Below are 125,439 nucleotides of genomic sequence, written 5' to 3'. Positions count from 1 at the left end.
GTGCCATGTGGTTCTGGATCCTTTGGCACTGTTGGCACGATCCTGATGCAGTCCTGGTAAGTAAATATGCTGTACAAATTACCCAGCCACATTTGTATAAAGTATGGCACCAAATGCAGGTGGATGCATGAAATTAGGAGTTCAGATGGGGCAGCGGTTGCCAGGTCTGTGTGACAAAACCGGCCAAATGACAGATTAAAACCAATCCAAAAGCAGTCCAATACCAGATCTCATAATATGCCTTTGCCAAATCATATAAACTGCTCTTTAAAGTCCAACAGAATTATCACTGCCACATGTACACTAATTTCTTAAAGTTCAAAAGTTGCTCTTTGAGCCTCGTGTTATTTGAATAGCATGAATAAACTGCAGCTCTGTGATAGGAATGATAATACATATAGTTTATGATCCATAGGCTGTGTAATGCTGTCTGAGAATATGCGATATGTTGCTATAGAAATAAGTCTTTGATTGAGGAGGGAGGGGGAAATGCATTTGATATTGTTTGGTATGAGCAAATTTTTATACATTTAAATAAAAATATAATGATTAAGTGATCATTAATGTTACCATTGATCGATTACAGAACGTGCTTACAATTTGTAACCCTATGATGAGAACGTGTAGACCAGTTCCCTGATGCACACGAGCGTGTTGCTTTGTCTTTTAGCTTTCTCTGCCACATACTGTCTTCCCTTCCTTCTTGTCTGAGCATGGCACCTTGTCATTTTGGTAGGATTTGGACGATTCAATTAAAGCCTGTATTGTAGAATATACATTTATTGATCTTAGTCATATAATTGTTGAGTAAAAATTAAAATAAGTCTACCCAACCTGTGGACAATTAAACTCCCAGCAGCTCTTCAAAAGTAGCCCAATTCCATATGAAAACTGCAGACCTGGCAACCCTAGATGGAGGGCAGATCTAAAATTGGATCCTGGAAAGTTGCTCCCCCATAAAATGTACTTTAATAACCAGTATCACAGCCTACTGTGATACTAACTATTATGAAGAAGCTGTAGGCCTGGGCAATACACTGATATTGCATTATGAGACTAGATAAATATCTTAGATTTTGGATATTATTATATGATGTTATGGCATGACTGTTTTCTTTTCCTGGTTTTATAAACTGTTTTACAGTAAAATGATGTCATCTGATCTTACCAGACTGTTATAGCCATTCTCTTATTTCCCTCAGTCATTATATCCACATTATTGATGATCAAAAATCTCATTGTATTAATATTTTGTGAAAGCACTAATAATATATATTGATATCAAGGTATTTGGTCAAAAATATCTTGACATTTGATTTGGTCCATGTTGCTGAGCCCTATTATGGGATGCACATTAAAAAGTTAACCTAATCCCAGCAGACTGCGAGAGGGGAGGAGAAGAGAAGCGGTTAATTTAGGAGGTCCATCTGATTGAAAGGTTACATTTATATTCACAGGAAGTCGTTAAAAAGTGTGTTGATTACTTCACTAATAAAAGACAACGGGGGTATAACTTTCTATTATCAATCATCACAAAGTTTCTCCATGTTATTATGCAACAATTAGTCAGTGGAAAGAAAATTAATCTGCAGATAATGGTATTATCATTTCAGCCAATTTTCAAGTAGAAATATTAAATGTCACTTGCTGGCTCCAGCTTGTTAAATATAGGAATTTGCTGCTTTTCTGGTCATTTATGACATTAAATGTCGTTGGAAGCAATTTGAAGACGTCACTTTGGGCTCATGAAATTATGATGAGCTTTTTTGGACGTATTCTAGACAAAACTATTGATTGATTAATACCCCAAGTTACTCTGAATTGCAGGGATAGAATAAGAGTTTAAAAGCATCAAAACTGTCAAGAATTCTGCCGGGAATGGAATATCCTTATCTTTTGCACAATTAAATCACAGTTATACTTGTCATTATACATGAGTCTGGTAAAGCGTCTCTCTGTTAAGTAGAAGCCCCCTTTTACAGCAAAATTATTTCACTGTTCTATAAAAATAGCCATTACTTTTTATTATATATCAATTTGTTGTAAAGTCAGGACATTTGTCTCTGTCAGGATCTTGTAGAAATGATGACTCAGTTTCCAGTTAGCTGATTGGTCAGTAGCCGGGCTGCTGACAGGTTTTGAGCCATTTTGTTCCAGAGCAGGTTAGCTGTGCAGCATACGTTACCATGGTGACCCATCAAGGACAAACGCAGTCTAGCGTTGTGATACAGGAAAAGCCCAAAGATAGCTGGCTCACCTTCTAATCTTGCTTGTTGGTAGAGATCCCCAGCCGATCAAGGGATAGCTGCAAAAATTAGCTTGTTTATATTTGTAATGTGCAGAGTTTTACTGGTGTTTATCTTCAGTATGTTGTGTTGCACAAACCCGGCAGGAACATGATCTATTATCTCAGGATGTAAAATGGAAATATTAAATTAAAGGTTATTTTCTCCTCTGTAGGGTCACTTCCCCTGGCCTGATGCCTCTGAGTGGACAGATGAGGAGCTCGGAATCCCAGCAGATGACGAGGAATAAGGTGATTTCATAATTTTCTTTGGTTTAAATTGATTCTGGCACACTTACCAATCAGGACAACTGGTTTTACTTGCACAATGTGTAAACCTGGTGTAAAGAAAAGGGTTAGTTCACCATCAAAAAGTCAAAACACAGGACTGGAACCTGCTTTCAGTCACATCTCTCTCATCTTTAATATTTAGAGGCAAGACTAATTTTTTATTTTCATCCTCATAATTTGTTGAGTCCCACTAAAACAATTTTGCAGCAGCTCTGCAGACCCACTTAACTGTAGGGATTTTTGTACAATAGACCCTTTTCACAGCACTGAGATTTTGAGTTGTCAGAAGGAAAAGCACAGGTGTTGATAATAGCATTGACTCTGGTCCCAGTAGCCATATATTGCATCCTTGTCACCAGGACAACCATGCCCCCTTTTTCCTGTGAAAACAACAACTGTTAAATTGTTAAAGTAAAAACAAACAAAACAAACAAAACAAAACTGTCATTCGCATACAAGAAGGCAAGTGATTAAAAAAAGAATTATAGAACAATTTTGATAATCAATTAAAGTAAATTTTCATGCAAAATGTATGCAAAAATGCTGTTTTCAGTCTTCCAAATATGGAGACTTCCTGCTTTCCTTAAACTGATTATCTTTGGGTTTTAGACTGACAAAACGAGAGATTTTTCAGTATTTTATGACACTATAAACATTGCAGCCCCACATTAAACATGACAAATAGCTATGAGATAATAACATCTATACAGAGGCAAGTAAAAATTGACTTGGGGCAACTGGGCAAGTGGGGACAAAAAAAAAAACAACCTACATGAACATTGATGCCACAGTGGACAGATGTCAGAAATACATCACCTGGAGGTTCCACCTTTGGCCACTTGGTGGTGTCGTTCTTCCATTTTGAAGGAGGCAGAATGAAAAAACACTCATTTGCCTTTACTTCATGTTTTTTCTATATAACAGCACAGATCATTGATTGACAAAGACTCAGCTCATCTGACTGGCCATAGGATTTGGGCCGTCTAATAGCTCAAAGGCATTTTTGGTCCACAAAATGTCAGAAAATGGTAAAAAAAAAACAAACAAAAAAAAAAAGGTTGTCTACGTAGCCCAAGGTGACATCCTGAAATGTCTTGTTTTGCCCACAACCCAAAGATATTCAGTTTACTGTCACAGAGGACTAAAAAAACAGAACATATTCAAGAACCTGGAGTCAGACAATTTTGATTTTTTTTTTAAAAAGTCTCAAGCAATTATCAGAATAGTCGACAATGAGTTAAAAAATTGATTAATAATCAATGAATCGTTGCAGACTTGCTGCTTTGGGTGGAATCATGACGCAGGTCCAAAGTAATCAAATGAGTTGTCCTCATCCATTCAGTCATCCTATGGAAGTAAATTTAATTATTAACACCTGATTTTCCTTCTCTGACATGTCAAAATGCCTGTTAAGGTTGTTAAAAACTACAGTCTGCTGTGTTTCTTGTGCTGTAGAGTCTTGCCTTTTTCTTTACACCTTGCATCTCTCCTGTTGATTGTGTCAAAAGCTGTATTACACATACATCTGACACAAGTCTTTAAGGAGATAGTTCACCCTAAAATCAAAAATGTAGATGTTAACCTCTAATATACTCTCAACCTGCAGCGCTGTTTATTGTCTAGATAGTTTTGGTGTGAGTTGCTGAGTTTGGGAGACATCAGCTGTAGAGATATCTGCCTTGTTGTGTTCCCTAAATTTACAGTGTGTGAGAGCCTTTTTGCTGACCGTTCTGTCTGACCCGACAGAGTCACTGTAGTTTAGAAGTGACCTGTAAGCTAGTCCTGTTAGCCTTGTGTGCTTTAGCTGTTAAATGTTTTTAAAAGCACCAAAATGAAACCTCAGTTCACTTGAGCTTCATACAGTGTGGCTGGCAACACACAAACTTTGAGAAATTACAATATAGAACCGTTTTTGTTAAGAGTAGCCAAAAAGCATCAAAATTTCACTAGACCGTGCAACACTACAAGGCAGACATCTGTATGGCAGATATCTCCAAAACTCATCAACTCACACCAAAAAAATCTACATGGTTAAATAGCACTACAGATGAGAGGAAATATGTATTATAAAATAATAGATAATTAATTTTTGCCAGTATTTTTAGTAGTTGTCAAGTTGAAATGCACTGTTTCTACATACATAGTACAATACTACACTCTGATCACAGCTGCCCTTGTATTAGGTACAGTTTACTAAAACTACTGCAGTCAAATACAGAAAACAGTCCAGCAGTAAATTAACTTTAAGTTCATAATGTTCAGTTTTTTTTCCCTTGTAGAGGTGTTGATTTGACTTCATGATCACTTGGGTCTGTTTGTTTATGGTGCTGTTGAACTGCATTGCATTATAAAGAGAAGTGTTTAACACCTGACAGTATAACATGATACCATACAGCACCACAAACAAAACAAAGCAGCCTCCAAAATGACCACACAGTTTAATCAACACCTCTCTAAAACAGTTTCAACAACTGGACATTGTAACCTTCATTGTGGCCTTCATGGTTACTGCAAAACTGTTGTATTGAACGGCGTTAGGTTTAGCTAAGCGTACCTTATAAACTGGCAACTGAGTGTACATGTTGTATCGTAGTCCACTGTTGTAAACACGATCTTGTTGTCTTTCATTTGCAGATCACCATGGACGATTCAAGCTGCTGGACAAGTCTTTGTGGAAATCTTCAGGATGTTCTGAAAGTCATTGTTGTACATAGACTAATAAAATTATCTTTAAATATGTTAAAATTAGTGAGTCCATTAGACTGGGTTTGAAATGACAAGTTTGTTATTTCATTAGTTTTATTTACACGCAATTTTTTGAAACGCAGAAACAAAATGCATCAACAGTGTCACAGTTAGCCAGTGTTTGTATATTTTAAATCATAAGCCATTTAAAATCTGGAAAAAACCATTGCAAGAACCAACGCACATAATAACACAAATGCCAAGGGAGCTGCATATAAAAGCAAAAAAAAAAAGGGGGGGGGGGGGCAGATCCTTTACGGTGAATACTAACAGCTTATAACAAACCCTGCCTGCAGGCCAGCTCGTGTGTTTTCAATGACATGCAAAGAGTTTAAAGGTTAAAAGTGTAGTGTAAGAAAAAGAGGGGGGGCGGGGGGGGGGGTCAGTCTGGCAAGGAGATTAACACTAATTTAGTAAGTTGGTTCTTTGTGAAACACCTCGTCAGGACTGGATGACTGATCACACAGTCAACCTGAGCAAAGCTTTCAAAGTCTCACGCTGTTCAAAGAGCGGTCTTAAAGCTACTTGGCAACAGTTAGCCTGGGTGAAGAGTCAACTTAACAAGCGTGTTTTTCTGGATAACACTGAGCTGAACGCGTGTTAAAGGAATAGTTCGGATTATTTGAAGTGGGGTTCGTATGAAGCACTCCATAGCCCGTGTGTTTCCTACAGCACGTTGTGGTCAGAATGTGGAGAAGGCAGCAAAAGTACCAGTGTAGGAAGCTGAACAAAGTACTGCTGTGGACAGGGTCAGCAGCAAAATCTGTTTTAGCCATCTAAAATATCTTTTTACCTTGTACATAAGGTTGGGTATCATTTGGATTTTAACGATTCTGATTCTGCTCATTGATTCTTTGAGTGTCCTCCTGCGTTTTCCACAGCAGAGTTGTGTGAAATGCTAATTACAATGGATAAATGTTACCAGCTAAGCTAATATGAGCTAGATAATCATCTATTCTGGTTTCTTGTATATTTTGGGTCCCCAGCAAAAAGGGGCATCATTTATTTTCCATCAGAACGTATGACTATTTGTTCATAGGTTTTAATGCACCAGTGTTTCCTCTGTATTTATTTAGCAGTACCACAGCAAGGACCACCACTGCATGATTTATAAACACTGTAATTTAGCCTCAGTGTAACAGACAGCTAAACTAAATGTAGTCCACATGCTAAACAAGAGATAATATGTAATAGTTACAAAAATCTTGTAACACTGGACCATCAACTTTAAGCATAACTATGACTAAAGCACCACAGCTGTATTAAAATTACAGAGGAAACACTGTACACTGTTATCAAACATCTAAACGCAAACATCAGATCAGTTTAAAAAAATCACTGCTACAGGTGCAGACAGCCAGATTGACTTAAGGTAGGTGTTTGCAGTAAACCATTTAATTTTAAGCAAGAGATATTTGTTTAGGAACCAATAAGCAGAATCAAAATTTTGTAATTGATTCCTATGTGGAATCTGTTCTTGATGCTCAACCCTAAATATACATACGTATACACTATATTCAGAATATTTTCATAGCTTTTCCTTGCTGTGAGACATTTTTTTTCTAATGCGAGACCACTTATATAAGCCAAATATTGTTCTCTCACGCTCAACCAAACTCCATAGGTGAAATCACTCATTTTACCTTGCAGAACATGGAAACTGCTTGCCTACCGCTGCCTCAATCTGTTAGTCTGTGTGTGTCGTCGTGCGACTTCAGTGTCTTAAATAGTTTGGATTCAAAGTCACAAAACAACACAAACAAGTTGACAGATCAAGGCAGCGGTAGACCAGCAGCTCCTGTGTTCTGCATGGTAGACATGCTGGTTTTACAAATGGAGTCTGGTTGAGCGAGAGAGTGTGATATTCAACTTATATGACAGTGAATTCCTGTTGGAAAAGGCCGTCTGTCTGCGAGGCAAAGCAGTGAAAATTTTGTAAACATAGCGCACGCTTACACTGATACATTTTTAAGTATTTAAAATACCTTTTGTCGCTGACCTTGTCCGTACCAGTGCAATGCTTTGCATCCATGCTGGTGCTCCGCTCTGCTTCTCCAACCTCAGGGTGTGCTGACCGCCATCTACTGTAGGTAATACACTGATTATCAATAAGTGCCTCATGCAAGCCCACTTCAGACACTCCGAACCATCCCTTTAAGAAGCAGTGGGGGACAACACCAAATCCATGTTAACAGAAGTTGTAAAAGTGAGCCTTAAAGGTTAAAATGACTGACTGGTTAGTTAAAGCACAGCTTATCGTTCCAACTTGAAAACCACAACCAGGAAATAATTATTTCGAGCAATGAAAAACAAACAAACCTCAGCAACTCCAGAGCACGAGGTGAGTCTTAAAAGTCTTGAGTGAGTGCTGAGAGCGTCCTGTCTGCATCCATGACGTGGCTGGTGGTTAATCGAAGGTTATGTCCATGGCATCATTCCCTGAGAGTGAAGAACTGCGCACCCCGAGCAAAACACACATCAGCACTGGTATTATTTTCTAAATAAAAAAAAAAAAAAAAAGGAAAAAACCTCACTCATCCCATTTGAAGTTCCTCAAACGTTCACTTCTTCTGAATGCATCGACTACTTTGGATCGACCACAGTGGCTCAGAATACTTTTTTTTTTTTTTTGCTAAATGAGAAGTGGCACTAGTTGAAAAAGCTCAGGTGTAGATATGGAAGTTGATGTTTTTCTCAACCTAACCTAGGTTCTATTCGCACAGAGCCCAACACCTCTGGCTAACAGGGAGAAGAGGAAACCAGAACAGACAAGAAGAATCAACACAGGATCTATTTACCTGGGTTCAATGAAGGGAGGAGGAGGGGGGAAAAAAAGAGTCGTAGAAGATCATAAAAGATTTGTAGGTAAATTGCTACTGAACAGATGATCACATGAACTCTAGAACATCCACATTTACAAAAAGTATGTGTTAAAGGAAGAGTTTGGATTATTTGAAGCGGGGTTGTATGAGGTTCTGATCAATAAACTGTGTATGAGCGACAGTACATGGAGGTCGACAAGCCCCCAGTGTGGAGGAGCAGCAGGAGCACCGTGTAGGAAGCTAAGCAATGAGCTGTGGACTGGGTCAGCAACAAAACGTATTATAGTCGTCTAAAAAAAGAAAGACATCAGTTTACACTATACACAGGGTAAGATTTGGATTTTAATAATTCTGCTTATTGATTTTGGTTCTCAATTCCAATTCTTTCAGTAACCTGCATTCTTTATGACACTAATTACCAGGGATACATGCTATCAAAGGAAACACTGAGCTAGGCTAACGTTAGCTAGACAATCGTAGCAATGGTATCCTCAAGTATCTCGGGCTTAACCAAACTCCATTCACAAAATCAGCAATTTTAAGGCTACTTTTCAAATAGAGCAGGTGTTAGCTGTACTTCCATCAGTACTCCTGCTGCCTTTTCAAACTACAGGTGTGCCGACGGCCATCTGCTGTAGGCAATACACTGGCTAACAATAAGTACCTCATACAACCGCACTTCAAATAATCTAAACTGTCCCTTTAAAGATTTAAAACAAAAAAAAAAAAAGAGAAAAACACCCTATAAAGGAAAAAACACCCCAGAATAGCTGAGGTTTTAGGGTCCAAATATAATAAAATCATTATCTCTTTCAATTAATAAATACATCATTCAGAATCCATAAAAATAACACATTAAAAAAAATCAACATCACAGATAAAACGAGAAATAAATTAAGCTGGAGTCATCTGAGCGAATGACTCGTTAATTCCTATTTTAAACACATCCAGAGAGGCAGCACTTTGAGCAACAGAAACACACCGACTCCCCTCCGATCATCAAACAACATAGTGCAGATTTGAGAGTATATTTTTCGCACTAAATTGTGCAAGTCTGTAATGCAGCGATTTTGATTTTTTTTTTTTGTTTTCCCCAAACAGAAGAGTGCACCAAAGTGCTGCCTCCCGCTCTGTCCTCTCCTCAAAGTCATTATTGCTGGTGTGATTGAGATAAAAGGGGGGGGGGGGGTCGGGCTGGAAGGGGACAAGCATGAGTGGAGAAAAAGTACAAACAATAAGCACCATTTTGAAATTTCTGTTCTCCTCCTTTTTAGCACCTCGTTTCCCTCCTCAGGGTCAGAGGAAACAAACAAACAAAAAAAAAGACCCTGCTGGAGAGCTCCGTTTCTCCTCCTCTATCCGTCCTCAGTTCAGTTTTTCACCATGAAGCATAAAAGGTTGTGTGGAGGGAGGGAGGAGAGGTTAGTAAAATGTGATGCAGATGATCTTGGCATCAGAAGCAGTTGATATCTTTGCTGCTCCCCGGCAGAAAAGCGAGCGTTTCTTATTGTTTTAATGTTTGGTAGACCTCCTACATCTCCTCTGTCCCGTTAAAAATGCCCGCAGGAGCTTGAGTCCACCTTTTCCCTGCAGTTTCGTAACATGCTCGTCGTTTGTCTCCGCTTCTCGTGGCTCCTTTTTCTCTGTTTTTTTGTTCTGAGTGTGCTTGTAGTGAAAGTCGTGCACTTGCTTATTTCAAATCCGATACCCTGTCTCCTAAGCATGCACAGTGAGCGTGTTTTTGTTTTTTGTTTTTTTGTTTTTTTTTCAAAACGTGTCAAGGTTCGTTCAGTTACGGTCGTCTTCAGGCAGTGTGTTCATTTTTTTTTTCTTCCTCTCCCATTTCTACAGCACAAAAGTGTCCGGGTAACAAATACACAACTGTTTCTTCTTCTTCTTCTTTTTTTTTTCCTTTTTCCAAGAATACATCCTCACGTTGTCGTTTTGCCTGTTTGAAGAATTCGGAGTGTTACACAAAGACGCGACTGTGTCTGTTGAGTTTCAGGATCTTCCCCAGTCTCTGCTTGGCGGTGGCCATTCCTTTTTTGGGCCTCTTGCCTGTGAAAAAATGAAAAACAAAAACCTTTAGAATTACATGAAGACTGAAGGTTTGGAAAGGGTGAAAAATGCCTGTCAGCACCAGCTGACATATCAAAAGAAACAGTGACGTTAAAAATGTGTTTTCTGCTTATAGAAAACTCTGCATGTTGTGGAGAGAAAAGCAGTAAAAACAATAATCTGATGTCTGAACCTTTCGTGGCCTGATTGCTGATAGGTGGGGGGTTGGGGGCGTGCCTCTTGGAGGGGTGCAGCGGCGGAGACATCGAGGGGTCACAGTACTGGTAGTCCGTCTCTGGGCTGCTGCCGTGGCCCCTGTTGAGAGGGCTGGGCAGCCCCTGATTGTCCCAGGCCTCGCTGCTGTTGCCCTGGCTGTCCATCGGGCTCTTGTCCCCCTGCAGGCGGTGCTGGTGCTGCGCCACCTCCCTCTGGCTCGGGCTGGACCACCAGGGCTCCTGGGACGAGGCTACCTTCTCCGGCTTGGAGGAGCACAGCAGGCCGGCCATAGACAGCATCCCCTGAATGGCCTCTTCTGTGCTGGGTGAGGTAGGACGTTCTCTGCAGGAACCAGACAGGACTCGATTACTCAGTGCACACAAATAACACACGTTTGAGCTTTAAAGGCTGCTGATGAGATCGCACTTCTCACCGTTTGAGTGGTTTGTGTTTGTGCCTGAGTTTCTGGCCAGACTGGTCCAGCTCTATGGTGTGCCCTGAGCCTTTCTGCTGAGACGAGCACCGCTCCTCCTCCTCCTCCTCCTCCTCCTCCTCCTCCTCCTGGGAACTCTCTGAATCCTCGTCAGAAGAGGACGACGACGACGTTGACACTTTATGCTACATTTTAAAATAAGAAAGGACGGATCAGTAACCACAGCGTAACAAGTCAACAGATGTAGAATATCTGTGTTACACAGCACACTGTAGTTTAGCCTGTTGTTCCTGTAATTCTGGGACTTTATATGATGCATGTGAATATATGATAACAGAATATATGATACATTAAATGTTTTACTTACCTGCTGATGTTTCTCTAATTGTGATGTATGTATTTTATGCGTCTGTTATGTATGTTTAAATGCACCCCAATATCATCTAATAAATTCTGTGTATTGTGCTTCTGTGTTGCACGTACCTAACAATGACTATTTTTACATTCAAAAAATATCATCCCACATGTCCTAATTGAAAAATACTACATTTAGCACAAGTCCTACTTTGCAATGTCCACAGGTAATATGCTGGTTACATGACCCATATTAAATTTGTAATATTCCCATATTCAGAATAATCCTGGAAAATAAGCGTGCATGTATATGTAGTCGTTGTAACCTAATCATGTCCTGTAAGCTTTTTCCATTTCCTCTTTTCAAAATTTCTGTGCATTTTTATGAACTATTTCAATTACTTTTTAAGTACGAAATTGATGTCATTCAAATAAATTTGAAGTATGTAAACATTTACAGCCATGTTTACTAAAGTGCACTCGTGGCTCAAACACATGGTGGTTATATATTAACAGCCAATGTACTTCAGTGTAGAAATCAAAGTGTGGACAGTCGATGCTGTTGGTTGTCTCAGTACTGACTCAGGCTCTCAGAATCAGATTTACTGGCCAAGTAACACATACAAGGAATCCAACTCTGGTTTCTCATTACTTTAAAAGTACATACACAATAACAGACATAATGGCTAAATACAAAGACAAGAGAACTGCAGGTAAAGGATGGTAAAGAATAAAAAATGTCTAGGCCTGTAAAGTACACATGTGGGGAAAAAATGTAAACAAAACAACAAAAATAATAGTCTATATATATATATATATATATATATATATATATATAAGTATATTTTTTCCCCTTTCTTTAACATAGTGTGATATAAGAGCCTTTGATTTTACCTCTGTGGGAGAGTCACTGTCTGACTCCACGTCTGACACACTGGAGTGTCCTGAGACTTCTTCCCTGAGTTCAGTCTTCATCCTCTCCAGACCCCCTGAGGAACGCACATGAAAAAAAACACACCGTGAGCTGAAAATGTCGACACATAACACACTTCTTTTCCACTTATTTGCTCGAGTACGGGTTCGATGATGACGGTGACTTACTGAGGAGCGCGGGTTTCTCGACTGTGCTGTGCTGCTCTTGACTGTCGTGCGTCCTCTCCGACTTCACATCCACACAACTCTTTGGTGGGCCAACAGGTGACCGTTCACCCTCCGTCTTCACCGGGCTGCTGCCTGGCCGCCTCATATCTCTGCGCACACAAAGAGACGCGTTTGAGTGGCGGCAGGGCATTATTACAATTTTACAGATGCAACAAGTTAAACTGTTTCCTGAGTGAGAGAAATTTTCAATAAATTTAGTGAAGTGAGCCCACACAACTTGTTGTCCTCTTCAGGTTTTTCTAAATTATTGAGCCGTTTATGAACATTTTAATGCGCCGTTATGCACATAGATTAAACAAGTTTTCCCAAATTTAGGTGGACTGACTTGGTGCGAATGACCGCTGAGACTTAATTAGTTAATAAGAAGCACAAACACTGCTGTGTTAGTGAGCTCTCACCTGATAATCCTGCCGTTGACCAGCATTAGCCGTAGGTGGTTGTCGTCTAAAGACTCTGCAGCAGCAGCCGATGCAGTCGACACTTTGTTGAGCTTCGCGTGAACCTTGGCACAAAACGCCGCGTCCTGAGTGGTACAGACCGTCAGTCAACAAACAGAATCTGTTAAATATTTTAGTCTAAATGTAAACATAACACAAAGTTGTACTTTTTGCAGTTAATAAAAAGCAGATTTTTGCTCCCTGATGCTCACCTCCTCCAGCGGTCCCACCTCCAGCCTCCTCAGCACCTCCCTGGTGTGTCGCTCCAAGATGTCCAGGTTGGAGGGCACTTTGGGGGCTTGTCGCTGCTGCTCCCTCAGCCGCCTGGCGGCCCTTCTCGCCCGTCGGGCCTGACATAGCCTCTCCAGCGTGGAGCGAGTGGCCGGGCAGCCGTTCAATCCAGACGGCGCTCCGCACCCACTTCCCTGAGATTTCACTGGCTTGCTACCACTGACTGGCTCCTCCTTTTGATGCAAAAAGCACATAATGGAATCATTGACAGGTTCACAAGTTCATGAATTACCTGCAAGAAACTGCTACTTAACTCATTTTTTAATCATTTGTTTCTGACAGTAGTTGACAGTTATTCTTAATGCCTGCCACCAGGTCAGAGGCAGATTTTTATTTACATGATTATAATATATTTTGCTTATTATGGTGGAAACACAACCACTTTTGACCTCCAAAAATCAACAGAATATGAGGGTTCCTCGTAGCAGCTTTATTATCACAGCTTAGAGGTCTAACCGCCTCCTATATCTTCTCCTCCTCGTCCTTTCTTACCTCCAGGTAGCGGATTTCCTTAGTCAGCTCTTTAATGAGATGGTTGGGCCTGATATGGTCTGGTACCTCACTGGTGGGCTCAGTCACCTGCAAAGCCACAGCAGACTACATTCAGACAGGAGGAGTGAACAGAAAGAAGCCTGTTGTTGGCCACTGACACACATCCAGCAGATAAGAACAAACAGCGGTGACGTCTCCGGCCGTGTAACAATAACCATCTGGACTGCAGATATTCAGTCAGGAGCAGGAACACAGAGGGATGACCGTGAGAACACTGTGGCCGACTCTCACCTCTCGTTTCAACCAGGTCCTCAGTGCACTGATTAAAGCCTTGACTCCCTCCACTAGGTAGGTTGGCGGTGGACAGTTGTCCTCTCGAAGCTCTGAGAGGGAAAAAGGAAAAAATATCAGAATTAAAACTATAAAAGTCAAAACTATTAAAAATTATCTAAAGGACATGTAAATCATTTTGCACTATAACGTCACAAGCTGATAAATAATTTACAGACTGTACGGAACAGGACAAACCTTCTGAAAGGAACAGTGTTTCCACAGGACAACAAAATTATGCAGATAATCACTCAAAGAGATGCCAGAACAATAAAATTATTGCTCTTGTTTGGAGACTCTCTGCCATCATCACTGATGCCGAGCGCCGCCACACTCACCTTTTAGCATTTCCAAGAGGTTCTTGGCCACATACCAGCAGATGGCCTCAAAGTACGGAAACTTAAAGAGGTCTGGGGTTTTCAGACGACGCTCCATTTCATAACACCTGCAGACCAACAGGTGAACGACGAAAGAGTTTAGCGATGAAGCAACAAACATGACAGAGGGTTTCGTAAACCTTTTCAGGAGTAAAATTCGAGCAGATTTCAAGCACTTTCAAGGTACTTAAATAAAAAATTCTGACTCTGGAAGCCTTTGTCATCACATATAAACCCGATTCCATAAATGCAACTTTCCATTCCTTCATACCCACAGGAATTAATGTATATTCTTACCTTTTACTAGCAGTTTCTAACTTTGTTTTTTGTTTTTCATTATTTAAATCTTGCTGATTTCCAGAGAAACAGATCAACAGAGGACTTCTCTAGCTATAAATCACAAATGTGATGACAAAATCGTTTCATCTCAAACATTTTGAGTCATTTTGTTGAGAAAAAAAAAGGAATATCTTTGGATTGTGGACAAAACAAGACATCTGAGGACGTTATTTTGGACTTTGTGAGACAGTTATCAGCATTTTTCACCATTTTCTAACAAGTTATGAGCCAAACCGTTAACAACTTGATTACTCAAGAAAGTAATCAACAGATTAATCAATAATGAAAATAATCTTTTGCTCCAGCAGTGATCGTGTAGATGAAACACCAGAGGAGTTAGTATTCTGAAACTAACCCAACACATAACGGTGAACGTTAAACTTTCAAGACTTTGCACAAAAACTGATGAGAGCAAACTGGCTTCTAAATTAAATTTTAAAAATATAAATAATGTCTTTCTTGTACTATGTGAGCTGTTTACCTGAGCTGCATGCCAATATTGAGGTTGTGAAGGAAGTTCCCTCCAAACGCCATGCAATCCTGAGAGGTGAGAACAGCATGGATCCAGCCTGCAGGGGGCGCCAGAGCACAGAGGTTTACCCAACTTATCCACAGGTTGACTTGCAACAATAACACACTTAAAGGTAAGACATAAATTGACACCTTAATACAAGGCACTTCAAATAAGTCAGTTGGAGTGAGCTGCATGAATAAATATTTTTAAAGCACAAAAAGGCCTGCGTGTGTGCACAAAAACAAACTTCTCGTCCTCCCACAGTCAGACTTTAAAAAGATAAGGTTGTCTATTAAAACGACGCGTCCCCCCTCAGATAAGCAGCACTCTTTAGACAACATAAAGTGAGAAAAAGCAGAGTGTGGAAGGGGGGGGGGGGGGGGGGTCGGTGTAAGTCTGATAGACAGGCCTGATAATGCACTGCTTGACTGACCTACTGTGCTCTCTGACCCCCACTTAATTCCCACCTCTCCACACCCTCGCTGCCAAAAGCTCTCTTTTACAACACTGCCTCAGCCTGCTGAGAAAGCGCTGTTTGAGGACTGATTGAAGACGTCCAGCAGTTTGACGGGCTGAACTGAGCTTTGTCTGCAGAGAGCGAAGGAACTCGATCGGCTTAAAAAGCCTATTGAGATGCTGACGGATGGGTAATTGCATGACTGGAGGCGTCAGCTTCACTTCAGTGACAGAAAGCATGTCATCTTCAGTTAGTGACATGAAACACAAACATCTTTTTACCCTCTGAACACAACTTCTAATCAACAGCAACAACAGAACTGCTGGTTAAAGTAATGTGAGATTGTAAAGTCGTGTGCAGGGGAGAGCTGTGTTCATCATATTACATAATAGCGCTGTTTTTCTTCATTTTTCCATTGTAATCACGATCATTAAGAACTGTTTGGGTTGTTGCTCAGGAAGAAATTCTCTCTCTGTTATTTTCCTTTGGCAATGACAGAGGACCTTCAGGAGGCCTGTATTTTCCTGGCAGGAGCCATGGGAAGCGTGATTATTTTAACTTTTGAATGCATGTGAAAAGACAAACAAATCCACTCAACAGGTCAGGCGGGTTGGTGCAGAAGAGTCAGTCAGACAACAGCTGAAATGATATAACATTAGTAAAACAGACAGCTGTGTGTCGTACCGTCTTGTTCACAACAGTTAAAAGCTCATATTATGATAATGGCAATATTACAGTGGAGCAGCTGGTTCCAAAAAGTGAAGATACTTCAGTAGAGTGGTGGTGGTTTGATTCACTGCACGGAGAGTATTTGGGGTATAATCTCAGTACTTTTTGTTTTAGAATTTAGATTTAAATTCACAACTAAAGCAAGTGGCCAAACTTACAATTAAAAATAGTTCCATCATCATGGTTGCCATATGCATTAGCTTCCGGCTGGCATGAGCAATTTGGCATCATAGCTATAGGGGTTGAGCGATTGGACAAATATCACTCATCGACGATGAGCTGAATCCATTGCCGGTTGTGTTTCTTTTGGACGATTTTTGGGGTGATATTTGTCATGTTATTTTGCTAATGTAATAGTCTCCAGAGTGACAGCTGCTACTCCACGCCGTGCTCTCAGTGGTGCAGTACACACCCACTGACCCGGACCACGAGTGCACCGAGCTGGGTGAGGAGTGAGAGGAGCCAGCCTGCAGAGTCAGACTCTTTCCACTCTTTTCACACAGTGTGAATTAAGGATTTAATTCAATCAAACCAGAGCTGGTGATTGTTGGAAGAATGGACAGACTAACAAAGACGGTTTTGGTGAGTTTTCCATGTTTTTATGTCAAGTTTGAATGAAGTGTGTTTTACGAGGAGTTAACGAGCCTGTTAAGCTCGTCTTGGTTTGGTGAAAGTGAGGATCTAAAATTCAGAGGATGCACAGCTGTACTTCTCTGTTTAAAAGGGAAACTAAGTGTGACGATGTTTAATTTCTTGGCACTTTGAGAGTTTATTTTGTTTAATGGATGTAGTGAACACAGCGTATATAACAGTGAATCTGCCCAGCTGAGACTTGCGAGGACGGGAGGATGGGCCGACGATGGTTGGTTGGAAAATTTTAACATTTCACCAACCCTAACGGTAGCAATAAGTTAGGCGTCCACTGGTTTTGTTTATTTTATGCAGCTCATTTGCTCTTGCTCTGTTATGAATGTTTACATTTGTTGATTTGATTCAGTTGCGCTGGGTTAAAGTTGAGGCAAAAAGCAGGAATGCTCAAGCATTTCAGATAGTTTAGTTTTGATGCAACATAAATAGGGAGTAAGACTTGCTAAGCATTCATTTCCTCCTACTCCTTTTTGGACATGAATTATTTATTTCTGCAGAAATGTTTACTGTAAATTTGTTACTGTTGTTTCATACTTGTAGATTCTATTTTCTTTTCTTTTAACGTTTGATAATAATTTATGTTATAACTAGGCTTTGAACTTACACACAGCTGGTGCAACGGTGCAGAATAATTTCCTTGGTCTGGAATAAATGAATGAAACTACGGGCATGAAAGCATGAGAGGACCTCTGATGAACTTCACACAAGCATAAACAGAAGCACACACCTGTAGGGATGAGCAGGGTGGTTCCTTGGGGCACGATACACTTGTAACACTTGTCCACTTTGTCCCCAAAGAACACTTCACTCTGATTGGGCGAGGAGCTCCATGCCTCGTATAGTGCAAGGTTGGCGGGAGTTGGCTTAATCAAGTAGAAGATCTTCTCACCCTGCAGAGCAGAACAAGAAGAAAAGAAGGAAGAGAGGTTTGAGCAGCTGTGGTGATGCTGCTGTTTTCAAACACCCACAAACACCTTGAAATTAAGGTCAGCTTCGGTTTGTGGAAGGGCGAGGGTGAGATCATCGGAACGAGCACAGCGGCGCTGCCCCCGAAGCTGCCTGATGAGCAGATGAGATGTGAGAAGCAGGGTGACCTTTCAGCAAGTGGTAGCCAATCAGCCGTGACTGCCTGCCCTAAATACCTCAGTATATACAAACACTGTAAAAACCACAGAGTCTGACAGATGAAAGGTCAGCACGGTCGTAGATAAAACAACAAACAAGGAGCTAAATTAACCTGGAGTGCGTCATCGTCAATGCTCAGCTCTTCTTCCTGCACACACTCACCCAGAGAACATGGTACCAGACCGAGGTGCCCCCGAAGTCTATGTGGAAATCTGTGTAGCTGTCCTTGACTCCCATAAGGCAGTACTTCTGGACAAAGGGCTTGGGGAAGAAGGAGTCGTCCGGCCAGTAGTTCTCCACCCAGGACATCTTCTGAGCCACGTCAGGAACCTCCACCAACTCTGACATCCTTTAAAGGTGGTGGGAGGGACGCAAAGAAAGAAGGTTAGAACAGGGTTGTCTTACTGTCTGCAACCAGCACTGTTCACAGTGGACAGACACACACCAAAACTGATCTGAACTTACTGCACTATCACTGTATAGTGACTGTGCAATATCAATGTTCACTTGGCTTAAATCTCATTTGAATAAATATTTTGTCTTAATTTTTATACTGTTACAATCTTTTATATTTCCTCATGCATATTTTTCCTACTTTTATATTGCATGTTTACTTATTTACTGTTTTATATTGATGCTTATTTCCAGTTTGCTAGAAAGAAAGAAAGGATATTCAGAAAGGAATATCTTGTCTTAATATTTCAAAACCAAACGAAAGAAAGAAGATCTTAAATTCAATCTGTCCAAGCATGTTTGAGCAAGAAGACTGGGGGTCCGTTGCCTTATGTAAATCTATTGCGGGGTCCTTGACATTAAAAGGTTTGGCGCTAATCGAACTGTACATGCTGATCGAGGCACGGAGGAGGAAGTCCTGGCCTGGGCTACACCAGAAGCCCCAAAGCGCCGGCTGTCTCCAGCAGAACCTAAATCATCATCAGAACATAGCCGATAGTTTCCAAGCTTGCAGTCGGCAGATAATTGAAAATTCAGGGACAGGAAATTATGTCTCACTGAAAAGTAGCATAACAATGCAATTAAGTTTGTACTTACTACTAAGTTTGTAATGGTCAACAATTACTACAACTCCTGATAATACACAGAGGAACTGATATGAAACTTTAACAAAATAAAAGCACTCAAGCTCCACTTGATACAATTAAAAGCTTCATTAAAACTGCCGACTTAACTTACAGTGTTACAGCCATATCTGTCACACAGCCAATGATGGTTTATGTAAGCGTTTTGAGTGACACCACTGACTTGTGCTGCAAATGTTAATTAGAGATCTGTGCTTGCTGAAGCTCTTCTTTGAGCCAGCAGAGAGAACAGACGGGAGCAGAGCTTACTTGGTGTCAGAGAACTCCAGGCTGATGAGGTTGAGAACTTTGGGTCGATGCGGCTTCGTGAAATACTTGATGAACTCGCTGAGCTTCATCTTGCTGTCCGCCTGCCGCGCCACATCTATCACATCGATGACTTTATCACCACCTGGAGAGAGAAGAGAACCCTTTAGATTATGTAACATCAGATGGAGAACTTCTGCACACTCATAGACATGAAGGGGCCAACTAGAACCATAAAGGATTCTTCATCTTATCCTCATAGGAGAACCCCTTTTTGGTTCCTGTTAAAATCTTTTATAAAGGTTCCACCTGGAATCCCTTCAGAGTTCTACCAAGAACTCAACATAAAGGGTTATACACAGAACTATCTGAAATGTTCCACCTACAACCCCATATGAGAGGTTCTCCAGAGTTCCACCCAGAACCCTCTCTGGTGGTTCTATCCAGAGTCTTTCCATCTTCGAAGGGTGCCAACAAGAACCCACCCAGGGAATTGTACCAAAAACCATTTTACATTCCAAGGATTTTATCTAGAACACATACAGGGGTTCTACTGAGAACACCTTGGGGTTTCTACCAAGACCCTTTTTATATTTCAGCGCTTTTATCAAGAACCCACCAAGCTTCTAATGAGAACGTGCCTATATTACAAGTATTTATCAAGAACACACAAAGGGGGCTCTACCGAGAGCCTTTTTTATTCCAACGATTTTATCTAGAACCTACTAAGGGGCTTATAGAAAAAAAGGGTTTTAACCTAGAACCCATGAAGGGGGTTCTACCGGAAATGTTTTTATATTCCAAGTGTTTTACTGAGAACCTTGTTATATTCCACAAGTTTTATCCGAGACACACTCGAGTTTTACTGAGAGCCTTATTATATTCCAAGGGTTTATCGAGAACACACTAAAAGGGTTCTAGCAAGAACTCTTTTTTTATTGTGGTACGAATAACACCTGACAAACCCTTGAAGAACGACTTCTTCAAGGGTTTCAACAATCCTTGAAGAACTCTTTCCTCTAAAAAGGGTTGTTTGGATGACAAACCATTTCCTCAAAAATGAAAAAGGGTAGAACCTCAGCCCTTCAGGAAGAACCCCTCTGGAACCCTTCTTTTTTAAGTGTGCAGTCAGTGAGTCTTGAACGAGAAATATCTTCTTAACTTTTTAATTGGCTGCTGAGTGGGCGCAGGGGTTCAGTGGGGTCAGTGGCCTGCTGGCATCTCCATGTGCTTTTAGAGATCAAGCCCTGAGGGAAACTGGCACCAATATGGCAGCGTGGGGAGGGGTTGTACAGCGGGGGCAAGCGAGACAATCTGTCAATCTGTCCAGACCACCAGTCCCTGAGGAGGGGGGGGGTGGAGTGGGTGGAGGTGAGAGAGGGCTGCTGCATTTAACGCCCATGAGTGCGTGGGAGACCTCAAACACCGAGGCAACTACGTGTATAGATGTGAGAAAGAGAGCGTACACAGGCCTGCTGTGGTGCATTTACACGTCTGAGACAGAAAACAGATGCTTAAAAAGAAAAAGCAGCAGAGAATACGCAGCAAACAGTTGGGACGCTGCAAATCACACTCGGGTGACACATGGGGCCGGAAGTAGGGCTGGGGTGGAGTGTATGTGTGTGTGTGTGTGTGTGTAGCAAGACAGCTGGTTGTTGTATTTTCCCCACACCCCTCCCACTCACCTTTTTTATTACCCCTTTGCGTGTTCTCCCTCTCTTCCCCTCACACACACAAACATGCACTTGCACTCACAAACACCTCTGAAGGCCCAGCTGGCCAGCGTCTGATGACAGAGAACAGCTGGACTGAAGGCAGTCGGTCACACACAGAGAGAGAGAGAGAGAGAGAGAGAGAGAGACAAAGCTGCCTGGAAACCACACAAGCTCAAACAGCCAACAGCAAGAGAGAAACCTTTATATAACATCCAAAAATTCACAGCACTGAGCCAGCTCGAGAGGCACTTGAGCTACCTGAAGTCCCGCTGTAACCATGATAATAAATTACAACACCCAGTAAAGTTAGAGGTCATTAATTAAGGTAATTGCTGCAAATATGTCTTAGTCAACGTGCTTGAACCAGAATCTCTCCTCTTATTGCACTGACTTAAATCAGTTTAAAGGGTCAGTTTGGATTATTTGACATGGCGTTATATGTGGTGCTTATAGGCAGTCAGTGCAACCAGTTTGGAGAAGTCGCAGGAGCACCAGTATGGAAGCTAAGAAATGTACTGATGTAGACAGGATCGGCAGGAAAAGGTATTTTAGCCTCCTAAAAAATCACCTAATCAACATCAGTTTAAGTGCGTGCAATATTTGGAGAATTTTCACCACTTTTCTTTGCAGTCATGCTGCTATTTCTGACAGGAAACCACCGTTATAAGTCAAACATTGCTCTCTTGAAACCAACCAAACTCCATGAGCAAACTCTAATTTTATCTCTCAGAACACAGGAGCTGGTGGGCTACCACTGCATCGATCTGTTAGTTTGTTTAGAACCGGCAGAACAGTAGCAGTGTTCTGCAAGGTAAAATTACTAATTTTGCCAGTGGAGTTTGGTTGGTTTAGAGAGAGCGATACTTGGCTCATATAACAGTATTTCGAGGGGTGCAGTGGATCACAGTTGGCCTGTGGTGTGTGATCCATGTACAAAACATAAACTTCATAGAGTGAATTACAGTTTTACTTTTTAAAGTAATAGCTCCTTCGATCTCAGATGCAGAGTAAAAAGATGAGACGGTGAAAAGATGAGACAGATGTGTGCAGTGTTTTACTCTGAAGCACTGTGCCGTGGGATACAGACTCTTAAAAAAAAAAAGGCAGAGCGGCTGATTTGAAAGCTGCCACTTTCACCTCCATCCCAGCCACGATTTTGGGCATTTTCAGCAGTTAAAGGGAGAAACTGGATGTGCTTGTCACAGAAATAGATCATAAGATCGTGAGGTTGATTGTAACTTCAACGATGTCTGCTGCTGCTTTCCCTCTGACACACAGACGTCGCTCACAAGAGCTGCCTCTCTACTTCAAACCAAATCAAGTCTAATTTTAGTCAAAAGGTGTCTACATAAAGCCACAGTTCAATGTCTCTGCATTTACAGAACCTCCACTGAACATTCATCAATGCTTTCCCACCGGACCCAATCATTGGCCACACACTAAGTTGGCTACACAACTGCTTGTTCTCTAGTGAGTCACAGAAGACATCAGCGTTCACTCCTGTTGTCCCATTGTCTCCTGACTGTTAGAACTGTAACCTGACACTCGGTCCCCGGTCACAACACCTGTGCCTTGGCTTAATGCTCAATAGGGCATGGGAGAGGGAGATAAAGTGAGGGAGGGAGTGTGTAATCTGAACTTAATGATAAAAACAGCGGTGGGCTTGGTAATGGGCCTGTAATAGGAGCTGGGAAGTGGCAGGCCATTTCAATAAGGAAGCGTAGTGGTCATAGAGAGGCTAGTGAAAGCTTAGACGTCACTCATTTAGAGCTCATTCAGCCATCGCCTGATGCCTGATAAGTGGGTTAAAACCCCATGAACCTGGAAACCTGTTCATATTGACACACAGATGGCGCCTGCTCAGCGATGGCCACTTAGCTGGCTGGTGTTGGGTGGTTTCATTAGCTTTTAAAGCAGACTGAGGCTACTGTGCATTCCAATCACACACAGGCCACATCCTTCCCAAAGGATAAACACTAATGTGTTACTGTGAATCTGATACAGCTGACGGCAACTGTTTCACACCGCAGAATAAAGCCCACTGATTATTAAGTGTCCTTACCCACATACTGCTCCACGTCTTTGACGGAGAAAGAAGGGTCCGGTAGTTTGAGTCCCAGTCCCTCCATCTCTGTGACCTGGATGGGGTAGTTGAAGCCGTGTCTCTCCAGGTAACGGGTTGTCACCTGCTCGCCCTTCATCCGCATCAGAATCTCCTCGCCACTGAAACAAGATCATAACAAATTCAGTTAACTTGAGCTGTTGATATTTTAGAAACAGAGTCATTATCCCTTACATATTTTACAAAAAGAGATGTTTTAAAGTGCAAACGGACAGATTTTCAACTTTCCCCTCCAAGCGGTACCATTGTTTGTGCTGCTGTTGTAACAACAACTGGATTGGTTTCTGTTTTCCTAAGAGCCTACCTCTGTGAAGAACTGATCAAGAACACTTTTGAAATAAAAAGAAACATTTTTGCCAGAAGTACAGAGGTGAATAGAAATTATTAAAACATTACTGCTTCACACAAACACGTCACTACAGCAGGGGTTGGTGTCCAGGTGGAGTAACAGTTAGGGCTTTTTTAACAGCTTGGACTGTTGGATGTTGATGGAGACAGTTGACAGCGAGTTGAAGAGCAACTCAAGTGACCCTTCCTTTAGTTCCTTCTCTAATCAGCAACAGTCCAATCACAGTGACGGCTTTTAACCGTAACTAGGCATCACAGGCCTGTCAAGCTTTGTATTTCTTCTTTATCTGCTCTGCAAATGTTAGAATATCCAGTTAACTAGCTTACTACCTGCAGCCAGACTTGTGATAGACGTCACTGTCTTTACCAACTTGTGGATTATTCCTTGGGTTTACATTGGGATGTAGTATGTGGGGGGTCTGAGAAAGAGGATGTGAACTGCTTCAGAATCAAACTGGGCTGACGATGACGCATCTCTCTTTGGCTTGCTCTCTTTTTCTAAGCTGGTTTAGCTTAACTCTTATCCCGGCTTTCTCCCTGAGACGATCGCAGTCTGGTTGGGTGACGGTCACAAGGTCTGCTGCACTTCATCTAATCCCTGCACTTCTTTTAACACATTAATGATTGTATTTCTGTCATATATCATATGTGTGTCATCTTTCACAGTCTGACCAATGTTTTCTGGGATGTAAGCTAACTTTTGCTCCGTGATTTAGCATTAATTACAAAATAAAAACCTGTGACACTAGAATCTACAGTAGAGCAGCATCATGTATAAAACCAGCTTCATGATGAACTCTTTCTCCGCTTAAACAGGTATGAGCGGAGCTTGACACTTCCTGTTTGAGTTGACACGTGAGGTAGTTTATACATGTGCATATGTTCAAACTGATATCTACCTGGCAAAGGTCCTGTTCTGGAGCTCCTTGATAAATACTGGGGTGCCAGCCTGCACCGGCTTTGTTCCATCGTCTGGCTCCGTGTAGTCGTGCCTGTGCCAGTTGTTGCGCTTTTTCACTGTGACAAACAGAGACATGAGAGGTTCACAGAGCTGCTTCGTTCTAATTTTATCATGTCCCTGTTGAAGCTCCCAAAAGTGGTGAATTATGCACATTGCCACCACTTTTCCTAAGGACATTAATTCACTACTCAACCCCTGTGGTAAGAGATGGAGGGGCTTGTCCAATCAAAGTGGAGGGCTTATAACACCATTCAATTAGCTGGTTAATGTCTGCCCTCCGGGCTCCCCGAGCTTGACCCCTCCCCCCTTAAAAAATCAGACTTGAGTAACACTGCAGAGAGTGACCCTTTTCCCTTGGGACTGGTCCAACATACAGAGACAGAGATGGGAGGGGAAAAACTCCATGGAATGAGGGGGAGACATATAAATGTGAGGCAGGGAGTCAGAGGATGTTTGATGAATGAGATACATGTGAGGATTGAGGGAGGGAGTGAGGGAGACAGAGAGAGAGATGACAAATATCAATACTCACTCAGGGAGGGTCCTTGTAGGACATCACAGTTGGGACAGTGGTAAACATCGATGTCCACAGCATGATGCTCTTCTACCTGCACACAGCTGGAGGAGGAGAGAAGATACAGTTAGAAAAAGGTCACGCTTTGTCCAACATGATTCAGGATCTGTACTACATGCCAACTTCATGCGAGACATTGTTTAAGAGTTGGGCTGCGACATTATTTCCATTATTGACTAATCCAACAATTACTTTATAATCATTTGATGTATAAAACGGCAAAAAAGCAAAAACTCCTTCACAGATTCTCAGGGGTGATGCTTTGAAATATCTTGCTTTGCTTTTACCAACAGACCAACACACAAACAAACAAGGGAGTTTTTTGGAGGAGTTTTGCCTCCTGACTGAGTCAATATGAAACAATCATTAAAACAACTGCAAGACAAATAACTTCATTTTTAAGCAAAGACAGATGACACAAGCGTAGCCACTTGTGCAGAGTTGTCTTCATTTTGTGCAAAAGGCAAAAGCAATTTGGTTCTTCCTGACTTTTTTATTTCTTTATCTAAAACAATCCATTCAGTCAGATAGATATTTATTATGACAGTAATGCAATTACAGTTCTGGACAGTTTCAAGCACTTTATCCAACACTCAGGCACTTTTCAAACCTTAAAAACATCCCATTAAGATTCAAGTGTTTTCAAAGATTTCCAGCCCCTGTTTGGAAGGGTGTAAAAGTAGTTCCAACTGCAGCAGTGTTGACAAAATGTGTGGGCAACGTTGAGTTCTTTGTCTGACCTGGACATGTTGAAACAGTTCAATCACACCCAAGCTAATGTCAAACTTGTGTCAACCGCTGTGCGTGTTACCACAGGAGATGTCAGGGGTTACAGTTTTGAGGTAAACAAACACTGAAACAGCAAAGTACAGTTTGGTTCAGGACAGTGACCTTTGCTCTGATCCATTTTTCAAAACAAATATAAAGTTTTTTTGGACAGGGGCAGGAAACAAGAACTAGCATGCCTCTAGTTAATGCTGCATTCACAAATATTGTTCAGACAAGGGGCTTCTTAAAAGTGTGCCTTGAGAAAAGTCCATGCATGCTGTGGGATTTTGTGACAACCATACATTATTGTACTCTGTGCACACTCATTTCTATACCCTAAAAATCTTTTACAAACCTTCAGATTTTTTTGATTTTATGACCTGTTTTAAAAGGGTGCGTTGCTGAGTTGACTTAATTTGATTAAGTTGCAAATTAATTCTTTATTTTTTGATAAATATTGTGAGTAATATAGTGGCTTGTCAACTTGTATTTGGCATTAGTAAGTAAAAATAAACATTTACAAAGAGATAAGAGTCAAAGAGGCTATCTTGCACAGATATGAACACAGGTGTGCCTTGATACTTTGGCTTGCCTTGCCCTAAACCACTGGTTGGCATATATTTGAGCAACCAAGTCAGTATAATTGTTCACATCCACCTCCAATTTGTAAGTCAGAGCTGAAGATAACAGCCTAATAAAGTGGTGTCAAAATGGCTGAAAAGCCACCCCACATCCAAGTAAAATATAATATTTACATTAATAAAAATCAGTTAGTGAGTTAAAAGGAGCTATACAATATTTGTTTGCATGTGGGCTTTACTTGTTCATAAACTACTTCAGATATGCTACACAGCAAAAATTACTTATGTTAACCATTTTAATTATATAATTACAAGGTTAGGAGTGCAGGTAACCATCTTGGAAAAGGCGTAATTACTCCCAAGCTGGAATCACGGGACATATTCCAATTCTTCCCATTCTTCCATCTTTATGTGAATGCATCAACTGTTTATACAGACAGTGAGGTTTGCTGAGGTCTTGCTTTTTTTTCCCCCATCATGGATCTGCAACAGTGCTAATGCTACCCCCGACTGTCCTGCCACAGCCGAACCACAGGCACCAACACACATGCATTCCTCGGTTGCATACCAGAGCCCCATTCCAGAGCAGCATGGGTTGAACAGCAACCGAGTTGCCATTCAGCCTGAATGGACACCAATGGCTATTTAGAGTTAGAAAAACTGTGAGCTGCATGCTTGTGTGACTGAAGCATGTGCACACATCATTTTTATGGTTAAGTGATGGGCAGTAAGCAGTTCAGAGAGGTCACACACAAAAGGACCATATGAACTTTTCGGCCATCCTTGTGCTCATCATTTTAAAGTTATTTTTGCGATTTAAAGACAACAAATGTGTTTAGTGAGATCATGTGTGTCCCCACTTGACCTGGAAATAATCATCTGGCTGTACTTTTAGATGTCTGTTTCCAATTCTCTTTCTTGAATCTGAGGCCATGTCTTTACTGTGCTTACATGCTTTTTGTCTACATCCACGCACAAACATCATCATCATAAAAACTTGGCTGTTGGACAAGACGTAGTTTGGAAAATCTGATTTAAAGCCAGGTAAGAGTAGGGATGAACTTTCTGCTAGTATGCAAACAAACACAAAATGTACCAATCTGACTTTTCTCATGACCAAGGCCAGTGTAATTATTTCACTTCCATTGCTTGTTTAGAAATTCGGCTAATTAAGAAACATGCTGCTAAGCACCATTAGCACTGTGATGGCTGACCCTAAGGAAGAATTTACACTATGCAATAATCCATGACAAAACTGCAAGCACACCAACAAAACTCACAATTTGCCATCTTCAAACCTCAATAAACACTTCTCTTCTTCCCTTGGGCTCTAATGTCTGGCTTCAGTATGACAGATAACACAGTGACACGGGGTACAAACAATGGTTTTGTTGCTCTGTTTTAAAAGGCAGACGCCTGCAGGCGGGATGGAGCTAGTGGCAGCCTGCTATCAGCTTTGATCTACAAGAAATTGCAGGAAACTGTAAAGGAAATAAAGCTGAGGGCCATTAACTCATCAGGAAGCAGTGAGCTTGTGTGAATGCTGGCTCCAATCACCCCGGTGCACTAACAGGATATCAACAGTAGCTCCCTCTCCCCTGTTTACCACATAAACACAACCTTGTGCTATTATTGCCGCTCTGCAAACATTCACTTGTTGAAAACCACATTAGTGAAGCAGGCAACCAGTATGCAACTGTCAGGGTGTCCTCAAAGCTGGGTCAAAGAATCAAACTATCACCCCGAATGACTTCTTAAACAAATTAATTACCAATGTTGCTCAGTTACAGATGGAATATTTCAATTTAAATATTTGATTTGCTACTAAAAAGGGACAGTTAATCCAGAATCTAAAATACATATTTTTCCTCAAAGCTGTAAGGCCATTCATCAATCTAGATAATTTTGGTGTGAGTTGCTGGCTTTTGTCTGCCTTTACTCCAATATCCCATCTATGCATTTTTGTTAATGGGGAGCTCAAAGCACCAAAAAATACAAAAAAAACCAAACAAACAGCAATATCTCTTTCCAACACCATCCGCCAACCATATCACCACACAGAAGGTAGCGTGCAACTACAATGCAGGATGTAAGCATTAATGCCGTCCTCAGCTGACCTGTAACCATTGGTACATGAGTAGATGCATGCTTTCTTCTGCACAGTGATACAACTGGTTGTTGCAGTTTGGTAGGATGAAAATAGTTCCTTTATGTTTTTACAGCTCTGCGGTGGATATCTTTAAACCTCTGCAACTCACACAAAAACAATCTGTGGATAAATAGCTCTATGGATAAGAGGAAAAGGGTTGTTTATGTCAGATATCTTTTTTTTGCAAGTTACTTTTTGCTTCCAAGATCCACAGGAAAAAAACAGTAGGAAATAGCAAAAAAAAAAAAAAAAAAAGCTGGAAAAAAAATACCCCTGCCGCTGCACGTGAGCAAGCGGATGACCAACAATAACACTGTGCAGTGCTTGGCTGTTGTATTAAGCCGAGCTCATGTATCAGGAATTTTGGTTCAAACATGTGGCTGTTCGCTGGGGGAAAGCATGAGTCACACACAGCCTCTGCCGTCGGGTTCACTGAGATGTGCGAGGGCAGCGCGTGCACAGCCGAGGTGACTTTGTTGTCCTCATCTCACTTGGTACTCTCCTTTTATGTAATACCGCAGTGGGAAATCAGGGCACTGTGCCACATACGCCAGCCTGACTCAGCTTATGTGTCACCTGTAATGATTAACAAGGCACCCGGGCCTGTGAAACTGAGCGGACCCGAGATAGAGAATGTAAAAGGGGTGGGAGGAAACTCAGCTGAAAGGGAAAGAGGGCCAAGTATTTCTTCCAGCCTTGCTCAGACTTGATGATGTGTTGCATCATCGTAAAGCTGGTGAGTGTGCAAAGAGCTCTTGAACCAATGAGAACCTCATTTCATTTGCTTGAAGAGCAAGTAGTGCAAGGATCAGAGTGCAGAGAAGTGAACTGACGTCATCTTAATGCTTAAAGAGATAGTTTGTTTTTTTCTTAAGTGGGGTTGTATGATGCACTTAGCCATAGTCAGTGCATTACCTACAGTAGATGGTGGTCAGCAGCAGGAGTACCTGTAGGAAGCTAAGCAATGAACTGCAGTGGACAGGGTCAACAGAAAAATGTATTTTAACATATTTTTAACTACTGTTGATGGCTGACAGGCATCGACCACTGAGCCCTCTCCCATCATAACATCCTGATATAAAAGCCTTCTGTACTTGTGGTAGTTTGTCCCCTCAGAGTTGCCCTAAGGTAGTTTTTGTTCCATTTTGACATGTTGGGGAAAAAAATAAAAAGAAACAATTGCTGCTAGTCATTGCACTAATATTACATCTCCACATCCCGTTTATTATTTTGCTCAGTTCTGTTACATTGGTAGTAGCTGCGTTTCTTTTCTGCACGTCCTTCAATCATGCTGTTGTTATTTGCACTATTGTTTTCCTACCTTAACTTCTTCAGTATTGCTAGCCCGTCAATTTTGTTTTAAGCTTCAGGCTGAACGCAACTAAGTTACAGATATGTGGTGCAGAGACGAAGAAGACCCTTGTTAACCTGGGACGGGGATGTATGTTGGACACTCGCCCGCCAGGGATGTGAGGGTTGATTTGCCAGAGGTTTCTTGGCTGAGTGAGATAGATGGTGGTTGCTGTCAGAACAATAGTAGGAAGCGGCAGTGACAACATTGTTAAGCTGGTGAATAAATCTGCATTTCTGTCTGGGACAGCACCCCCTCCCCAAAAAACATCATCATCATCATCATCATCATCATCCATCTGTGGTGTTTCATTGTGGACTAGGGCTGCACAATTAATCGCAATAAAATTGTAAGATGGTCAATTGCAGTCTTCAAATCACAGAGCCCGGTTGTTGGTCTACCGCTGCCTTGATTGTTCAGTTTGTGTGTGGAATTTTGTCATAGTGTTTTTAAAATGTTAGTTCTGATTTATAGAAGTCACCAATAACACAAACAAACTACCAGACCTAGGAAGCGGTAGACCAGCAGCTGCCATGTTCGGTGAGGTAAAATCACTGATTTCACCCATGGAGTTTAAGAACGATATTTGGTTTATATAACAGTGGTTTTCTATCATTAAAGGGCGTCTGATGGCAAAATAAAGCAGTGAAAATATTCTACATATAGCAGACAATTTAACTTATTGTTTTAGTTGAAATAGCTTGTTGCTGACCCTGGCCACAGCAGGACATTGTTTTGCGTCCATACTCCTTCTCCTCTCTGCTTCTCCAAACTGGGGCCATGCTAACCAGCATCTACTATAGTAATACACTAACTATGGAGAAGGTCCTCATATAACCCCACTTCAAATAATCTGAACTCTCTCTTTAATAACCATCCCTTTAACAAAACATTGTTATCATATTTTGTGGGACAACAACAGAGCGTATTGTGATAGACGGGTGACAGAGAGTCCAGTCAATATGTCTCACAGAGATAAAAAACAAAACCTCGCTTTAGTCACACTGGAGGGTTATTCTGTGACGCCAATGCAGCAGATTACCAAGCAAAACATCCTTTCCTGAATGAGAGGAGATGTGTGTACTTGGCTAAACCCTTACTGCCATCAACAGCCCCTCTCCCTACACTTCCTCTCATCAAGGGCCTCCTTCCTGTGTGACTGAGAGGGCTTATTCATTAGTCCATGCACTGTGAGGGGTTCATTGTCCTCCATGATCGGTGCAGAAACACAAAGGCTGGAGGCGGGCATCACCATTATTTTAAGCTCCAAATAACGGCTCTGCATGGGGCGGCGACACGCCTACATTAGGGAACTGGCAGATCCCTAATGGATGGGTGGTAAGAGATAGAGATAGAGAGGAGATGAGGGCAGTTAAACACACCTGGCTATCTTTATCTGCCCCAGAGGAGCACCTGACTCCTAATGCACTCAGCCAGAGCTTACATAAACAGAGCAGGACTTGGACAGCGGTAAGTGCCACTGAGCCCTGACAGATGGATAGGGATCTGTCATTTTGGCCTTACTGGTTAAATCATTTTAGCTAGCTATGTGTAAAAGTGACTTAACATCCCTACAGTGGTTACAGCTTGAAGGAGACCACGGGCTTCTCTGTAGTCGGCTGGTAAACAACAAAAGAAGATCACTTTGTTGTTTACGGGGCGCTGCGGGAGCCCCGGGGAGTTTTAACAACTTAATTGTTTTTGGTGCAGGTTGAGCTGCCTCAAGGCTCCAAGCACTGAGGCTCTGCTTTCACACATGTCTTCAACATGCTTGTCTTAAGGCCCCCAGTGCCCCCGTAAAACCTACAAAGCCATCAGTCCTGTGAGTGTCTGCTGCTGAAAAACATCAGCCAACAAACTTGGACTGAACTCAGCTGAAGACTTGCAGATGCAATCCTCTTTCTAAGCTTGTCAATAAGCACATTTAATAAATCGAATTACACTGAGCTTATTGTTCTGAACATATGACTGAGATTTTTTTTTCTTCAAAACCTTCAAACGACAGTGATACTGAGCACCAAGTGTACAGTAGAGTTTTGACAGGCAATATGGCCGTTAATTTTCCAGAATACCAGCCATATAGAGCACCTAGGAGACATTTATTTCAATAGTCTACATCGGTCAACTATAACTGACCAGACAATCAAAGGCTAGACTGACTATATGAATAGTTTCATCATGTTGATAATATGACACGGCGGTCAAACCACATGAGCGCGCTCTGGGACTGAGAGTCTGCATCACAGTTTTCTTGACCGTTACTCCACCATCTCTTTATGTACTTAGAAGAATTATGCAAACTGCAAATATTCTATTTCCTCACTTGGAGAAAAAACAGTGGCACAGCACTATTCGGGTGTGCTCCTGCAGCACTACACCTTTGATGTCAAGTTAATTTCATTCTCCTTCCTCATCCAGACACACGGGTGATTTGATCATATTTTAGGGATGAACGATTCTGGAGAAATATCTAATTGCCATTTAGTTAGACTGACATCATTATTCTCATTTTCATTGAAAAACAAGACGATGGTGTTGTTTTTTTCAAAGATGTTCTCTGAAGTCTAGCGAAATACGTGTTGGCTAGTACACCTCTGCAGCACTACGATATTTAGTTTAAAATGGTATTTTGACACACATTTCACCTTGAGCAAATATTGTGCATCCTGTGATATGAAAAGTGCAGCAGACCATAATGTAATTTCAATAAAATTTTGTTTAATTGTTCTGCCCTACCACATAAAACAAAACAAAGGGTTAAATGCTAATATACATTGTAAATTCTGCATGATCCTTTCAGTATTGTGGATAGCGTCACTTGGCCAGATGTGCTAATTAATGTAATTCTTGCAAGTCACTGTTTAATTCAACTAGCATGCTGCAAACTTCAATATTAAATATTATACATTAAGAGGTTTTTTTTAAATGTGCTGCAAAAAGCTGACAGAGATATCTAAATCTACTCCCAAATTAAGTCAAATACTATTAACAGAGTGACAATTCTGAAACAAGTTTTCAATTTTATGGCAGAAGTGCTTGGCTGTATCTTAAATATCATAATTCAGTCTGGCTGGTAATCAATACATGAGGCTGTTGACCCGTAATCAACATTGATCAAGCTGAAAGTAATGCAGTTTCCCTGCCCTCAAGAGACAGTCTTGCTAATGAATGTAAACACAGCTGTAAACAGGAGCTATGAGTTCGCTCTTTATTTTGGCCAATTAACTGAACAAACATCTAAACAGACGATTTGAAACGTCTCTTTCATGGACAACAGTGGAAAAAAAGAGTAATCTTTCCAGCCGTCCATCCATCTACTTAGCGTAAACACTAAAAAGGTACTCTGTAGAGGCTATCCATCTCTCTTTAGTGTGCTCACACTCCGTGCGACAGTGACGGATCGTGCATTGAACTTGGCTAGCTGGAGCGCCCATCAATCATTCCCTCCGTCACCATTGAGCCCTGCTGGTCTATCATCACCCCCACACACCGTCCATACCTAAAATCAGACAACGGGCCTGACCAGAGTGCCTGACACCTACGCCAGGGTAAACCCTGTGATCTCACTTGACCCACTGAGGATTTCCAGCATGCCAACATCCACACTGTTGACGTAAATTGGCATCTTGCAGGCACTGGAAACAATCCATTTAGAGAAGCAGGTCTTGTAATTAGGTGAGGCTCTAAATGGTAAATAACAGAGTTCAAACTAACATTTGTAGTCCAAACCACAGGCTATAGTAGTAGGGGGTTTTGGTGCCTAGAAGAGTCTTTCAGGGCAGTGACACAAGATAAAACTGGGTCATGGGAAGATTGAGAGGATTGCCAAACACCAAAAACAATTCTTGCTCTAATCATTACATTTTCTTATGAAATAGTCAACAGTTTTATTGCCTCTAAATATTTTTTAAGATTGAACTCTAGGAAATCAGTATTTGGTTGATCAGTCTTGTGAGTCACAGCCAATCAAATCTGTCAAGTTTGCTAAAGGGTTGGGAAGCAGTGCATTAGGGGATCCAGGTATCTCCATGAAATGCTGCTTCCTGCTTCTTAAATGTAACGTTTTGCTGCTGTTGTCATTTTTGATTGTAAATGAAAAGTTTTTGCTGAACAAAAAAAGTGATTGGAAGACGTCCCCATGGGCTCCGTGAAAATCATAAGGATTTCATTAATACAGATACTGTTTATCCATACTGACACTTATCGATACTATTCGCCATAATTTGGTGCAAAAAATATGCATGACATGAAAAAGCGTGAAAACATTCAGAAGTTATTTTATTATTACTGTTTTTTTGCAGAAGTAAGTTAAGCTGTTTACTGGGTTTACTGCATTTAGCTGCATTTTCATCAAATTTGGTAAAGTGAGCCACACTTTTGAATGTTTTACCCTGTCAACTGTTCATGTATCATGACATAAATACAGATATCATTGTCATTTGACCAGGAGCTACTCAATATTTCAGTCCTGACAAATCAAGAACTGGTACTGACTTAGTATGGGTTCTCATTACCCATCCCTATCAGTAATGAAAATAATTATTAATGAAAAAAAATGTTAATATTATGTCACAGTATGTTTCACCAGCTGTGTTGTGACCAATCCACATAACATTAAATACAATTACCTTACACAACATAACAAACTGCACGCTTGAAGGTTTATAGATTTTAACTGATTAAAAATAGTGTTGGATTAATCCTCATTACACCAACAACAACAAAAAGCTGCCTCGCTGATCATAACCCCGACACAGATAAACCCCACAGTGTTCTTTTTAATAGCCCCAAGTCCTCCTGCCATTAGAGTGCCAGGCCTGTATTGTGTACTGAGATGCTGAGAGATACAGGTGATGGAAAACAGGACCCTCTCCAGAAACTGAGACAGCGAGACAAAGTCCCCCACACAAACACAAAACAGCAACTCAGCGAGCACACTGACAAACAGGCACCAGGAGGTTGAGCTCCTCTCCTTTCCACTCCATCGGCGTGCCATCATCCACAGCCAGAGAATATCCCTTTCCTTCTGGCCAGCCTCGTGGGAAAGAGGCAGGAAATGTGGCTGTTTTTGGAGCTCTGCTCTCTGTGTGTGTGAGTATCTGCTTATTAGTCATCAATGGGGGAAGCTCCAACATTTGTTCCTTTTTCTTGCTGGCACATGACACACAGCCAGTCTTTTTTGGCTCTGATACGCCACAAATTCTGGCCGCCAAGTTTTCTGGCAGCACGCTTAATGTGGTTACGCAATGGCTTCCGTCATTTCAACACAAGCAAAAACAGATTATTGTATTCATAAACAGTTGCCGTGGAGATGCGCCCACACACGCTGATTCAAAGGATGGGACATGTGTAACTTTTGTTTAAGTCAGCCAATGGACTTAGATCCACAGAGATAAAAAGTGACAGCTACACAGTCAGGTTAGGTCTTGCTGGTTACATGTGCCTGACACACAAAATATAATTTGATAACAGTTATACTACATGTTCTTGAAAGGGAGATCTTGTTATCTTCATTCTCTCAAGATAAGAGCACAGGATGAGCTATACAATAATCACGTCAGCAGACTTTCTGGTGACATACCATCTAATTAAAAGTGAGTTTGTACAATTATCTAGGCCACTTTGTCACCCCAAAACAGTACAGAATGATCTTGCCCCCAAAGCATAGAGTGTTTGCCGTAATATCAAGTGTGGACTAAAGCACGTATGCCTACAATCTGACATTTTACGCCATACATGTTTAGACACACAAAAAGTTTTTACTATTATGCAACAATACAATTCCCATTATGATTTCGACAGCCACCACCCACACGCAGCATGAATCACAAAAAAGAATCTCTAATATCACTCTCCCTTTTTTGATTACTAATGAAGATAAGACATATTTAAAAAATAGTAAACAGAACAAACCACAACTAAAAGCAATCCATGGGCATGTCTCTGGCATGCCTGGTGCCTTTAAATAATCCCCCTGCTCACCACTAGGGGTCCCCTGCCATGTGCCTCCTCTGCTTGAAAGGGGGATTTAAATTTCTCAAGCTGTCAATCAAAGGCCCGACCATAACAAGCTCCTTGTTCTCTACCATTTGCTTTCTAAGAAAGTAAACCACTAAAAACACATGAAAAAACAAAAATGCTCAAGTCATTCACACATCTTGGAATTTACATTTATTGAAATATGATTATTAACTAATCTGGTGTAACAATAACCTACAGATTGCGTCCAAACAAACAGAAGTTGTTTATGTAAAGGTGCTTATGTAAATAAGTTGAAAGTACATGCAGAAGGTTAGCACGGTTGCCATTACCTTGAATAACCCTACTTGGCGTACTAGATTGTGAGCTTGGATCCACAGAGTGATACAAAACGACTAGTCTGACTTGCTTTAAATCTACAAAATCTCACTAAAACCAACATTAAACTTATTTCTGAAGTGACTATACATGAGCTGGCAGTCATGCAGCATTTGTGTGTCATGATAAAACTACCAAGCTTTTGATCGCTCAGGTTCAGCTCGGCAATCGTGGGTTGTGTCTAGAAGGGAACGCCAGACCGGCGAAAGATCTCGCGAGAATGATCATTTAAAACCAAATTATGATATGTGCCTAACCATTACCAAGTTTTTATGCCCATAAACTTACACATATCTCAAGTTCAACTTTGTGACATTATAAAACATAATTCGTTTGTATAAAGTCTAGAATAAAGACACAACACATACAAACCTCGCGAGCGTTTCGCGAATCAAGGGTTCTCTTGTAGATACGACCGCAATCCTGATAGATCGGCATACTAGTAGATAAAAACTATTTGCTATAGGCTATATTTGAGTCAATAACGTTTATTAAAAACATAATCACAGGGACCAGGTACATGTCGTATGTATTAGTGTCATTGGTAGGCTAGCTCCAAGCCTGTTTCAAGGAACGAAGCCCCACTTTCTTTCGTAAAGTCGTGTCAATAGACGGTTTAAAACCCCCGTCGCCCACCGCTAGCGTTAGCTAGCTAAGTTAGCCACCAGTCAACACCGCTCAGAGAACCGTCGCTTTTCTTTAACAAACAACTGGTGTTTGTCGTTTCTAACGGACCATACCTATAAAATACACCATAGCTTACATACCTGCCGTGAAACCAGTCTTTACAGATGTCGCACTCGATCATAAACCGGCTCACATCGTAGGGCTGCCGGCAGACACAGTACAGCGGGGCCGCCGCCATCTTCCTACTGTCCCCAAACAACGCAGGAATGAAGCGGGGCGGGGATTTAACCCACGGTACGAAAATAGCCGAGGAGGAGCCGAGCGGGCACGAGGTTCCTCCATTCTAGGCAATCCCACCTCTGACGTCAGTTTCCAAATTATTCATTTCCATCTGGTTGTGTGTGTGGGCACACCAACAATAGACGCAAACTTTTTTCCAACAAAGGAATGACATAATGGTACTGTTTGGGAATTTTATCAATTTATAGACGTATGCTCAGCAAAAACTGACGACTTTTATAGACTAAAAAAAAGGTGGTGAGGCCTTAGTGAGTACATTCTATATACAGTATATTATTATTTCAGTTAGTTAAGAGGTATTTACCTTGGATTTGGTGGTGGTAGAAGGCACTATATGTGTGTATAGTGATGACTGTAAATGAAAAACTAAACATTATTTTTCAAAAAAAAAAAAAATGGTGTAGGCCTATTAAAATAACTTAACTTTTGATAAATTTCAGTGGATGTATTCTCTTCAACCCAATTTACAAACTTCATGAAAAAAACTAGAAGTTAACCTTAACTTGTAATCCAGAACCCAAAATCTTCACAACATATGCTAATATGACCAATTTGCATGAATGAAGTTGAATTTATGCACAGGAATTCAAGTATCTAATTCAATATAATAACAAAGTCATAAAAAGCAATGCATAAAATACTTTAATTTTATTCCATATTGCTGAAACTTCAATTCAAAATTTCAAAAATGAGCAAAAATACATAAAATGTTGTCAAAAAATTGAACACATTCAACCTAATTTATCATTTCAAACTCATGAAGACATTCCAAGAATTCTAATTTAAACTGTAGTCCAGAACTCAAAATCTCTAAATAAAAATCCCACTATCTGGGGAAATAGCAGAACAGAACATGCAGAATGATTCTATAACATATTTAACCTCAGGAAACAGGCAAGAAGACAGTTGACTGAGGTACCAAGCTTGCTCAACTGTCATTGGAGCACAGAGTGAAAAGGAGCAGGATTCAGAGGGGGTCAATTAGGAAGATGGAAATGAGCAAAAATATCAAATATTGTCAAACCATGTGTATAAAAAAGCGTTTGAGCTGACTGAAACGAGAAGTACCTACTTCCAAATGTGCAGCATCAGCACGGACTTATCAGTAACCTGGACTATAAATGCAGCTGACACCATATAAAGAAATAAAAAGCTTAATTGTGTCACACAATTCAAATCAGCTCAATCAGCAGAATATTTGCACAGTTGCAGAGTTCATCCTCTGTCTGTTCTCACACCTCTTCTCAGAGAAGAGTCAGTTCCTCTGTTCTTACTCTTCACCTATGGCGGCCGCCGCAGAATAAAAACCAAACACACAACAATATCAAGCCCTGGTATGTCTCCATGGAACGTGTCTGACATGCCCTACGTGCTTGTGTGGTGAATAGCAATGGGACCACCGACCCACAGCTTGATCTGTGAGCTGACAGCACCCATCCCCCCACACGCCCATCTGTGCTGCTCTGCATAGGCAAGCAGGCTCGGTGCATGCAGAGACTCTCTGCACAGGAGCAGAAGACATATGTGATTCACACAGTTCATGTGCACATCTCACTCTCAGTTGTGTGTCTTTTTTTTTTTTTCTTTAGTGCATACTCAGCCTGCAGCAGCAAATACGTAAACATCTCCTTTGTCTTCAGGGTGATAATACCGGCCTGCCTGCAGCACTTGGTTGTAGCAGATCAGTATCATGTCTTCACATTAGGTTTTTTTTTCTGTTGTCAGCCAAGTGTGAGCAGCAGTGCAACTTCACGTCTGGTGTGCAGATCCACTGCATGCCTGCTGGAAGTTAATTATCCCCTGTAAGTGGAGGTCAGTGCTCCTTTAGGTAGGTTAGTGTCACTGCTGATGAATGGCCATGGACAACTTCCCTAACTCTCACATGAATCCTGTTTAAACCACCTGAAAACAACATTATCAGTGCTTTATTACCACTAGCATTACATTTGGTGATTGCAGTGATGGAAGAAGTAGGGGAGACTGGGGGCAGTTGTAACTTTTAAAGAATTTTCCTTCAAAACTCACAGACAACTTTTTTTTGCAGCCATCAATTCAAAATACAAAATGAGTGTATATTTACAAAAAACAGTCAAATTCAACAATTTAAACAGATAATATCTTGTCACTTTATTGTATCCAACTAAATATAGGTCAAAAAGTATTTGCAAATCATTGCATTCTGTTTTTATTTATGTTTTATACAACTTCCCAACTTTTTCAGAATTGGGGTTGTCCTTCAATACATGTATTTGGCAGATTTTTGCATAAAACAAATGAAGTGCTTATAATATGTTTTCTTATAAATTAAGCTGCCCAAGTGTATATACAAGTATAACTGAAAAGCTTGTTAAATTAACAGCGATGAAGATTAATTGGCAACTATTGATGATCCTTATTATTTTTCATACAAAAACATTGCTTCTTAAATGTGAGAAATATGAATTTGCTGACTTTCACAGCACAATTGATGAAGCTCTATAGATTGAATTGCATCACAAAATCACCCAGCATTTATTTATGTTTATGAGGGTGGGAATGCAATATTACCTGTGATGACAACTGTACGTTATTTGAGGATGAGCAAGTCAAATATGAAATTTGATTTCTTGAAGAAATGACAATTATGTGACATGATGAAACACTGATGATATTCCCTCAGACTTTTACCCGTTCAAAAAAAGAAGAGACTATGTTGACTTTCCTTGTAATTATTCACACATTTGTGCTAATTTTTTAAATAATTTTGATTTTTGGACTGTTGGTCGGAATAAACTTGGGCTCAGGGTAATTGCAATGGCATTTGTCAGTATTTTCTGAAAATTTCTGAAATTTCACAAAACAATCAATCGATAAATGGAGAAAATAATCAGCAGTTTAACCCATAATGCAAAAAAAATCATTAGCTGCCATTAAAATGAGCTCCATCTCAACCAACCACCAACAGTAAAATCCTGATTTTACATTAATGCATTAGTAATAATGATGTAATGATATAATTATATATTTGTAAAACTATACATATTTTCTGCATTGAGTACTTTTATTTTTAACACTTTATAGCCTACATTTCCCTGATTATACTTAGAAAATCTTTACTTAAGGTGCCCAACGTTTTCAATGTAGGACTCTCACTTGTAATAGAGTATTTTTACAGTGTGGTATTAGTACTTTTTCTCAAGTAAATGCCCCTGAATACTTCTTCCACCACTGCTCATTGGACGACCAATTAATCGACTTTTTATTTCTTTTCAAAATAAGTAATGTAAAGCAGCCACAGCTGGTACTGTCTTCTACTGTATTTCATTTTAATCTCAAACTACCTAAATTACACGTAGTATTAAAGCGCCACCTGCCGTCTGAATGGCGCCATTGCTCGCTGCGCGTTCACGCTCCGCGGGGCGCGCACGCCGCCGCGTACCCGCTGACGTCAGGAGTTACCCAAACAAGGAAGGAGCGAGCGCGGCCCCGCCCCTCCGTGATGTTAGCATCATGGATGTATCAAGGTGCAGCAGAATTCAGGTGTCATCCAGACAGAAGGTCTGACTTCCACTGATCGACGGTTTAACGTCTGACAGATGATAAAAGAGGTAAGATGGAAAATAAAAACACGGTGCTGTGAAAACAGTTATAGCTGCTTTATAGAGACGGTTTATAAACACTCCTAATGTTAATAATGTTTTGGACTGTGCAGCGTATCTGTCACACTTATTATCTGTATAGAAACCGTATAATTTCTTATTTTTTAATCTTCTGTCGTGTCAGATGTTTTTGTAATATTCATACTAACCTGCTATAAACGAGCTTTCACCGCGGTGTGTTTACAGTGCAGCATATATTCACTTTATCTGATCAAACGGTATTTGCTCAAAAATATACCAATATCAAAATCATTGGTAAAATATATATGAGCGATTTTGATTATTATTGGCAACCCAGTGGGTTTAAATATAGGCCATTTTTTGTCACAAAACAAATGTCAAAAGAGACCGTGTTTCTAACATTTTATTTCGTTACTCTTTTATTTTAAGATATTAGCAAAAACTCAATTTTGATTGAGGCAACAAAGCTTGAGAAAAATATTAAATAATTTAATCTATAACGGCTGTCTGATAACTGCATGAGTATTGGGGTTACATTAAGAAAAAAGAGAGGAGGAAGATTTTCTTTTATTTTGTATTTCGAGAGTAAAGTTAAAATGTTACGCACAAAACAGAAATGTTGAGAACAAAGTCAGCTGTTCAGAATAAAATCAAAATGCCACGAATGAAGTCAAAATGTCAAGAGTAAAGCTGAGTTGTTGAGAACAAAGTTGAAATGTTGAGAATGAAGACGAAATGTTGAGAAAAAATGATGCAAAGGTATTTCAACTTTATTCTCAAGTTTATTCTCAAAATGCAAAGTTAAATCTGCTAAAAATACATATTTTAGGTTATACTTCATTATATCTATATGGTGTTCTTCTAGACTTCATTATCAGTTTGGTAAATGTGTATTTGTATCCTTGATAAAATCAGAATAAAGCTGGAGGCTGCAGATTTGGGCCCTGAATGTAACACGGTGTGTTTTATATGTGACGGAGGAGGCGGAGAGCCGCCGAGAACCTGAAGATGAGGCGTCTGTCACGTAAGAAAGCCCTGAGCCTGGTGAAGGAGCTGGACGCCTTCCCCAAGGTGTCAGACAGTTATGTGGAGACGTCAGCCTCTGGAGGAACAGGTGGGACATTTATCAGACAGTGAAGGTATCAGCTGACGTACCTGCTTTGACAGAAGAGTAACCGCCCTGTCCGTCTCGTCCGCAGTGTCCCTGATAGCTTTCAGTGCCATGGCGCTTCTGGCCATCTTAGAGTTCTTTGTTTATAGAGACACTTGGATGAAGTATGAATATGAAGTTGACAAGGATTTTTCCAGGTAAGCTTCATTTCAGAGGTATTAAATGTTAATTATTACACAAAATATATTTAAAGTTTATGATAGAGACATACTGTAAATCTAATGTTATTCTGTTCTTTGATTATTTACAGTAAATTGAGAATAAACATTGACATAACAGTCGCCATGAAATGCCAACGTGAGTAATCCACCTTCTTGTAGATAATTGATTTATTTAAAAGTTACTTCTTTGTTATGAAGCGTTCAGGCCCCTCGGGTCATGTGGAACTGGTTTACTCGGGGACCCCAGGACGAAAAAATGAAGCAGATTTTAGTTTCTCAGCTCCTCACCAGTAAAACAAGATTCCTGAATAATCGAGATCTGCTGAAACTGTTAGTCAGGGCTTTCCGATAAATCAGACACATAATTTCTTTTTAATATTAAAGTATTTGTTTGCTTGCTTTTGTTTTTGTTTTTATTATGTCTTATTCTTGTTGTAATGTTTCTTAATGTCTTATTAAGCATTTTTATGCCCCTGTAAAACACTTTTATCCCTGTCCTTTTCTTCTGAATGCAATATTTTAAGAAATCTTTTCTGAAATCATTAGATTTTATTGTTAAGAGGTCAAAGTTCAAGGTCACTGTGACCCCACGTCTATTCAGTTCTGATGAATGCAATATCTCAGGAACACCTGGAGGGAATTTCATTACATCTGGCACAAATTCTCACTTAGACTCAAGGATGAACTTATTAGAATTTGGTGGTCAAAGGTCAGAGTTCAAGGTCACTGTGAACTCTTGTCCGTCTCCTCTGTGAAAATAATCTCTAAGTGAAGACAACATGTTTCTCACTGGGAATTGTGTGAAAATGCGCGTCAGTTAACGCAGTGATCGTGTGCGTTTCGCGTCTGTGTTTGCAGATGTTGGAGCAGATATTCTGGATCTGGCTGAGACCATGATCACGTCCAACGGCCTCCAGTACGAGCCTGTGAGTAAAGCGTGTCTCCAGATTAGGTCATGTTTGATTTTTTTTTTTTCTGCAGATCATAAGAGGCATTAAAATAAGTTTTCTTTGTGTTGTTTTTCCTCGTCTGCGTCTCTCCTCTTTGTGTGTTTGTTCAGGCTATTTTTGAACTGACCCCACAACAGAGACTGTGGCAAAGGTAAGCCGTCAGGTAGCTACTGTAACAAGGTGTCTGCAAGTACTATAAAAGTCCTCTAATGTCTAAAATTATTAAATTTAAAGGCTTATTTATAATTAAATATCATGTTTTGTGTCTTAGATTCAGTTTATAAGGTCTGTTGCACTTTTTTCAGTCTTTTTTTGTTATTAAATTTATTTAATTTTCCATTATAATTGTCATTTTTCAGTCCTTAAATGTATTTAAAATGAGAAATCTTGCAGGCACACTGAAGAATACGTTCTGTTTTTATGGTCATGGAAAGTTAAAACTATGTAGAAAAACACCTATATCAAGATTCCTTCTTCGTCTTTCAAAGAGTGTTTTTTAAAGTCTTTTCTGAAGCGCTCAGGAGTGTCTTGCATGTTTGCTAACCTGTTTTTCTTTTTCCCCCTCAGGACGTTGATTCTCATACAGAGCAGGCTGAGAGAGGAACACGCGCTTCAGGAAGTCCTTTACAAAACGCTGCTCAAAGGAGGTCCCACTGCCCTGCCGCCACGGTCAGTCTCACGCGTGCAAAACACTGACTTTATATAAAGATGGACGACGCGTCTCCACCTGCTCCCATTGAACAAAACTGCACTTTGACTTCTTTAGTTTGGTCCATGTCCCATCTGCTAGCACAGAATAAAGTTCTGTTTTCTGTAGTTATTATTTAGTTGGTCAGATATGCTGCTCAATAACCGTTTGTGTGTGTGTGTGTGTGTGTGTGTGTGTGTGTGTGTGTGTGTGTGTGTGTGTGTAGAGAGGATGCCTCTATGGAGCCACTTAACGCTTGCAGGATCCACGGCCACGTCTACGTCAACAAGGTGGCAGGAAACCTTCACATCACTGTGGGAAAGTAAGAAACAATGTCAAACACTGACCCAAAAAAGTTAGATTTTATTTAAAAATCTTGAATGATACACAAAATGAACACAAACTCAAAAATTACATGTAGTACAAGGCGGGTGGATGAACAGGTGTGTTTTTTTCCCTTGTTATTTTTACTCTTCCTGTTCCCCTTTTCTTTATTTTAACCAACAAAAAAAACTGAAGCAGTTCCTTATTCTAATAAATCAAGGTTGTTGTTTTTTTTTTTTTTGCACAAATGCTTCCGATAAAAATATCTGAAACAACTGACGGTTATGACTGGAGGTCCACGTAAAGACTGCAGTTAACTCTTTACCACGATCCAGCTGCAGAACAGAAGAAAATAAATATTAAAACATAACCATAGCGCTGTTGTTCCTCTTGTCTTTTTCAGGCCCATTCACCATCCTCAGGGTCATGCCCACATTGCAGCTTTTGTGAGCCACGAGTGTATGTAACGTTTTTTTCTTTTTTTTAAAACAGTGCTATGTACAGGCTTACAAACGCAGATTATTCTTTGTTCCAGTTTCACTCAGAGCTCGTTCAGTGATTCCCTGCGGCCTTGATTGAACCTGAGCTTCCTCTCGTTTTTGCATCACAGCGTACAATTTCTCCCATCGAATCGACCATTTATCTTTTGGAGAGGAGATACCGGGCATCATCAATCCTCTGGATGGCACAGAGAAAATCACCCATAACAGTAAGTTGCTGCTATTTCTCCAGAGATAGGGGAGGATAAAACACATGACGGAGTGGCTTAACATTCAAATTGAGTTATATGCAGAATTAATGACGTGTTGAGACATTTATTGAACCAAACACGTCCTCAGCTCACCCTGGATGATCACTGCTACAGTAGCTATTACTGGAAAAAGGTTTCAGCTGGAGTTTACACATATTTCCTTCTAGAAATTGATGTAAAACACTAAAATACTGAAATTTATTCCCGTGTTTTACCACAGATAACCAGATGTTCCAGTACTTCATCACAGTGGTTCCAACCAGACTGAACACTTATAAGATTTCTGCAGACACACACCAGTTCTCTGTCACTGAGCGGGTGAGTAAAAAGTTGTTAAAACCCGATTATTTCACACCATCTTTTTCAAAATTATGTGGTAACAAACGATGAGAAGAAAAAGGAGGGAAGGGCGGAGAAGTTTAAGAGAAACCTGGGACAACACTGACCACTGTGCTGTCTGTTTTCAAGGAGAGGGTGATAAACCACGCAGCGGGCAGTCACGGCGTCTCCGGCATCTTTGTGAAGTACGACACCAGCTCGCTGATGGTGACGGTCAGCGAGCAGCACATGCCGCTGTGGCAGTTCCTGGTGCGACTGTGCGGCATCATCGGGGGTATTTTCTCCACGACAGGCACGTCTGGTTTCAACCTGCAAACATGTTCATTTTAGATTTGTTCATTTAAGAAGACAGTACAGAGAAACACCGTCATATCTGAAGAATAAATGCAACACGGTATTTTTAAACTTGAGCCATATATTTTTTTTTTTTTACATATTTTAGTTTGATTGGTCCGTGTATCGCCTCAGCCTCTCTAGGAATTCTCTCCATAATGTTGTCAGACACTTGAGTAACAATCTGAGCCTGTCTGTGGTAAAAACAATCATTTTTAGTGGATGTACTTTGACAGAATTTACACCCCAAAATATGTAAAATAGGCCCCAGGTTTAAAAATAACGTAATTGCCCTGAAATCTGTGCTTTTAAATAAGTTAAACAACTAATTATATTTCATAAATGATTGACTTAAAGCGACGGTAAGGAACTTTCATATTGTGTTGATTTTGGAGCCCCCTGTGGACAAAAGGGGTAGTGTAGCCACAAAATATGATGCCATAAATCAAATTATCCAAAGAAAAATCCTGTCTTGCTTCTGTTTAACTGGCTAACATGGTACTCACTGTAACTTTGCCTGTGAAAATGTAAACACAGGTTTGTTTCGTTTGATTTTATGGAGACCTGGTGGCAGGTGTTAAGAATAACTACACAGAAATAGTCGATCGTCTCACTTATGGTCTTGTAAGCTTGTGTGGACCAGTTAGAGGCATCAGTATTAAACTGAGATGGTTTCATAACCAGTTAAAATGTAGAAGTGTCTGAATTCATCCTTGTATCAATAAGTGTTCCTCTCTTTTTAAAGGGATGCTTCATGGGCTTGTCGGCTTCTGTTTTGATGTTATCTGCTGTCGCTTCAAACTCGGAGTCTATCGGCCCAGAGAGGTGAGTCTTTACCACAGTCTGTAGAAGTTTACCAAATCCAAAATATAACTAAAGGGATAGTTTGGATTTTTTGAGGTGAGGTTGTATGAAAAATAGCTGTTTTTTCTGTAGGAGTCTGGTGGCTGTGGAGAGACTGATATTTGGCTTACATCATGGCACTTTGCCATTGGAAAAGGTGACAAACCAGGGTCCTCATACTACCCGCCTTAAAAAAAAAATAAATCAAACTATCCCTTTAAAATCACAGTAAACTTCACCATGAAGTAGATCTCACAGATGCACCTGTGCTGAATCTATTTTAGGATGTGCAGCTACACCATCAGATGAACAATCTCAACAATCACCAGACTCCTTTGTTGGCCGACAACGTCCCTCAGGAGTAGCTGTTCACTGACCATCGTCAAACTACTGATTCTGCCAGCTGACCTGACAAATCACACAAGTTCAAGAACAGTTTTCACCATCAGAGGATATTCTGTGTTATTTAATGATGTTCAGTTTTTTGTTTTTTTGTTTTTTTTCACATTACCATGTCATAAAATTGTGTTTTTCTACTGAAAAAGAAAACACTATCTGTTGAACACTCTGCTGTTAACTTGAAAAATGGTAAAGTTCACATCAGATCATTGCTCTTTAGACAAATGTACCCTGTGACTGCAGTTATACCTACGTTTTAAACATTATTTACTTTTGTACACCTGTGATGAAGTTTCTTGTTTTCTTTATTCTTGTTTAATTCCTTGTGTTTCTGTTCCATTTGCCGTAACAGCACATTGTACTGATCGTGTGGTTGTCTTCCCAACTCCATTAAAGTTTAAAATTTATAAATTAACAGCAGTGTAGTTTTATTTTTAAAAACATTAATATGAGGAAAATATTAAAGAAAACCCAGACTTTACGAGGTGGGAAATACTACTGCTAATAATAGGTATTTTAAGTGAAGCAAGTGAGCTTATTTGTAATTTTAACAAGCTTATAAAGAGTGTGAATAGCCAGAGAATGAAAGAAAATAAGGTCAGCTGAAGCCTGGAGACACCTCAAGAGAATGAAGGACCACAGAATTTAAATTGGGACTCTTCTAAAGCTGAAAAATGTCTTAAACCCCTTTTCACTGCATAAAGGCTTAAAGGGTACACCAGTGATTTAGTATTGTACTTGTGTTGGGGGTGTTGCCTGAGACAGATAAAAAAAGAAAGACCGGTTATAAATCAAAGCAGCAGAGACCAAGATATCATGACATTTCGTCCTTAATATGAATTAAGCTCCAAAAAAGCCATGAATCCTACATTTCTCATAATACAGCTAAAAGTCTGTGACTTTCAAACTTAACAGACTCACTTCATAATGCAGACACTTTGTAAAATATAGACAGCCTTTAAACCCAACCTTAAAGTTTTCAACATTGGAAAGCTGTATTTACAAAAACCTCCTATCTTATGTATTAAGATAAGAAGAGTGTAATGTTAAACTGTTAGCTACTGTTTGCTTAAAGTAGCGTAAGACACTGTTAGCGATCACTACAATTGGCTAATGTCCACACTACCATTAGCTAATGTTATCAAACACTGCTGTTAGCGAATATGAAGGCTACTGTTAGCTTACACTACCGTTAGCTGATGTTAGTAAACACTACTATTAGCAAACACAAACACAACTGTTAGCAAATGTTAATGATCAATACTGTTGGCTACAGTTAGCTTACATCACCATTAGCTAATGTTAACAAACGCTACTATTCACTAACTCAACTACAACTATTAGCTAATGTTAATGAACGGTACTGCTGGCTACTGTTAGCTTACACTACCATTAGCTAATGTTAGCAAACGCTACTGTTAGCTAATGTTAATGGACAGTGGCGCTGGCTACTGTTAGCTTATGTTACCTTTAGCTAATATTAGCAAACACCATTGTTAGCTAATATTAAACATTACCATTAGCTAATTAGTATGATAGCTACTACAACAAGTGGCAAAGTGATAATACACTTTTCCTATCTTAAATTAGGATACATAAATTCAGTTAATAGACTAAAAAAATCATAAACTGAAATAAGAAAGGGTTTCAGACTTGGGAAGTTCCTGTAATGAAGCCCTACAAGCTAGAAATGCCATCACATTAACTATAAAGTATAATTAACAAAAGGTCAACAGTATTAGTTCAATCTGACCGGTAATTTTGAGGTTTTGTAAAGAAACTTCATGGTGAGGTAGAAGGCAACTTTAATGGACTGCAGCACACTTGCACTTTTTCTCTTCTAGTTTATTTCAGTTTTGCCAAGCAGACTTGAATGAAGTGTTGTCAGAGCAGGGAATGAAGGTGGTCAAACATTTTGCAAATGACACCAAAAAGTAGAAGATGAAGTAACTGGTTATGTGTTGCTGTTGTTTGTTACATACAGTAACAGGAGCTCCACCCTGGGGGGGGTTTCCTGCCAACACTGCTTTGCATTTGGTTTGCAAATTTGGTCATACAGACAGACAGAAGAGCAAAAACTCCATAACGACACCATTACAAAAGCCCTGTAGCTCTGAAAGAACAATCCTGATGAAACCACTTCATCAAACAGGCCTCGTACAACCGCAGACACTCTGAAATCAAAGAGGACAGTTACCATGACTACACCACAGACATGGGCTTTGCATAAACATTTATTTAGTTTTGTCCCTTTTCTCCCATAAAGGCTCATAACTGTTATGTATTTGTATTCTGTCAAGAGTCAAGCCTTGCAATACATACAACAATGTACACAGCTTTCTTGTTTGTTTAGTAAAAATCAGACTTGCCTGTCACACATAACACTTTTGGTAGACTCTGTGGGAAGCTCTGTGGTGGGATCCTGTGTGGACACTCACCAAGCAAAAAAATCAACAGTCAAATACAATTTTTTGGTAATCTATAAGAATAATATGTAGTTCAACTATTTACAGATCTTCCAAACTGGGGTAAAGGATGTAATACCAGGAGGGAATGACTCCCTCGTTTATAACCTCGCACTTTTGTGATTTAGGTCCAGACTAACATATAGATCACAGTTTGTCCTGCTTGCCTAAAAACAGTAGTCCATCTCTCTGTACGGCGTGGCGTCCCTCAGGGCTCCGTACTTGGTCCACTACTTTTCACAATATTCTTCTGTTCGGTAGAATTAGTCGCAGTGTTGCATGAATTTTCACTTTTATGCAGATGACATTCAACTCTATATTGCAATCAACTGACTTTTTGAGTCCCGCCCCTTTTCACTCTGTGCTCCAATAACAGTTGAGCAAGCTTGGTACCTGACAGAAAGTCTGTCAACTTCCTCCTTTCCTGTACTGAGATATGCTATGTGTTAGCTTGTCTATGTTACAAAGAAAACCAAATTTTGAAGATGTTTAAAACTATTGATGGTGGACCCGGAAAAACAACATACATGGTCATTAACTATTGCTAGTAGTTGACGAAGATTAACTAGCTAATTAGTTAGCATTTTGCTAACACTAGCTATCAGATGTACACTTGCTAGCTAGCAAGTTCACAAGAGTTCTGGTAACATTAGCTCCAAGTTGTACTACAGTAACAAACTAACAACTGATGTAGATTAGCTAGCTAGTTAGCTAGTTTATTTCATGAGTTTACTTGTAAGGGACAAGTACAGAAAACATTGACAGTTTCATAAGCAGTGTTAAATGTACAAATGTTTACAGCTGAAGCTAATTTCCAACACCAGTCCCCTGATGGGCATTAATAGTCCAAGCAATTGTTAAAATTACATTTTGCAGTGTAATTGTGCCAGCATTTTGCTAGCATTCGGTGTCAGATGTACAACTGTAACTAACCATTTATATAGGTTCACTAGCTAGTTAGCTAGCATTTACAAACATTAACTAGAAGATGTACAACTGTAATGAACTAACAAATGATGTAGATTAGCTAGTGTTTTGCTAGCATTAGCTATCAGATGTACAATTGTATCTAACCAATGGTTGATGTAGGTCAGCCAGCCAGTATTCTGCTAACATTATCTAGCAGATGTATAACTGTAACTATCAAATGATTGAAGTAGATTAGGTAGCTAGTTAGCTAGCGTTTTGCTAACATTAACTAACTAGCTAACGAATGACTGATGTAGATTAGCTAGCTAGTTATGCTGCCTTCACATGGGGTTGTGTTTGTCCATATGCACGTCCCCCTCATGTAGTATTGACAACATTGGTAACTGGAAGTTTTCTGAAAGCTCCAAGTTCACGACGTCTTTTACAGGTTTCAAGGCAACCTCTTTTAACAGCTCTTCAAAATTAGTTTTCTTTTCAACATAGACTTGCACCAAGCAAATATCTCATATCTAAATACAGGAAACAGGCGAAAGATGAGCGAAATTCTTCGAGATGCCAGGCACGCTCAACTGTCAAAGTGAAGCTGAAATGCTCTTTTTCTGATTCAAGTGGAAAAACTCCACCTTTCGACACAATTGTAATGAAAACTTATAATTTGGACCAACCGTAGCCTCCTAGCTTTGGCTTCCTTGGAACATTTTTTATGTTCTCCCCTGACATATAAATATATGATCTGTCTCAATCATATCTAACACATCTCGTGACCTCTTCAGTATCCAGAGGCCTGCCTCAAGACATCTTCAGACAATAATGCTTACTTTTTCCACATGGACGTTTAAACAACAGAATCCTTGAACACTCTTCAAACCATCTGGAAGAAAAACTATTCCTTCTGTTGTTTCTTCCAGGCTGCTTACAGGCTGCCATCTTTATTTGGATAAAAAAAACAGAGTTGCAACTCAGGTTTAAGAGCTGTATCGTGCAGCAATTTTTTTTTTCTATCCAGATGGTTAGAGGAGTCCTCTAGAAATACCTTCAGACTTTAATTATCTTACAGAGAAACGAATGGTTACCGCTGTAACTCAAACGTAACGCTAATACACGAGAGGCACAACCGGGGCCACGTCTCCTCCATCTTTGCTTGGTCCCGACCTCACATACGTACAATCTTGCACATAAATATTGGACTTACTTAACTGGATCCAGTCCTTGAACTTCTTAATTTTTGATTTACTACATCAGCATTGGACCTTATTGTCGTATTTGGCATTTCTAACTATTCCAACTTCACGTTATATTCATCATTTTCCCACCCTCAGACGACTTTGAAATGCCTTATGAACTTCTGGGTGAGGTTTAGAAAACTTGGGAGACGTTGTACAACATGTGATACTGGGCTATACAAATAAACGTGACTCTGATGTACTCTTATTTATATATATTACACTGCCAAGGTCTACCACATATATCAGACTAGCCTTTGACGCAAGTATAAAGATGTAAAAGTAGTAAACTTAGTTTCAGTACAAACTGCTGTACAAACAGGCAAAAAGTGGATGAGCATTCAAACAAACAAGGACGTTATCGTTTGTGATAGTAGATAAGTGACAACCTCGACAGCAGGGACGATGGCGGATCTGTATGTTTTGGTTTTTATAGTGATGCTTGTCTCGAGTGGTCAGGTTTTAGCTTTAATTTTAAGTCTTAATAATCTGTGGATTGGCGTTGAGGCAGAACCGCTGCTTTTTTTTGGGGGGGTGTAATCTTAAAAAGGCAGTAGATAACACGTAATGCAAGACATACAGATATCCAAATCGCCTGCGTATTAAAGAGAGGAATTGGATACCCCCACAGTAAAAAACAGAGAACCAAAATAATCTTGTAGAAATCGTCCTCCACTGAAGCACTGCCATATTTCAAGTATGAAAAAAATTATCACAAGGCAAGGCAATGTACCTAGATTTAAGAGGATGGATGGAAAAGAAAGTGGAAGTCACATAAAAGGCGTATTGTTGCATATATAATTGGCCACTTTGAGAAGAAAACGGTAGGTATAAAATGAATGACAACACTTTTTTCTGTTTTTTGTTTTTTTGGACGGGGTCTGGTGACTGAACGGTGACAGATTTCCAAACTAAACAAATAATTCATGGCTAGTAGACCTCTTTTTTTTCCTCTCCCTTCTGAGTGCTTCACTCAAGTGCAGCCCCCTCCCTCGCCCACCTGTAGAGAGCCCCCCCCCCTCGCTAATCCACACTCATAAGGAGGATTCAGAGAGTCCTTTCATGGATGGTCAAGAGTCTCAGATGTTACGGTGAGCGCTGCCGTCGGCCGGCTCGAGGCGGAGAGGAAGACTCAGTTGGTTAAGGTGCTGGATGCGCGGAAGTAGGAGAGGAACTTGAAACAGAGGCTGACCACAAAGTACCAGATGTTTCTGGCCATCTGGGAGCGGGCGATGAACACCCGCCAGATGAAAACGACCAGCAGGGTGTTGAAGGTGTAGCGGATGTTCCTCAGTCTGGGAAAGAGGAAAAAAAAAAAATGTGTTGGATTTGAATTCTTCTCCAGAAAATGTGTTGTTAGTGTAGTGGTTTGGCGAAGTTTAATAATAAGTTAAAAGCACAAAAACACTCAGTGGGATACACCCCAACACATTAGCACACAATGATCAATTTTGGACTTTTTCGTGCAAGAAGAATGATCGCACAATATTAGAAAAATGTAGAAACCACCATCACTTTCCAGAGTGTGGAAAGGACAGTTGTTGACATGTTTTTGAGCTGGAAAGGTTGATGTATATTATTAATGGTAAGTGGAAAAAGTTTGTTTAAATGTGGAATTTGTAATGTTTTCTTTTTATTATGCTCCTATGTGTTTATGTAGGGACAGATGTTTGTATACAGGCATGTTTCTTTTGGGGTTAAGATTGAAATCTCTATAAGAATATTAAAAAGAAGTTTACTAATAAGTTTGAGTGACTGAAGCTGTAATTTCTTCTGTTTCTTATATGAAACATCACCACCATCAGTGCAATCAGAACTCCAACACATGGTAGGTTTGCGATTAAGGAGGAAAAAAGTAATTTTTCTGGTGTTTTATTTTATTAAAATTACATTTAAAAAAAAAAAATGTAAATGCAGACACTTATGCAAAAGTATCTTGTCTAATTCATGAGAATAACTTAGATTTCTTTGGTGTCTGATGTCGTTGTCAAAACACCCCACTAAACTGAAATTCTTGTTATTTAATAAAAAAAAATAAGTGGGTTGTTGTTCCCAGAACATTTTTCAATGGCTAATCGATTGGTTATTGGTACACAGATTATCCACCACAGTCTGGTACTGTTGTATTTATGTTCTCTTGTGGACTTACTTCCTCAGATGCTGCCTGGCAGCAGGAATGTCAGACATGTCTTCATTCAGGACGTACTTCTTGGTGCCGATGCAGTAGTTCTCAATGTACTCAGGCCAGTTCAGCTGGCGCACATCAAAGTTAAATGTCTGCAAGATAGAAAAGACAATGAAGAAGCAAAAAGCAAAGCTACTGTTTAATTTGCAATTAAAAATGAACAGGAAGTTCCTCTGTTACTCACTAGATGGAGCAATAGACTCCATAATACTCTTGAAATGTAGCATGACCCCTGGAGCACAGGGAGTATCTCCTAAACTGCCTATTCTCTCAACCATATTAAGTTAAAGTACAGTATTATAAATAAAATGCACTTAAAAACTGGCAACATGTATGTGGATGAGCTCACCTTCCTGTCCTCTGGGGTCAGCTGGCTCATCAGCATGTTCAGGTTCTCCGAGTTCCACTCCCAGTCCTGATTGCTGAAGTACTCCAGCAGGCTGATGGCCTTGTGCAGACGGTTGAAGATCCTCATCATCCTAGAGAGGAAAGGTTCAGAGGTTACTGCACACTTGAACTCCTCTCCAGATTACGAGGCACGAGACAGACGAGCGCTGAGTCTTACTGCGGCTTTTGTCCGGAGAGTCGCAGGAAGAGGTCGTAGATGAGGGCGGGGAACTTGTGGCTGACCAGGATCCAGTACTGGTTGATCAGATAGTTGGAGGTGATGTTGGCGTTGGGCCTGCGGAAAGCCTGCTCCAGAGGGTTCCTCTTGAAGGACGACATCACATGGTGCTCTGCGAGAGGTGCACAGTTGAAGGGCTTAATTAGACAAAAAAATACAGTATTTATCTCGAAGATAAAGGCAAACTGAACATCTAGTGATAAAAGTGCAAAATGCTAACCTTGCCCAAACAAACAAACATTCGCTCTGGGACTTAAAAGTAAAGGTAACATATAAGAGGCATAACCACAGGCTGGCTTTGCTCAACATGTGAGTGGAAAAGTGGGGATCTCATGATGAAGTGAGATTTTTAACATCTACTGATCAGACACAGCTAAGCACAAGCAGATTGCGGTTTCTATACATGGATCATGACTTCCAGGAACCGTGGCCGGGCCTTAATCATAGCATGATTTCCAGCTCTGGTTCTCAGGGGAATATCAGGCGGAAAAGCAGCCGCACAAATGACTTCCCTCACTGGGCAGCAGCACGGCCGGCCCCTCCTCCTCCTCCACCTCCTCATCCTCCTCCTCCTCCTCCTCCTCCCAGAATCCAGCAGCAGCAGCAGCCATCCACAGACACCGAGAGCAGCCATGTGACCGCAGACATTACATCACACACAGCACGCAAACTAGGCCTCGCACAGCGTGTTCCCATGGCAACAGATATGTGGCGGTTGCAGGGGCCGGGATGACCAGATCGGAGGTGACAGCCAGCTGTGGCCTGGCCCCCTTCGCAGCCCGGTCAGGAGGATCGCCGCTAACCTTGAGCTGCCCTCTGAGGTGTGGGACTAGAAGCGAAGATCCTCCTCCTCCTCCTCCTCCTCCTCCTCCTCCTCCTCCTCCTCCTCCTGCTGCTGCTGCTTCACTCTTCTTTTAAATTTCATCATCTATTGTTTTCCGGCCTCTTCTAATCCTCGTGTTTTAGATTAGCTTCATTCCTGCTCCTCATTCGGGTCCGTGAGATTAAAAGAGCACGGCTCCTCTTTCATAACAGCGAGTCGCAGTGATGAGACCTAATCCGGCCATGAGCCATCTGGTAGCAATTTCCTCGGTGAAGGGAGCGTGTTTGTTAATCTGAGAGGGAAAACTGAGTGGGGGGAAGAGAGGGTCTCTTGTCATCCTGCCAGCCTGACATCCACGGCCTCCTCTAATCCCACTGTATCTGATGACCGCTGGGACGGAAACAATGACAGTTTTCACTCTTTGTATGTAATATCATCGCTGCTACCGTGACCTCAAAATGAAAACACAAACCAAACAGGCTCTGAGCACCGATTCATACCAACTGAACCTAAATACGTCACAAATCTGCATAAACAGAGAGATGATTATAACAAATTATGCATGATTTAAAGGCACAATATGTGGCAATAATGATTCGTCTGAAGGTGAGGAAGTATGTCAGCGAACTAGCTAGCTAGCAGCTCTTTTGTTTGCTATTGTTCGCAATGCACATTCGGCGTTTTGTTGCCGAAGCGGTCTGCAACCTATACTGTTGTATCTACGTTGCAGATTCAATGCAGAAGTTTAAACTAGATTTAAGTTTCTACATGCAAGCTCTGTCAGGACGCACTTACACACAGTGTTGCTTTGAGCTAAAAGCTAACGTCAGCATGCTAACATGCTCACAATGACAATGCTAACATGCTGATGTTTAACAAGTAGAATGTTTACCATGTTTACCATCTTAGTTTGGCATGTTAACATGCTAACGTTCGCTAAGTAGCACAAAATACAGCTGAGGCTGATGGGAGGGTCAATAATTCTGCAGGTTTTTAGTCACAAACCAAAGTATTGGACAATTAATCATTTTGACCTGATAACGGCACTAGAGGAAAACTGCATCAGAATTGTTGAAATGCTTCACTTAAAACCACAAATTTCACTTTCACATTGGTTCAAAGTTCAGGGAAGCTCAAAGTCAGCAGGATTTTATGGTTTAGGCAACGTGAAATCCATCAAAGATACTTTTTAAAGTCAAGAAGACATGAAAAATTCCCAATTAATCCTCGAGATCATTTAAGCACCCATTTAAAAATATATACATAAGAAAAAAAAACAATTTCTTTGTGTTCTTACATCAAAATCCAAACATTTCCTTCCTGTAAAACAAAATATTATGTGTGTTTACATGGGCTTGAACCAGTTATAACCAATAATATCATGACATCCACCCATCAATCACGTTGGGTTATGACACGCCCACATTTCAATGTTCAAATCAGATTCCTCTCAGCTGCTTATCCTGTTTTTAACTCGGAAATATGCCACAATACGGAAGACAGAAACTCTTAAAAGGCAGTTACATCTCGACAATAATGTTTAAGTTCACTTTTATGCAAACAAGTATTAATTTGTCTCTTCAAACTTAAAATAAAATGATTCTGTGCTGCATTAAAACAACACAAAAAAGCTCATGTGATTGATTTTAATACTTTGGTAAAAGTAAACAGCACCCAACTAAAAATGTAAAACCCGGGAAGATGCTTCAAAACATCGTGTCATGGCCCAAACCTTTGAAAATAATTGAGCTTTTAATTTCAAACTAAAAACCTGTTTTGTCCTGACTCTGAAGAACAAGCTAGAACCTTCTTATAATGTGAGAACACGTCACGAACACCTCCTGAATGTTGAATCCATCTCCTGTCTGTTTCCAGCAGGTGGCAGACGCTCCCCACCACAAACAGCAGGACTTTTAACTACATCACAGGGACATTATGTCACAACACAGGAGTATTGATTTGTGATGATAAACTTGAAGCGGGACAACAATATTGTGGGACGCCAGCGGGCGCAGACAAAACAGCTCTATAAATATCCTCCTGCGGTGACAGGTCTCTATTACCTCAAAGCGAAGACGACAGACAGCGTACGTACCGATCTCGCCCCAGTGGAACGGGTTGATGCCGCCGGTCGTGCAGTTGTACACCAGAGCTGATTTAGGTCTGCGGGGAGCGGGAGGAGAAGGAGGTCATTATGGTGCCAATAAAAAAACATATTAGTCTAGGTTTCCTGTTAAAACGGCGCTGTAGGAGTCGTCTGCGTGAGATATGAGACTGTAGAGCAATAAAACAGGTGATTCAGGAGCGTGTATTAGTCTGAGACGTCACATGCAGAGCTTCAGAAGAGGGAGAAACTGAAGGAGGACGACATTTAACCTTTCAATCAAATATGTGGGTCCATACTTAACTTATATTTGTCTGTTTTCCTTCTGAAAATAAGTACAGGTTGTCAGGTATGGAAACACGATATGATATGATCCATTTTTCTCTTTATGAATTTTGTTTTTGAACATGATTTATGTCTCAAACCCACATATTTTCAAGTTTATGATCTATAATTTTTATTATATGAGAGTATTATTCACTTTTTCTGACTCTTTTTCATACATTAATTATTTATTGTGAGTTTGCTGAATGATTGCTGTGAAGTTCATTTTGTTTTATTCTTTATTGGCTATATTTTTATTTTTTTTCTCTTAACTCATTCATTTGTGGTCACTTACAGTAGTAACTTCTAAAAAAAGAAGGAAACAGTGGTATTAAAATAACTTTATAACTACTGTATATCCCCATAATCTCACTATTCCAGCAAATAATAATCATAATAAAGGAGGAATAATGATAACATTAACTGTTATAGTGATAAATTCAATTAATTAATTTGAATAACAGAAAAAATGAAAGAAAAAATGAGAATAATTACCTAAATAAAATTTTTAAATATATAAAAATAATGAAAAAAAAGAAAAGTAAAACAGAATAGGCTCAGGGGATACCTTCATTTTTAATTAGATTATATTTTTTAACATGTTCAAAGTTGGAGCTTTAACAACTAATCAATTATTAAATGAATCATCAACTATTCTGATAATTAATAATTGGTCTGAGTGATTTTTTAAGAAAAAAAGGTCGAAATTCTTTGATTCCAGCTTCTTAAATGTGAATATTTTCTGGTTTCTTCACTCCTTTATGACAGTAACCTCAATATCTTTGTGTTGTGAACAAAACAAGACATTTGAGGACGTCACCTTGGACTACCGATCAACTGATCAAGAAAATAATCAACAGTTCAATCGACAATGTAGTCCTCTTCAAAATAAAAGCTCTGCCCTCCACATTCTCTCCAGTATGAAGTATTCAGTCCCATTTTGGCCATGAACTGAGTTTGATGGGGGTTTTTTTTCTCGTTGGTTCAGCAGTGAGTCAGATATTTCCAAGGAAAACTTCTGTCATTACCGAGGAATAGTGGAATTTTTTTCCCTCCCACACCCACTGCAGAACTTCTTCAACATGCTGCCAGGACAGCTTCTCCGTTCTAACTGTTCTAAGGTTCAGCAAACGTATATTAAGTCTCCAAATCTGTGAATAAATATCAACAAAAATCTCTCTCCTCTTTCTTCTGACTGGCTGGTAAACTTTGCTGAAGTAAACTGAGATTTTACAGTTTGAACCTTTTCAGTTGGACTTTTTCTAACTGCAGATTTTAAAGTAAAACAGATGTTTGTTAAACTGCGATGGATTTCCAGCAGCGCGCATGTTAGAGGACGGTGACAGCAGGATTTATAAGTCAGATACACTTTTTTTTTCTTTCCTTGTATGTATATGATGTTATGCATATAAATGTGTTGTGAGATGAGGGCTCCAGGGTTACAGATTCTGGAGCGAACCTCTGGGTTGGGCTCTGACCTGTGTACAGCGGTGTACCAGCCTGCAGACAGGGTGAGGTTGATGACCACGTCCACCGGGATCAGGTCAGCCACCGCATCGTTGTTGGCTCTCATGGTGCGCAGGATCCCCTTTCCGGCCTGGACGCACAAGAACAACATCTTAGGGTTTTAAAACTTTTCAAGTTAAAAAGCTTCAAGACTTAAAGGGGCAGTTTGGATTATTTAATCTGGGGTTGTGTGGAGAAGCTTGGAGAAGCACCACGGAAGCTAAGCTATGTACTGCTGTGGACAGGGTCAGCAACAAATGACCACAAAAAAAAAAGTAAATAAAAATAAGTGTCTGTATTTAAGCAAATATTGCTGTTTTAAAAGCAACCAAACTCCATTGACAAAATCAGCAATTTTACCTTGCAGAAAACCGCTATTGCTGGTCCACTGCAGTCGAACTATTAGTTTGTTCCCGTTGTTGTGCGGCTTTAGTGAATCCCAATTAACATTTTAAAAACACAGAAGTCACACAGCAACATGAACAAACTAACAGATCAAGGCAGCGGTAAACCAGCAGCTCCTGTTTTCTGTGAGGTAAAATGACTGATTTTGCCTATGGAGTTTGGTTGGTTTGGAGAGAGGAATATTTGGCTTTTATATTGGCGTTGTTAGAAAAAGCTGTCTGACGGCAAGGTAAAGCGGTGAAAATACTCTGAATATAGCGCACACTTCAACTGATACTGATCCTAGATACTCAGTGTATAACTGCAAATAGTACACTGACTATCAATAAGTGCCTCATACAACTTCACTTCAAATAGTTTGAAGTGTCACTTTAAGAGAAACACTTTACTTACAGCTATAAAGACTCCACTCGGCCCGTTGAAGTTGTCGATCCAACCCTGAGGTGTAAGAACAGAGAGCATGTGAGGGACGTAACAGATGTTTCGTGCGTCAGATGCGACTTTAAGTTAAAGATCTGAACGATACGTGGTCGTGTATGTGTGCTGAATCAGCTGTGCGGCGTCATGTTACTTCCTGTGGTGGGAGAACAGGATGGTCTGGGCAGCAGTGATTGTCGACTTCAATTAGGGCCCATTAAAAATGGATGAAACCACTGGTTATAGACTGCTGCAGTTTCCAACGTGTCGGACTGGAGGAGACCCATTATGTGGTCCTGTCCTGAGTCTAATAATACGCTCTGCTGCAGATAAACTGCAAAGACCAAGAGGCCACTGAGGCCAGTGGCGTTTGCAGCTCCACAATCTGTTGGTGGCTTCACGCCAGGCTGAAATAACAGATCTTTAATTTAATATTTGGTGTCACATAGGTTGATTGAATGACGATATGTAGACACTCGCTGACAGAACTGGATGCACGTTGTGGTTGTAAACACACCACACATAAACACAAACATATAAATAAGCGGTCCCATCCCCCTCCCCCTCGCCTCGCCTCGCAGCGCCTACTGGCATGAGCTGCCAAGGCGATTGCATGGCCAAGCGTGAGCGAGGCCCTTTGAAGAGTCGCTGCCAGGCCGAGCTTACAACTGAAGGCTGAGCGCAGAGCCAGGAACTGCCGTCAGAGTCCCTCTGCGCACACACGAGGCCTACATTTCCTGACAAACAAGATAAACAAGGACTTCCCTCTGTTTTCTCTGGTATTTTATCCACGCTGCATCACTTCGACATCCCTCCAAGATTTGGAAATATTTTCACGTGACGACTCTGAGCATCTAAAGAGCAGCTCTCGTTGGACAGGGACCGCATACAACAATAGCTTCTCAAACCTGATGATTTTCTCTTTGTCTCCATTTTAGATCCTTATAAAGTGAATATTTTGGGGTTTTGGACTGTTGGTCAGACAAAACCAGACATTTTACATTAGTAAAATGTGTTAGTGGCTCTTGGAAAACAGGGGGAAAAGGATATGATAAGGCACTCCAAAATATAAGATAAAACTGTTATAATGAGTAGGGAAACATTAAAAAAAAGTCAATCAGGGTTTTAAATGGTGGTCCAAACATGCATGGCTTTTTTTAAAAATGATATAAAGGTTTAATCTGTAACATTTTCCTTAAAAAACAATGTATAGACTCATATAAACATAATCCCTTTCAATCACAACCCGCTAGAGGTGTCTGTATCTTTATAGACTTTGCCATCTGACAGGAATTCCTGATATTTTCTCATTTTTTTGCTGCGCTTGAGACATTTTACCGACCCAAAATACAGGTATTTGACATTCTGATGCGTTTGCAAACAGCTCAGACAAATCCTTTCTCAGTCTCTGTCTTTTCTGGAAATATTTAGTCAGCGGGCTCTTGAGTTCAAGGTTCACGTTCAGGATTTCATGGACATTTATATCAGAGAGAATGATATCATCAGTAAGTGTAAGTCAGTAGAAGAGAGAAGGAAGTAGATATTTGTTGCTCTCACAGTTTTAAAAGTGACGATGTCGGACGCCTGCAGCACCAAAAGCAGCTTAATCACGGAAATGTTCAACTTTCAGGAAGTTTAAGTCCCCGTCACACGAACTCTTCAACTTCCCACCCTCAATGTGACATTTAGTTTGTAAGTTGCCCTCGGTGTTACGTTTCCGCCCCGTTCGGCGCCCCGAACTCTCCCGGCAGCTGTTTTGACGCTCAGCTCCTCAGCCGAGATATTAACCAATTTGCTTTAATCCTGCACCACTTAAGATAAAAAGCCACAGGGGAGCGGCGCTGACCTGTGCAGGATTACATCGATCAATATCTTATTTCCATTCGTTTTACTGTCACAGGTGGACACATAATGAGCACGGGATCAAGACAACGTGACCCGAGTCACTCAAACATGTTGATTAACGTTTACCGCAGCCGGCAGCGTTGGGTTTCACAACTGTTAGGAGTCCATTCTGATATTAATACACCGTGCAACATAATAACAGTCAACATATTTTCAGTACAACGTGCAAAAGTGTTTTAACTGTAAAATAAAAAGTGGGCTCACGGGGAAAGGCTCCTGCCAGCTGGCTCCCACTATGGAGGGTCTGATGATGGCGATGTTGAGTTTGTCCTGCTCCTGCTGCACCACGAACTCGGCCAGGGCTTTGGTGTAGGTGTACGTGTTGGGCCTGTCGCCGATGAGCCGCGGTGTGATGTCACGCACGATGCCATCGTCCATCCACCTGAAGACAGAAAAGAAAGAGGTCAGGCAGAGAAACACAGGGTACAGTGGTACTGGAGGAGCAAACTTACGGTTTTGCTATCCAACTTTTTGTCTTTGATAGCTGCGCTGAGCTGTGCACTACTTTGCGTCGGGAGGAAGATGGAGACCGAAGTGGTCTAAGTATCAAACTTGTATTTTTGTTAATTTATTATTATATTATATATTATTATATACAGGCTGAAGACCTGTCTGCTGCACCAAACTAACAAAACACAAACTACTGATTCGAACTGACCTTTCTCTCACGCTGTGTGTTTCTTAAGGAGTTGAACACAACTGTGCTACTCACACACACACACACACACACACACACACACACACACACACACACACACAGCACTATTTTATGTAGTTTACGTTGATGTCTTTTGTGTTTGCTTTAGTTTAATCCTTATTGAAGTGAGAATCCTTCTGTAAACTTGTAGGGATTTTTTTTAAATCTCACCTGCACATTTTACTTCTTTTATTTCCCTAATTAATATACTTCTTCTATTATTGTACAAATAAATAAATTTAATCATCTAAATCTAAATAAATACATAAGTTGTCTGCTGCCGCCTTGGCATTTTTCCACACAGAGCAGTTTTTCAACATAAAAACTAAACCAAATTACCACAAAGTGCTGTTGGCATCAGGCCTGATGAAATGGAGCCACACTTTTGATCTCCTACAACTTTTTTTTTTTTTTTTTTTTGTTCAAGGTTCAAAATACAATAACACACACAGTTACGCTGGTGCCTGTCCTTGGGTGTAATGTATTGTTTTTCTTGCATGCCTCTGCAATCACCAGCATGATTACTTCTTGGTACAAGCACGCTGCGTGTTTATTGGCTCACTGACGCTGATGAGATGGATTTTAGGTACTGAAATCTGCGACTGAATGACGAGGAATTTTTCAATACTCGATAGCATTGAAGCAATCCCATCGGTGCCATAAAAGTTTGATAATAAACGTTGTAGAAATATTAATAAAAAATCGCTGACGCTGAGGACAGATGTTTGGAGAATCTGAGAGCAATAAAAAGCTCTTTTCAAAGCGCTGACAGACCGCCCACATCCACCTTTTTAATTAAACTGACACAACTGATATTCAACACACAGCTGGAACGCTGGCTTCCTCTGCACCGCATGTTGAAGAAATATTTTATTGTCTGTAGCTCATTAATGCTTCATTATTCCCAGTGAATTTCAGGGCTGATAATGAGACTGAATTACCATCTTGTTTCATGTATTCCTTTTTTTTTTTTTTTTTTTTTTATTCATTCTGTTTGATTCGCTGAACAAATCAAAAGATGTGGGCAGCGATTTGGACACAGGACAGGACTCTCAGTCCTCAGAATGTCAAGTGTCAAAAGTCAGAAATCAAAAGCCTGTTCAGAAGAAGAAATCAGGAAACTTTTGAGGCAGAATAACATGTTTATATTCCTGAAATCAAGAAATCAATTATATATCCTTGTAACAAGTATTATCTGTGTATCCAAAACCAAAAATCATCTGTGCCATAGAGCATAATTTTTTTTATCAAAAAATATAAAATATATAAGTGAGCTTGGATCACATGTTCCTTCATTACTATGAACACACACACTGTATAGTTGTTTTTACTCACTAGAGCACCAAATGTGGATTGATCTGCCGTTTAACTAAACCAAAATAAGTGGATAAAACTTGTCTTTTTAGCTGTGACACAACAAGCCTTATGAACTCTTAAGTATATCATTATGTACTGGATAAGGTGTCCATTATCAGGAATTAACGAACGTCTGGGAGGCCAGAAGCCACCATTAATTCCTGATTATTGACACCTCGAAGGGCATTATCCCGCTTTACGTGTTTTCACAAGCAATAGCGTCCATAACACCTGGGGGTTTGCTCCTAAAAATCATCCCATAAGGTTCTTATGCAATGGAAACGTTGTTCACTCTTCCAGTAAACAGGACGAAGCGTAGATACGGCATTGTTCTACTGGAAAAATGTCGCCAAAGTGATGCCTTTCCTCGCAAAGCAGGATGCTGAGAAATTGGCGCATGCTTTCATCGTTAGCAGGTTGGACTACTGTGATGAAGAATTGAATAAAGAGGCTGATTAGGAAACTTCAGCTGGTTCAAAACTCTGCTGCCAGACTTTTAACGAGGAAAGGAAGGAAAAGAAAGCGCACGACTCCTGTTTTAGCTTCCCTGCACTGCTCCCCGTTTCTTTTACTCACATACAAAACTCTTCATGATTATGGCACCTTCATGCATGTGACTTTATCTAACCTTTTATAACCCCTTATCTTCCTAAAGTAGCCCACAAAACGAAAGTGGAGACCGCTTTTGGCTGAACACTCAGTTCAGCCCAGTTATGTTAGACATGTGAGCTCTGTTGGCACTTTTTAAAACTCAGCTGAAGACTTTCTAATTCAGGCAAGCATTTAGTTAATGTGGTACATTTCTAGCTCGTTCTGTCACGTTTAATAGATCTTATATTTCTAAGACTTTTATTTTATGTCTTTCTTAATGCTGTACTACTGATTTGAGTCTTTTTTTTTATTATTAATTTATGCATTTTTGTCTTGTTTTTAATCTCATGTTGTTGTTCTTAAAGCCACACTGTAAAGAACTTTGAGTTGCATGTTTTGTATGAAAGGTGTGATATAAATAAACACTATTCTTATTATTCTTTCTCTTCTTATTACTATTATTAGATATGACAGCCCATGGTTGAGAGCAGCCATACGTCACGCCACTGTCTTGATAGTGACCACACCCCCTTTTGGGTGTAAACATGCACTGGTCAGTGTGTGTGTCCGTGTCAAACACTTCAGCACAGGTTAGTTAATGATGTTACGGCGTAAATGACGTGTGCCGATAGTGTCTGTGGATCAAAGTGAGTCAGAAAAGAGTCTCAGTGACGGTGGAACTAGAGTTTTTACTGTGAAAAAATATGGTTCCACCATAAAACACCTGTTTTTAGAATGGAGTTTGGTTCAACAGTCTGCAAAAAACACAATATCAAGTGTCTTAATGATATAAAACGTGAGAGATGTCTGAAATACATCACCTGAAGATTCAATAAGGTAGTTACTGTATGGTTCATATGCAATGGCGCTGATTGTTGATCGGCAAGCGCACAGCATAATTGTTCACCTGGCCGGGCTAAACAGCGATATGATTTTCTTATTTTATATGTTTGAAGCGGCAAAGACCATGGACTTGACATGACGTTGAAGCAAAGAGAGAATAGATTTTGGGTGTCATGACTCATAGTTTCACTGGACCTACACAGCGTCCATTATTGGGAATTAATGGACACCCTGCAGCCAATCACAATCAAGTATTCACCTAGACCATGGTGCAAATATTTAATATAGAATATATTATTGAGCGTTTTCATCATATATCGTACAATACGACTCAAATTGATTCCACGCCCTCAGGGCACAACAACCAAGCCTTCGTCTACTCACTCCAGAGATTCGATGAGCTTCTTGGGCTCGACGGGTGGCGGGTAGATGACCTCGTCGATGTGCTTGCGGTTGCAGTTTGCATAGGCGGTGGAGATGTGAATGAAGGCCTCGAGGTGGTGCATCTGCTTGGCCAGGCTGAGGAGCTGCTGCGTGGCGATCACGTTCAGCTGCAGGGCGTGTCTGCAGGAGAAGAGAAAAAGGCATATACTGTCAGAACTTTGGATGTGTGTGTGTGGGGGGGGGGGGAAAGGTTCGTGTGTGCGTTCTGAGATTAAATGTGTGTGTGTAGGGAAAAGGCTTTGTGGGTGTATTTGCCAGACTGCTAATATCTCTGCTGGAGCATTTGCATGCAAGAACGTTAGTGTTTGCTGACTCCTGAGTGCTCCATTCAAATGAGAATTTGCAGACTAGCAGGAAACACGATTATAAGCCGCAGCAGAACGACACGACAGGATGGTGAGACATGAAACCAAACAGGAGGGAGGACAAGACGGAACGAGAGGGTGGGGGGCAACATCTGCTCTCCTCGTGAATGCATTCGTCTCATCGTTATTTTTTGACTGAGCACCGTTTCAGCTCATTCTACCACTCATCGAGTCCTGAGCACTTCAGCAAACACTTAACCGTCGCACAATTAACTGTTACGAATTCACACCTCCACACAATCTAATTTCTACATCTGTCCGAGAAGAGAAATCTGCTGCTCTTCCTGAGGTTTTATCCTTCTTTTTCCTCCATAAACGGACAGTATGAGGCACTTATCCATAGTCCGTATATTACCTACAGTAGATGACAAAATAAATGGACGCTATATTTAGAATGTTTTCACAGCTTTACCTTGCTGTCAGACAGCCTTTTCTGACAGGAAACTGTTGTTATATGAGCCAAATATGGTTTTCTCCAAACCAACCAAACTCCATTGACAAAAACAGCAATTTAACTTTGGCAGAACACTGGAGTTGCTGGTCTACCGCTGACCTTATTGATTAGTTTGTTAGTATTATTGTGTGACTTTGTTGTGTCCAAACTAGCTGTTTAAAACACAGAAATCACACAATAACTCAAACAAACTCACCGATCACACAGCTGTAGACCAGAAACTCCTGTGTTCTGGAAGGTAAAATTATTGATTTTGTCAAAGGAGTTTGGTTGGTTTGGAGAGAGCGATATTTGGTTTATACAACGGGAGTGTCCCATGAGAAAAGGCTGTCTGACAGCAAGGCAAAGGAGTGAAAATATTCTCAATATAGTGTACACTTAAAATGCTACAAATTTTTTTGGGTGGACCTTTTTTTTGAGTGGCTAAAATACGTTTTGCTGCTGACCATGTCAGTAAAAATTTGCTTTGGGCTAGTAGATTTCTGAACCTCTTAAAAACACTCAATGGAAAGTTTTCACCTTGAATAGTATCTGAATTTTGCAACCCTTGAATCTATATTCTGTTGATTGACTTATTGATCGATTGCCTCATTCAGCACTAGCTAAAACAAAGAAAACCCCCGGAGGAGGAAGCACATTTATCAACCGTAGTCCCGCTGTGCATTGTGGTTCTCGTTTGCTCCTGAATCGTGCAGCTCCGACCTCCTGCGGGCCTCAAACCAACACATCCACGTTCCTCTCCATCATCAGTAAACCTCTGCATCTAGCAGTGGATGTGTGTCAGCTCTGGAGCAGAAGAGTAACAGCACGCAGCGCCCAGTGTGCCCGAGGCGACAGTAAGAAAAACTGAGGGTCAGTTTGAACCGACACTGAGATAAGAGCGCTGCTCCGGCTCTGTGTGGGCGGTGCTCAGGAGGTGTGTGTGTGCGACAGGGGAAAGTGAAGAGATGGAGAGTGTGTGCCGGTGTGTGTGTGTGTGTGTGTGTGGTGGGCGGCGGGTTCACCGACATGAATCAGATGTGGTCAGGTGGTGCCAGCTTGTTAGCGGCGGCGCGGAGAGATACGAGCGGGGCGGTGACAGTTGTAGAGGAGGGAGGGCGAGGGTGGTGTTTATTAGAGGACGAGCTCTGTGCGTGGGCACGCCGTCTTCCCACCACCTTCTGGGACCATATGCAGGGCGTCACGCCAGCAGGATAGTCAGGAAAAAATGGATGCACCGCTGTGCTCGCTCCTGCGTGTGACTCATCACCCATCTGTTTCTGCTTTTATGATTTAGATGTAAAAGAGCTGCACCTCAAAAGATCATTTTAGGACAACTTCAGTGCATCTTAGGTCCAATTTTTTGTAATTCTGGACATCATTAGATTACTGCTTTAATTAAAAAATAATTCAAATTAGAGTTGCAACCAATTACCAATTAATCTGCCAATTATTTGACTTTTGTGTCAAAATGGTACAAGAAAAGAAAATGTAAATGTAATAATGTTGTTCAGTGTTTCCTAAAGCCCAGAAGGACGTCCTCAAATGTCTCGTTTTGTCCTCAACTCAAATATATTCAGTTTATCATCACAGAGGAGTAAAGAAACCAGAAAATATTCACATTTGAGAAGCTGAAATCATGGTCAGAAGACCAAAAAAACTGTTCTAAACCGTTTTATTTGTAGATAATATTGAAAGTGAGCACATCCAAAATGCCGATAATTGCCAACTGTCCATTGACAGAAAATTAACTGGCAACTATTCTGATAATCAATTGTTTAAAGCCAAAATATCACACATTTTTCCAGTTCCAGCTTCTAAACTGAGAAAATTTACTGCTTTTCTTTGTCTAATGTGAAAGTCAGCTGAATCTCTTTCAGTTTTGGGTTGTTTGTTGGACAAAAGAAGCAACCTGACATCACTTTGGGCTCTGGGAAATTAAGCAATAAGCATTTTTCAGATTCTTTTGACATTTAATCGACTAAACAATTGATTGATTGTGAAAACAGATTAATTGTTCGTTGCTGCCTCTTTTTCCCTGGTATGATTTTCTTGCCCTCACTCTCAGTGAATCCAATGTTATTAAAACAGACAGAAATTATGGCTAAAATGAAATAAACAGGAATGATCCTTTAAGTGCGGATAAAGACCTGCAGAGGATAAAGACCAGCTGAGGTGTCAGCACGAGAAGAACTGTGGAGTCTGAAAACTTAAACAGAGACGCGGCCCGGCTCGTCTGATTTATGTCCCTGCGCTGCTTACGAGGCCGCTGCACGGAGCGATGACTCTGAGAGATGGCAGAGACGAGAGGGGACGAGAGAGGAGGAGCGAACATGGGGGGGGGGGGGGGGGGGGGGGGGCGAAGAAAAAGAGAGAAAAGGTGAAGGCCGCTCAGAGGGAAAGATGGAGGGCGAAGCGGCGGAGTGAAGAGCCTCAGCAGGACGGACGGAGAGAGACGTGAGAGCTGTGAGAGGTCGATATAAAGCTGTGCGGAGAGCAGAGCTGCAGCTTCATCCTCGCCGAGCCGTCACTCAGAGCTAACAGGTGTCCCCGCCTCCAAACACGCATCAAGACGAGTCCAACACCACCTCAGACATGACTAATATACCTCCACACACACGCATGAGACAAACAGAAACGAGACACTCTGTACAGAAGACTCCTCAACAGCTTTCAACAAATCAATCCAACACACCAAACAGAACATGCACATAAAATACAGTCTGGTTTTCTACTACTAAAACTAATTTAATCACTGGATTATGAAGACCTTTACACCTGGCAATTTAGATGAAAGATGCACCGGCTGCACTTTTCTTGGCAGGTTCTGATTTCCAATCTTTTAAAAGTCTGTCCTGCCGATTCTGATTTTGGCCGATCCTGGTTTTCGTCCTTTCTGAGAACTATAATTGAATGCGCAGCCATTTTGGTAACTTTCCTTTAAGGGAAAATGAAATTATACATTCTGCTATAAAACTCTGACTATTTAATAACTTTTACATTTCCTCCAAAAGTGCTCCAGCTTACTGCCGGGCCTGATTATATTAGATTATAGACCAGAGGGAACAAAATCTCATGTGATCTCATGGGGACATAGATGTAAAAACACAACTCACTTTGCAGTGAGAATGCAGTTTACCATAAACTTAACTACTTCATAATGAAAAGCAGCCACACTACATTTTAACTACTCTAAAAATATTAAAATTATGTGCAAAAAGGTTTACCCATCACCTTTATATAGGCCAAATAAATAGCCATAGTGGATTTTAATATAATGACGCAGTGAATCTGAAATCACCCAGCAGAACCTCAAAGACCCAAGAAAAGTTTGAGAACCCTCCAAACAATTTATTTATTAATTTAACATCTCTGGAAATTTTATCTCCAGACTTCTCCGTACTGCGCTGAAGGTATTTCTTGACATGTGTGTGATCTTCATGTAATTAAACCCTGCAGATTCCCAGACATATGACAGCAGACAAAACCTTTGCGCTGTGTTTATACTACGTGAAGGATCCGGCTTAATACGGCGGTTGGATATTTACACTGTGGGACAAAGGCGAGGTAGAAGAACATGTTTGTGTATTTGTATACACTCTCAGACACGTAGGCTTAAGTATAGTGCAAACACACGTCTTTCCTGTTGTCTGTCTGTCAGCTCAGTGTCAACACTGTGGTCTGATGCACTGACCTGAGACCAGCACTTACAGCCAAATCTAATCTTTAATATCACTCTTAAAAAGCTGGAGAGATCAGCTGGTATTTCATCATAATAATGATTTTTAAGGAGGGGATTTAATAGACGGTATATTTTGGCGATCCTTCTCGTTTTAACGCTGTGTGGAGGACTGCAGCTTATTTTATTTTTTAACTTTTTTTTTTTTTTTTTATGCCTTTAATGTTAGGACAGCTGAGGTTATGACAGGAAAAGGAAGAGAGAGTGGGGGAATGATGTGCCACAAAAGGGCTGCAGGCAGGAGTTGAACCCACGGTCACTGCAGAGGACTCACAGCCTCGGTACATGAGGCGAGCGCTCTGCAAACTGAGCTACCGGGCCACCGAGGCAGATTTATTTATATAACATAATTCATACACACGGGTAACTCAAAGTGCTTTACAAATGAGCAAAATAAACAACAACAAAAAAGAAAAAAGAGGTGCAACATCCTCAAATCTGCTTATATCTTTGAAATAATGTCCCGTTTTAGTCCTTTTGGAGTCTTTGTGCTTAACACGTCACAGGATACGACATCATTTTTGTTTGCGCACTATGGAGAGCATAAACCGCTCTAAAGTGTGTCAGAGCTGTGCTGCGTGATTGGCTGCTAGCGCCCTTTAAAAGCAATGCTAACACAGAAGCAGTTTTGAGTGCTTTGCCAGGTGTTTATACGTTTGTGTGGAAAGATTTTATCAACCTGATAGTGTGACCAGATGAAATCAGAAACTTTTACACACATGGTTAAGGTTCTTAAGTGTGGTTAAGATCAAAATGAAGGCCAAGTTTGCGGTGTGGTCCGAGCAAGGGTGCCGGAAGCAGGGGGGTGGGAGGGAAGGAAGGGGAGTTTAAGACTTTTTTATATGCCAAATTGAGCTAAGCAGTTACACTACATAAAGACAGCAGACAGAGGAGGAGCTGGTAAAAAGACCGGTGCAGCTTCGATCATACGGACAGGGTTTGAGTTTAAAAACTCAGATGACCAGCAGAAAACAATAATCTGCAAATCGTGTCAATCTACAGCCGTTAAAAAGGTGGTGATACTTGATTTACTTGAGAAAAAAGTTTTGCGTTTTTTTTATATTCTTCCAGTTTTGTACATTAAATGTTCAAACATGACGTGTTGCATCCATACTTCATGTATTTTGCCCATTAGGCTGCGCAGCTCGATTCTAACAAATTGCTTGTTAGTTAAAATTCGTTCAAACTAGATTTTTTTAGGACACACTGCCCGCTTGGGGAGGTTTGTTATTGCTGTTGTAATTAATAAGATAAACCCTGAGGGCAGCAGCAGATGCCCCTCAGGAGAGAGAAGCATCAGTCATCCAGAGGAGAAAGGAAAAAACTGGGTCACTAACATACATACATATAAAATGCACTGTTCCCACACCAGGATGCAACAACAGCAGCACAGTGACCCGAGGCTGCGGCACATGAGTGATGTCCAACGTCCACTCTGTTAGTCGTCAGTGGGTTCAGCTCAGGACATACAGACAGAAACATTTGTAATCAATCAATTTCCGCAAACGCTAAAGTACTTTCACTGACGAAACAACTGCCAGACGCACAAATTCAATATCTTCCTTGCGGATCACGCGAGCCGTTTGTGCACATTTTGGCTCCGTGAATAAAGACAGAACCATCTATTGTTTGTGGCACTGCACTGTGGCTGCGGGTGCAGTTTATTTCCCCACGTCCTGGTCGTTTTGTAATGAACAGCTCAACTTCCTCTTTGCTTTAAATCAATGAGACAGTGAAGCGCGGCCTGGTCAGTGAGCTGCAGATCCTCCGGAGTGACGTCTCACAACAGGAAATTCATTTACCCAACAATAACGGCGTGTTTTCGCTCAATTTCTCAGAAATTGAAGCGAAACGTCACAAAGCTGCAAGTGGCACAGATTGTAATCAAAGTGGTTTTCAAATGTTTTTAAATGATGCAAACAGCAGCAGAGTGTGTTTTGTGTGCGTATGAAGGAGAGAAAGTAAAGAGCAGATGAGAGGGGTTGTGTTCAGCATTAAAGGGACATTTCAGATTATTTGAAGTTTGGTTGTATGAGGTATTTAACCACAGTCAGTGTGTCGCCTAGGGAACACCAATACATTATATTTAGAATATTTTCACCACTTCACCTTGCTGTCAGACAGCCTTTTCCGAAGAGAAACTGTCATTATACAAGCTAAAACTTGCTCTCTCTAATCTACTCAACCTCCACTGCAGTGCTCCAATATTTTCCATTGTTTATTTTTTTTTTTTAAGTAAAAATCTATTGTGCAAAGTACATTTTACATTTCTGATTCCAGTTTCACAAATGTGAATATTTTTGTTGTGGACAAAAAAAGAAAAATGTTGGGTTCTGAGAAACAGTGATCAACATTTTTCACCATTTTCTGACACGACTAATCGGTTAACTTGAAAAATGATTATCAGATTAATCGATAGGTTTGGAGAAGTGACTGCGACTGCTGAACAGAACAGTGCAGGAGTTGGGAGTAATTTAGACTGAAGATTTGGAGAAACAGAAACCCCTCTGATTGAATGCCTTCGGTTAATAATGCATTAAATGCATGGCGTGCTGACCGCCATGTACTGTGTGTAATACCACGACTACCCTCATACAACCCCACTTTAAATAATCCGAACTATCCCTTTAAATCCGGGGTGACGTGATCCTCACTTGAGCGGCTCGTCGAAGCGGATGGTGGCGGCGCAGTGGAAGACGATGTTGATGCAGCCGGTGAGCTTCTCCACGTCCTCGGGGCTGATGGCGAGGCCGGGCTGCATCAGCTCGCTGCTGATGGGGATGATCTTCTGGTGGAAGTCGGGGTTGTCCTCCCGCACCCGGTCGAAGAGCTGCCGGACAGAAAACACGCAAAGAGAGAGATCAGTTTACACGCTTACGCAGTGATCAGAAGCATCCAAATAACGCAGGACACAGAAGAGAGTGACAGATTTAAATGCCGCTCATAATTACGCCCATATTGCTCCAGAGCCAGAGGGCAGATCGACTGTATAAACTGACTCGAGCGTTGACAACTAAACACTAAAATAGCATGACAAGGAATGCAAATCACAAGTCGGCAAAGGCAGCGAATGCTTTCCTTTGCATAACCCCCTCAGGCAAAAAAAAATCACCCACGTACGTTTCCCTGCAAAGTTTCAACACCGCCACCAGATTGTTTCTGATCCGAGGGAACAATAACACAGAACATGGGCGTCAGGAGACGGGTCAGACAGTCTGTCTGTCAAAGACGCTTCACGGTAATGAGAATGTGACCTTCTCCCGCTGGAACACCGTGTCAAACCTCTACTGTACATCTGCACGCTGACGGCCATTAATAACTGGTCGTAGAGCTGAAATGATCAGTCAGACCAGTGTGAAAAATAAAAATAGTCATTAACAGTAAAAAACAGTTGTTACTGTTAAAAAGAGGGTGAGATTAGCTTTTGATTTGGTATTTTTTGCAATTCTTAAGTTCATACTTTTGAGTGTTAGCCTAACATAATTAGCAATATTCATCTATTTCTGGTCAGCTGTCACTATTTGATTTTCCTCCTGATAACTGATCCAGAGTTTCTGTCCAGCATCGGCTCGATACCGAGTATCAAACCGGCCTGTCTCTACTTCAAAGCTTCTTTTTTGAAGAGAGGAAGGAGAAGTTGTATCTGCAGCCCCTAAAAAGAGGCAAAAGACTGAGACATGAGAGCTTGTTTTGTCTCCCCTCCACCACAATGTTGTTGCTACAAAGCTGTCCTGTGCACAGATTGTCCACAATGTCCTAAAATGTTCTAATACGTCCCGAGAAAGGAGAGCTATCACCGTTTGTAAAACTGCAAAAAAAATCCCCACTGGAGCAGAAAAGATGAATTCCAATAGAAGTTAAAGCGCTATCTAGGTTAACAAAAGCATTTGGCCTCAAAGCTGAGACACACATGAATCAAAGTCTTCAGCAGAGCTGGATTTGGTTAATTATCTGCTTCATTATTCACCTAAAAGGAAAACGTGACTGTGTCAATATTTGCACTTTTATATGAAGCACTTTGGAGGGTGTAACATGTGGTGATTCTGCTGTGGACCACTGAGTTTTATTTGTCAGCGGCATGAGTCAGAACAAGGCGTGTTCACACACACACACACACACACACACACACACACACACACACACACACACACACACACACACACACACACACACACACACACACACACACACACTCTCAGAGGTCAGTGAGTTGCCTCATTGAAGAAATGCTCTCCCTGTTGTAAACATAAGACTATCAGTGCTGCACAGGCCAAACATATATATCCAACAATGCACAACATTTACAACACTCGACCTACAGCAACAAACCCCTCTGCGCCAGGAAGCACGGCTGCAAGGAATGATTATTTTTCCAGCTAGATTTATCTGACCCACAGTCTAAAACTCAAAGATATTCGATGTGCAATTATCTTTTCATTTGAGAAACTTAGAGGTGTGAATGTCTGACATTTTTGCGGAAAATAAACCACAAACGATCAGCTGATTGCAGGGCTCTTTTCTCGATTGATCAATTAGTTCTTTGTACAGCCAGACAGATACATCAGCTGGCTGATATATTCAGCTGATTATCACAGTCTGCGTATATGTTTGATATGTGCTGATATATGAAAACTTTCTTTTGGCAGATTGTTTCTATTTCTATTTTAGTTTTAAAGGCACCATTTTATGTATATTTTATCATTTTTCTTAATTCAAGTTTAATATATATATTTTTTTCTACTTGTATTTTTTTATTTTATAGTTAGTTATGATCATTAATAACGTTTTTTGTTAAACTGAAAAATATCTGTGCTGATGATGTCCTCAAATATTTTGTTTGTCAACCCAAAGATGTCTGGTTCACTGCCAGAGGAGAAAATATTCACATCTGAGAATCAAATAATCAAAAATTACTCAAAACGATTAATCAAGTATCAAAATAGTGGCAATTTATTTGACAGCTGACAACTAATCAATTGATCGACTAGTTGTTGCAGCTCTAAACTGTTGCAACAAACAGTTTCAGCAGAAGCAGAGAGTTCAACCCTGCGGTCAAACATATTCGCTCAGAACTGCCTGACCAATGACGACATGAGTGTTAACACACACTTGCTCGTGCACAATGCAGCGCACGCAACCCCACACAAAGCCCCTCTTGTGCGATATTATTGCACCTGTTTACTCTGCTGTTTGCTCACCGAGGGCCGCAGACGACATTCCAGCATGGAGGGGGGATAAAGTGAACTCTCGTCTACATTTACCAGCTCATGTCTCACAGAGACGGCCCCCCTCCCCGCCCGCCTGACACCCTGCTGCACCCTGCAGAGTGCTGCATCAAAGTGGCCTGCAGGAGCGTGCGTGAAACCGCTGTGGTGCATGTGGGAGACACTAATAAAAGGCAGCAGAGAAAGTCAGTCAGATGTCGGTAATGCGCCGTGCACGTCTCTGTGCGGGAGTTGCAGCAAGCAGCGAGGACATTTCTGGACAGACATTTTGCAGAGAGACAGTGAGAGATGGCAAGAGAAGAAGAGAAAGGGGGGGGGGGGGGAGTGAAGGGATTGGCATCAAAGTGTGCGCTCTCTCTGTTATGAAATTGCCGCTCTCTGTGTGTATGTGTGCGTCAGCTGTCCTAGTAAGCAGAGCACTCTTGCTGAAGAGGACAGATGTTGAATTAAACAGCTTCAAACAGCTGTTTATATTCATGTTCTGCCTCCTCATCAATCTTGCTGCCCCTCTCCTCTCCACATACCACTCGCTGCCCATATTAGGCACCAGTCCTCATGTACAGTATGTAGTGTCACAACCCAGAGCTGTTCCCAACTGGGGGAGGGGGATGCATGCGGCATTTTCTGCATGTTAGCGGCGCTGCTCTCATTATGTAATGCAAAAATAATAGTTTCCCCTTCCCGGTGCTCGAGGCCAACAGCTGGCAGCAACAGAGACCTGCAGTCTGCACAGAGCGTCCGTGAAAGAGGCGCTTCAGCGTGCAGCTTTCTCACAAAAATCTTTCCATAAATACCAAATCGGAGTGTGTTTTACTGCTCAGACCGTTCCCCCTCTTTAGTGCATGATTCACAGGGCCGTTGATGTCATGTTATGACATCAGTTCAACTTCCTCTTGAGGGTGTGTATCATGGCAACACCAACAAATCATCCAGAATCTCGCAGCAGCAGCGGTTGATGATGTGATGCGGAAGTTTATAAGAAAGTTCACACTGACTGACACAACGTTCCTCTCACAGGCCTGTTGATTTACGTGCCTCTTCTGTCACATACCGAACCTGCCAGGGGCACGTCAGGTAAAAGAGTTCAGAGCGATGACTTACGCGCAAAGCGCTGTCAGTCGAAAAGAAGATCAGCCAGCTTTGATGTGCTTCACCAGTATTGAAACTTAAAAATAGCAAAAAGGCAGCTTCATGCAAATGCTGCTTTTTCGTCAGGAAAGACTTTCAGTGCTGCACATCGCTTGTCATTCATGAGGTTTTCAACCACTTCTGAGACAAAAACCACTTTAGCCATTTAACACCAGAGACGGCACAAAGAAGAAGCTCCTCAGCGCTGAAACGAGAAGAGCTGGTTTCCCTGAGGAGGAACTCTTCACCACAATGTGCTCTTTTTTAGAGCTTTTGGGAAACTGCTGTTAGTTGTCGACTGCAATCACAGTAATGTGCCCCAATGCTCGTGATGATTTAAAGGGATAGTCTGGATTATTTGAAGTGGGTTTGTATGAGGTATAGCCAGTTTCCGTTATATTTAGAACATTTTCACCACTTTACTTTGCTGTAAGGCAGCCTTTTTCATTATATAAGCCAAATACTGCTCTCTTCAAAGCCACCAGACTCCTTTGGCAAAAACTGTAATTTTACCTCAGAGAACATGGGAGTTGCTGGTCCTGCTGCCTCAGTTTTTACCGATTGAGGCGACGGTCGTCCAGCAACTCCTGAGCTCTGAGAGGTAAAATTACTGTTTTTCTCAATGGAGTTTGGTTGTTTTGGAGTGATATTTGTCTTATATAACTGTGGTTTCTGATTGGAAAAGTCTGTCTGATGGCTAAGTAAAGCTGTGAAAATATTCTAAATATAGCGTACAAAAAAAAAATCCAAATTATCCCTTTAATACCCGTCCACCTACCCAAGTGTCAACAGATTCGGTAAATCTGTTCCAGAAAGTTGGGGCTAAAAAGTTAAGGTCACTTTTTGCTTTGCAGTTGGAGCAGGGGATGGATGAAAGGCCAAGATTTGCAGAACAAGCAACAGGATCTTGTAGTTTCTTCTGTATTTTACAGGAAGACAGTGGTGCGATGCAAGAACAGGGGTAACATGAGACCGACGGCTGGTTCAGTACTAAGAATATCTGGCGATATCAAGCCTTGATCTGATATTTATACCTGCTTTCCCACAAAACACTGCTGAAAACGTTCACTAATGTAGTGCAGATCTACATTAAAATGAGCCCGTCTAAGAGCTAAACAGCCCTCCATCAAAAATAGAAACTCGCTGATGCCAAAAATATCACAGTGTCACAAATCCACCCCATAATAATCAGTGATCACCCTCCGGTTTCCTTATCTGGAATGGAAGCAGTTTGTATAAATCCGTCCCCAGATGGTGTTTTTGATAGTTTTGATAAAAGGAGAGTGGGCATCCTTCTTAGAGATCAACACTTCTCCAAATATACCTCACAGGAAACGACAGGAAAACCCGTTTTAGGAGGAAAAAAATTAACATACAAGATGAAAGAAAGACAAGGAACAGGAACATCTGGAAAGAATCTGCCTTCAGTGATCTCGATTTAGGTCACTAGTACCAGGTTCAAATAATTAGATTCATTTATTCTCAAATTCTGTTGGAAACTGAAAAAGATGATGTCCATATCATTAGTAAATCTGTTACAAGATCCAGACATGCGCCTGTTTTTCTTCAGCGGACACCATGTTTGAGTAGCTGTTGTGCAATTATGGATTTTTTCTTTATTATGTTGTATTTGTTGCATTTTAAAATGTTGTGATTGGCTGCCACCTTGGCCAGGTCCTGGTTATATTAAGGTGAAATAATAAAACAAATCAGAAGTAATTCAACTTAACTATAACAATTCAAGTCTTCAGCCACAAGAGACGCTTTAGGGAAACTCCAGAGTCACTAACATCAAGGATTTTGAAAGTTTTCCATTTGGCTGTCGGGTCCGCAGCTGCTTCCCAGCTGCTCTTTTCACTCTTATCTGCTCTGCTACTGTAGGTCGAGTTAAACTGCTCCTCCTGTTACACACAGAAATGCACTTGTCAGTCATCATATACAGTAGTCACGCATTTTTTTTTTTTTTTTTCTGTGACTTTGCTGCAGGCACGAACGCTGCAGGGGCGCCAACTGTGTATATGTAGGACAGGGGTGAGTGAAAATGCAGAACCAGCACCCTGATTTCCAGTATGGCAACATCATCTCAGACTGTAAATGAGTGTTTACAGTACATATAGTGCTATACTATTTACCGCGACCTATAGCCACGACCTTCATAAAGTGGTTTTAGTTGCCTTTTCCATACTGATGAGAGTGGGAGAGGAAAAAGGCTGCACAAGTAAAAGAAATAAAGGCATTACAATGTATTTATCTCTCTAGTTTGCAGTGTTCCAGACCTGAGCTTCAGATTTTCTTTATTTGCAGCCAATAAATGTGGAACTGCCAAAACATAACTTCCATCAAACGTCCATCAACCGCAGTAACTCTGAAATGCTTCAGAAACACTTTTGAGCAAAATTTAAAAGTTTTGCCAGCAGCCTACACGGCCTCCTCTCGGTTTCTGAGTGTCGGTGGGCTGCGACAGCAGAGGAGGAGGACAGTCGAGACACTTTAACAGAGCACAAACCCTCCTAACAGCACAAATGCCCAGTCGAAGGATTTAAACTTATAGAAGTGTCAGTTTCAGTTTTAGGCGTCCTTTGGATTCAAATGTCTCCTTTTGTGCGATGTGAGAAGATGTGGCTGAGTCAAAAAGTAAAGCCTACATACAAATAAGCGTTTAATTAAAGATCAAAGGTAAGCATTTTGGAAGCGATATCTATCATTAGAAATAATTAGAAAGTTATCTTAGGGTAGTTAACAATTCATAAACGTGCCTTTTCAAACATGCAGAGGAAGAGCCGAGCCTCAGTGCTTGAATATATTAATTAGCCTTTAATTATATATAGTTTGCACAACTATAACTGGCATCAGCGCGGCGATGTCAGTTATAGTTGCAGCTGCGGCGCCGATATGCATCAGCTGTTTGTGTGACAGGTTTTGACCGTTTTTGGTTTCATTTAAGATTATACTGATGACACATTAACACCCGTTTTGTTACACTCCAATAAAGACACAGTATGTTACGTGATTGGCTTCATGAAAACACAAAACAAGGAAGCAGAGACAGTTTTTAAGTGTCATGTGTTTTACCTGCCAAGGTAAACTCCTTCCTCAACCAGGGAGAAAGTCCCTAGACTGCCTTTAAAAATCATGCAGTTTTTTGACTTGTTGAGTCAGATGAAACTTAATCTACTTCTGGAAAAACTGTACAGCAATTTAAGCACCAGTGTGCAGGATTTAGTGGCACTGAGTGGCAAGCCTGCAAATTTTAAATACCTCCCTTGACCCTCACATTCCATGTATGTAGCGATCCAGTGTCCATTCTGGACTACTGTAGAAACATGGAGGCCTCTGTGGAAGAGGACTCACAACCTCAGGTGATTATGTATGTAAAAAGAAAAACATTTACTCTAAAACTGCTGATTCTGATGTGGGACCAAGCGCGCACACACCCAGACAAAAATATTCAAGTGCAAGACAAAAAAAAAAAACTATCACTGGAGGGTACAAAGGAGTCTCAAAATAAATATTTTAATTCTCTTTTGATCTGCGAGATCTTCCTCCGGCCTCAGATGTCTCTCTTGGTGGTTGCTGGTGCACACAACAACTCGTGGGTGTCGGGTATCACGGCGTACCGTGGTATGAAAATGGAAGGTTTGAGGACCGTTTGAAAAGAAAGCGATACACAACTATACACTGCTATCGGTTGCACTTCAACCTGTTCGTGCACACTCTCACGCCATGACAGACTGCCAAACTAAAATAGCAGCATCAGTATCTACCAGGCCCAAAAGATATTTGTGAAGCACCTCTAACCCAAAGTTAAATAATAGAAAGGCCCAGAGGAGGGAAGAGAGCATCAGGGTCAGGAGGGTGAATGAGGCCGCAGAGTGTGGGCTTCAGAGCGCTCTTTGTTACGGGCACAGGCAGAGAATGGCATTGTGGGATTGTGGCGAAAAAAAAAAAAAAAAAAAAAAGGCTCTCTTCTTGTGCCAGCCTTCCACCGCTCGCATTTACCATCACACCCTTCTCCGACCCACGGGCATAAATGAGCAAACTGCCTTGTACAAGAAGACAATAGTCCACCAGTTTGCATTTCCTCAACGCTCTGAGGAGAAAAACATCCCCACAGCGTCCCTGCAGCGAAGACAGCGAGTATATCTTCAGTTCAGTCGAACACGGTCGTGGCCCGGACCAAGACAAGATGAAGGTCTTCTGTAAAGTCAGTTCTGTGAATGACTTTCCTTAACTTGTAGAGGTGGCTCATACATGTGGTCACTGTTCGTCCTCTCGCTGCGCCGGACACGGCCATTTTTAATACCCTGAGGGCAATAAATCTTCCATCAAGAGTGCTTGAAGCGGCCGCTCTGTGGACTTTCACAGAAACCCAACACTAATGGCACTTTCCTTTCAGCCCAGCAACCCGAGATGCCATTCAAACAGCCTCTCTTCTCACTAACTGCCCTTTAACTGGGCTCAGCTCTTCACAGCCGTGCCCCCCCACCCCCCTTCACGCAGACCTTTCCCCAGGAGCAGAGGGATGATGACAGAGAGCGAAAGAGCAAGAAAGAGAAGCAGAAGAGGCACAAAAGTGGTGAGGAAAGCAGCAGGAAAGTGTTTTCTTTTAGTCCGGAAAGTTTATGGAAGCAAAATGTCAACTCTGCGGAGGCTTTTGGAGAGGGTCCTCATGTGTGTGTGTGGGGGGGGGGGGGTGGCAGCAGGACACAGTGTGAAGCAGAGATAATGATGACCATGCTCTTCACACTCTGAGAAGTGTAGCATAACTCCTTGACAGACTAGAGGTCACAGCTGCAGACTCTTGAATTAATTATCAGCAGTTTTGATAACTGTTTAAGTCACTTTTCAAGAAAAAAAAAACTAAAAATATTTGAGAATTTCTTGTTCTAATCACTGTTAACTGAATATCTTTGGGTTACTGACTGTTGGTCTGCATTTTTCATTGGGCCATAAATTACAAGTTTCACCACAATACAACATATCACTTCTTTGGACAACAATGTATTTGCTAACATCCCAACTTTGCCACGATATGACTGATTTGAATCAAATCAGGGGCCTGTGATCAATATGTAAGGGATAATGTACAGTGATCGGGTCATTATTGTGAAATAAATCTCGACAGGATGATGCAGGTCTTGAGTCATCCTGAGGGGATGAAGAAAGCACAAAGCATGCACGTGAAAATATCGCACCACCTCATTAACATGAACAAATTTTTAAAAAATGGATTTAAAATAGTAAACACAGCATTTAAGCTCCTAAATTGTTTTATTAAAGTTCCTAATAATTGCATAAATGTTACTTTAAGAGCTGCAAGGAATATACAAACAGGCTTCATGATGTGAAAAATGTGGGCACTGAGGTCACAAGCTTGCCTGCAATGCATCCTGGTAAATGTATTTTATCCAAACTGCTTTAAAATTTGCCTCTTGTTTGCCCATTCACACACACACACTCTGATGGCAGCGAGCTACCGTGCAAGGTGAACCGCACAGCCGCTCCACTTGAGTTCTGAAAAACTCCAGCGTTGTCCATTTCCCTCTTTTTGTTCCTGTCTAACATCTGTCTGAGTCTAAAACTGCTGGTTCCGTCCCTGCAGAGTAGGCCACATACGACCAACTGGAAAAGAACAAGCTGGAAAATACGCTGCAACCGGGGAAAGTCTGCCAAATTGTGTCGGACAGAAGCAATTAACGGCTGCACCCTCAGCGATGACCTCCATTTCCTGACACACACTGCCTAAATTAGTCAAATGGTAGGATGTGGGCAGGATCACTGACAAAAGAGGTTTTTCCAAAAAGTTATTAACAAAGCCCGGAGAACTCCAGCAGCACAGTCGGCTGAAGCTCGAACACGGTGGAGGATGTGGGCAGTCCTGATTATTTCTCAGATACCAGCGAGGCCGTCTTTGCCATCTGCCGAACTGACAAGGCCCCACACTAAAGGATAAAAGGCTAAGCCCAGGGAGGAGGCAGAAATGCAAGGAGCCTCATGGGACGCTGTGACCGAGGACAGACATGACTAACCCCCGGGGCTGTCAGCATATTAAGGAGAAAAAGGGTTCATCTTCAGCCCTCTTCACCCTGCCTTCAATCCATCCCTGTCCCTGCCTCAGTGGCACAGAAACAGATTTAACCAGCCCGTGTCGGTACATTTCAACACTTCTCCTGAAGAAAAACTCCCCCGAAACCTTCAGACTGTCGAGGAAACTCTGAAAACTGATTTTACACTATTAGCTTTAAAACGCTGAGTCTTGCTTCCTGAATTCCTGAGGCTGTATTACTGAAACTTCCTATTCTAAGTCTTAAGATAGGAAGAGCCTAAGAAGGGATTTTTTCCCCCCAATTTGGTGTTACAGAAGCATCATAGATAACTTTAGGAAACCCGTCTTATTTTACTTCATCCTGCCTCAGGTTAGGAAATACTTAATACTAAATCCAACATCTCGAATCAACTTTTATGCCTGTTACCTAGCAACTGACACTCCTTTTCTCATCTCACCGAGCTTAACAACTTTGTAGCTGTTGTTTTTTTAAAAAAAAAAAAACACTTTTGTTAGCTATTGTTAGCTGTGACTGCTGTTAACTAAACTACTGTTTGGGAACACTACTGTTAGCTAGTTACTAAGTTAACTTCTTTTACAGGTTGAAAAGTATTAGCTAGGACAGCTTAACAGTTATCCTAAAGTTAGGAGAGCTTATTTAACATTTTTGGAAGTTAAGATGCATTTTTAGTACATTTTTCCTACCTTAAGTTAGGATAGGAATGGCTTTGTAATGGCTTTTTTTCTAATTCAGGCCCTACCCCTAATTAGCATCTGCAACTTAGGACATTTCTGTAACACGGCCCCTGGATGCCAAGAAAATGTATTACTGAAGGATTGAGAATTTGATATGCATGGAGGAACAAGTGTCTGGTTTACCTTAAATGTAGACACTCTGCACAAACCGTGTTATATTTCAAGGAGTGGTCCACTTAAGAGAGGCAATGCCCGCAACTCTTTCCACCCTGAATCTCACAGCTTCTTACGAGCTTCACGGTGTGATCAAGGATTGCAGGGAGCAGCTCATCACAGTAAACTAATGAAAATGGAGGGATTTCTCATGTCTGGCTCTGGGCTATCACTGTACACAACTCAACTGAAAGGATCAATATGAGCAGAGTAATGAGGTTTACAGTGACAGCAGATGTAGAGTCTCTGGGCTCGGCGTTCGGTATGCCGGTGGCATCGCATTCCAGTCTTTCTGACAGTGACCCGATGTCGAACCAAGGAGAATTTTATTACCCTTTCAAGAGCAAGCGGACAGGAATAAGACAGAGTTTATGATGTGTGCTGCATTTGTATCCTCACCAAATACCACAAGGAATCAGCTGATATTGAAAGGACTGAATTCTGTCTGTCAAAGTCACCAAACTCTAGTGTCAAAAACCATATCACAACTGCAAAATCTGTCAAAATGATTGCAATGACATAATAGCTCATCCCTAGTTTTATGTTGTTTCACTGTTTATTTCCCAGGTTGAGAAGGTTGTTAACATGTTGCACAGATAATATAGCTAGCAGACTGGGGCGATGTTGCATTAATGTTGTAATATTGTTCTGCTTGTGCTGGTGTGTGTCTAGTTGAACCAACCTAAACAACCACAGGGGAAATTCCTTAACTGCCGCAGCCCTACTTTATTACTGACTGGCCTTTATTAATTTGCGCAGACGTGACCATTTAAAAAGCAAGTATTTAAAAAATGGTTGTCATGCGTCATTGTCGTGCATTGTCGTCTCAAGTCAAACGTCATTTCTGAGACTGAAGTCAGACTCAAGTCTTCAGCTCTGATCGTCCTGTTCACCATTTGGGACCATGAAAACAGTCAGCAGGTCCTTAAGTGTCACGGTTCATCTACAGATCCCTTTGAACAGTTCTGTGCAGGGGCAAGAATGACATAAGAACCTCAGATACGCAGCTACAGCCGTCAAACCAGAGATTACACAGAAAGTTGTGTTCAAATCTGTTCTTGTACTGCAACAACCAAAGACAAACATTAGGTGTGCTTTCTGTTCCCTGTATGTGAACCACTTCCATGTACCTTAATGCTGTGATCAACCTGACAAGAAAGAATGTGTTGCACAGGAACCACTATGGAAACACAGACTGATTTTCTCTGTCAGATTGGTTTCAGAGTTTATCGGAAGACAGAGCTGCTGCGGGTTGTAATCTTGATGAACATGATCCTCTCTGATATGGAGAGCAGCGTCTCATCTGTCCTGTCACCGGGCCCCAAAGCCTCAACCAAGGGCCTGCTCCCCTTTTCAGACAGCGTTTCATTCATCTTGACCTGATCAATAGCACCCATACAGACACAAACATTATGAACTAAAGACAAAAGAATCATAATGCAGGGATAAAGAAATACAGAAGTATTTAATTCAGTTTGTTGACTTCTTTTGCTTCCCTGCAGCTGTTGACCCAGAACTGACCATCCTTTAAAGAAATCCAATAACAAAATGCCAAAAGACAAAAAAAAAGAGCACTTTAAAGTTGCCCTGTCCTGAAAGTTGTCACGCATTTATTGAAATTTCTATCTGGCATTCCCAAAAGACGATCTGTACTGTACATTACACACAGAATAGATAAATGTGAGCCTGTTCATATGAATAAACCGAGACGTATTGAGATCTGATCACTCAAACCACATTCAGACGTGGTCTGGGCCGCATGTGACCACATTCTTTTAACAGTGTGTACAAAATACGTCCTACGCCACATTGAAAGACCACCTACTCATCTGACATCCTGTAAGCACAGAATTTGGTTTACTGTAATGCACATTACATTCGAGCTCTCTTACTGTAAGTGGATGTTTGTGAACACACTAGTAACCACAATATCCCCAGACTCGAAACTTTGTGAAACACTCTTTACAGCATATTCTAAATTAGTTGGGCCTTCTTGTAAATTCGGCAAATGTTATACATCAAATTATTTAATTCTTTACAGAAAAAACAGTGTCAATTTGTCCCAGCATATTACCACTGTTGAGCCACTGGTTAAAAGCCACAACACATTTTGCAAATGTGTTTATTTGTATATAGAGCAGGGAAGGAAAACGGCTACTGTGAATTTTTAGCTCTGTGGTGCGATGGGATGCTGATTTTTACTTTCTCTGTCTCTCTCATTAACGCCTTTCTTCATCAGCTGTGATATGAAAACATCACATTTCCACATAGAAAAAAATATTGCCTTTCTCCAACATCTATAATAACATCCGAATTCCACACAGTCAAAACAAAAGAAATAAAAAAAAAAGTTCCAGTGCACCACAGAGCAGCTCTCCTGCCAGGCTGCTGACAGCGCAGGTAAAAAGCTCATGTCTGCAAGTTCTTAATCATTCAGGCCTTCTTGTAAACTTTACATTAAATGCAAAACTTTAAGTTGTTCCTTTTCTTGTAAAAAACGTGTTGCTGTGAAGAGCAGACAGGAGAGAGGCTCTGTGGTGTGCTGGGATGCACACTCTTCTTCTCTCTGACTCTGTTATTAATGCCTTTCTTTCTCATTCATAATGTGAAATTAAAAAAAAAAAAAAAAGATTTACACACAGTTCCACAAAAATAATGCATTTCTTCATCAACTGGAATGTGAAAAAATCTGATTACCACATAATCTGAAAAAATAAAAGTTTGCGTTCTGCACATAGTTCAGGTATAAAATCCCAGCGCACCACAGAGTGTCTCTCCTGCCAGGATACTAACAGCACCAGCAGAACATGAGTCTCATGAAGGCTGATATAAAGGTTTAGAGTGGTGCTGAAATTTAAAAAAAAAAGTAAAGATAGTTAAATCTTCGTATTGAACGGCCAAATGGACAGTAATGGCATTCAGCTGACAGAATAGCCCTGGTGTTTAATTGCATTCAGAGCAAGAAAGTGAGATCTGATCACAAGTGGTCACTCGAGACGCACTGTAATACCAGGTGTGAACTCGCATACTTAGAGCCGTCCACTTGTGATTGGCTGTTAATTCCACGTCTGTCCAGCCTCCGCGTGTCCCCTTGATAAGAACACTGTCGCCACAATAAACGTGGCAAAAACATCACATCTCAGAGGGCTTTCTGCCATAGATAACTGTGGAGCCATACGGATGTGGAGTGAGACAAAACAGGCTGGCAGACTTTCCACATGCTGCGGAGGCTCTGGGCTACAACAGTCCCCTGAAGTCTCCACTACGCATGTCTGCACTGCCTTAATGACTTCACCAGCGACGTTTAAAGTGCTAATTTGTTTCATAAACTGGAGTTAATTTGCGGCCTAATTATACGCAAAAGCATTGGTTCCCCCCTGTCCCTCTCTCTGGGGAGGAGGTGTCGGGCTATTGGTTGTCTCTCAGTCTGGTTGCCTGCTGTACTGCATGCCAACCAACCACAGACGAGCAGCAGATGCCTCTGGACGAATCACACTGGCAACCACAATCTTTTCCCCCTCAAAGCAAACGCCACTAGTCACCCCTCTCACTCTCATCCCTGAAAGCTGATGTTTTAACAGAGATTGACACGCCTTAAAACCACATTAGCTGCAGGATTTAGCTGATGAGGCTTGATTGGATGGCAGGGGGGACATGTTAGGAATGGTCCGTTCTTGCTCGCAGGATTGAGAGGTAGATGCTTCAGGTGTGCCTCGGCTGACGGCTGGCATTAACAATTCAGGCAGGGATTTCATCGGCTCCACAAGTGGAAACACAAGAGCTGCCTGCCTGAGCCAGCGGGAATCAATAAATCTTGAATATTTATACTGCTGCAAAGATCACCTGGCTCTGGATGCAAACAACAGGAAATCAATACAGCAATGTAGTCATGTTGGATCAGAGTGCGATAATGGGAAAATGACTGGAGAACACAGAGCAGGGGGCTGCACCGTAACGCACAGTCAGAGTCCGATGCAAACATCCTCTGTGATGCCACTCAAGACCTATAACAACAGGGAAGAGAGGGGGCCGCTTTCAGGCTAGGATTTATTACTGAACTACTTATTTAGTGATGACTAAGACTATAGGAGCAAAGATGACACAGATGAAGCACCTACTGCAATGCCACCACAACTGCCAAATGCAACAGCAGAGATTTGAAAAGTTTTAAATTAGGTTTTTTGTGTAGTTTAGTGGAAGTTTTCTTATCTAGATGCAACATTTTTAATTAAGTGTTTTTGTATAGTATAGACTCAGTATTCTTTAAGATGCAGAGAGAAGTAATAATACTGTAACCAACCATCCTGGGTTGATATAACTGTGTAAACTTAATCAGGACACAATAATTGAAAGTCCAAACTTCTCAAGTTAAATGTTGTGATTTATTTAGAACATTAGTGCAACCAGATGGCTTTATATTAATAAAAAAGATGTAGAAATCTACATTTTTAGAGAAACTCACAAACACTGATATTCTTAATAACTTGATTTGATGTTGCCTTCATAGGTCACAGCCTGCATGTCCAAGTTGAAGTTGTGGTTATTTAGCAGGTTGATGAGTTCAGCCTCAGAAGTTTAATTCCACTATCATGTTAAATTTGTCAGGTTTACCACAAACTCTGTGTCATCCCCCGACACGACACGTTTTATTTTATGTTGTGAATTCTTCATGTTCACACATTTTTTTTGTCCGCTTCCTGTTGCTTCTTGTTGTGAGGTCTGCATCTCTCATCTCCTCTAATGTGGCAACCATGCAGAGGCACAGCAGAGATGGTGGCAAAGTTAACAAAACGTCTCATCTCATTAACAATTCATCTTGTACCGTGTCTAACTTCGGTGGATCGTAACACACTGAGTATGACATTAATCTGCAGATGCCCTGTCGTGGCTCAAGAACTGACATCCATAGAGGCCAAAATATAGCCTGCAACAGACTATGAATGCCTTCTTTTTGGCTTTTGCAGCAGTTGCTGATGATTTATGGCTCCTACCTCACGATTAAGAGGCGTGAAGAGTCAAAACAGAGCAGTCAAAAATTGGGAATCACTGAAACCACAAGAGGTCCTTGAGCATACAATCATAAATGTGCACAAAAAATATTAGGCTGATGGGTCCAGTAGCATGTGAGATTAGCTGCAGACACACAAGTGACCTATAGCATGACCTAAAAAACGCACAGTTGCACTTGTTGCCAAAAAAAAAAATCCTAAAAATCAGAGCATGGCTAAGTGCAACTGTGCTTGTACTGTGCATACACAAACCTCCTTCCACTGTATGTTGCTGTGCATCCAAGTGTCTCTAAGATGCACCGCCATTAATTATTTAGTAGTTGCAAGTAGTTACCGAAGCCTCCTGGAAACATGCATGAGTCTCTTGCAGGAAAAAAGAAGATAAATATCTGCACTGTTGTCAAGTACAGACAGCATCCGTTTCTTTAAGAGCAGCAATTATTATGGTGTCAGGGCTCACCACATTAATCATGAGAGTGGTTATGCTGGTATGTGCACGGTATTGTGTCGCGAATGAAGCTCCCACATTCGCAAAAGGGCCTTAATTTTTATACTCACACCAGCCCTTCCTGAATATATAAAAGATACAGGTGTGGTTTGTTTCTTTTTGCATCAGCAGTGACATATCCATGACTCCTCAGGTATGTCAGGCATAAGGCTCCTTTCATAACTGTTACACAGACTCTAAATGAGATACCTGTGTGTCAGTGTGTGTTTAAACTAAACACAATAATCAGCAGCCATCTCTCTGTCTTAGAGGCAGACCATGAATCAGTTAAGGTCGTGTTGGCACAATACCAGCACGAGGAGATGAAACAGGAAGGAAAAACGCCACACCAAAGTGAGTCAACATGCTTTTAAAAAAAGTACTACTACACTTGTTTTACAGCAAGTAGTGAAAGCAGAAGCAAAAAATCAATTGTATTTATCAAATGTCTATGATTCATCTTTTTTTTTTTAAAATAAACAACTTGTTCTCCTTTTCAGCTCCACTCCGACCCATTAGAAGACATGTTTGAACAAATACGGTGAGTAAACACAAAAAATTCACCGACTGGCAAGCAGTGACAGTACTTTAGCAACACAAAGTGAAACAGGCAGGCCCTGTTTAATCAGGGAATGTTGTGAAAGAGAGAGAGAGACCGACCACACAGGATCGAAACTATCTGCTCACAAAGAGTTTGATGCAGAGGCGCTGCTGGACATTTTGAGGCCTGTGACAAAAACTCAGACTACGTCCAGTTGAAGTCCACTCTTCAGGGCTGCAACGAACAATTATCCTTTTTATTTCAAACTATTAATCAATTAATTAGTCACATTTTCCCCGAGTCCAAGGAGATAATAATAATACTTGTGTCCAAATAACAGTTTGAGTATGTTTTTTGACCTATATGAACCAGAAAAGGTACTATGAAATATATATTGCAAATATCAAATTGTTTTTTTAATTTAACAAGTTTATTGGTTTGTCTTACTTTATTCTCATTTGCTACTTTTCAAGGTATAACAACACAGGGTTGTATAATATGTATGAGATGCGAGCTGTAGCTCCCTTTATGTTTCTCACAAAAACAAAAATTCTATACAAATGTTTATATACAGTAAATGGATGAATAAATAATAAGCGATGAGGATAAACTATTTTTCATGATGGATTTTAAGTGCACAAATCTGTTTGGTCACCTGTTCTTAAATTATTTACCATAAAGATTTTGTTTTGCATGATCTCTATGTTAGAAAAGTTAATAAAACAATGAATATCTTCTGTCAATCAACTGATGTTTTCACATTTCGGTAAAGGACTAGTCCGTTCTGAATAACGCAGTGAACAAAACTCGGTCTCATTTGGAGCCATTTGTGTTACAGCTAATCACCAAATAGCCTCTAAAGCAATAATCAATAATCATTCTGCAGTAATGCAGAGTAAATTGCCTCCCAGCCAGGATCCTGCCTCGGTAGGCAAAATTCCTCAAGATCTCCTCCCACCCAAAACATTCCTCCTCCCACCTCTCCGCCCGTCGTCTGATCCCAGTTACAGCGCTGGAGCTGCAGTATGAAGATGCTCCAACAGCCTCGGAGTTGGAACATAAACAGTAATTCTGTTTTGTTTTTTTTAAAACCTGTGGGGAATTCTTTTAAAAACATATTTTGGAGTCTAACCGACAGCATTATAGAAAAGGTTCCTACACAGATAGAGGCTGTTATATCGCTTTCTACCAAGCCACCAGACTCCATTAACAAAAACAGATTTCATCTTACAAAGGATTAAACCCAAGGATTAAAAAGTATGTTATTTAAAAAGTGTTGGGCTGCAAATGACAATTATTTGGTAGGTTATTTTCTTGATTAACTGATTAATAGTTGCTTGGTCTACAACATGTCAGAATATAGTGAAAAATGCTGATGAGCATTTCCCAAAGCTTTAGATGACATCCTCAAAAGTTTCGTTTTGCCCACAACCCAAAGATAGTCAATTTACTATCAGAGAAGACTGAATAAACCAAAAAAAGAAACAGTCACATGTAAGAAGTTAATCGACTAGAACAATAGATGGCACTTAACATAATAATTGATTAACTGTTACAGCTCTAGAAAAGTGTGCCCTAAATTTCCCAAATCATAAGCCAACAAGTTGACACTTAATTCCTCTGATTCACTTTTGTCTGAAACTGTCCAACACCATCCAATCAAGCTGCAGGAGAGAATTATGAAGAACTAACATTTCGGGTTGAGAATTACTGACAGAGACGCAACAACTTCTGACTCTATTCGACATTTGAAGTTGCACAGAGGCCAGTAACTCTGTTGTTGACATTTGTGCATTAAGACTTATTTACAGTGGGACTCGGGACTTGAGTCTCTACTTATTAGTCATTTAGACCCCAAAATATATATGTAAAAAAAATAGTGCCCAGGTTTAAAAATAGTGGAATTATTCTTTCAGACTGTTACTGAGCTGTGGACTCTGAGCTTCAGAGCGGCAGAGAGGCCCTGTGTACCCACAGGCCTTCTTGTATCAAGTGCCTGACATGCCATTCAGTGCCTGGCAGCGCTGCAAGAGCTGCAGGCGTCTAAACATTTCCACTGGATCAAAGAAGCCTCCACACAGACAGAAGGACAGACGGACAGAGCTTAAATGTCAGAGTTGGTGCAGTGGAGGAGATGCACACGGACAATGAGATTCCTATCGGTTTGTCCCTCTCCTGCTAGGGGCAGCTCCTCTGATTGCATCCTTTGAAAAACACCACGGGACAGATCTCTCGGTCGTTACCTAGCAACAGGTGGTAAGAAAGATACTGGCCTGGCTTGAAGGATGAGAGGAGAGGCTACTCGAGAGACGCCACCGCTGTTCTCCTTCATGAATTATCCCCAGACTGAATAGAATAATACTGACCTGAGGACTCGCATGAATAGCAATTGGTACTTGAGGCTTTGGTCATGGAAATTTAATGACATCACTTCTGAACGTGGACGGAGCATGAGTGAGTGTGGACTTGGCAGAGCATCGAGCAGTGTCCTGGTAGCAGATGCAATTAGAGCGATGCCAAATCCGATGGAAAATTGTTGAGGGGCAAATAGCGCCAACACAGACAGTAGATAAATTACCTGTCGATTTCTGTGAAGATGGAGTGGGTTAAATGTCCAGTGGGTAAGATTTATGGAGATCTGCTGGCAGGGGAAAAAAATAATAACTGTTGTGTTTTCTTTATTTTTGGATCAGTCGTTTTGTCCTAATAAGGACAAACCAAACACTGGCTCTAGAGAGATTTTGAACATTTTGCAGCCACCATAAGTTTTCCTACATACTTGGAAGGGAGGGTGAGGCGAGTTGGTTGCAATTTGAAAGATAACCACTAGAAAGCTAAGGCGCAAGACAAATGAACTTCTTGAACTTTTTCTGCATTGTTTACATTTACTACCACAAGACAACTTCATTCACAGTAGTTTCACCCAACAGTAGCTAACATTAATTTTAACTAACAATAGCTATGGTAATCTTCAAAACTTCCGTTGTACTTTGTGTTGAAAGCTAATTAGCAAATGTTAGCATGTAAAAGAGAAATAATTATTTAAAGTGGGGTTGTATGAGGCATACTGAGAACTTTTTCACCGCTTTACTTTGCCATCAGACAGCTTTTTGATGGGATACCATTGTTATATATGCCAAATACTGCTCTCTCTCCAAACCAACCAAACTCCATTGGCAAAATCAGTCATTTTATTTAGCAAAACACAGGAGCTGCTAGACTACAGCTGCCTCGACCTGTTGGTTGGTCTGTGCTATTGTGTGACTTCAGTGAATCCAAACTAACCTTTTAATACACCAAAGTCACACAGTAACACTAACAAACTAACAGCTCCAGGCAGCAGTGGACCTGCAACTTCTGTTTCCACATACCGATTTAGCCAATGGAGTTTTGTCCAGAGAGAAAGAGCAACATTTACCTAATACATCAGTGGTTTCCTGTTCAGTACCACACCAGATAATCCAAACTATCCTGTAACACACTAAAGTAAGCTGGTTAGCATGCTGGTGTTAGCATTTAGCTCAAGCACTCCCTTCTGTTTTGCATTGTCAGGCGTGTGACTGTCTGCTCTGTTGCTAATGTGTTGGCAAATACAGATGCAGGATAAGGGGAACAGCTTGATTATTACTGCGTATTTTCTTCCTTAAAAGCCGAAGCAGAGGAGGAACACGCATTTAAAAAGGTGTTTAGATAAAAAACAAAACAAAAAAAACATGAAATCCTCTCTCTGTCGCCCACTCTCCCTGTTTCTGCTGTGCAGAAATTACAGGGTGCTGTTAACTGGCACTTTTACAGCGCTGTTGTGTCAGAGTGAACTAATTACATGGTGAGAGGTGTTCTTTGAATCCTGGACGGCCAAAGCGTCATGCTCGCCTCGATAGAAAAAAAAGAGGGGGAAATAAAAGTAAAAATGCAAAAAAAAAAAAAAAAACCAAACAAACAAACAAGTGCAAGGCTAGATTAAGGGACAAACTGTCAAACTGCCGCTCGTCTGCTGTTGCGGCAGTGAGTAGAATAATGAATGCAGTACCAAGGTTCAATGGGAGCGGTAAAAATAGATGCTATTAGAGGGAGACAGAGAAAGAGAAAGGGGAATACAGCGAAAGTGTGATTTTCTTAGGTGTGCTGACAGTTTGAGGCCAACAACAGCCAAGCAGAGCAGAAGCCGCAGCAGCTGCTTCTGAGCGCATCAATACGCACCTTGTGTCAATCCTTCGCTCCTCATTAAGTCCAACACATAGTTTGGAAGGTTTTTGTTGAGTCATGCTTTGCAGAAACAGCTGACGCCACATATTTGTTGCTCCCCCACCTGACATCTCTCCTCTTCCTCCCTCTGCTTTTGTCTCCTCCACCTCCTTCCTCTCTACTCCCACAGTCTCTTCCTCCGGGGCCGAATTACAGAAACAAACATGCATATTATATCTTAAGTGTTTGATAACCAGGGTAATTAAGGTTAGGACCTGATTTAGGAAAAAAGAAAACATTACAGACGAACAGTTATTAAGTCAATGTCCCTGTCGTAACTTAAGCTAGGAAAAGTATATGACTCAAGCATCCTAACTCCCCCAAATCTTAAATAAACTTGACCATTTAACTGTTGTAACTTTCATTTTCCCACCTGTAGTAGTAGCCAGTTTACTAACTAGCTAACCTTAGTGTTTGGCAACAGTAGGTAACTGTATTTTATCTGTAGCTGTAGCTAAAGGTAGTGCTTAACATTGTAAATATTAGCAAACAGTAGCTTTAGCAAACAGTGGTGATTGTTAAGCTAATGGTAGTTTTAGCTTAAAGTAGCTAAAGGTAGTGATTGTAAACAGAAGCTAACTGTAATTTTAGCTACCAATAGCTAAAGGTAGTGATTGTTGACAGTAGCTAACTGTAGTTTTAGCTAACAGGAATTTCAGCTAACAGCAGCTAATGGTAGTGACTGTTAACATTAACCAACGGTAGTTTTATCTAACCCTAGCTAATGGTAGCAAATGTTGGCAGTAGCTAACAATAGCTAATGGTAGTTTATACCAACTATAGCTGACCATATTTTAGCTAACAGCAGCTAATGGTAGTTAAAGCAAACTGCAATTTTACGCAACAGTAGCCGATTGTAGTTTTATCTAATGGCAGCTGAAAGTAATTTTAGCTAACAGTAGCTAATGGTAGTGTATGTTAACAGTAGCTACCAGTATTCTGAGCTGACAGTAGTTAATGATAGTGATTGGTAAGTGTAGCCAACACTTTGTAATTTAAGCAGTCGCTAATGGTAGTGTTATTACACAGTATACAGTACAGTAGCTAACAGTAGTTTTAGATAACAGTAGCTGTTGGTAGTTTTAGGTAACAGTAGCTAACGTTATTTTTAGCTCACAGTAGTTTTAGCTAATAATAGCTAACAGTACTTTTAGTAGTAGTAGTTAATGGTAGTGTGAGCTAACTTATTTAATCCATACATCTGCTTTTAGTTCTTTTACACAATGAATGCCAGATAAGGAGGAAGTTTTGTCTCCTATTTTAGCCCGCTGTGGGGTTTTTTTAATCCTTCAAGTTAGCATTGCTGTAAATTTCTCTACAGATATTACCAAAAGCAGTATTTAGGATTTCCTAAGCAGAGATAACATAGGATTGGCAACTGTAATACCAAATTGGGAAGAATCTTATCATCGACTCTTCCTATCTTAACTTAAGATAGAAAGTTCCTGTAATACGGCCCCTGATCTCTCTGGCCCCTGTTCCTCTTCTCTCCTCCTCATTATCCACCTCCTCTCTCTCACCTTCTTCTTAAACACAACGGATATTTTCAATGAGGCAGCTTCCACTCCACTTTAACCTCTTAGTATTCTTCATCAGACTCTTGATTTTGCTCTCTGACTCACTGTCTCTCTCATCTGAAACTCACAGATGAACTTTTGGACTCTTTTGGGGTCAATACATTTGCCTCACCATGGCACCAGCAGCTGCAGCCATAATTCACAGGCAAATTTATATTGCTCTGTAAATACGCTCTCAACCGCAGAGCCATCTGAACATGTCTGGATTTGAATAATGATTTGAATCAACAGCCCACTAGTAAAAACATCTAAATATAATGAACGTCACCTGGTTGTGCTGCTGTGATGGTTGAACAGGTGCTCAACAAGTGGCTTCCTTTTTGCTAATTTTCCGTAATAAAAAACAATTTCTGAGATTAAACGGTACAGAAAAACGAGGGCTCATTATTTGGCAAGCAACAGATCATTGTGACCCTTTTAATCTAATGTGTTGTAACAACTTATTAATGATTTATATAGTGTTTACAACCTAATTATACATAATTTAATAAAGACAGTCTTTCTGATTAATCTAATATGGCTTTTGCTCATAAGAGATACTTATAAACTAACAAATGTAAATTAATACCGTTGTTTATTATGTTTTAATGTAACTGAATTTTACTGATATGAACATAATTGGCTCTGAGGTAAAATAGTCAGTTCATTTAAGTTGATTGACAGAAAATTAACCTGAAATCTTTGATATTTGATCAAGCAATCAATTAATTGAGAAATTGGGTAAATATACTCCACTGAACAAAACAAAATCAGATGTGGTGCAATTGCTGCTATTTCTAGATTACTGATTAAATACTCGTGAATACATTTTTAATTTGTGAATTTCTAACGGCAGCGTTCTGTTTTGTTTTTCGTTCATTGCCCCTGTTTTCATTGGTCTGTTTGTGATCAGATCACCTGATTGGCCACTAAAATGCAACGAAAGGTTTGGATATTAATTGAAATTGTACTCAGTACTCAACTAGGACTTTAAAAGTAACTAAGTAGATTACACAGTGTAATGCATACTTAAGTAGAAGTAAAAGTACAGCCTTGAAAATCAAAAACACTACAGAATATTAAGATGTGGTTGGATATTTCATTGCAAAATGCACCTTGGGAGTTGTAGTTCATCTCTACTTCCACTGTTACATCCTCAACCTTGAGTAAAGAGATAAAAGTGGAGGTAAAAGGTTAAATTGTACATATAAAGTCAAAACCTTCAGCTCTTACCTTGCAGGTCATCATGTCACTGACCCTTTGCTGCATGGACTGGCCGGCTTTGGGTCTGACCAGGAGGAAGAGGGCTTTGACCTCGGGGCAGGACCTCAGCAGCTTCTCCACCAGCACTTTCCCCATGAAGCCCGTGGCTCCCGTGATCAGCACGTTCTTGCCGGCGTAGTACTCAGCTATGGACGCCATTCTGCTGCCCGCTGCGCCGCTGCAGACGTCTGTCAGTCTGGTGTCTCCGTCTGGTGCCTGCTCTCCCAACCCGTCGAGGTCCCGGCCTTCAGACAGCTCCTGCAGAGATATGAGGAGGAGGAGGAGGAGGAGATGAATATGAGGGCTGGCAGCCATAGAGTTTAAATACTGTATCAGTGTGTGAGTTTAAGTAATGAAACAGTTCAGGGAGAAGCCAGATCTGAGTTTTATAAATCAAAATGTTTGAGTTTTTATATATTTTGGGAGGAAAAACACATTTAAACAAACTGAAACTGTGGATCGGTGGTGTCATCTCTCTGCTCTGACCTTCAAACTGCCGGCAGCAACATGCAACTGGTATGCAAATAAGATGAATATTCATACAGGCGGATGGAGAGAGGGCAATGTTCAGGGGCAGTCTGACATGAGTGTGTGTGTGTGTGTGTCGGGTGATGATGAGTCCACAGGAAAAAGCTGTGGCCCGGAGGAGAAGTGAAATTCATTGGCTGCAACTACGCCTGCAACCAACCAGATATTATTTCTATGATTCGTCATTTGGAAAATTCGTGACGGTCCAACAAAAAGTCCTAAATCCAAAAATATAACACAATAGACCAAGAAATTAATAAAACAATGATATCTGAGACACTGAAACCAGTGAATTTTGGGCATTTTTGCTTATAAAGTGGTCGACTAATAAATTAACTGCAAAACAGTTCAAGCTCTAGTTGCAATACTTTCTTTTAATTTGTCCGCAACCCAAAGAAATTCAAATTATTGTTATTGAGGAGGAAAGAAAGCAGAAAATATTCACATTTAAGAAGCTGGTATCAGAGAATTTTGACTTTTTTTCTTAAATAATTACACAAACCAATTAATTGATTATCAAAATAGTTGCTGATTAACTTAATAATTGATTAATAATAGATGATTTGATTAATCGTTGCAACTCAAATCATGATGTATATTGATGCAGACTCTGTGCAACACATACAAACACACACAAGGTCACTTTTGGGTAAATTACATAGACATGCATTTATTTCCTGGAGACCCTAATCCTAACCATTATTTGCCTAACCCTTTCTTTAAAGGGACAGTTCACCAAAAAATTAAAATTTAGTCGTTATCTACTCACCCTCATGCCAGTTGAGGGTTGGGTTTAGTTTTTTAGTCCGTAAAATGCTGCTGGACTTTCACAGGAAAACAGTGTTGCGAATCTCCCAAACAATGGAAGTGAATGGAGACCAGTTTTTAACAGAAAAAAGAACCAAAAAAAAAAAAACAAAAACATAAAATTCCTCCATACTGCTCGTCTGTTGTAATCCAAGTCTCCTAAAGGAATGGAGGCATTTTATCTTTTTTCCTCCGTCGTTTTTTACACTTGAAAACTGGTCACCATTCACTTCCATTGTTTGGGAGACTCTGCAACACTGAAACTCCAGCAGTGTTTTGTAGACTGAAAAAACTAAACCTGACCTTCAGATGACACGAGGGTGGGTAGATAATGACTGACACGTCCCCAAAGATAGGCAGTAGCACTGTAGGTCAGAAACACCGACGCACACCCCTGTGACCTTAACGTCTCTACTATCTCTGTCCCGCTCAATCAGACAAGTCAAACCACAGCAGCAAAGGATGCACCGCTACAATCACGCTGTATGACGCAGTATTCCTTTGTTTGTGATCTCGCTCTCGTTCCACAAGGTCTTAGATGTTGTTGTGCGAGGGGGTAGATCTGTCCGGCTGCAGCTCGTCGTGTTGACTCGGGGTTACCCTTGCATGACGAGATTCACATGGCGACAGATCTGAATCAACATTAGCTCGAAGCGCTGCTGGTTAGCCACAACATTTACACAACAATCTGAGCCCATTGAAACGCAGTCGGAATGAAGAATGGCTCCAACACACACACACACACACACACCTGCTAAGACACACATTTACTCAAGATAAAGTGACCTGGACTTGGCCTCCTTGTCATTCTTTCAATGATTTTTGACGTGTTTCTGGACGTCCAGCAGCCGCCCTCATTCTACGGCAACATAATTAGATCAATTGCTGCTCTAATGGTGGCGGTGTAATGGACTGTGTCTGCTTATTTGGGCCAACTCAATACAATAAATCAGGAGCTGCATCTGCTGCTTTAGCAAGTGGCAGGCAGCCAGGTCCTGCAGGGTCCTCCTGATGAGGACAGAGACACCAGACAGACAGAGGCTGATGTTGCTGCTGATATTCGGAGAGCTCAGATACTGGTAACGCTGGTCATTAGCTCAGGTTCTGACCCGCTCCCGGCGCTCATGAACCGGTCACGAAGCATCTGGAGGCGACAACAGAAGCAACAGTTGGCTCTTTAGTCAGCAGATTTTATCCTCCTGTCAACTTTAAGACAACTGCTGCCGCCTGATTGGTCAAAATTTACAGTATCTGTGGGTAAATTCACCTGAATTACAAAAACACTTGGTTTACGCTCACGTCTTCTGATAGTATCTCACCACGGTGATGTTTTTGGTGGTTACAGTGGTTGCAAATTTTAAGCATTTTCCTTAGCGATCGATTAATCATTAATAATTAATAACACACAAAACACACATCTTCTCATTTCCTTTTCATTTTGATTTTTGTGTATTTGTTTTTTCTAACAACCGGCTCTGGCAGACAAAACGATGTCAAATGAGGCGCAGTAGCTGCTATTTATCAACAATTACTTATCAAACCAATGCATTTTTAATCAGTTAAATTAAAATTGATAGCGATTAATCTATTAATGATTAATTATTAACATCCCTGAAAGAGGAGCTGTTGACATGTGTTGGCCTGGAGAGGTTGACATTGTTAAAGGTAAACCGAGAGACTTTATTTACATTTGAAACTTGGAAAATGAAATGTTATATGGACAACATGAAAGTACTGATCCTGCCTTTTTATTTTTTATCTTTATTTATTTTGTTTTGATATTTGTTATTTGATTTTATTTACTATTTCATTTATTTAATGATTTAAATTTATTTACAATTAATTTATTAATATTTTATTTAATTGTTGTCTGTGTGAATGTGTGACTGTTTTTGGGGACATTATTCAGCATTTCCTTCCTTAATCTTAACTGATTTCCAATAAAATAATTTTGCTACAAAAAAACTGCTACTTTGTTGCTAATGGAGTCCCGCCCACAGCACTATCTGATTGGTCACATGTCACAAGTAACAGCCAATCAACACTAAAGGCTGCTGTGCAAAGAGAAGGTATCAAATTTCAATACAAATTGAAATTGTACTTGTTTTATTTATTTCTACTTGATTTGCTGTGTGAAACATTGGTTTATTTACTTATTTAAACTTCCAGTTAACTTAACTCCAGTTTGCTCCTCCTTTTTTTTTTTTAAAAAATATAACGCTATTTGCGCCCAGGCTGGAGCAGCCTATGTGACTACTTACACCTGCATGGCAGAGACAAGCCAAGCAGTTTTGTTTCATAACCTAACCAAGTAGTTTTATTGTTTAAAATCTTTCAATAACAGGTATCCCTGTCATGTAATTTCACTCTAGTGTCAAATTTTAGTTCCCCAGGGCAGGATTTGAGTCCCGCTCTCCTGCAGGGAGGGCAAATTCAAATATTCTTCTCACCAAATACCTCGATATCATTACAGCAATGTTGTAGGGATGACTGTGGTTGCGTTCAGAAAATATTAACACAATGTGGTTTTTGATTTAAAAAAAATCATCAGTAACGTGGGCTGAGTAAAGGAAAATAATAGAACTGCTGCAACAGTCTGATAAGTTCAGAAAATTACATCACCTCACTGTAGTGCAGCCTTTAAAATAGAATAAGATAAACACTTATGCCATATCACAATATCCAAACTCTAAGATGATGTCTGGTCGCATATCAAGACATCAATAAAACCGCCATTCTGCCCAGCCCCGGTCTGAGCGTCTCCTTTCCAGTGTTGCCGTCGTGTTAGGTTCATTTAAGTCCAATAGAATCTAATGCACTTCACTGTATTTTACTGTAGCTGCTCACAGTAGAAGCAGTGTACAAGTGTGTACTACAGCGCACATTTTATAGGCACTTGAGGAAATGAGCTGGAGCATAGGAAGTTTATGGCTGCAGAAAAGCCTCCTGCCATCAAATCTTTAAAGCAGTTACCGAATGCACTGCACTCATTTATGCCATTACGCTCGTGGTTCCACCAGCCTCTGTGGTGGGAATATTAAATGAAAGTATAATGTAAGATTTGAGATACAATTTGGGGATGACAGACTAATGCGGTGTACTGCTGCCACTCCGGAAAAAACAAAAAAGATGGATATAAGTTTCACCTTATAATGTGAAAAGTGTGCATTGCTGTGTCTCCTGACGCCCCTTTTTAAATGACACTAAAACTGCATAGAATAACCAGAGTGCGACTTTTACTCTCTCAAGCCAGAACAGACACTAACGCTAGCTTTTATTACCTGCTGATTTCACGACAAAATCAAACTCAACTATAGTTACTGCAAAACTCAGCTGCATGTGTTCACAAGGATGAGACAGACGCCATTTCTAATGTTTCTGCATTGACTTCCCGTGTGCTTCGGAAATTGATTTTAAGATCCTCTTATTGGATTATAAAACACTTAACAGTCTTGGTCCTACCTGTCCATCAAATTTGATTTTATCCTGCGAACCCTCAGGTCTTCTGGTAGTGGCGAGGCGTCCTTCTATTACAGACCGGATGCAGCCCTCAGAGAGGTTTCACGTGGACCGCAAGGCCATCATGCAAATGCCAAAAATTAAAAATCTACGCTTACCATTAAACTGTTATCAAGCCTTTATTTTGAAAGGGTCAGTGCTGCGTTCATTAATGATAATGAACTGCATCTTCCGCACTGAAAGTGAAACTCAGTGCTGTGGATCCATGTTGTTTATGTTCTTCTTCTTCTACTTTGTGTTGCAGGCTGCATGCAGCATGCACAGTACGCTGTAAAACATCAAGTTTGAGACATTGCCGACAAAATATTAGCCCACAGTTCACCACGTGGCAACTGAAACTGAAGAAGTTCCCCATATAGAACACTTCTGACCACTCCATTATTAGAGATTTGGTCATTATTAGGACCTTATATCATTGGTGTCTGGCCCACGGCAGCCTGATCAATTTCTCATGTGGCCCCCCCATGAAAAATAATTGCCAACCCCTGTTCTATTACTGTGATCCACGTCTGTAGAGCGGCCTGCCTGCAGACCTGAGAGCGGCAGAGACTCTAATATTTTCAACAGCAAAGTAAAGACCAACCTTTTTATGAACTTATGCATTTATTGACTATTTATTTATAAATATGAGGGGTTATCGTTTTATTTTGTGAGGTACTTTGTGCTTCCTTTATCTGGATAACATGGCAGGATACAGATTGTATTTTAGTAACAGGTGTAACTGCGGTAAAAGCATGAACTGTGCCTCTTTGTTTTATGGTTAAAAAAACACATTAAAAGTCACGCTGGACTTTTTATAGAAGCTGCACAGCTAATCTTTAACTATTTGGCATCAGAGACACAGAAATGATGCGGTTATTGCGGTTTTTATTGCAGTTTTTCTGTTTATTTGATGGTTATATGATGTGCTGCCTCACATTTACAGTCTGAGACTTTGTCCTTACCTCCCTTTGAACAATAACTGACAGAAATCTGAGCCGTCATGTGACTTTCAGCTGTGTTTTCTGTGTGACCGGGCGTCTCTCTGATCAAGGCATTGTGTCAGATGTGTGGGCTAGAAGCTCGCAGCCACGCCGCCAATGTTGCCGCTCATTTGTGTGTAACCATGACAACACTACATCATCACAGGACTCTTGAAGGCTGGATGACAGGGAAATTAATAAAAAAAAAAAACCTTCTTCGTCTCTGGCTGCCATCAATCTCAGCTCCTAACCAATCACAGGAGCAGGGCAGCACGTCCAACATTTACCAACCAGCCTTTAGAATAAAAAAAAAAAATAACAGGGATGATGGGATGCCTGCTTCATTTGGCAACAATAGCACAACATTTTGCCAAGACAGACGCTCCATCAGCACTTTTTAGTGATTCAGAGGAGCTGTGATTTGTACACATGATGAGTTTTTTTTTTTTTCCTCCTGAGCTGCAGATTCCCGGCATGTCTGCCCAAAGACAGAAGACGGAAACCAAATCCTCCTGAGCCAAACGTGGCCCAGATAACAAAACACTCTTGTATATACTTGCTTTCCTTCCATTCTGCTGTCTGTGCATGCAATATTGAAGTGCACTCCCTTACACACACACACACACACACAGAAAAATGTGTGTTTGATTTGCTTTTCCACTTGTTTGCAGCGGGGAAAAAAAGCATCACAGAAACTTAAGTTCACGTTTACCCCAACTCTGATTATTTTAATCCCTTCTTCTGGATCCATACTGTACAGGCGAGGTAATATCTGCAGATTTACAACTCTGAATAAAAAAAAAAAAAGGTCGGTCAAGGTCCTCCGCTGAGGCCCCCTGACATTCCAGCTTTGTGCTTCACAGAGATTCCCTGTGGACACAAGGACAAGGGCAGGGAGGAGGAGGGGGGGGGGGCTGAAAGTCACTACGGATTAACGCCTGACAATGGAAATGTTCCTGCAGCTGGAAAAGTGCTGGAATGGACGCGCATGTCTCAAACACACACATACACCCACTCCTGCATTCTTGTAAGGTTAGACAACCCCACCTCCTGCCTCTCCCCGTGCCTGTCAGTCAGGCTGATGATGTCCAGCCATGGAAACAGGAGCTGAACCGGTTATATCAAGAGATCCCTGTGTGTCTAGAGAGGATATAAACAACTGGAGCTGCAAGTGACGATTTAATCATTAGGTTTATATAATGGCAGAAAATGTCCATCACAATGTCTATAAAGGGCAGGATTTGTCCAAACAGAAAGTCCAAAACCCAAAGACATTAAAAAAAGAGACTTAAACGATTAACTCTGTCTGCAAATTTCTGCACATGCATCCAGCTCAGTAAGCAAACTATCTACTGCTCTATATATGCAATTAGTGGGGGCTGCAACTAATGATTATTTCCACAATAGATTAATCTCTCATGATTTTCTCGAATGATCGATTAGTTGTTCGGGCTATAAAATTCAGTTCACCGTCAGAGAGGAGTGAAGAACATTTAAGAGGCTGAAACAAGAGAGCATGGACATTTCTTTAAATAACGCAAAAGAATGACACAATTATCAAAACAGCTGGCAATTCATTTAATGGGTGACGACTAATTGTCGCAGCTCTACACTCAAATGAGGAAATTTCTGATCAAAGAAAACAAGTGTAAACAAGACCTGACAAAACATTTACTGCTAACTACTGGTGTGTTATTATGTATCGCTTGGATTCAGCAAGTTGGGTAGGAGGTTACTTCACTGTAGGGGGCAAAATATATATAATTCACCCTGATTTAAGCCTGAATGACAGATTAGTCGGTCGGCCAACATGGGCCTGATAAGAGCCTATCACAGTTATGTTGATATTATTTTTTTACAGAACATATAATGAAAAAAATGATGCTTGGGGTTAGATCTAGTACAATGTTGAACATCTGATGACAATAGGAGCTCCCATGTTTATTTTGCTTTTTTCTCAGTGTCCATTTCCAGACTTGCTTGACAATTTATGTCTAATTATTTAAAAAGCCTTCTGAGTATCATTGCATAGTCATAACAGTGCACAGTCTACATAAAATCTGTATCAGTCCCAAGAATACCACATCAGTCGGGCCCTTCTCCTGATTGACCTCATCAATCATGCCTACAAATAAATGGACCACCAGACTGAGGCTCATACGGTGTCTGTCAGCATTAACCTTGTTGTCTCGTTGCTGATGAATAAGACAGCTTCCTTTTTAGAGGCTCGACTGTGACTCGAGAGTAAAAGTACTGGGCAGCAAGGACGAGCACGAAAACCTTAAGGGACCAGCTTCTCAGGTTATGATGCTGTCTTGACAAAGTACAGCGTCATGTTCAAAGACACTCAGGGTCATTTTGAAAATAAAGTTGGGAGATGCTCGAGGCTTTAAGAGCAGAGCTCGGGCTGCAGAGATTTCCTGTTGTCTGCAGCTAATGCTGCTGCATTCTGGCCTTATTTCACGTTTCCTTTTCTTCTGACTGAGGGTTTTTTCCGTGTTTTTCCTCAAAGCTGCTCTCCCCGGGAGGTCCGCGCTGTTTGTCGGAGGCGGGTTGTTTTAAGCCGCAGCTCTGCAGTCCTTCTGCTGCCTCCGGCCTTTCCTCACACAACCCCTCTATTAGTGGGTCAGCTGAGTGCTGCTGGAGACACAGGCAAAAATCGAGCCGTACAGCTGCACACTGGCTCAGGCCATTATAAATGGACAAAAGCCGACAGAGGCGGGAGGGAGGGGACGGAGGGATGGAGGGAGGGAGTGTGGGAAAAATAGAAAGAGCAAAATGCTACAAAATGCAGCCAATAATTAAAGCAGCATTAGTCAAGTTGAGTGCTAGTGCCAGGCAACACAAAGAGAAAGTCAGGCCCCTTTCACCAGATAACACAGAGCCAACATTGTAAATAAAAGAAGAAAACCCTGAAAAGCTGAGTTAAGTGTACTACCACTGCGGGCAGTCGGTTTTACATCCCCGTGCCAACATGGACACCTCTGAAAAGACGAGGTCCAACTAGTAAACTCAAGCCAGGAGAGACGAGGGCCTCAGGGGCCAAAGAAGTCTCATTTCATCCAGGATCCAAGACTCCCAGATTGGAAACCACTACTGACAGCATGACTACACAGGAGAGGAAGCTTCAGAGCTCAGTCTGTCTACACAGGATCTGTTCAGGAACACCACTGAGTTGTAGGTCACCCAATCGCTGCGCCTACGCACATGAAACAGCAGAAAATAGACCAGGGACCGAATTACAGACACTTTCTATCTTAAGTCTGAAGTTAAAATAGGAAAGGTCTAAGAGACGGTTTGGTACAAGAGAAGCAAATGCTAACTAACTTTAGGAATCATATCTTACCTTAGGTTAGGAAATCCTAAATGTTCAACATCTCTTATCAAGTCTGTTACCTAGCAACCAACACTGCTTTTATCATATCGTGAAGCTAAACAACTTTGTAATAAAAATAGCGACAACAATGGACACAAGACAGATGAGCTAGAGGTTTTGGTAACATCTGTAGAAAAACCAAAGATGTTCCTTTTTGTAAATTTACAACAATGCTAACTTGGGAAATAAAAGTGGGCTAAGATAGCAGACAGTCTCTACTGTATCCACTGTAAAATCAATAGAAGAACAGCTGTATGGATTAAACAAGTTAGCTAACACTCCTGTTAGCTAAAACAACTGTTAGCCACTGTCAACAATCACTACCATTAGCTACTGTTAGCTAAAACTACTGTTAGCTACTGTCTAAAATGACTGTTAGTTAAAACTACCGTTAGCTACTGATAATGATCACTTCTGTTAGCTATAACTACATTAAACTACTGTGAGTTACTGTTCACAAACATTACCATTAGCTAGTTAGTAAGTTAGCTTCTACTACAGGGGGAAAAGTGAAAACTAGAACAGCTTAATGGTAGGATTATTTAAGATTTTGGATTAGTTAGGATGCTTGTGTAATTCAAATTTCAGATTTTAAGTTAGGACAGGAACATTGACTTAGCAACTGTTCATCTGTAATGTTAAACTGTTAGCTTAAAACCTCTGTTATCTTCTGTTAATGACCACTACAGTTAGCTTCAACTACATTAAACTACTGTGAGCAACTGTTAGCAAACACTACCATTAGCTAGTTAGTAAGTTAGCTACTACTATGGGTGGAAAAGTAAAAATTAGGGTCAATTAAACTGTTAGCTAAAACTACCATGAGCTAAAACTACGGTCAGCTAGTGCAAATGCAGCTCACATTTGAGCAGATAACCCTGTTTAATCAGATACTTGCACTTTTATTGGATTTTTTCAATGACACGACCCTCAAAACTGAGTATATCTGTCACTTCAGCCCCCCTACTCTTCAACATTACAGTTATGATTGCTATGCTATGACTGGGAAATCAGTATTTAGACAATGGACACAATTCTGTCACTTAAATAGAAACCGGTCACGCACATAACTTCATTATAATTCATCATTATTAAACATCTTCTCCAGCATCCTCCAGTGTAACTCCTCCGCTCCAGTGTACGAGGTCGTGACATTGCTCCTTATATAAACCCACGTAATTGCTCAGCACTTTTAAGGGCCCTTATCCAAGATTGCATTACCGCACAAAAACCAGCAGGTCTTCTCTTCCACTTCATTTTTTTCCGAGGCAGCTAAAGGCTAATCTAATTAGAATTAATTATATTAGCCGTGGGCTTCAAGGATTTAAGCAGTGTCTCTTTAATTTAATCTTTTTTTCTTTTTTTTTTTAAACCACGCACCAGTCTCACATCTACACATGAAGGTCATTGCTCACTATCAGATATCTGGCCACGGGAGACTCCGTGAGTGTGTGTGAGAGCTTATGTTTCTGTGTGTCCACATACACGTGCATCAGAGCATTGTCTACATTATGTCTGATGTAATTACACCAGCCGTCTCTGAGTGACACAGCCTCTGGGTGCCGTGGTGTCAGTTAACGCCTGGCTCAGACCCAGACCGGCGATCGCACTCAGCGTGCCGCGGCCGGGCCAAGAGGTCACGAACCTGCGCCGTGGTCATCGCGGTACGGATCCCACGCACCTATTTCAAGAAACAAACCCACACCAGTCTCCTCTTATCGGTGGTAATTAGAGATCAAGTGGCAGTCTGTAATTTTCTCTATTATGTATCAGATTCTGCGCCTTGGGAACAAATAATCCTGCCGTGTTTTCAGAAAATAACACTCGATAGTAATGCTGTCAAGTATTCAGCATTAATAAACAAAGAAGCTCTGTACTGAAACTGGAATAATAATACTGCAGCTGTGGCAGAAGTGTGAGAAATATGCAAAACCAAACTACTATCAGAAACGGGGGTGATGAATTGGACCTTAAAAACACTTACATTAACACAAAAACTAGATGTATTCAGTCCCTCCAGGAGACTTGCCAGTCCCTGTGGATTCTGCAACGCTGCAACTTTGTCCAAACTCTGCAACTTTTTCGCAAACTTGACCAAATCATTGGTTTCCCGCAAATTCCACCAGTCGTGGCAGTTTATACATGTGCATCTCAATGAACTCGGTGTTTAGTTTTGCATTTATAATTTTTGAATTTTGTCACAAGTACTGAAAAGAACACATCTGTCATTGTTGCGATCATATATATCAACGCTCTGTGCTTTTTTATTTTATATTTCTGTGCTGTTTTGACTGAGTTTGAGCTCCGAAAAGATTCTGCCTCTTTGTGGAATATCCCCCAGGTGCACTTGCTCATTTACAAATAAAGCAAATTTTTTATTTCTGTTGTAACTGTGAGCCTTTTCGATATAAATTTAGTTAGAAGACTCAGAACACAGTGCAGTGCCTGGAACAGGCTGCCTTCAATTTTTAATGAATTAAACCAAAAGAACATCACAACTTTGTTTTGCAGTTTTCACTTGCCTAAAAGCATCGCAACATGCATTGCAATTTTTTTTGAAAAGCTCCTGTGAAATCAGGGATTTTAGGCTGCAACAATCCCCAAAAAAGGCCTGCGAAATCCTGGAGGGGCTGTTTATTTGGCACAGATAGACAACAGTGAACTACAACAGAAATAATTAGTGTATGAACAGAAAATTAGCAATTATTTTGATTATTAAGTGCCAGAAATTTACTGGTTCCCACTGCGTAGATGTGAATATTTACTGGCTTTCTTATTCCTCCAGGACAGTAAATTGAGTATCTTTGGTTTGGGGCTGTTGCTTGGAAAAAACAAGCTATTTAAAGATGTTTCCTTGGATTCTGTGAAAGTGTGAAGGGAATTTTCCCAGTTTTCAGACATTTTAAAGGTGTCATCCTTGTTTGCACACACTCGTGTCTCCGTCTCCTGAACTTGTTCCGAGTGAGAGACTCTCGTTTGGTCGATGCAGTCTGAATTTCGGCGGTTTTCTTGTCAGTATGTTTGGTTAAGTCCTCTTTAGTTCCCTGGATGGCCTCTATGAGTTTATTTGACATATCTGCTCCTTTTGTCCATCTGCTACGCTTGTTCTTAACAGGAGGTCAGAATATGACTGACTGAGTGAAATCCAAGCTGCAGTTTTACTTAAATTTTCATGCTGAAAATTGTAGCTCGCCATGCAAAACTTTAGTAAGTGTCACAGTCTATTGTATGTAGATTAAAGTTATGAGGAAATAAAGCAGGATAAAGGGCCTGGGCCTGCATCTGGGACTCCTCTCTGACATTTTAGAGACCATAAAAATTAAAAAACTGCAGATTAATCAAAGACAAAGACTGTTAGTTGCAGCAGTCGACATATGTTCTTCATCAGCTTGCAACATCAACAAGAGAGTTTAACCTGAGGGGTTCACTGTAAAGTGAGATTAACGGGTTCTGCGAGGTATGTGGAGACATATAAGACAAGATATGCAAAGCTGCCGAGCTGTACGTCACTAATGTCACCGAACGAAGCCGTGCAAACTGTATGTGTTGTGTTACCATGGGAACCTGCATGCATTCAGTCAGTGATGCAATTTTTCTTTCCTGATCGTGTCAGATAATATTAATATTTTATCTTTTACACAACATATCATCCTGTTCCTGAAATAACAATTAAGCAACTATAGACCACTTTGTTTATAAAAACAGACTCTGAAGCAAATCAGGATTAAGCACAAACACTGTAAAAAGAAGAAAAACACTGACAAAACTCAGAATTTCAACTGTTTTCACTAAAGTTTTTAGCTTCAAGTCTTTAAGTTAAAGTTTTATAGCTCTATAATATTTTGTTTTTAGATAATTAACATTTCTTCTTTAGATAAACTTAAATCCTTGAATTTTCAAGGGAAAATCAAGTTTCATGTTCTGTACTTTAGAAATTATTAACACTGAGACATGAACCCACTTTGTCATTATTTGTGTGTTTAAAAATTAAAGGGTTACAACTGAAAATATTTAATTATTAATGATTAATCACTTTCAATTTGATTAATTCAATTAACAACTTTTCAAATACAATTTTATCCCTAAACTCAAAGAATCAAGGTTTTTTTCTTAAAAAAAGAAGAAAACAAATCAAAAGATTATACGTTTGAAACTTTTTCTTTAGTTCATTTCAAACAAAAAGTTTAACTCAAAACTAAAGCCTTTACCTTACCAATTAGAATATTAATTAGTCTATTAGTATTTATCATGGATTATATTAAATCAGTAAAATGAATTTCACGTTGGTTTGATGTCCACATATCCTTCATTATGGAACAGTGTCAGACCTAACTGCACCTCTTCAGTTTAAAGTTCTGCTTTATCAAGTTTAAAGGTTAATGTCCAGTTGTTGAATCAGACGGCAGATGTTAACGGCAGACGTTAACCATTCCTATTGTTGTAATATTCTTTTTATATTCTTCATAGCTCTTTGTTATAGCAACCTGCTCTTCTTCATGTCAGTCGGCGACACGTGATCGGTCCATTTTGGGCAGAAATGATGCGTGACATGAAAACTTTTGTCATGAGTTTGTTTGAATACACAAAGTTATTTTTAGACTGTTACATTTCCTACTCTGTGTGCAAAGACTGGTCACAGTTGTCCGATTTTTTTTTAAACTCCCACATCCAGAATCAGTCAAGTTGTAGCATGTACGCTAGTTTATGTTTGAACAAAGAAACCCACAATGCAATGCTTCGGTTGTACTAGAAGTGTAAATTTCCACTATGCAGGACCACGCCTGTTAGTGGCAGTGCAAAAGGATGATTCATCCATCAAGTGTCTCACAATCTCAATTTACTTTTATCGAGTAAACTACTGAGCGCTTTATGAGAGGAATAATGAATGAGGGAGTGTTTCAGGACACAGCCTTCTCCTCTTTTCATTTTCACCCAGCATGCACTTGGAGCTGTGGGTTTGCAGCTCGTACAAATGGGGAAAAATTACCCACACGGCCCCCAGCTGCACAGAGCCCACTGGTCTTTTATGATCCACTTGAGGCAGCCATTAACACGGCGGCTGACAAAAGGCCCTCGCTTTCAGCGGCCTGACATGCTTGCATATGTGGACATGCAGCGATGATGGGAACAGGCCTTAATTGGTGAGGCGGTTTCAACCCCTTATCACAGAAACAGAAAAAGACTGGGTCACAGGCCACAGCTGCCCCGTCACTTATCCTGCAGGCTCATTTTCCTAATGTGGAAAGAGGCGTGAGTGGGATATCAGCGAGGCTCTGCAGGCGACTCCTCGAAGCTGCCCGTAGAACATGTTCGACACTGGGCTCAGGGCCTGGCGATGGTTCAGTACGACTGTTTAACAGCGACATAAACTGTCAGAATTACCTTGATTAATATAAATGAAGCATATTTTACGAGCCGATTCTTTCCAGGAAACTTCCTTGGAAATTATGATGTAATTTGGCATTGCTTTATGAAAAATAAAGAAAATCCTTGAAAGAAAAAATCAATTATATTAATTCAGAATTAATATTCTTCATATTTGTTGAATGTGCTTGCTTGTTCAGTCGACCTAATGTGAGAAAACCTCTACTCTGCACTGGCAATTAGTCGGAATTAATTGAAAGCACACCAATTGATTTCTGCTTGCCTTTAATTCCCTTTAATTAGTCCCTCTAACTTCCTGAGAATTTATTCAGAACTTACAAACCCCTAAAAGTTATAGATGGTGAGCTGTTGGCTGACTGCTTGACTAAACTTGACTAACTTGTGATGAGAGTTTCAGAAGTGATGAGAGTGTCAGAAGAATAGAGCTGATTTAACATTAATTTGATTATTTTACATTGAAAGTCTTCACGTTTCCACTCTGACATCTGACCTGACTTGGTTACAGTCCAAATTATATTTAGTCTTAGTCAAATATTTTTTTCTCACAGGTTGGTGGTAGAGACCAAAACTGAGCTAAAAGAGTGAATACTGGTTTCATTTATTAATCAATTAGCCAGAAACAGAAGTTGTAACTTAAGTTGGTGATGTAAGACCTTTGTACATGAAATGTAAGACTATTTTGCAGGGACTGGATTCAATGCTTTTTAAGACTTTTCGACGTGTCATTGGGTTTGGGGAGGTTTTTCATTAAGTTTTGCAAAAGACCTCATATTTTACATGCATTTCAGACAGATCTGCCAAGTCATGATATATACAAATATATTAATATTGTGGCAGTACAAGCCACCCAGCATGAATGATTGCTCTGTACTTCAGGACTCTTTCCTCTTAATCCAAGAGTTGTGCATGTTATAGTCACATTTATATTCATGAGTGTGCATCTGAAGCCTCGGTAGCAGCGTGATATATTGCAGCTGCACACCATCTTGTACTTCATGACTCTTCCATGCGTTCGAACAACAACCAGCTCACTCGCATGGAAACCAATATCTGTGACCAAGTCATTTAATCAGGTATCCGGTGCAAAGATAGATTGCAGCGAAGACACAACACTAAGAGTAATGCACTACTTTACACACAGACTCGATAGGTTCACCTTGTGCTGCTGCCAGACAGCTTTATAATTAATGACAGGGGAGCTCTGGCATCGGTTGGTGACTACCTCATCCATCCATCCATCCATCCATCCATCCATCCACCCATCCACCCTGTATGCAGATTAGAGCTGAAGTGGAAAACGCAACAACCCTGATGGTTTTGAACACGAGAAGCAGAAACATCCACAGATTATTTCAGATTTACGCCGCTAGTGGACAGATTAGGATACATGCAACAGGATCTAAACACTATACCATCATAATCTTTTTATCGTTGGTGAATTTGACACAAAAATCACACACGCTGTTCAGTCCAGAGGAGTTGTCATAGGGTTTGAAGCGTATGACAAGCAAATTTTTCTCTAGAAGGGATGAGCAACCCTAAAAACATGCAAACAGCAGGGTGGTTGTTTCTAGTGTCTGTGAATGGAAGACAAATACATCTGAGCCAGAAGGACAGGCTTGTTGTTGTTGTCGTTGTTGTTGTTGTTGCTGATGATGATGCAGGACTGAGTGTGTTTGTGTGTTTCAGGGAAAAGAGGATGCAATCAGCTTTGGCTGTCTGCTGGGTACAAGGCAGAGAGATTAAAAGAAAGGCTGCTCTCTTCCTGGGATTGGAGTGATGGAGTGGATGTGGTCTCGGAGGGGACACTCAGAGCCGCACCTTCCTGCCATGGTGGCTGAAGTGGTCCAACGCCGAGATAAAATGGTAACTTCATGGGTTTCATTGGGTCACAATGGTCCCCTCGAGATTCAAGAGCTTTCATGCTTCATTTCAGCAGGTGGAGCACATGATTTCTTTGAAACTAGCAACAACCGAATCACTACAAGAGTCTTAAAGGTGCAATATGCAGCAACTATGCGTCCAAAAACGAGTGCTGCTGTCAAAATACCGAGTTGCAGCCCACCACTCTGAAAATACACAATGTTGAGTTCAAGTTCAGTGGCTCTCTGCCAAACTCCATTAACATTTTGGTCAATTTAGCCATTATAAACATCTACTCCTTCTAAAAGACTAATGATGTTTTATTATGACTCATAAACAGACACTCATCTTGCAAACATTCGGCATTCATTTTAACAGTGCAGTCAGAGTGCAGATACCCACCAGGCCACAGATGGTGAAGCACCTACTGCAATGCCGCCAAAACTACCAGATGGAACCAGCTGAGATTTGCAAAGTTCTGCCAACATTAAAATGACCTCCACACATATTGTCTCTAGCTGAAACAAGATTTCAAACTGAAGCGGTTGTCGATCACTTGCAGCCCATATTTTGTCAAGAGTTGGTGGTGCAGACCAAAAGTGAGCTAAAATTAACCACTGCTTTATACAGCGATGTCAGTGTTGTTGTGTTTACAGCTTCTTTGGACAATCAATGCAGGTTTATTCAAATAATCAATCATCAACACTCCAAACAAAAAGCTAAATGTAATGGTTGTGACATGGACAGTAACTACACAGGCAGAATACAGGGCCATACGGTCAATAACAACTTGCTTAAGGGCTTTTTAAATACCGGATAAACTGGGCAATTTACTGTCTTTGATCCACCTGCATTCTTACTGTAACAAATGGCCTCAAGGTTCAGTTCAAAGCAGCCCTGGGAGTCGCTGTCTTTATCTCCTCTGCACCGGGCAAACGCTGTGATGCATTGTTGTTTCCAGTGTGGAGGATACAATCACAATGAGCTCCTGATCTCTTGTTTCTGTTGGACTAATCATCGGGCAAGTGCGAGGAAATACCCTGTTAGAAACGTATGCCCAGGTCTCGGGGAAAGAAAAGATTTGTGAAGTATAAAAGAGGAAGCCATGCATAGCCTTGGCTGCCGGCCATATTGCCCATGCATAGGAGGCTGGGCGTTCATCCAAAAAAAAAATCCCAGACACAGGCGGCAAGGTTGGGCCACCCTACCACAGACATCCCTAATGGGGTCCGAGACAAACATCACTCCAAATTAGCCCCAGAGGCTTATCCCTTTTAATTCTTAAAAAAAACCTTGAGTTGAGACTGAGGACGTACAGTGTGAGGAGAGTTTGAGAGAAAAAACTTCTCCTTCTTACAGCAACTAAAAGGTCATGACTGTGGCCTCATATGATGGAGAATCTTGTGGAGGTGACGGAGGATCCACGCGCTTGTTTGACACGCTGTTAGAACAAACAGTTGGAGTAATTCCAGCTTTCCAGCAGCTAAAAATGAGGAACTTAGCATTGTTCCGGTGACTTCTTGGTGTTTAGCAAGCGTCCACAACAGATCCTGTAACAGCAAGTCCAACTTTAACTACCACAAGACAGATTATAACAAGGTCAACAGATCGTATCAGGCCTATATGATGTTATATAAAGGTAATATATGCGAGGTATGACCTCTACAGTATTATGTAGTGAATTAAATTAAATGAAAGCCTCATACTGAAGACAAAAAATAACTGCTGCTTCCAGGAAAAAGTCAGTTTTTTAAGCCTAGAGATAAGTTTAACAAAAGTATACCACTTGTTTAAAAAAAAATACAATACTAAAATTTTAAATCATGATGGTACAATTAGGGCTTCAACTTATACAGAACAGGGTTCTGCAACGAGATTAAGTTGTAGTTTCCTTTTTTTCCATTTGCATGTTAAAATTATACACAGTGGATCGGTTAAAGTGATAGAAATAAAAATGAAACAAACTTTTTTTGCATGGCGGAGGGCAAATGTGTCCAAGAAGGATCTGATTTCTGATGCTCCCAAACTGTTTTTTTAATACCTGCAATGATTAATTGATGATTAATCAATTATTTAATAAATTGCCAACTTTTCTGATAATCAGTTAATCAGTTTGAGTAATTTTCTAAGAAAAAACTCAAAATTCTGATTTCAGTTTCTTAAATGTGAATAGAAATGTTAAATGTGAATATTTTCTTTAGTTTTTTTGATTTTTCAGTTTAATTTTCTGACATTGTATAGACCTAATAATTAATCGATTGATCAAGAAAATAATCGACAATGAAAATAATTGTTACCTGCAGCCCTATTTAAAATAAAAAAATTACTTGTTTTCTCTTCTGGAGATTGTGGAAGAGTCTGATCAGGACTTTGCTTTTCACTCTTGGGTGGCCGATTACTCAACTTCTCCTCTGACACAGTAAACCAAAATGTATTGAAGTTTGTTTGGACACAAAGCACAGCCCCGAGGCCACACCCAACATGGATTTACTCATGTGCCGAGTTGCATAAATCCTTGTAAATGTGTAATCGTGGACTGTCCCACCCTCAAACCCCCCCGCACCACCACAAGCAGCATCATGTTTCTGGAGAGGCAAAAAAGCCCGCACCGACAGATTAACGTAACCGAGAAAGCAATGTTGCAACAACTGCCAGATCATCACATCATCTCTGAAACATTCGCTCAACACTGCGAGAACATTCACTCCTCCTTTCACCACAGCTATCAGCACACAAGGTCACACAGGCTCATATATAAAGATAATAGTGGAGACGTATAACCTAATCTAGCATCACGATACAAATTAGCCAATATTGACTCTTCTGGTGTAGTAGTTAGTGTCAACAGGAGCTTGCCTTTTTCTATTTACCTCACTCTGATTTATGTATTTTCTGCACACTCTTGTCTGAAATCATTCTTGCAAAGGTCTCTCTAAAGTTATTATAAATTAACCAACAGAAGAATTTTTTGGAGGTCATTTCTGTTCTATAGCCTCGATCTCCTAGCTAATTAATTACATATGACTATATTGCCACATATTTTTCCATCTATAAAAACAGTTTATTAGTCACATGATACAGCTATAAATCACCTTCGTTCAGCCAAATGATGTGTTGGTATCTGCAGCAACAATCATCAGGTCCTTTAGCAGGAATCTGTGGAACAAAGGTGCTTATTTCCTACTTTATGTACTTATTATTCTACAGTCCATGAGTATTTAAAGCCAGCGAGACTTGTCTAAAAGGCTGATTGCATGTAAGACACAAAGAATTGTAAGCTAGACAATGTCACACATGCTACAATGACTTGCATCACCTGCTTTTTAATCATTTGTTCCTTCACACAAATACCGTCACACACCGTTTATCCTTGTGAAATGTCAGGAGTGCATGAAAAAACAGAAACCGTCCGAGCCTAATCTGCACACTTTAATAGACATCTCATAGCGGTGTTCGGAGAGCCTGCTCTGCTCCATGTGATGGTCATTGCCTCCATTAATCAACGCCGTGTGACTCGCTGCTATAAAGCGCCTCTAAATCCTCTCCATTACCCTCCTGTGACACGCTGTTAGAGGAGCACCCATGTCCACGTGGGGTTCAATGTCATACGGCCCACCGGATCATCCTCCCTCTGGTTATTAGCAGCCAGGAGGCCCATGGGAACCTCAGATGGAGAGGGCGTCAAGGTGACCGATGCTAATTTGCAACATCTGCTTGAGCCTTCGGATTAAAAGGACCGTAGCAGAGGTTAGCGACCGGGTTGGGTCAGTGGACGAAGCCACTTTGCATCGCCAACGGCTGAAATCATCGACCCTCTACCCTCGTACACTTGTGATTTAACAGCCTTCTGTATTTGAGGTAGTTTGTCCTCTCAGAGTTGAATTTAAGACAGGAGTTTTTGTCCATTTTTGACTTGTGGGAGAGAAAATAAAAAGACTGTTGCTGCTGGTCAGTGCACTAACATTATGTCTGCATGTTCGGTTTGCTTACTTCCTCTCTGAGAGAGAGAGCACGCAGCTGTGGTCGCACAAGTTAAGGGCTGAAGGAAAAGGACTGCTGGTAGCAAGAAAACCAGTGAATCAAAGAAATAAAACTTTACTTACTAATTGTTTTAAAAGCAGTTATGTTCTAAGTGGGGCTGAACAATGTTGAAAAAATATCTAATTGTGACTATTTTGACTGCGATATGATTCCAATATTAGAGGGATTGATAATTTTTACACCATCATTATTCTTATTTTGATTAAACAACATGTTAAAATAACAATAGTGTGATTTTTTGCAGGAATTTGTACCAAATTAAGATTTTTTTAAGCCTGTTGAATCTGATTTGTAGGACAGGACATCTCTGCCTCACAACATTCATTAATTTAAAACTTTTTTGATGCACATTTTGCCTCTAACATGTGTTCAAAGAATCGTTATCAAAAGTGTTCAGTGTAGGTGATGACTTGTTCGGTCTGTTCGTTCCTTACAGGAGGACTTTCCTAAAGGTGATCTACACAAGGACTCCCTCCCTCTCGTGGCCGTGGCCTCGTTCTCCTTCTCATCTGTCCTCACCGCTCATTCAAACCAATCTGGCTGCTCCCACGAGAAACAGCCAACCACAGGTGCAGGGACATCACTCCTTCATTTACCGCCTGGCCTCACCTGCCTCTGAAGAAACGCCGACGGCTACACGGTGTGCTACTTTCAGCTGATTTTTTTTTTCCCAACACCTGCATTTCTATTTCACTTTACGAGGCTTTTCAGTGTTTTTCTCTCGAATCGCACCGTTTATTTTTTCTGCTGAAGAGACATTTAGCTCTACGCTGGCTCTGCAGGCATGACCGCAAGGCGAACACAGAGAGGACGGTCCTGCGGCGAGACGACGGTCAAGTCAAGCGAGAGCAACCTGTAATCACATTACAGCAGAGATGAAACATCTAGTGTTGTTTGTCAAGATGTTTCACCTTGTTGTTCTTGTTGGCATAAAGTGGAAAAGCAAGCAATGTGAATAATGAAGTTAAACAGCCTGGGCAAGTGTATTAAAAAAACATGCAGAATGCCAGGGGACAAGAACGTGTCTTCTTCTTAGAATAATCACATGAAACACAAAGACAACAGAGTTCAAAGTTATTAAGCGAGTCAGGCCAAACGTCAATTTTTACTTCCGATACCAACTTCTCAAGTTAGCAAATAAAAACAAGATTAAAACCGATTGCTGTGTCTAATCGAGGGCTGAGACGTCTATAAAATGCCAGAAAATAATAAAAAAATGTCCTGTTTTGTCAGTCAATAACCAAAGATATTCAGTTTAGTATGATAATAAATTGAGAAAAGCGGAAAATCTCTATATTTGAAAGACCGAGCGGGCGATCCGAAGGCAAGCAGGTGAATCTTATTGCTGAGCTGTGGACAATAACACAACATTTTGTGGAGAGAACTGCTGGGTTTATGAAGGGTGCAGTCTAGACCTGCTGAAAAGTACCCTGAGATAACTCAATTCAATGCAATCAATAACACTGAATGTCCATCAGCCTCAGCTATATTGTGTTTACTGCTAATTAACACATGTTAGCATGCCAACAAGCTAAAATGAATTAAAGATCAGCATTTAAGATTGTTATAGCATGTTAGCATTTAGCTTAAAGCACTGCTGTACTGCTAAAGCAGCCAATCACAGTATGTTGTGGCCTCGAGGACGTGGTTATAGGACTTGACATCTACCGGGAGCCTCCGTCCTTTAATGCAGATAGTAAACCACCAGGTTTTCTCGCCTCCTCCACCCACACACACACACACACACACACACACACACACTTGCCCTGACGGAAGACACCAACAATATAAAGAGATTTACATCCTTGCAGTGGCTGTTTATCTGCTGAAGAGGAAGCACACTGCTGCAGTCCCCTCACCTCAGACCACATCTTTATATCACAGCCTTCTTAAACTGCCTCAAACTGTGGACGCGGATAGATGCAAGGAAGAAACATCTCCCACGCTGCGCTCCCATCATGCCTCTGTTCTCACTCACTAATAGTCTAGGTATGGAAATGCACACAAGGAGGAGGAGGAGGAGGAGGAGGAGGAACATGTCTGCTTAGCATTTAAAGATTCATGGGGACCTGCAACAGGAGAGAAAGGTAGCACAAGTGCAAAGCAAAAAAGGATAATGACAGGAGACAGCTGAGGGGGTTTGCAGGAACATTTGTGGCTGGAGATGAGGAAGTGCATGAAGAGACGCTGCACACATGTAAACAAGGGGCAGGTGATGAACCTGGAAGACAAAAGAGGGACTTTCTAACCTTTCTGCCTTGCAAGATCCAAATTCTCTCAATTCCTCAGACTTGCTTAAAAAAGAAGCACCACCCACTCAAAAAAAAAAAGAAAAAAAAAAGAAAAAAGCAGCCACACGTGTGACTTTAGAAGCCGTGAAATGAAGTCAGGTTGAAACTAAAATGCTCTCTGGCAGCATCTACGCAGCTATAAATACATAAATGAGCACACATTCACAGACATGCGTGCACGCTTACCTAACACTTATCTCAGAACAAAATGGGTCATGTCGTGGCGATAATTAGAGCTCTATTTGTGATCCCGATTTAGAAATCAGCTCAAGACACTTTTCTCATTTTGCCTATAATAGCTCGGATGGTGACGAGCTAAATTTATGATCACACATCAAAACACCTTTTCGAAGGGGGGAAATCTGGTCACAGTTTGCACCATATGATGCTCTGATATTCTATGATATACTCGTCCTTAATAAAAAGAAAAATGAATGGCTTGTTTTGTTGTTGTTTGGACTGTTGGTCTGATAAAACAAGTCATTTAAAGACATCACTTTCGCCTGTGGGAAACAGGCATTTGTTGCCATTTTCTTTCACTATTTGAATGACAAAACAATTCAATTGAGAAAATCATTGGATTAATTGATACGTTGTTAGCTGTAGAATTACGTTAAAGTCCTGAAAAACTTATAAATGCAACTTTTAACTGTCTTGTTTGAAGTGATGGAGATAATTAAATGCTACGTGATGGAGATACAGGAACCCCCTAACTTACATAAAACCCATCAACTGACTAGAGAAGCGATTTCTGGGGAAACTACGGTGTGAATGCTTGATGTTGAAAAGCTGACATTAAACTGAATTGCTGGTTTTAAGATTGTAAAGGTGAAACAGCTGAAGGAGATACCAATAGTTGGAAAAATTAGAAAGTGATGAAGGATGCAAAATATGTAAGCTGAGAGTGAAACTGCATTGCTTGGGAAATAGCTGGGAGCTAAACTGCATTGCTTCGCTAACAGCTGAGAGATAAATGCATGCAATGCTGGCTCAACTTTGCATGAAAAAGAAGCTGAGAAGAAGGAGTACAAAGAGTTGGAAAAGTGGCGTAGACTCTAATTAGTATGAATGAGACTGAAAAGTTGAATAAATCTCATTATATATGAAAGATGCTCCAGCTTTGATTTTAAAAAAATAATGTATGAAGAGTGAAATTTGTGGGATTAAGAGCAAGTGTAGGCGAGGCTTTTTCAGAATATTCTAATAATGATGTCATCAACTCTAACTCTGAACATTCTGCCACACAAACACTCTACTGTCAAAATCTGAGAGCTGAAAATTGCTTGAAACTTAAAATTGCGATAGTGTAGAAAGTATGAATCAGGTGAAAAGGTTGAACCAGCGTGAGAAAGTGTTGTGAATGTTTGAAAGGAATAGAGTTTCTAGCTGAAAGTGTGAACGAGTAGATAAAAAGTTGAAAAAGCTTGAAAAAGTGTTACAATGTGTCAATTTTCAACATTTAGAAAGGAAAATTTTATGGAATATTTCATTAGGAATGAAAGGTATGAAACAGTAACATCTGGAATATTTTGTAAAGTATAAAAGGTCTGAATGAGAGAACTAAAACCTGGAATATTTTGTCTATTATCACTGAGGGTCAGGGTGCTGAAAACCTAAACATAAACTAAAACTACATAAAGTTTTTGGTTTTGGCTCTTCAGAATTTAACAAAAATAGAACTAGCTCTTCTCTAAAGCCATCAAATTTAATTTTACATGACGGTCTTTACTAATGCACACAGAATGGGTATGTCACAGACTGTGGAGCAGGCTCGTCCGGTGGTTTGTGAACTCATGCCTATCATGAGAGTTTACCACTTTAAAAATATAAATAAAAGAAGTGTTCCAAGTTCTTTTGTAGCGTGACAACCTGCCTACGTCATAAGTAAAAGAAATCATATGCATGCAGCACCACACATATTCTCAGAACTGAGGTTTGTAAGGAAATTTCCGTTAAAATTTGGGTCTGTGGTCTGATGTGGGAGGCCGAAGCTGAACTGCCTCAAAACGAAAGAATAAAAAATAAAATAAATAAAAATAAATAAATAAAGCCGGAGTCTGATCATTCATGATCAAGAGAGTCAGCTGGGTTTTCTGTCATCTCAGTCAGACCGTCAACCAGGAGGTGATTCAAACGGTTCGCCTCCACATGGCAAACCACACACACACACACACACACACACACACACACACACACACACACAGGAAAAACGACAGGGCGGTCCGTTCTGACTTTCCGCTTTGAAATTATGGATCACTTTTCTACGTAAACACTGTTATTTATCATTAACACGGTTATAAAACAATGTAATGAGATAAACGATTTCATAATTCCGTGCAACGTTCTCCGTTCGATTGCGTCACATTCGAAACATTGTTACAATGCTGCTTCCGGCATACCTTTTCAAAATAAAACAACACACGTGACGGAAGGGAAATAGTACCAACACAAGGGCTGCAATGAAGGATTTTTAAATGAAGTAGAAAAAATGATGAAAAGACCAATATTTTCTTAAGAAGCCAGGGCAACAACACATATTAAATAGACAAAAAAAAATAAAGAATGATGTTTCAATTAATATTAAAAAAAAAAAAAAAAAACAGCAAATCCATTATAGTTTTACTTGAAACTGACACAATTTACCAGTTTTAAACTGTACTTTCTGTTCATGAACAGTCCCATATTCATTTCAGTATAAATTCTCATAAGGTTTACATAAAACAGGATGGTATTTTGGTGAGAGGTTTTGAAAGAAACTAGTATGTTTGGGTGAAAGTAATATTTAATAGCAAGAGCTCTAAAAAACCTTTACTTACATGCATGATGTGAAATAGAACTGCAACAATTAATTGATTAGTTGTCAACTATTAATCTCCAATTTTTTTAATTATCGGTTAATACGATACTTATTATGCAATATAATTATTGATTATTTTTTGCAAGAAAAAAGAACAATAATTTTGGTGAATATTAATATTTTATGATTTTGTCTGTTTGTTTTTGTTCTTGTTTTGTTTCTTTAATCCTCTATGACACTAAACTGAATATGGACAGATGTACAGATGCACAGATGTAAAACCACTAATAGGCTACAAAATGAAGCAAAAAATTTAAAATCCACTGTTGCTTTCCAAGCATTTTACAATTACAGCTTGTCTAATTTTAAGATAGCTCACATATGATTCAATTTTGTGCAGAAATTTACACCATGCTGGGTGTTAAACCAATTTTCGTATCCTTACATGCACTTCTCCTCCGGTGTTTTCTGTCACTGGCCTGTAAGATGTTTCAGCACACGTTCATTAAAAATCGGTGGCTTCAGAAATACTCTGTTACACTCATTAAAAACGATATAGGCCAACACTAAAGCATCTGATAGGGGGGTAAATTTTTAGTATATTATTTTATTGTGTAATATTATCTATGCTTTTCTTTTGAAAGCCTCCGGCGCTACTTCCTGTCAGTGTGGTGTTAACGGCCGCTAACTTCCCGCAGCTTCTCCACGCTGACTGCGGGTCGAAAGCTGTCCAGCTGCCCGCCGCCCTGCTGTCTGAGGCGGCTACAACTTCGTGCTCTTCCCGTACACAACTCACACGTTCAGACTGAAGCAAATTAACCATAAAAAAAAACCCAAAAAAACACTATGATTTTTTTTTTATTTTTTTTTTCACCAACTGGGCTCGGAGACATTTTCAGCCCCGGCGTGTTGATGCTCACTCCTGCCGCTCCTCCGATCAACACACAGCCGACAAAACCAATGAAAGATGCTCCACCAGCGGCGCGCCACGGCAGATCTCTGCTCCCACAAATCCACGTTCACGTCTCAATTGACTAAACCTAGATCGTTTCAAAATAGAGAAAATAACTGAATGCTTCCTACCGTTGACATCGGTGGATGCGGGCGGCTCCTTCCTCTTGCGGGTTTCAAAGAAGCTGTGCGGTGCAGCAGCTGCGGACTCTCTGCCTCCTCCCACCGGCCGCCCCTGCTCTCTGGCTGCTCGGATACTTCCAGCGTCAAATAAAGCCCAGCTCGGCCCCGCCGACTGCCTGTCTGTCTGCAGACTGCTGCAGCTAGACAGACCGCCTCACAAATACGGAGATACTGAGTGGGCAGGACGCGTCACCCCGCCCGTGGGCCGTCCCCTGGTCCCGCCGGTACACGCCGCTCCGTCATGTGCAGACCTCGCGTCACGCCAAAGTTCATTCAAAAATCCGAGAAGTTAACGCGCTCTGCGTGATCATTGTTCAATGAGAAACTGAAAGTACGACATTTTCTCTGGAATACCAAAACATTAAATTCGGCATTACCAAATACAAATATAAACCTACTATTTTACCAAAACATAACGTTTGAATAGTTTACATGTTAAACCCGATACTTAATTCACTTTAAAAAAGACGTGAAAACTTAACTTTTGTTTCAAGGCTCTGCCAACGTAAAAATGTTGAGTGACAGAAGAATTTTCTTTCTTTTGCGTTTATTAAACTCATAATTTTTAATCAGTGAGGGGAAAGAGTCCCTAAAAAGGTCCCTACAACACAAATATTACTTAAAATTTATTCAGTTCTTTTAACTCGTTGCAAAAAAAAAAGTTGTGAATGTAAATTCTGGGTTGCAATTACTGATGATAATTGAGTTGGCTTATACAATGATTTTAATTTACTTGTAATTACAGAGTACATGTAACACTAACTGCTAATTAAGCTCTGATAACCTCCAACTTTTAGGTTTATGAACTCCTGAATTTTTTGAGTGCTGTTATCTGTTCTTTATAGTGTTTATAAAGTAGTTTTTTGACTCCAGACGGTGTTTCATAGGGATCAAAAAATGATCGCAGCCTGTGAATAATCTCCCTTGACGCTCCCAAGTTGACCATTTATTTCTAGAAGAGCAGAAACATCATCCCAATGAGATAAAATCATATTATTTGATCCTCCCAAACCCGAGCATTATCCATGTTCACTCAATGGGGATAAAGTTTAAATGTCTCTAAATTATCTGAAACAGTACACGACTTATCTCTGAACATAAAATGATCCATTGACCGCTCTTAAACTGAGCCCATTGTTCATTCTGGAGCTAAAACAGCATGATGGAACAGGCCCTCTCTATTGACGCCCACATTAAAACATGCAAAGCAGATAATTTGCTTCCCTGGCTGCAAAACACTGAAGTATAATTAAAGTTATCGAGTAGCAGGAATCAAATAGCACCACGTGGGTTATTATGTCCAGCCTATTACCTGGAGGACACTTAAAAACTCCAGTCGGTGCCATTATTCCTCGTCTTACAGCTTTGATTATGACTCACAGTCTGTCAGAGTTTCTCTGCACTTAGCTGAAGGGCACAGGCTTCGCTTTCCACTTCATCTGTGCAGCAACAGTAATATAATCGACAAGATAAATCTCTGCTCAGCTGTGAAAGTATGCAAACATGATGGCAGAACTCTGCACATGGTAGAACTGGTTTAGCAGACAGTTATAGATCATGTTTGGTTGCTTACGTCTGAGTGTGTGTGTGTGTGTGTGTGTGTGTGTGTGTGTGTCTGCATCTAGCCTTTGTTGTTTTCCCCAACAATTTAGGCGAAGCAACTTTAAACACAGTGACTGGGCTGCACCAACAAAGATCAATTTACTGTCATCTCAGATTAGTTAACTAGGTTTAAAATGAGTAAATCCAGATGTGAAATGAAGGAGAGTTCTGTTGCACAATTTAAAAACTAATCTCAGTTTAGTATATCCAAGTTTAATTATTTAAACTGAAACTAAATAGTGTTTAATCAATGTAAAGACACTTGCTTACCCCTATAATAAAATAAATAAATATAGATAATAACTTTTAGTGCTGTTATAAGATAGTAAATATAAAATACGGGAAAACCGTTTGGCTGCTCTCTATTCCTTAAGATGGCATTGCATTGATAGCTAAAAAGTTAACAAAACTTTACCTTGCTTGAAAACTAGCTTTTAGTTTACTAGCTTTTAAAAAAGACAAACAAATAATGTTACATTGTTAACTAG

At 40.6% G+C, this 125,439-nt stretch overlaps 4 protein-coding genes across 6 annotated transcripts in view; 2 read left to right on the top strand and 2 right to left on the bottom strand.

Moving 5' to 3' along the window:
- The window catches only part of ndufb2 (NADH:ubiquinone oxidoreductase subunit B2), a 5,818-nt gene extending 498 nt beyond the window's left edge, over positions 1–5,320 (top strand). The window contains exons 2-4 of the mRNA XM_084711250.1: positions 1–56; positions 2,461–2,536; positions 5,210–5,320. The exon at positions 1–56 is cut by the window's left edge and continues 89 nt beyond it. Coding sequence (XP_084567376.1) covers positions 1–56; positions 2,461–2,535 — 131 coding nt within the window. The 3' untranslated portion in view covers position 2,536; positions 5,210–5,320. The remainder of the gene's footprint in view (positions 57–2,460; positions 2,537–5,209) is intronic.
- A 2,773-nt stretch (positions 5,321–8,093) lies between these two features.
- kdm7aa (lysine (K)-specific demethylase 7Aa) lies at positions 8,094–37,266 on the bottom strand. The gene is made up of 18 exons (XM_084710845.1): positions 37,140–37,266; positions 25,125–25,210; positions 24,531–24,648; positions 23,224–23,384; positions 19,450–19,591; positions 18,266–18,452; positions 17,706–17,868; positions 15,112–15,199; positions 14,253–14,359; positions 13,876–13,967; positions 13,585–13,671; positions 13,014–13,265; positions 12,763–12,887; positions 12,305–12,453; positions 12,098–12,192; positions 10,850–11,034; positions 10,394–10,758; positions 8,094–10,200 (listed from the first exon to the last, which is right to left on the bottom strand). The coding sequence occupies exons 1-18, from the start codon at positions 37,235–37,237 to the stop codon at positions 10,112–10,114; spliced, it is 2,589 nt and encodes an 862-aa protein (XP_084566971.1). The 5' UTR covers positions 37,238–37,266; the 3' UTR covers positions 8,094–10,111.
- A 3,486-nt stretch (positions 37,267–40,752) lies between these two features.
- Positions 40,753–46,891, top strand: LOC146306916 (endoplasmic reticulum-Golgi intermediate compartment protein 2-like). 3 transcript variants are annotated; one of them, XM_084710546.1, is made up of 14 exons: positions 40,753–40,886; positions 41,879–42,012; positions 42,098–42,206; positions 42,320–42,366; positions 43,089–43,156; positions 43,291–43,331; positions 43,748–43,849; positions 44,095–44,190; positions 44,596–44,651; positions 44,803–44,901; positions 45,164–45,261; positions 45,412–45,574; positions 46,361–46,440; positions 46,743–46,891. In XM_084710546.1, the coding sequence occupies exons 2-14, from the start codon at positions 41,907–41,909 to the stop codon at positions 46,821–46,823; spliced, it is 1,146 nt and encodes a 381-aa protein (XP_084566672.1). In that variant the 5' UTR covers positions 40,753–40,886; positions 41,879–41,906; the 3' UTR covers positions 46,824–46,891. The 3 variants fall into 3 exon arrangements, with proteins under 3 accessions (XP_084566672.1, XP_084566673.1, XP_084566674.1); XM_084710547.1 differs by having other exon boundaries at positions 40,779–40,886; positions 41,882–42,012; XM_084710548.1 differs by having other exon boundaries at positions 40,786–40,886; positions 41,814–42,012.
- A 5,370-nt stretch (positions 46,892–52,261) lies between these two features.
- Positions 52,262–123,497, bottom strand: LOC146306915 (fatty acyl-CoA reductase 1). The gene is made up of 12 exons (XM_084710545.1): positions 123,299–123,497; positions 96,617–96,904; positions 72,892–73,067; positions 65,641–65,820; positions 61,974–62,151; positions 59,841–59,885; positions 59,015–59,133; positions 57,204–57,271; positions 54,226–54,397; positions 54,010–54,139; positions 53,625–53,752; positions 52,262–52,770 (listed from the first exon to the last, which is right to left on the bottom strand). Exons 1-12 carry the CDS (start codon positions 123,305–123,307, stop codon positions 52,608–52,610), a joined length of 1,656 nt encoding a protein of 551 aa, XP_084566671.1. The 5' UTR covers positions 123,308–123,497; the 3' UTR covers positions 52,262–52,607.
- Positions 123,498–125,439: the final 1,942 nt, after the last annotated feature.

This window comes from Lutjanus erythropterus, chromosome 22, assembly GCF_056507025.1.
Source record: "Lutjanus erythropterus isolate fLutEry1 chromosome 22, fLutEry1.hap2, whole genome shotgun sequence".
Taxonomy (NCBI): Eukaryota; Metazoa; Chordata; class Actinopteri; order Lutjaniformes; family Lutjanidae; genus Lutjanus; species Lutjanus erythropterus.
This window is presented reverse-complemented; position numbering and strand designations above follow the sequence as displayed.

Excerpts from the sequence above, each read along its gene's own strand:
- LOC146306915 (XM_084710545.1), bottom strand. Across the intron at positions 73,068-96,616 it reads GTGACATGATGACCTGCAAG|CTCTTCGACCGGGTGCGGGA; the intron begins GTAAGAGCTGAA and ends TCTGTCCGGCAG. Across the intron at positions 62,152-65,640 it reads AAGCTCATCGAATCTCTGGA|GTGGATGGACGATGGCATCG; the intron begins GTGAGTAGACGA and ends TTCTGTCTTCAG.
- LOC146306916 (XM_084710546.1), top strand. The coding sequence starts at position 41,907 with ATGAGGCGTCTGTCACGTAAGAAAGCCCTGAGCCTGGTGAAGGAGCTG. Across the intron at positions 42,367-43,088 it reads AGTCGCCATGAAATGCCAAC|ATGTTGGAGCAGATATTCTG; the intron begins GTGAGTAATCCA and ends CTGTGTTTGCAG. Across the intron at positions 44,191-44,595 it reads CTTCACATCACTGTGGGAAA|GCCCATTCACCATCCTCAGG; the intron begins GTAAGAAACAAT and ends TGTCTTTTTCAG.
- kdm7aa (XM_084710845.1), bottom strand. The coding sequence starts at position 37,237 with ATGGCGGCGGCCCCGCTGTACTGTGTCTGCCGGCAGCCCTACGATGTG. Across the intron at positions 24,649-25,124 it reads CCTACAAGGACCCTCCCTGA|TGAAAAAGCGCAACAACTGG; the intron begins GTGAGTATTGAT and ends TGTTTGTCACAG. Across the intron at positions 23,385-24,530 it reads CAGAACAGGACCTTTGCCAG|TGGCGAGGAGATTCTGATGC; the intron begins GTAGATATCAGT and ends ATCTTGTTTCAG.